This window comes from Scomber scombrus, chromosome 12 (assembly GCF_963691925.1).
Source record: "Scomber scombrus chromosome 12, fScoSco1.1, whole genome shotgun sequence".
In the NCBI taxonomy this organism is placed as follows: domain Eukaryota; kingdom Metazoa; phylum Chordata; class Actinopteri; order Scombriformes; family Scombridae; genus Scomber; species Scomber scombrus.
The window spans coordinates 22171606-22314538 of record NC_084981.1 but is presented as its reverse complement, the minus strand read 5'-3'; the positions used below and the strand labels follow the sequence as shown (position 1 = coordinate 22314538).

Here is a 142933-nt window from a genome sequence, read left to right as displayed (position 1 = left end):
TGAATATTATGTTAATTGGTAATGGTAATGAGTGTTCCTGAGGTTGAAATCATAATTTGCTTGTTTGTTTAGAATGATTAAAGTCGAAACACAAGAAATATGTATTAGCTTTTCTGTTTAGAAGTGTTACTGCCTTTTTCTCTGCTCATCGTGCCTATTTTTCTATATCAGTAGTGAGTGACGTACAGTAGCTGCTGACGTAATTTTCATTTTCTGTAGGCTATGTTCACATGAGAGCTGTTATTTCAGTGAATAGGCTTACAGCAACCTCTTCAGCTGTGTCAATCTCATTCATGATTGTCAGCATTGTTCTGATGCTATATTTTCGTGTCCTCTACGGATGTAAATATAACAAAGCTCTGATCGGTCAATTGTTTCCCCATCTGGAAGAACGTCATCCATGGGAACAATACCAGACCTATTTGATGTGGTGAACAATTCACATAAGTATGCAATGATTCAGAAGCCTTGAGCCACACTGAAGACGTGTGATATTATTTTCCAAAAACTTTTACTACTGCTTCCTCCATCTAGGTTGGTGCATGATTTGCAGAATAAAACTGTTCCTGTTTTTACAAAACAATATCGCCACTAGGTCTGATTAGTAGCTGCTCTGGAGCTTTTCGATCCTATCACTTTACCTTTGTCAGCAGATGGATTTTGCACTGTTGTCATGGAATTGCAGGTGAGCACTTTAAGGACTTCTCATGTGATTACTAACCTTGGAGAGATCATGAAATAACTTTCAATCTTTAATGTTTTGCTTCCTACAGCAGCCTTCTTTTAAACCAATAAGCAATCAAGTAGATTGAGCCAATAACACAATGCAGCAAAACATAAAACTCAGCTGCGGTTCCATTTGATACAGGGCTGACTTGGAAGGATGATACTACTGAGGGCCTGGATTGAAACCCTTTACGATTCACCTTGAGCAAGGCACTGAAGCCTCTAACTGCTCCAGCATGCCTTTAACGTTGCTGAAAAAGAGCATGTATGCTTCACTGGCTTTCCCTGCACAAATTTGTAATTGGAATATTACTACAAGCCAGATTCAAAATCACAATGTCAGAAGTTACATGACACGTGCCCTCACTCCCTTTGTCCCCGCCCCGGAGTCTGTTTTAATGATAGGCTGCGAAGCATTAGCGCCGAGGGAGTGTCAAAGTCCTGCTCAGCTGTCAGAGCTCCTCTGTGAAACTGCAGATAGAGACAGAACATGACTGTAATTACAACACTTGTCATTTATGTAGGAAAGACCAGAACTAGCAATAGGGAGAGATAGAGACAGACAGACAGAGACACAGACACAGTAGAAAGATTCATTAAATTTGTGTATGTAAAAGCTCATGCTGTATTGGCTTTTTGTAAACATAACAAGACAGTTACATGTGCTGAAGTCAGGTCAATAGAAAAATATGTCCCACAATTTCTGAGATGAAAAAACAAATCTCTTATTTTAGTCTGACTGAAGGGATAATTCAGAGGATGATATTTATTAATACCATATTTTTGTAGTTTTGTCCATCATTCAGGAGTCAGATTTGGCAATACACATGAACAGTCTCAAATGATCAGACTGGCTTAATTTTGGTACACCTAAATAACCTTTTTCAGATCATATTTTGGCTGCATTACAACCTGTGTGATGATGTGACTGATTGTGTTTTCTTGCATGTTATAGCCACATCCTTCCAGATCTTAGCAATTACTGTGTCAAGTAAAATTTCATCACAACCAAAAGTTGCAAATGATTGACAAAACCACAAGTTTTAATAAACCAGAATTAAACCAAAATGTCTGTTGGTTTATAGCCATATCTGAAGGTTTTGTTTAAAAATTCCTGGAATGGAAGACAACATATTCAGCTGCAACAACTCTGCTGCAGCTGCTTAGTGGTCAGTAGTAAGGTGTCCGTGGTTATACTGAACTTCTCCCTGTGGACGTTCACCTCAAAAGTCCATTTGTTTTTAAAAGGACTCCGATTCTGATCTACCAAAGCACTGCATTTGCTTTCTTGTGTTAAATCTGCATTACACTGTCATATATATACTTATATCCACTGCCAAATGTGAATGAATTGTTTTTGTCATGTGTTTTTTTGTTTTTTTGATAAATCAACTTAATAAATCCATTTAACAGTGGAAGACTGCAGTGTTTTAGAGGGTCTGTGTGAATATTAAACAGGGCATTGCTGAAAAGTAATAAACATGCTCAGTAAACCCTTTTACTTGTAAATAAATGTTTAAAAATATTCTTGCAGAGAGGGTGGCAATTACATAAAAAATCATGAATTGTGAAAATCTCACACACTTTTTGGCAACACAGACAGATGTTTTTTTGCCAAGATGTGCAGTTTTTACTTGTTGTCTTGTACCTCAAACAAATGTGTAATTCCCACACAGATTCTGTCCAGTTTCCCTTCTTAATAAAAGTAACAACTGGTCTCAGTTGTCTGAAAATGTTGTTGGTGGTCCAATGACCCTTCACTGTCCCTGACCTTGAGTTGGGGAGACCAGTGCTCCCAGCCAAGCTAAAAGACAGACAGACAAACAGAGAGTGGATAACTGGATTATTTAATGGTGGTTGTGGTTCACTGATCTTAATTATGTTGTACATGGTGTGGCTCATAGCAGCATCTCTCCATGTCAAAGAGAATTAAAGTTACAGGAGTTCAAAGTAACTTTAATGTGCCGCTGCAAGTGCCCACAGCTCTGCATGGTTTCCACTTTTATCAGCCCGCTAACTCTCCTCAGTCTGGTTTTCCACCGCAGGCCAGGTCTTACTCATTACACTGTTTACCATGAGAGGAACAAGCACAGTTAGACATTTTTTTCTAATACACAGGTGCCTCTAAGCAAGACTCAGAACCCCACCTGGAAATAAAACACTGTGGGTGTTTTATTTCCAGCTCATTTTGCTTCCCCCAAGTTGCCAAAAAATCAATCAATGCTGCTCTAACAATGTGCTATGATATGAAAGAGTGTAAACAAACAGTAACAAACCCTCATTTTCTTCCTTTACTGACCCCAGAGAGGCCATGATAAGCCCTATTTGGCCCTGCTTAGCCTAGTTTGGTGCTCCGGTGAAGATGGTGGTTGGTTAGGCTAATCCTGTTTCGGAGGCATTAGCCTGGAGGAGCTTTTTACATCACAGTAGCTTCAATGTAATGTAACATGATTTCTTCTCTCTCCTGTTTCCTTTTTTTTTTTTAATCTCTCCATCCCTGATCTCCCCCCACACTCTTCCTTCTCCCTAAAGCTTTCTTCTCACAAAAGGAGTATTATCTAGGGAATGATACCACAACCTCTGCATTTGATTAAAAGGCATTCACACTGGAATATTATGTCCGCAGAACTCACCAGTGACAGTGACACACCACTGTACAGCGAGGTCAAGGCTTTACAGTTTGTCAAGCAAATCTTGACATGCAAAAAAGAAGAAAAATGAAAGAAAAACTTTTCCTGTAGATCACACTGGATCCTTCAGTTTTTCCAGGAGGGTTGAAATTTGCATTTAGAAGAGGATGGTACAAATTGTCATATTATTTTGGTGAAAACAAGATGACGGATGTGCACATGGCAGACTTGCAGTCCCTTGGATGGTTTTAGCAGCAGGCTTGGATAACTATCAGAGCTCAGTGTTGCGGAATTGCTTAAGGGTTAAAAGCAGTCAAGCTGCAGAAGAAAGAAATTGGAGGGAGGGTGAGGGAGTTTATGTAATGTGACATTTCAAGTACAGCTTTCCTGTAAAGTTGGCCCCAATGGCTATGCTAGAGGTGTGTGTGTGCACGCGTATGTGTGTCTGTGTGTGGTTTTGAGTGTGTCTGTGCGTGATATCCCTGCTGACATTACACACTATTGAGGATCACTATTATTGCTGCTGTGAGGGAAGATTAGTTTGTCAGATGAGGCGATAGTTAATTCTTCTATCATTTAAGATGCTGACACTTTGGATAAAGCCGATTTGGATAAAGAGAGAGAGAGAGCTTGATGAGTTCCCACTGGGCTGATATAACCTGATGACATGAAACAATTTGTTGTAATAATGGAGATGATTTATGGTTTTAATCCTGTCCGGTGAGGTAAACAAGAACGAGCATCTACAGCCATGCTAGCAGCTCTGTGAGGCTTTACGTAGGCAGGGCGGTGCTTTGAGCTAAAAGCTAATATGCTCACAACGACAATGTTAACTTTGTCGTTAACATTATAACTGCCAAACTGGTGTTTGGCAGTTATAATGTTTTTATTGGTATAGCACATTTCATACACAAGAGTAATTCAAAGTACTGTATACAATATATTAAAATGACCAAATTAAAATGCCAATTAAAGGAATATAAACATTTTTAATGTAAATTAAAAACAATAGAGACATAAATACAGGATAAGTAACAGGCTTGAAATACAGTTTAATTAATATGTAATATGTTGCCCAAAATGCAACGAATTAAATAAAAGTCCAGTAAAGACACAAATCAATAAAAATCACAGATGTTTTTAAGTTAGATTTGAAAGAGTTGTCAGGGACTGCTGAGCCTGATGGGAATAGTATTAGTTAGCTGCTGTATTTAGTCATAAACCAAAGATTTAATGGCAGATCTTGCAATAATTTTTGAAATATTTCAGTCTGGACCAAAGTGGAAACCAACTGAGCAGCCAACAGGCCGATACTGAAATGAGTAGAAAAGAGGCCAGTGTGGTTAAAAAAAAAAAAAAAAGAAATCCACCATCCACTTGCTCTTATTTCCTCTCAAAGATCCAATCTCCCTCATGTCAGGAGAAACAGAGGCAGTGATGGATTTTAAATACATTTTCAACACATCAGAAAGGGAGAAATTGTAAAATCTTGACCTTATACAGTCCTGAGAGCTTCATTGAATTTCATTATCCTTCCTGAAATGGAAAATGTTGGTGGGGAATTAAATTGCTTTCCTACATAACACTAGTGTGTAGTAATAGGGTTTAACCCCGTTTTCCATTTTTCTCAAGGATATTGTGTTGGTACATAGTGGATGTTCCTTTGCTCTCTCCATCTGTATGCAAGTAGACAAATACACAGATTAAATCCACAGTTAGTATTGCTTTTTAATAAATACAACCCTAAACTAAAATGTTACTACAAGGAGAGATCACTTTGAAAAAACAAACTCCTTTCCTCAGCTTTTAGCCCTGATCCCTGTGCAGTAATTTGTTTAGCCGACTCAGAAGAGCTGTCCTAATTCAGGAAAGGATAGTATTTCAACAGAGGAGAGATCTTGTGGAGGACGCAGTATTTCTTCTGAGGACAAAGCGCTTCTATTGGATGTGGAAAGTGGTTCTGCTGAAGGAAAATGATGATGGCAACATCCTCCCCATAGCTCAGTGGCCATTAACTGCTGGATTTAAGCCATGCATCTCAAACAGGATATTTAAAAAGACTACGGGTTTGTGCTGCATGAGTCATTCCGGATGGATCGAGAAAATATGATGCTTCCTCTCTACGATCAGTATTGATCTGGTTTGTCCATGACTGGATTAAAAATATCATTTTATGACTGTTTGAGAATGAGGAATAATTCACGTGTCTGTGTGTGTGTGTGTGTGTGTGTGTGTGTGTGTGTGTGTGTGTGTGTCTGTGTATGTGTGTGTAGGTGTGTGTGTGTGTCTGTGTGTGTGTGTGAGCATGTGTGTTTCTCTCTGTCTGCTTGCGTGCACTGTTGTAAATCATTGCCAGTCATATTGTACTGCAGCTGAATCTCCACTGCGGACTTTCCAATTTATGTTTCTCTTAGATTTTTAAATGTTATTATCTGTTTTCCTATCAGAAAAACTCAAGGTTACTCCTTTAAAGCAAACTCTTCTTTAAAAAAAAAAAAAAAACATATATATATATTTTTTTTTTTTTATTTTTTTTTTTAGTTATTGCATTTTCTTAATGAGGGTGTTTGGGAAATTGTTTTTAATTATCTTTCCCTGACTTTTATGTTTTGGATTTGAACTGTTTTCATTCTTTTGTTTTTACTATAAAGCACTTTGTAACTTTGTAAATGTGCTATATAAATAGTGTTTGAATTCATTTTAACACAACTCACGTAGCATAATCCTAAATGACTGTAGACTTAAATTATACTCTATAACCCTAACCCTAACCCTAACCCAAAAAATGTTCATTTCGGATCGATGCTTCAATTCAATTTTTAAGTCTTTATCGGCCAATACCAATGATGTGCTATTATTGTGCATCCCTGGGAAACATATTTTTGTTTTTTGTAACCATTGCCATTGTTTGTATTCTACTTTTTAATTCAGCTTTGATGAATATTGTGAGCCAAAATAACACTATCTGCTCAAGTTTGCATATGTCTACATCCTCTCTAGACCATATCCAAGTGAGAGATTCCTATTGGTGGAACATCACTAGAAAAAGGTTTTTTTTAGTGTTTCATCAGATCTGTCTGTCTCCCTGACGAAGGCTTGATGCCAAAACATCTTTGAGTTTTGTTTTTAAAATCTAATATGATCATGTCATGACAATAAAGGCTTTTTAATTGTTTAAAAGTGAGTGCCTTGGAATTGTCTTGTGTTTTTGTGCCTATGTGTATCCTTATCCAAAGAGCACCTCAAATAAACTCTTTTTTGAGTCCAAGAAGCAATCCAACCCAAACAGTTTTTGGTTTCTATAAGTTTGTTTTGATTTTTCTTTAATAAGTCACATGATTTATTCTCAGAATATTATTATTATATCAAGAATCAACCTATCTTGAGATGATGTCTTTTTAAAATACCCATCACAACTTCCAATCGTCTAAGGTAATGTAAATGTATTGTTTTGTCAGCCAACAAATCCAAAGATACTCCATTTACAATGATATACAAAATATCTCATATATATACAGAAAGTAAAGCAAAAGTTGGAATAATTAAATATGATTAATTATGATCAAAGCACTGTAGTTGCAGATTTATTGCCTGTCTATTGCCAATTGTCATTTCAGCTCTAATGTGAAGACACCTTCTCAAGTACACAGATGAAACTTTCCAGCGATAAACTTGTCTGCTTAGTTGACTGATTTGATTCAAAGCTCAGCCACAAACCTCTGCACGCACCGTAGAGAGAGATGGTGGAATGTCAGTTTAACCTCAGAAAGTAGCTGCAAATCATTCAGTGTCGCTTTTTCACATTCATTCATTCCAAATTGTCTCTCAGCTTCTCTCTCTCTCTCTCTCTTTCTCCACTTTGTCTGTCACTGCCATTAAAAACCAGCCTAAATCACAACCTTATCATTTTGCGTAGTTAAACTCTTATATTATTAACTCATTTTCTAAGAAAGGCCTCTCTCTCTTTTGCTGTCTCTTGTCTTCCGTTCTGTCGCTTTCTCACTCTCAGCTAATTGTGAGCCCACATTTAAAACTGGAGCCATTTTTATCTCTCGTAAATTATTTATCAGCTTACATTATTCAACAAGTATAATAAGTGCAGAATGCTGGTTAAATGAATAATGGAATGGCAATCATTTGAAAGACACATCTCTCGCTCGCCCTAACTGGAAACAGCCTTTGCATGACTGCAGGGTATTTGGTCTGCTTTCCAGAGCCGTGCTGTGCTGAGCCGTGCTCTGCTAGCTTAAGTCCAAACTTACTATGTGATGCTGCTCAGATGCCTGCTCTGTAATATTTGGTATGGATACTAATAGTTACAACTTAAGTTGATATAGATTTTTCTGGTGAATAATAATTACAGAAACATACTGCACGAGCAAAACATTTGTTCAGTTTGTTGTTATAATGAGAAAAATGTCTCCTCCTTTCATATAATTACAGGATATTTTCCACATGACTATTTGTTTCTTTTTTAATTTTTATGTTTTTCCTTTATTTGAAAGTACATGGCAGAGAGGCTGACAGGAAACTGGGAGGGAGAGAGAGAGAGAGAGAGATAGAGAGAGAGAGAGATAGAGAGGGGAATGCAGCAAAGGTCCCTTGCCGGAGTCGAACCAGAGACACTGTGATTATGTGGCATGCGCGGTAATGGCTACTAAAGTATAAATAACAAAATAATATATCACAAAACGTTATTATTTCACAATATGAATATATCAAAACAAACGTCTTGTTATTACAGGATAAGTTGGTAAGTTGTTAGAACAAAACACTTCCATATGGCAGTAAGATGATGCTGTAGTACATATGGTGTGTGCAGATACTGAGTGTATCTAAATTTAATACATTTAACATTAGCAAAGTCACTGATCCCAAATATTGGCTCCATGCACAAGATGGCATCAACATCTGGGAGATTAAGGTGCGTGTGAGCACTTCTGATAGGAGCTTCTTCACACTGCTGTTAACAGTTGCGTGCACAGACTTTTTGAAGTGCAGGGGCTAAAAGAAAAAAAAGGGCACATACAGCGCATTCTCACCACTGAACAGGGCACTTTAGCACGGGTTTTGGCTCCTAAGAGGGCAATTTAGCGTGTTTTCGCTCCTAAGAGGGCACTTTAGCACGCGTTTTTGCCACCCAAGAGGGCAGTTTAGTGTGTTTTACCAACCAGGAGGGCACCTTAGCACGCGTTTTGGCTCCCAAGAGGGCACCTTAGCACACGTTTTGGCTCCCAAGCGGGCACTTTAGTGCGCATTTTTCAACAATTGGGCCACGAGCCCCCCCCCTTGTGCACACCACTGGCTGTTAACAAAAGAGTTGATATCAAAGTGAGTAAGGATGAGTAGTTTTAAGTTATATAAATTGCTGTATGCCCCTTTGTACGAAATGATCACGGTATACTGTAACTTTTGGGGCTTTTCCATTATACAGTTCTAGCTCTACTCGGCTCGACTCTGTTTTTTTTTGCTTTTCCATTAGGGATAGTACCTGGTACCTGGTACCTGGTACTTTTTTAGTACCTGCTCTGGCGAGGTTCCAAGCGAGCCGAGCCATTACTATAATGTGACGTCAACAGACTGCCGGCCACTGATTGGTCAGAGAGTGTCGTCACTGGAAGAGTCATGAGCACAACGTCCCACACAAGAATCAAAACCCGCCATTTTTAAATACCGGCAACAATAGCTATGGGAGTTTCACGCAAGTTAGTTACAGCCAGTTTCAAGCAAGTTAGTTACAGCCAGTTTCAAGCAAGTTAGTTACAGCCAGTTTCATGCGAGTTAACATGGCTCCTATGAGCAAAACTACACCATGGTCCTTCGACGAGGTGCAGACGTTCCGGCAGTTTCGCGTAGCCATCCTATGACGACCGCGCCCATGTTGAGAAGGTACTATGAAGTAATGGAAAACGACGTACCTGCTACCAAACCAAGTAGAGTCGAGTCGAGTCGAGCCAAGTAGTGCTAGAACTGTATAATGGAAAAGCGCAATTGGAGATAAGTTTTCATTTGTTTCCCATAGATTCTACAGCACAGACTCAGTGGCTAATCATGATTTTCAGCTGGGAGACTCTTTAGCGACGACTGAGGGACTGAGCAGATTACTGTAATGGGAATTCTTATTATCATCTTCTCTGATACAAATGAATAACTATGTCATATGATTAGGTGTATGTGTGTGTCATAATCTGCTGACCATGACACCACATGTTACATGAAATGCTGATTGAGTGAACACCATTGAACATTGAGTGAACATCATGTATGTTAAAATCTACTGACTAACTATTGTCCTGATTGTACAACACATTATGACGTGACTATTGTGCTTACATTGTTCTGATGGTAGAACAAGGTCATCCTTTCACGAGATAATGTATTGTATATAATCTGACAATTTCCTCTGCTCTGGGCTCACTCGTCCCATCTCACACTTGAGACAGCAAGGAGTCCGTCTGCAGACGACCGAATAAACTATCAGAAAGACAACGAACGTCTTTGTGCTTCTTGATATAAAATACTGCCAGAACATTACACAAATGAGCTATGCTGGTTCTATTTTGGTTCCTGGTTGATGTGGAAAGAAATTATAGTAACAATTTACAAGAATTGATTGTGTGGTACGAAGAGTGTCGGCTTGAAAACTGTTGGGCATAGGAAAAGACATCTCCTCATTGTTCTCACTGCAAAATATCTTCCAAATTTGAGCCTTTTATCATCTTCAGAGAGTTTGTGAAGTAAAAACCATTCAGAAGTAGTCGCCCACTTATCTGCTTTTTTTTTTTTTTAAATGTTATGCTTTTGACGACAAAGCAGGGGGCCTGTATTATTATGCTTATTCAAAGAAAGTGGCAATAAAATTGCCAACAGGTGTGTTTGTCCGTCGGTGCTAGACAGGTGGCATGTTGAAGTTTTTTCCTGAACGGTGCACAATGGGATATATTTCAGCTCGTGAAAACTAATTACCAGGTTGATGAAAAAAAAAAAGTGTTCCAGTTGCATCGTGCAGTAAGCAAGTGAACTGAACTTAACCAGACTGTGAAGTAAACATGATGAATAAGACCTTTCAAATGTGCCCAAGCAGTGTCTCACTGTGTCATCAGTGTCAGATAGAGTGAGTAATGGTGAATAATCCTGGCTGTTTCCAACTTATCATCACTACAGTTGAAAATGCGATGCTGCCTGCAGTTTCGGCTGTATGGCCCCACTCCCTTTACCCCTGTGAAAGATGACACAGTTTATCTGACAGTAAGAGACATTGGCAGAAAGAGACAGATAGCAGATAATGACTAGATATGTCCAGAGGGATGGTGTTGGGCAGCAGGGTGAGGATCAGGCTAGGTTTAATGATTCAATTATTTTATTTTTACACTTTAGTGGAAGTTTTACTGTGTTTGAATTCTGCAAAATTGAACACAAGGTACAATGTCAGCATTGTGAATGTTTATCCAGGATGTTCCAAATCTAGATGACATGAACAGTTGGCTTGTACTTCACCCAATTTTACAACAAAAGAATACACCCAAAAAAAAAAAGGCAATTTCAGACTTTTTTGCAAGCTTGACAAGTTTATGGAAAACGTGGAATAGTCTAGATTTTAAGGTGCCATTCAGGTTCCAGACAGATTTCAGGAAGGCACCAGTATGTTTCTGCAGTTTGTGGTGTGGTGCACTCAAACAACACTTTCAAATCTTTTGCAAAGCTGATATGGAGGTAAAGTGGGCGGCCTACTAATTGAAATATTGGTGGTTTGACACCAGTCTGCATGTCGAAAGGTCCTTGAGCAACATAATGAACCCCAAATTGCTCCCGAAGGCTGTGCTATCAGTGTGTGAGTGTGTATGAATGATTATAAACTCCTCCTGATTAGCAGGTTGGCACCTTGAATGGCAGCCCTCCGCAATTAGTGTATGAATGGGTGAATATTGGCATGTAAAGCGGTTTAAGTGATTGGAAGACTAGAAAGGTGCTATATGAATGCATTCCATTTACCATATCCCATCTAAGGGAGGCTAAGGGCCTTGGAAACTTTGGAAGTGCCACTTGAAAGGATCCTAATCTCCTCCTCTTAGTTTGACAGTGATTCGCAGATTTCCAGGCAGACACCACAACAGTCACCTTGGTAAGCTTTTATGCTGTCGACTGTATTAATGATCATTTCTCAAAAGAGGTGAGAAGTATAGGTTGTCACTCCCCAAAGATTGCGACTGAGTGCGATACCCACATTGGTGTATTTTTTAATTTGGTCAACATGATGATGCTTCTTTTCCTCTTAGCTGGCTGTCAGTTTGCTAGACAGAAGCTTTGTTACATACAACTCAGGAAAAACATGATCAAAACCCTTCATGGCTCCTGAAGGACACAGTGTGATCTGACGTCAAATCACTACTTTCAAGGCTATCTCTCCTCAGTTTGCCTTCTCTATAGGTTTCTTCTCCTTTTTCATTCTTTCATCTTTCTAATGTTATGACTGAATGATTCCCTTTATTCTGTTTCTCATTTCTCTCATTCTGCCATTGCTCTCTGTGGGTGTCCATATGTTTTTCTCCGTATGTTTTCACCCTTATTTCTTTCTTTATGTCTCATTAGTTCTCTTTTCTGCTGCCTGACACCTACACACACACCACTACTTCTTCTCCACTTCTCTGGGACTCTTTTCATCATATTCCTTTCTTTTAGTGTTTTAGTGTTCTCTCTCTTTTTTTAAATCAATTTCTCTTTGGGTGGTCAGGTCACCCCTGCCTGTTGACACTACTCGGTATCTACACACACAGACAGCTCTGCCTCTGTGACTAACAATATACTTATGTACTTACAATTCCCCTGTTTCCCCTATGCCCTTTCTCCCTTTTTCCTCCTCTCCTTTATTCCTTCATCCCCCTTTTCCTTTAATTTGCTTAATCATCTTATTTATTTATTTTCCGACCATGCAATAATCTCTATATATGCTGTAATCTCATTCTTCTTGTTCCACTTCTCTTGTTTCCCACCTCTCGAGACTACTGCCCATGTCCTTGTCCTTTGCCCTTTTTTCACCACCTCCTTCCTTTGAAGTTTCATCTTCTCTTTTACTTTTTTAACTTATTCCACAATGTCCTCCTCCCTCTTCATCTACCATTTGTCCGCTCACTTTAAAGGGAACATGTACATTTTAAGGTTTATATTTTCATGGGGCTCTACTGGAATGTCTTTGCATTAGCACAGTGCCTCAGTTCAGCCTCTGTCTGCAGGCCCTTATAGCTCCTGTCTCTTTAATGCCCACCTCCACTTTGTTCTGATTGGCCACCTCCTTGAAACTGCCCCTTGACAGACTTCAGGAGGCTCCAGTAATAGCAATAGTAGGATTTCACTTATTTTTCTCGTTCTTTACTCGAAATGGGAACTTCTCATATACGTCCATACATGTTTGAGCCTAAATCTGATCCAAAATATGCAAATGGCTAACTTAAACAACCCATGGAACAACCTTAGCAACAGAGGCCATTCGTGAGCATGTTCGAATCATCTGACGTCAGTTCAATGGGGAAGTAGAGGTAACTATGTAAATGAAGCACAAAAGCAGACCGTACCCCTGAATTTTGACTTGCAGGAGGCATTTTACATGTGTTCATCAACTTTGACCATGTTTATAATAGACATCTGATAAACAGCATATAAATAACAGAAAATGAGCAAAAATAAGATATATCCGTAACTATAAATAATACATGTCCTCTCTCATCCCCTCCACTCTATTCACCATCCATACTTCCTTGCCTCTTGGTTTCCTTTTATTTCCTTCCCTCCTACTTTCTCCTGCCTCCCACCTTCCCTTGCTCACCACATCCAGCACATTTCCATTTAAAACTCATTTTATCCTCTTCTTTCTTCCAATTTTATCTCCATCTCTTTTTGTTCATGTCAAATAAAGACACATATAGGCCGCACTCAGAAAAGCACAACATGCACACACTCCAGTCTCAAACAAACATGTCTTGAGTACTTCCGCTCTCTTCCACTAACTGTGTTTTTTTGTTGTTTTTTTCATTTCCATTCCTCCGGTTTCTCTCCTGTGCTTCTTTTTCTCTTTCCAAATCTCTTCCTCTTTGTGCCTCAATCTCCTACACTTTTCTCTTCCTCCACATTCCCCCTCTGCTTCCTCCCTCAAGCCAAATGTCTAAGTACAATTGACTCTCATCAGTTTCCTCTCCTCCTCCGCTCCTCTTTTTCTTATTCCTCTCTCCTGCTACTCCTGGCAGTGTTTTCTACCCAGTGCCTTTGGATAGATTCCCTTTGATAATAATATCTTCATCAGATAGCCTGTCAACCTTGTTGTCACCACAAGGTACAATACTCAGACAATTTAATTAAAAAGAAAATCCCCCTTTACTCTATGTACTGTTAGATATCAGTGGTTGATGTGGGGTGATTTTACCATCAAATTTCACATTTTAATCTTGAGGTAAATCTCTTTCTTAACTTACTTCATCTGCATAGGTTCCCAAATTGCCTTCTGGTATCTGATTTGGGAATAATTTAGCTTTTGGTTATGCTTGTTGTTTTGTAACTGTGAAGCATTGTCTATTTTCTGATAAGTGGAAGAAATAGGCATCTGTTCCTCTTTCTGCTATGGATTTCTCCCAGTGTGATCATTGAATGATGGTGCGAAAAAGAAAGAAGCCTTTTTTTCCTTTTATTCTGAGGGACAAACACATATTTTTGTAGTATTGTAGCTGCTGTAAATATCAGGATGTCACCATTTGGCCAGCTGGCTTCAGTGACAAAAAGATAAACAAAAAGTCCTGGACTGATGAAGTGGCTGGAATTCATTGTCATTGGGAGGAGCACAATGGAAATGAAGCTCTTAGCTTTATTGTGTTTTGTCCTCTGTAATTTATTTGTATAACAGGGCTGGGTGACTGCAGTCATATATATGTATATGTATATACAATATATGTATCATGTATATTCAATCTTGTATTCCTGCATTACTGACATTAATTGTTTTACTCCCCAAAAAAAATTGACCTGCTGCCGCTGAAGCTCACTATACATCTTCAATTTTATTAAGACTGCAATAATTTCCTAAATTAACTGGAGCATACTCATTGGAATGTCCTAATTTACCCATTGAGACCATTTTGACTCACTGAAAAAAGTTATTCACTTCACAAAAGTTTTTGAATGGGAGTTAATTTAATTTTTTTAATTTTTTTTCTAGGAAATTATGATTGATTTTAGGAAGTCCAGTGCAGCCACCTCTCCCCTGTCGATCAATGACCAAGCTGTAGAGAGGGTCCAGTAGTACAAATACCTCGGTACAGTGATTGACGACAGGCTGTCCTTTGACAATCAGGTCGATGCCGTGTGCAAAAAAGCCAACCAGCGCATGTACTTTTTTCGCAAGCTCAGGAACTTGAACATTGATACTAGGTTCATGAGAATGTTTTATTCCTGTTTGATAGAATCTGTTCTTACATTTGCTTTTATCTGCTGGTTCGAGTCAATTAACCCAGTCATCCCCTGGCATCGGAATTCAAACTGCTCCCATCCGGACACAGATTTTCTATGCCCAGATGTAGGACAGGCAGATTCAAAAAGTCCTGGGTTCCAGCGGCCATTGGCCTTTTAAATAACGGATGATTCTTAGCCATTTTAAGGTGGATTGCACGCACTGTGGTCACTTTACCTTTTCTGTTTTTTTTTTACCATTTATTGTTATTCTCTATTGTACTTTTGTGGATTGTTTATTTTTAATTGTAACTGTAATTGTCATTGTCATTGTCATTTCTATTGTTTTGCTGCACCACAAATTGCTCCTCGGGGACAATAAAGATATCTTGAACTTTTTTGTTTTTGTTTAGATCAAGTGGCGGTTGTTGGCATTGCACTCTACGGTACTTCCACACTTGTTTCAGCCTCAAGCAGTGATAGTTGCTGCATGTACAATAACACTATATATGTAATGTATATTATTAGGCAGTTCTTTTTTTACACATTATACCTGATGTATAGGGTGCTATGTTTGTTTTTCCCTCATCTTCTTGTCCTTTACCCACTTCTAGACAGTGGATTCAATCATGTTTCAGTACGGTCCCCTTCTTTTCATCTTTTTGCTGCAGCTGTTCACCAGGTGTTTTAGAGCCTACAGTGTCAGGTTGCAGTAGTGAATAAAAAGACTGAACAGTTAGTCCTCAGGGAGGTCTCTGTCAGAATACATTACATACATAGTCAGAGGGTGAATGATTGAGGATGGAGGCAAACTGAGATGGGACACAGCCTCATGGTTTTTGTGCATGAATATTTAAATTAACTATATAGATTCCTCCTTCAATCCCAACTTTCTACACAAAGTTCCTTTTTCGTTTCTACTCCTCCTGTCCTTGATCTTCCATTTTACAGTCTTCGTCATATTCTCCATCTGTCCATCTCGGTCTTCACTATCCTCCCTTTCAGCTGCTCTTACCCTTCCTGTCTTTATCTGTCATACTCTTCCTCTTAGTTTGTCTTATTTACTTCACAATTCAATCTCTCCCATCCCAGGCTTTATGTTAATCTCCACCTCTTATCCTTTCTCACAATGCCACAGTTTCCTTCTACACTACAATTCTGCTACAAATTCTATAGCAATTAATATTACATTATGTCTCACACGTAAATGTTTCATCCGGCACAGAGCTACTGCACACAGAGCTACTGCTAGCTACATAATTTATGATTTATGTAAGAAGTTCCGAACCTTTTCTGTCTGTTAAACTTTAAAGACAAGAAAGTAGGAAAAAGGACATATTGTAGGGAAGGAGATGGATTCATCAGCGCTTTGGTATAAAGGAAATCCAAAAATGGATAGCAAGGAACTGACAAAAGCAAGGGACAATAAAATAGTCGACAAACTAAAGGAAAAAAAACAACAATAGTGGTCTAAAAACAGGTAAAGTAATTTCACAGTTGACAGAAAAACATGCTTATAAGGCGTTAAACCACGTTCTTTCCATTCACAGCCCCAATTCTCTAATATCATCACTGCTGCTACGTGAAAACCTGAAAACTGTGCTTTCTTGTATGAATTGCTGCAAACGTCATCTCTGTGAGAATTCTCCAAATTATAATGCATTTTGCATCCAATGCAAAAATAAACTAAATGACTTTGGACAGCTGCTTGATTATGCAATTAGTGGACAGAAACAGCAGGAGCACCTGATTTTTTCTTTCTCCTTTTCTTTTGTGAAACAACTTTTTTGTCACCTGTTCAATTCACTTTAGTCACAAACCAGGCAACTGAAATTTTGTTTAGAGGCTCAAACTGGGGCAGACTTTATTGGTTATCGTTATTGGTGCAGTTAATGCAATAAAGTGCAATCCACCTGCATTAGGTTTTTTGCAGAACAATAAGCAAACAACGAAACACGAACATATCATCTTAGGAAGTTTACATGGCTAATGTATGGTAAACAATTATTTGTTTATGCATCTAGTAGACACAGAGCAACATTAGCATTCATTTGGAAGTGTGTTTTGGCCACCTGGTCCAGCTTTTAGCTAAATGTGGGTCTCTGATCACTACTAAGGGAAATAACTAGCTTTATAGCTGCTAAATGCTCCACTGTGGTTACCATCTAATCACTAAGTTTTTCTGCTGTTTGATGCTACACAGTGAACTTATCCAAACTTTTTGCTGAAAACAATTACATGCTGAGACCAGATGTGTTAACAACAGGGTTTTGTCATTTGAAATGACATTTACACCATTTTTTTTACCAAAAGTAAGACTGAATGCTCCTCAAAATGTCAAATGGCGTAACCCCAAAATAATGATAAATATTAAATATTTTATCCAACTACAGTGTATTTCAGTGGACTTGTACAAATAATTACTTCATTTAAAAAAGGTGAAATGGTTCCTGATTTAAATGATTCCTCAAAGTAAATGTAATATTTAAGACAATTGTATTCCATTACCTTTATTTAATTTAAAAGAGTTATAATCTAAGATCATGCCAAACTAGTTGATATAGTGTTTAATTGAGAATGTAGCATTTTTAAGCAAGTTTAGTTATTTGGTACAAAGTTTTTATGGTTACAACACTAATGCTTGCCTTAATCCCCTAATATATTCTCTCAAAATGAATTAAAAGCAGAAATTGTATGCTGGGCCTACAAAAAAATTATTTATACATTCTTTTTCACATTTTAACACCTTTAAAATTTGACACCAAAAAATGTCATTGACCCATGTATAAGTGACCCATGCATCCTCCTGGTACCATGAATGTCTATAGAAACTGGTTAAAAAGTCATCACTCTGCATATAACAACCAAGTAACAAAAAGCAAAACACAGTTTTGAAGGGACGGGGTCTTAAAGTGTAAAAGAACAAACGTAAAAGGGAAACTGTAACGCTATAACAGCACCAAGCACTCGTGTACTGTAAGCTAGTGTTTGGCTTAAAAGCCAAGTGTTTGCAACTAATATTAGAGTGCAAATAGTTTCCAAAAACAGAAATAAAATCAACTTCTAACTATTCCAGATCACATTAAGCTTTATGGGATACACTATAAGCGAGGTATTTATAAGCTTACCCAGATATATCTAAGCTAGTAGATGTGCTGACCTAACAACAAGCTCTCAGTGAGAAGAGTTTAGAATTGTTCTTATATCTTTTGCCAGACACCTTGTGGCACTAATATCTGCTGAAGCAAGGAGATTAAAACTAAGCCAGGAAGGATTTGGTGACAATTATTGGATCATACAGGTGTGGTGTCAGTTCCCCTCACCTCCTGTCCTGTCCTGTCTGTGCGAGGAGAGAAGAGGAGGAGGATGAGAGGAAGAGGACATGTCAGAGAGGGGACAGCAGGGAGTTACAGTATTGATCCACGTCAGTTTAAGATGACCTAAAGACAACTCCTCTGGGAGAAGCCTTCAACTCGCTTTCTAACTGTCTGTCTATTTTTGTCTCTCTTTCTCCTGCTGGTTTGCACATTTGTTCTTTCTGTTGGTGCCTCACTACTTGATTTAAAAAGGTAAATTCAAGCAGTTTCAGTGGAATTAAATATAGATGCGTTTAATGCCATGCATAATTCCACTAGCAGGCATGATATTGTGACATTATCACAAATAAATGTTTTTAAATACGTATCCATGGACAGATTTACCGTTGGGATGGTTGTAATAAGTAAGCATTTGAGTTGTAGTTACAGAGAGAGAAAGAGTGAGTGAGTGAGTGAACAATCACACAAGTTACATTACCACTGTTAAATGCCTAAATTAACCATGTAATATTCCATTGTCGTAAGCCAACACAATGAAGATCAAAGAAATGAGCCTACAGGGCCACAAGCAAACAGCAAAGAGCTCAACACCACTGAAGGCCACAATAAAAGGCACAGATAACCTTTTAGGGATACCAATCCAACCTTATGACAACAACCTTAATAGATAAGCATGAACACACTTGACTCTCGTCACTATCTGTCTCAATCAATCCAGCACAACAATATATCCAATGCACGCATCAGCACCACAAAGGCAGGATAATAAAATATGCTTTCACTCACCAAAGCTGACGGCTCAGTTGAAAGAAAGAAAGCCACTCAGAGGGCTCCTTAGTTGTTTTCATGGATGGATGAGGCAGGGTCGTCTTACAAGTGCGATGCTCAGTGTGTAGTCTCACTGCACAGTCAATCTCAAATGTAGGGAATGAAAGGACAAATTGTGGAAAAAAGTGAGCAGAAATCAGGTGGTCACTTGGTGAAAACTTCTGCTCCACCTGAGAGATGACTGTGTTTCAGTCGTAGCCCCTCAGCGCTGCATTTTCCACACAGTTTAATACATGTGATGATTCGACTGAGCACAAACCTGTTTTCCTCCACTTATTGATCACCTGTAGGCACTGCCAATTTGGGCAGCACCGTGTACATTTCCAATTAAGCACGATTTCACAGCAATGTCCAGATGGGTCAGGGTGCTCTTATGTTTTGCAATCTCTGAGAAACATGTTTCAAATCTTTGTAACCTGTCCTCTACTAGTAAACGTTACCATCGCCACCAAACAGCAGACACAGACACAAGGTTATTAATCTATTTCATCATATATCGATATTGTGGCATTCTGATGTAGAATTTCAAATTTGATGCCTTATACAATAGCATATCTGAGCTATATTTCTTCTGAATTCACATCGATAATAATTGGAAACCTCCTGTTTCCACTCAGTAATTTCACTTTACATTGATAATACACCACCTTAGGGTTTCACTCAGAAAATATCAGGTAACTGTGATGTTAAATTTCAAAATGAAAGTAACCAGAACAATGATTGGCTGGACGGTTGACTGACTATGTGAAAAGTCTACGATGTGGTAATGAAGTGGAGGCTTAGCCAGGTATTAATGCAGGAGTAATCATGATGAGTGGCAGCTGGATGCCTGACTTCCGCACACCTGTCTCCTTTCCTGTAATTAGACAAACACAAAGAGGAAGAGAGTGAGCAGGCTAGGTGGAGGAGGTGGAGGAGGAGGAGGAGGAGGAGTGGATGGCAAAATCTAAGTCAGTAGATGTCACAGTGCAACCCACTTTTTTGATTGACACTTTTTTGATGTCTGGAAAAAGCAGTGAAACACCACAAGCGTGACTGAAATGAGATCAAAACGAGCAATTTAGGAATCACAGTTTAAATTAAATGGCCTCTTTTCATTGTAAATGCCATCATATCGTATATCTCTCATTCCCATTCTCACTCACACTCTGATCTTTTACCTACATGTGCCTCTCAGATCTGCTCACCAATACCTGTTAAATGTTCTGCGATCAGAGCTCACAATGAAGCTGTGCTTTTACAGTTTTAGCTCCAGCGTTATGGAACAGCCTCCTCCTCAGGTCAGCTGAGTCACTGCTTCGTTTAAAAAGCTTTTACAAAACTATTTGACTAGATTGACATATTTGTAATGTGTTGCATAATTTTACATTTTCTTTCTGTAGTTTTATTTTACTTTTATTGATGAGTCATTGTTTTTTATTCTGGTCAGTTGCTTTGGTTTATCTTGCCAACTGTTGTGGTTTTAAAGGTGAATTATAAATAAAGTTAACAAAGACCTAGAGATATCTTTTCTCAGTCTATTTATGTTTGTCTTCTTTCTTCCCGTGTTCATTTCATAACACTTCATCACAAAAGGAACTGTTTTGTGATGGTTGATATTTTTAAATTTGAACCTAGTTTTCTAAAAGTGTGCCAACATCGTAGTATTTCATATTTTTAATGTAGATGTAGCGAACACACAGGAAATGCAGTGTTGGTCAGTGCCACACTGGTCCAGACTGAAATATCTCAACAACTATTGGATGAATTATTATGAATCTGTAATTTTGCACGGACATTCATGGTCCCCAGAAGATAGTTTCCAATAACTTTGGTGATCCTATGACTTTCCATCTAGTGCCACCAGCAGGTCAAAACTTTCAGTTATCCAACAAAATAGATTGACAAAAAACTGCAAAAGATGAATACCAATGATTTGTTCTTCAGCTGATTTTTCACCCAGTGCTATTATAAGATACACATCTTTAATTGGTCTCATGTCCCCACAAAACTGGGGCATTCCCATCAGCTCCTGCTCTGCTAAGTGCTATCTAGTAAATGTTAGCATGCAAAATATCTACAACGATATTGTATATATATATATCATCCATTTAATGGTATATGCAAAAGCGTCAGAAGCAACTGGATTTTATTAAGGATAGATTTTTAAAGATGTTTCACCTCTCATTCCCGTTGAAAGGACGGATAATTGCCTGAGACTCAGCAGTCAGAACTGAAGAAGCCTTTTGGATAAGAGACAAAATGTCTTCAATAATCTAAGTCCAGCTGCTCCTGACTCAGCACTTTCGAATACAATCAGCTCTCCAACATCCTAAACTAACATGGCAGACATCAGCATGTTAGTATGTAAAGCAAACTTTAGAGGTGGCATGACTGCAAAAAAGTGGAAAGGTAAGATGGATTTAACACTAACATTCCAGCACAATGCACACAAATGATGAAAGATGAAAATTCACTTTGCTTTCTATCTGAACGCACTTTACAGCCTCACAGAGACCTTTTTGAGGCTGTAGACTCTTGTTTATCTACACAGGTTTTAAATTTAACTTTTTATCAAAGAATCTGATATGAATATTTTCCGACACTGTTGCTCATCTTATGAACTGGTGATTTATGTTCATCCAAGTCTTGGAAGTGCTCCAACAGCCAGGTACTTAACATTATCTATTATGTACATACTGAACTGACTTTTACATACAGGACTCTGGACATCCGCAATAAATCATCCAGCTCTACATCTCTATATTATCTAACTCTCAATCAATCTTATACTCCAGACAAACAGCTGACCCCTGTGGCTTGAAACAGCCCACTCATCTGTGGCAGAAACCAAACTGCATCACCAACATTTTCTTAATCAGATTTTTCTTGCTCTGACTTGACTTGCTCTAAACTCCAGCAGCACTGTGTTTACCTCTCTTTAAAATATTTTCCATCTCTTCACTCCTCCACTCAATACTGCACAAAGCCAAGAAAAATGAGTCACTCCTTTACATAAACCCCTGGTGAAGCTGTCATTATGGGGCAATTATTTGGGAGAAAAAGTTACTGTGTGAAATGCATTGATTCTTTCGACAGCAACTCCCACCTCCTGCTCTCACAGCTGGGCGGCTGTCCTTGCTTCAGCAGCTCTTTGATTGCTGCTTCCCACTGCATTGGGGAAAAAGGGCTGTAATGTTGAGGAAATTATTTTGAATAAAGTGAAATTGAGACTCATACAGTGGGTAATTACCCGCCACTCTGCTGCATGGCAATCATGTCCAACGGCTGGACATACTGATTGGTGGCCTGCTGGCTGCTGCACACACAGAGAGACAGCTGTGTGAGTGCACTGTGAACTCACTACATGTATGCACGAACATATAAATGACATGTGTTATGAACCGGCTCAAAGTCTGCAACAAAAATGGGAATCACACATGACAAAGCATCTAAAATAATATGTATTATGAACTTAATTAAATTAGAATAATGCTAGTCAGTTAAATCAGTCATGAATGCAGTGTGTGGATGAGTGAAATGTGTGGTGTGAGCAAACAAAACCAAAACCAAAAGTCTAACCCATCTGGCTGGTGGAGGCCTGGAAGGAGGAGAAGAGAGATTGATTAACAAAACAGCCAGCTAAATAAGCTGAGGCCTAAACTACACAGGTCCCTGACGTCCCGCGCACTGGCTCCTGATCCGGGAAGCCCAAGTAAAAGGGAGAGAGGGACGTCACATATGTTTTTATATGTTTAAGTGTCAATGTATGAAGTGTCACCATTCCCTGTTTGTCTTTTAACCCTTACATACTGTTCATATTCTGACCCTCATAATTAGTCTCTATACCAAACTCACAGATAAATTGGTGATTAATGCTTAATGAAGTTTTCAGAGAGCAGAGTTTATTCTTCAGTTTTTGTGTTACACTGTTACATAAAATAGGAGAACAAAATTATTTCAATGAATTATATTAAATGTAAAGAATCCAACAATATGTTTGAATGTTCATTTTTTTTTACATTTTAAAGAAATATGGGTCAAACAGTCTCTACAGAAATGTTTTTAAAGTATAAAAGTACTCCTACTTTACTATTTTTGTATCTTGTGGGTCAAATTAAGAGAGGATATCAAAATTAAGGCTAAAGGAAGTGTTTTTACTGCTCTCAGATGTAAAAGTGGGTCAAATATTACCCTGAACAGTATGTAAGGGTTAAGATACACATACACACATTTGTTGCATGTAACTGCCCTGGGTCCCCAGACTATCAGGGGCTTCAAAGGTGCTTCAAAGGCGCTGTTTACACCTGGCATTAACATGTGTCTCAGGTGATCCGCCAAGATGCATTGTGATCTGATAACTCAAACCACTTGCTGAGGTGGTCTGGGACGCATTCAACCACATATTTTTTGTAGTATAAACTCTAATGCGTCTTAATGCTTCCCTGGCGAGGATGTAACAGGAATGTAGGCAGTAACGGTATCTGGACACAGGTTAGTTAGAGATGCATAATTCAATAGAGACAAGTATGAACAGTAATACACTGCTTCATGCCCCAGCTACACTGCAAACTACTTTGTGCCCCTGGTATACTATACCACTTGTGCATGTGTCTGTGTGCACATGGCTTCATATTTAACATTTTTCATGATATATATTCTTCATAGGATTATATTTAAATACACTGTTATATATTACATCATATGTACAATATATTTGATAATATTTTATCAATTGTATTCCATACTTTTTGGATTCTAGGCCTATCTACTGTACTATGTACCTTACACATACCTTCATATGTGTAAGGTACCTATGTAAAGGTGTTTTAAGACCAAAAAATATTGTGTTCATTTTGACTTGAATCTTAATATATTTGTTTTAATCCTTGTTAAAAATGGCTGATTATGTATTATAATTTTTAATACAATTTTTCTCAAAAAATAACGTTTGATGACAGCCAAACTTTGGAAGAGCATATCTCACCAACTATTTGGTGTAAAAAGATAATGTTGGTATCGCCATAAAGAGGAGACTCTCCTCTTAAAGGACATATAGAAAACTCAAAATGTGTTTCTGGGTCAAAGTGACTCAGAAAGATGGAGAAGGTCACATTTACTGTGTATACTGTCATAATGTGGACATGATCGCTCATACAAATGTATTTGAGAAGTTAACATCTGGAGTAATAAACGAGAAAAAGAAGTGAAATCCTATTATTGTTGTTTGTTTGAGCTGGAGCTTGATTTTACCCTGAGGGTCCCTAGTGTGTTAATCTAGTCCTGAAAATAAAATGCAAAAACATTCAATATACACAGAGCGAAACAAATGACTTACTTATCATTCCATAAATACATTAAAAATACACACAAAATACTGCATACAAATGTAAACACTTTCATTAAACACATGCATAACACACATTAACTCAAAGACACATGCATACAAATAAATTGTGAGCATAAAAATGATGTAGGACAAAGAAAAGGTAAAGAAAAAGAAAAACGAAAGACAATTAACAGAGTAGGATGGAAAGTGGAAGGATATTTGCTGTGTTGTATTTTTTTACTGTGACATACTCACAATACTGTAATTCCTAATTAAATGACTTGACGTGCCCAAAAATGACTTAGCAACGGGGATAACATTTTGTCCATTTGTGCCTGTGACTTAATCCAAGTAATTTATCTTATTACATTTGATTCGTTTTTGATTACTTTTTCAAATGTTCCATCGAATGTTTTCAACTGTTGAGGTAAGTGTACCCATTAAACACCAAAATCTAAGTTCAGCTGTTTTTCATGAATACTGACATGATGTATAAGGGAGATCATTTCTTATAAAGCAAGATTTATCGCTCATTTGAAAATGTATTCATGAGTTCATGTAGATTGTGGAATATAGAGTAAAGATTGTTTTTTATCAAAAAGTCAAAAGTCTTGCATGGGCTTAATTGGTACTATGACACTATTTAAGCCCATGTCGTGATTTATTTACAAAATATAAAATAAATATTGATTTCAAGGAATTAAAAACAGCAATATATGTACTCAGTAACATGTTAAATATTGAATTATGAGGAAAAAACTCTCCTCCTGGGCAAAATATTAAAGGTCGGACTTCAGATGTAATGATCTTTATAATCATCAACATTTTCATAAGTAACTGTAATTTACAGCGATCGCGCTAATAAGCGGTAACACGGAGCTATAAGGACACTTGCTCTCACACGCGCTGCATTTATAGTAACACAAACACATACACTCTCTAGTGCGTGCTCTTGCTTGTTTACTCCAGATTCCGGGAGAATACGCCTCATTTGCGGGCGTCAGGGAGCCGCTATCAATATGCGGGAGACTCCCTGAACTTAAGAGGCAGAACTCTAATAACAAAAGCAGAAGGAATATCTAGACTTACTTATGCTGCTCTCTCATTACATATCGAAAGTAAAACCATTCAATGCATAGATCAGATGTTGTTCAACTTTTTATGGAAAAATAAAACGCATTACATAAAAAAATCTGTTGTCATTAACACATATGAGAATGGGGGACTTAATTTTTTGGACTTTGTTTCTTTGAACAACACCTTTAAGATCAATTGGATCAAACAATTTCTGAAAAGACCAAATTCAATATGGAACTGTATCTCCAATCATATTTTTTCAAAAATTGGTGGTCTAAAATTCCTCTTAGTATGTAACTATAACATAGAAAAAATCCCTATTCGTCTCTCCAACTTTCATAAACAAGTATTGCTTGCATGGTCAATGATATACAAGCACAATTTTTCACCACACCGTTACTCTATATGGAATAACAAAGATATACTGTATAAGAAAAGATCTATATATTTTGGGGAATGGTTTAGCAATAATATTATTTGGGTAAGACAGCTATTCAACAGCAATGGTGTTTTATTTTCTTATGAGGAGTTTCTTCAATATTATGGAATACCTGTAACTCCTAAACAATATGCCATAGTTTTTGATGCTATTCCATCTGGTGTACTCATGTTATTCAAAAGTAATATGTCTGTTTCTGTACTTGATGCTCCCTTTACTGATGTAACTGACTCACCAGCTGGTAAAGTATGTTTTAACCCATCTGCTAGTAAGAACAATCGTAAAATTCGTGCTCTTTTCCAATGTAATATCACTTCTGTTTCTCCTGTAACATTTCACTGGAATAGTCGTGTAAATAACTTATGTTGGGAAAAAATCTGGTCTCTTCCTCAAAAAATTTTTGTGGTTAATAAGGTGAAAGAAGTGTCATTTAAAATTATTCATAGATGTTACCCAGTTAAATCCTTCTTTATCAAATTCAAAATTGTTGACCTAGATCTGAAGTGTGCCTTTTGTGACTCCCATACTGAGACTGTTATTCATCGGTTTTGGAAATGTCAATATACCCGTAAACTGTGGCAAGATATTTGTAGATTCATTTTAGATAATATCTGCTATGATTTTGAGCTCCTCTGGCAAAATGTCCTTTTTGGATTTATAAAGAGTGACGCTCCAGCTGAAAAATAATATTTTTTAATTAATCTCATTTTAATTCTTGCAAAGTTTTATATCCACAAGTGTAAATTTGCCAAGGTAAAACCCATTTTTTGTGTTTTCATGAAAGAACTGGAGGTGTATTTCAAGTCAGTTTCCTCTGCTAATAACAAGAAAGCTATCAAAACTATAAATCTGTGCTCCCAATTTAATATCTTTAATTCAAGTTAATTTCCATTGCTCATATACCCTGGTGTGTCTTACTTTTTTTCTTCTCTTTTTTTATTTTATTTTATTTATTTATTTTACTATTATTTATTTCTATTTATGTATGTTTTTATTTTATTGTCACGTCTATTTGTTATCCAATTGTTACTAATATGATGCTCATATGGTTGTATGCACTGTTATTTTGTAAAGCAAAAATAAAGTTGTTAAAAAAAAAAAAAAAAAGAAAAAAGAGACTCCCTGAACTTCCGGAAGAGTTGGGATGTCTGTGAACTCATTGTGTAAAAGTCTAGAAGAGAAACACTGAAGAGTTGGATATTTACATTTTCACATGAAAAACACTCAACATCCTCTTACCTCAATGTCAAGTGGTTTACTCCAGAAATGATCTCCAAAGTAACCATAGACTGTATATAAAATGGACGTAACATCCGTGACATCACCCATTGGTTTGTGGACTGCTGCTTGGAAGCGAATAGTTTCGGATTTGGGCAGCGCCATCTTGAAAATTTCCGGTGCATGCCGGGAAAAATAAAAACACGGATTCTACTTATATGGGCATCAGGAGGGGCATGAGGCGCCCTCCTGAACCTGTGAACCAATCAACCTGTCAATCACGACGTAGCCACGCCCTAATGCATACCCTGCTTTATTGTCACATATAAAATCAGGGAGGCCAACATTTCACAAATGAACATCATACTACATTGAAGAAGGCTTTAAACTAGCGATTGAGACCATAAACACATTTTGAAAACGTTTATTGAGGTTATAAATCAAGTGAGAAGTTGGTGAATTCTCCATTGACTTGTATAGAGATGGAAGTCCTTTTGACACCAAAACGGTCGCCCCCTGGTGGCCTTTTGATAGAATGCAGCTTTAAGTTACTTCCACGTTGGCCTCATTTCAGAGGAGCGGAACTCCCCGCCTGGAAGTAACACCTAAATTCTGAAAATTTCAGTGCCAAAACTTTTTAACAGCGCTCTCTAGGGACCGAGATCTGATGAAAGTGACAACCAATCCCGTTCTCCCCTACATTTACATATATAACATTATATTTTCATTTTTTTAAACAGGAAAATAAATACATATAGAGTACCAGTCAAAAGTTTGGACACACTTTCCAACTCACATCTATGAGAAAGTGTGTCCAAACCTTTGACTGGTACTGTATATATATATATACATACAGTAGGCTATATGACATTTTCCGTTTTTTTAAACAGGCAGACGACTGACGCCTTGTTGTCCTCTCAAGGACCCCTCTCAGTCAGGATCCCAACATGGCGGCGTCTGTCAGGTTGTGCTGTGCCCTCCGCATCACAGTCAGAGGTGAATTATTACTCTTTCTTATCCTCCTCGGTTTAATTAAAACAGTCCAGTGTTTATATCGGAGTATATTTGCTGTATTCATGTATTTAAATGTTGCTTTTTTGGTTGCAGTCAGTTCTCCTCAATGACCCGGGTCATTTCTGTCATGATTAGTCTGGAACATATCTCCCAAGTACAGTCACGTGTTTTTTATTTTATACAATTAAATAAAAAAAACACTTCGTTTAAATCATGGAAATGTTAGTATTGGTGATAAACACGATGCTGCTTTATTGTAAATGGTGAAATGACCCCGAAGTCGCCTTGAAATGATGCATCTCTGTACTTCACCAACCAAACTCCACTCAAAATGTATTCAATTTAATGTCGACCTGGTTATTATTTAATGTAGACGCCTGTAAGAAGATAACTAAAGACTATTTCTGCATGATTTGGGTGCACACTTTAATTCGGCTTGTGTATTATCAACCGGAAAATCTTAATTTACTGCTTTCTACTGTGAAATATGACAGCATCTGTGCAATAGAGGTGTCAAACTCAGGTATATTATCATTCAACACCAATATTACACTTGGACACAGTGTTACTGTTATTGTACTATGATTTTACTACTATTGTTTTTTCATTGCTTTTGTACTCATTGTTTATTGCTCTGTATTCTTTTTTCATTTAAGCTCTTCTATTTTTAAAGTCCACTTTGCTGTTGCAATAATGTAAATGTCCCCATTGTGGGACTAATAAAGGAATATTTTATGTTAGCATGGTTATTAACTTGAGAGGCAATAAAATGATCATCAAATAATGAATATTACACACATTCTATTTACTTTTAAGACACGTGTGTGCTTTGTGAGTTACTAACGTTATCTCGTTATTTATCAAAAAGTATTCACTACAACTTAGAAACACATTTTGGTGGACCTGACCATAATGGGTCACAAGTGGAAATCAATTAAGTACAGATTTTATGTGCAAGTTCTGCACCCTTGTACAATTTTGAGGAACTTCAAGTTTAATGAATCCATGTTTTGTTTTTTTTCCATTCATAGTCATTTATAATTATTAAATTACCCATGAAATATACTGTTTCAGTGCACTGATCTTATTTTACACAACAACGTTTATCCTTAAGCTGTCTTTGTCACAACTGTTTGATAAACACATTTGAGGGATCCTTGCAAAAAAAACAAAAAAAAGTTATCTAGATATTCTGTAAACATAACATTATTGGCCAATATATTGATATCAGGATTTTTTTGCTCCCTAATATCGGTGTTGGCATCGGCCCCTAAAAGCCAGTATCAGTCTAACCCTGACCCTTTTCAGCTGCAGTGTAGGTGAGAAGGTCTATCCAGATGTTTGCTGTGTTGTCTTATTAAGTGTTGTCATGTGTTTAACCTGTTTGATGCCACACAGATAATTCATACATCTGCTTTGCTTCGGTGGCTGTTTCCTTCATTTAGGTGCAGCACCACTGCGCACCGTAGGAGGAGCAGGTCAAGTGTCCCATTGGGCCAGTCGAGCCTCTGTTACCTCTCTCCAAAGAAACCCGGTGCTACCACTGATCCCTGCACCAGCGTGGCAGCAAACTAGACATGGCAGCTTCTTTAACAAGTGTAAGTACATGAAAAGATTATTTCTGAAATCATCTGTTCCTGTATTTGTGAATCACAGACAGAAGTCACTCACTTTTTAGAACCGCCGTTTTTGATGTTATGTATTCTTTTTTCTATAAGAGCAATTACAAGTTTTGTTCAATATAAGAGATGTATTTTTTTTGCAATGACAGTTTATCAAATGCTTCAAGTTGGTGCTATAAAATGGTTTTACTGATGTTTTTTGGGTTTTAAAAATGACAAACTGTCGCAAGACTGCATCTCAGTTTATCGTTACGTAAAGAACGATCAAAAAACATTTAATATCAAACTGTTCTGACATGTATGCTCAGTTTTGCATAGGTGTTTGCTCTGTTGCACCTTTTAATCACACTCAGCAGCACATCAGAGACATCACAGTGTAGTAACAGACAGTGGAGTACTTTTCTACACCACTGCAGCAAGATGAGAGGTTAAACCACCAGAGGTCAGGAAAAACATGATTTTCAGCAGCTGTTAAGTTCCTCTTTAAGGATGCTGTTGATTGACTCCCCCTCTTTGTCTTTGCTTTTTCTGACAATAAATAAATAAACGCTGTATAGTTAGAAGTATATGGATACCCATGTCCTCACACTTTTGGACTGTACTTTTGGTCTGGAGCTGTTTTATATTGTTCGGACTCAGAATGGACAGAAGAAAAAAAAGAAAAGACAATGGATGCATAATTTTTTTAATTCCACATATTCTACTTCCTTATCAAAACCTGGCGCCTACATTACCCAGAATGCAGCTCAACCGCTGACAGTTAAATCACAGATTTCGGTGCATTATGCTAATATTGGCTAATGTAGCCTCGAGCAGCTAGACTCAAGCAGAGATGAGGAGCATGCCGCAGAGTTACTTTTTTCTAACTCCACACCCTCAGATTTTTCTATTTTCATCCCCAACCTTATCAGACGTCGCCCAGCTCCCTCTGGAACAACAAAAGGCTTTACCCAGCTTTTTTTTAACAAGACCGGTACTCAAACTTTGGTGTGTAAAATCAGGTGGAAATCGGTTCCCCTGTGTTAATACAGCATATAATGACATTGGAGCTAAAAATGTTGATCACCATTTCCAAAAGTCCAACCTGAAATGTTTTATTCTGTCCCGACCATCAACCCAAAGATGTTCAGTTTGATATCATAGAAGACGAAAAGAAAAAAATATTCACATTTAAGAAGCTGGAACCAGAGAATTTGACTTAAAATAATTAATGAATTGTGCACAGAGCCCTGACCTCAATCCCAAACTGCACTTTTGAATGTACACCACTGTGCAATATCAATATTTCATTCAGTTCAACTTTGCAATATAGTTGTTCAGTTAAAATGTATGCAATATCAAACTTAGGTATATTATCATTTCACCATTATTCCTCTTTTTATTCCTCTTATTGGTGCTGTTCTATTTTTGCTATCCACTTTGCTGCTGTAATGATGTAAATTTCCCCCTGGTGGGATTAATTAAGGATTATCTTATTTTATCCCTCACCTTTTTAAATGAACTGTGAGCCGAGTCTTATCGCCCAACATCAGTGCCCAATCAGCAGTCACATATAGGTGTCATATCTGAGTGTCCACATACTTTTAGCCATGTAGTGAATGATCAAAGTGATCTCTCCATGCAGGTGCGTGTCAGCAGAGCTTGTTTGGACAGTGTGTCAGTGTGATGACAGTATTATAAATGAGCTGTCAAAACATCTGTCTTTTTTTTCTCTCTATTTATCTTTTATCACTTTCTCGGTCTGCCTCTACCTCGCTCTCGATGCTTAGCGCCCTTTTTTTTTTCCCCCTAATCCTTTCATTCTCAGTTACTGCCTCAGCATGTCTCCAACAATTAAATGTTTTGTATCTGTCAGCACGTCTCGCTCACAGTTTGCATTGTGATTTTGGGGAATACAACATCAAACACCAACAGCCCATTGTGCTCCATTGACTCTGCCTCTGGGCTCAAAATGATCCATTTAATATTTATTCTCAGGAGAGTTTTTGGCTGTTTTAGTCTACTTTTATGCTCCAGCATTTTCAGATGGGTCTTAATCTGTGGATTTACTGCGGGACCAGTTCAGGTCTTTGCAAACACTAAGGGTTTATTTGTATTTTAATTGCAGTCCCCGGGGGCGATGCCATGCCATGCCATATGTCACTTCTTGGACATTTTTATTCCTCTCCGTTACTTCCCCCAGAGTCCTTACATTCACAGAACAGCTGGCCTTTTATGGGAATCCTAAATTTAGTTTTATAAGTGAAATTGCTGACACAAAATTCTGCTAAAAAACTATTTGATATGCTAAACTCAGTGCTGTGCAGGTGCAGCAGGTGAGAAAATGCCACATCAAGTTCTCAATCTGCTCTTCTGCTTGTCTAGATCTGTGTGAATCTAAGTAAATCATTTCAGTTTGACTTCATAAAACATCTTTCTTCTGTTGTTTTTGGGTGCACTGATGTCTTTTATTGGGATTGTTTTATGTTTGTGTTTATGTGTGTGTGTGTGTTTGCAGTGACAGCTGAGCAGTTGTGGAAAGGAGTGATGGCAGAGACGGGGGCCGGAGCGAGGAAGGGCAGAGGGAAGAGAACCAAACGCAAAATGAGGAAAGACCTGAACCGAGGACAGATCATTGGAGAAGGTGAGACATCATGTGACAGATGATTGTCACTTGTCATGACTATTGTGTTTTTTCTAAGCCGCTTTTCAAAATCGTCTTTAGTTGTTTTGACATTTCTGTTCCGCTCTTTCCAAATATGAATATTCGTTTGTTAGCATTGTTTTTTTCCACATTTTCTTCTTCATCTTTTACCAGAAGTCCCAAAATTTCCACTCGGTCAAATTTATTTTAATAAGCAGGTGATTGACACGACACACTCAAACTCAAATATTCATTAGTCAGAGTTGATTTATTTATTACTCTGCTCTAGTAGGCAGAGGAGTTACTCTTCACTGTCTCTGCCTGCTGCTTTTTCCAGTTGTTTTATTCACTTCTCTTTTAATAGGAAATATCTTCATTCACTCTCTATCTCCATGTCACACTTTTTAGTTACCAATTTATCTCTCTCTCATTATCCCAAATCATCTGTCTGTAGTGGAATGCACCTGTGCAGTTATCTAAAAAAGTATTATATGCTTCTTAAAAATCTGAAAACTGAAATATGGAGCTCAGTTTAAATTAGTAATATGATGGCTGCCAGCTGCAAGTCTGCATGCTTTCTCAGTCAAGGTTTTCAAGACAAATACAGGAGCTTTTTATCAACAAAAAAAATCATCTCCAGATGGCAGATAACTCCCTGAAACCTGCAAACACCACAACTATAAATACATCTGTGGTAGATTACGTATTCATGCATCACCTTTGTTGATTTTACAGTGTTATTTAAATAGCTAGCACATGTTATGTTATTCCACTCTTAGTTGGCCATCTAAAGGAAACATATAGAGATTAAAAAAGTCATAAAAAGCATTGAAAATGGTGTCCTCAAAAAAAACATACTTAGAAGATATTAAAAAGTCTTAAATGTTATTCACAAAAGTTTTTTGACAGTGGATTTTTGTACATTGGAGGCTGTTTAATCCTTTTTTGTATAATTTGAGTCATAATTATCTAATCTGCACTAAACACTGTCAGTACTGCCCAGTAGGATCATGAAACCGAACAAAAAACTAGGTTATAACAAGTATTTTAGTATTCTCGTGCATCCTTGATGTCCCTCTCTCTCTCTCTCTCTCTCTCTCTCTCTCTCTCTCTCTCTCTCTCTCTCTCTCTCTCTCTCTCTCTCTCTCTCTCTCTCTCTCTCTCTCTCTCTCTCTCTCTCTCTCTCTCTCTCTCTCTCTCTCTCTCTCTCTCTCTCTCTCTCTCTCTCTCTCTCTCTCTCTCTCTCTCTCTATTGACTTTACCTGACCTACTGTGTGTCTTTTTTCTCTCTTTCTCTGTGTCTCTGCCGTCTAGGTCGTGGTGGTTTTCTGTGGCCTGGTCTAAATACTCCGGTGCTGAAGGATGGGAATCTGCAGGCCATTGGTCGGAGAGGCGAGAGCGAGCAGCTGGAGGTGCAAGCGGAACTAGGTACACACAGACACACAAACAAACACACACTGATCACAAACGAAGACACTTACCACAACAAATCTGAATAACTAAAGGAACACATTCACATTCAACTTACTCTTACTGTGATCACATTATATCACTGCTGTCATGAACTGTCATTTAATTTCCTATCGGAAGCCACTGCAGTCAGATTTAGAGGAAAGCTCTGCTGATTTGCTTTACAAACAAGAAGATGCTGCTGTTTTTTCAGAACAAAAAGAACAGAAGTTGTCCGTTTTTAGTCAAATGTAGATGATAAAAAGACCTCTGTTTTTTGCAAACAATGATATTTAGCAAAGCCAAAGAGAAATCATTTTAGTGGGAAAAAAAACAATCTTTTCAAGAGCTACCAGAAAACAACAGCATGGGAAATGAGCTCTCAGTTTTGAGCATCAGAAGCACCACTGGTGAGACGGAGGCTGCCAATGTGTCTCCACTGTGATCTAATTTGTTAATAGTAATTACACAGTTAATTTGACAATGACAAATAGCACATTTGATATTTAAGCCCGCTGTGGCCTCTCCACCTCCTCTGGGCCTCAGTGTGACGGTTACATTGTGTCTCTCCTACAGTGCGTCAGAGGGACGAATGGGAGAAGAGGAGGAAGATGAGGGTGAAGAGGGAGAGAGGATGGACAGGACACACTTGGGGTGGTGTCAGCCTGGGCCACCCTGATCCTGGACCCAATGGAGGTAACTTACACACTCACCCAATGTTGGAGCATGATAATTTAAACCTTTTTTGTGTGTTGTTTTGTGACACTTAAGCAAAACGTACATTTTCCATCAAGGTTTAAAATCTGACCAGTTGATTTACTTATTGTGATTGTGTGAAATGTTAAGTCAGTTTTATGTCTATTGCCTGAAATCACACATTTGCCTCAAATGGCTTTACAGTCTGTACAACATATGAAATCCTCTGTCTTTCAGCCTCAATCACTTCATATTGAGATAAAAGGCAGCTATCAGGATATCAAGAAGAAAGATTACAAAAGAAATGGCTTCACTATATCACAATATGTACACTTGTCTCACTTTACTGACAAGGTGAAGATTACTGAGTCTATCTTTCACTTGCTCCATGTTGTCTTTGATATCAACCATCCTTATTAATGTCCAACAACCAGTCACAATTCTTGTAGTCTCCACATCAAATCTTTGTGCTGCTGATACAGAGTTAGGTTTCTGTGGTCTGCAGTACATCAGCTCCAGCTCCATGAGAAGGCACAGTGATGTCTTTGTAGTGATGGAAAAAAGAAGAGATGGATGAAGCTATAGAGTTATAATAAGGGGTGTAGGCTGCTCAGTGATTGTGCGTGTGTGTGTGTGTGTGAGAGAGAAGAGTGACAGACCAGTATGATGGCCCATTAGTTCTGATGAAAATGAGGATTCGACCAATGTGTCAAGTGAGGCAATTTCCTAATTTAGAAAGACATCTTTCTCTCCCTGTCTCTCTATGGCTCTCTTTTTTTTCTTGCTCAGTCTTTCCTTTGTTCTTTGTTTCCCTATTTTGTTTCTCATTTTCTCTCTTCCCTCTTCTGTCTCTACCCCTAGCAATTGCTTTATCTTTGTTCCACATCTTTCCTTCCCTCTGTCTCTACTCCTTTCTTCTACTATCCCTGCAGTTCTCTCATTCCCCTTCCTTTGTCTCTTTTTTTTGGTTGTCTTAGTGCTGACCTGAAATAAACGTACACACCCTAGAGGATGAAAGCACCCTTCTTTTGTTTTTTATTGAATATGAATATACTATATAAGCTTATGTGAGAGATTTTAAGAGCATTGCTCTCTGTGTATAAGAAGGCTATCTTGGCTGGGCTTTGTCTAATGAAAGCCAGTTTATGATCTTAGTTTGGCGGCAAGGGTTTGTGAGAACATATCCACGTGCAGACCATCTGCATGCACCCCAAAATGTATGACTGCACGGATTATAAAAGACACGTGGAGGCATCTGTGTATGCATGAAAGTTAGTATAAACAGGACCTGTCGCTGTCTAGTTTTGGTTGTTGGGTTTTCTGCTTGATCTGAGTAGAAGTATTTGAGCTAAGCTCATTAAGATCACATGGTTTTCCATCAGTAATGTAGGGGAATACTATAATTTTGTAGGCATATAAATGGAGAAATTGGATAACTACTGAAGTTTCAGATGGTTTTCCATCAGTAGTGGAGAGGAATACTATAATTTAGTTGGCATATAAATAGATAAATGAGATATTATGAAATAGATCTATCCCTGTAACATGAGGATTTATAACAGGTCTTTAGGTAGAAGGTTAAATGTAATACGGTAAACTTTCTCTGCCGCCTAATCAACTCTTCATTACAGTCACTGAAAAACACAGCTGGTTAATTCCAGTTGACTCTCTGATGGAGCTGCTGGCCTCTTATTCCCAACCTTATTACATGTTTAAACGTTTGCTGTCAGAATTGAGTTCAACACATTTACCTCAAACTGCTGACAGATGCGGAACGAGGCCCTGCGCTCAAAAACCACATTTCCCTGCTTCTTGTCTTCTCTTCTTGTATTCAGTTTCTTATTCACTGGCCTCACATTAGTGTTCATTTTGTCAACTTTAAAACTTTATTATTAAAATTATTCTTAATCTTAGTCTTGTGTCAAATTACCTTTTGTCATATTTAGTCAAACTCAACCTGTTTAAGTCACGTTTTAGTTGCTAAAAGTCTGGACATTTTAGTTTTGTCTTAGTCAAAATCATAATGATGTTAGTATAGTTTTAGTCAATGAAAACTCATTTTAGTCTTTTAAATCAGCTAGTTTGTTAATTGATGCATTTTTGTGATGTATTTGTACACTACATGCTGTGAAAGCTGTTTTTAGGGCTTTGAGACTTTGAAACTTGCTATCAACAAAAACGCTTTGAAAAAGATCTACATAACATGGCTTGAGCAAAACGTTAGCCAGCTAAGCTGACTGGGCTTCTACTTTTTCTGAATAGAAAAATACAAATTATCCCATCTAACATGAGCAAAATCTCGTTGTTGAGAGATGCTAGCAGATCTAACATACAATGCCTATATCAGAGACTATACTCAATTCTACGTTACCTTTGCCAATCATTTTCAGCTCCTTTCAGCTTAAAAAGTTTGGTTTGCGTATAAAACAAAGTCTTCAGTTGTCTTAACATAGCTTAAAAAAAACAACCTAATGTTACCACAACTACTTCATTTTCTTTGTCGTGAACCTTAAAGTGTCTCTTCAGGTTTATGGTATTCTTACCATCTGTTTTATGGCCATGTTGTTTCCCCTCTGATAAAGCAATGCATTTGATTTTATTCTAAGCCTCATTGTAATGAAAATGGGCCCAAATATTAGTTTCTTTCTCTCAAGCCCTGATGTTTAAGTTATTTACTTGCTTCCTGTAAAACAGTTGATTTACTTCTTGCTGTGCACACTCCCAACACACAGGATACTTAGATTGTCATTTAGAGAAAAAAAGCCTCTAATATTTAATTTCCTCTTTGTTGTCAATGAAAATAAAGGGAGATTTTAGTCAAGTTTTTGTTTTTTAAACTACATCTTAATCTCGCCTTTTTTCATCAACAATATTGCATGCTGATATAGTCACAGTTAATGTTTGATGACATTGTTGCCGGCTCGTTATCGTCTTGTCTTAATCATGGAATTAAAAAGGTCGTTGAAGAACATATTTAGTCATAGTTTTCGTTAACGAAATTGACACCACCTCATGTCCTCCCCTCAGCTTTCGCGTTTCCTCTTGATATTTCCTCCGTCTTGTCCCCGCGCTAACAAGCTCTCTCACACCGTGAAATACACTCGCACTCTCTCGCTCCTACATGTACAAACACTTTGTTTCACACACACTCTTGTCTGTCGCTCTCACTCTCACACAAATACACACGGGGCCCGCTGAAAGTGATGTGCAGAGAGCTATAACTAGGTTGCCTGTCTCTGATCAGGTTTAGTTTCTTACAGATGGCGGGCTAATATCCCAGCTGAGAGGTGTGTGTGTGTGTGTGTGTGTGTGTGTGTGTGTGTGTGTGTGTGTGTGTGTGTGTGTGTGTGTGTGTGTGTGTGTGTGTGTGTGTGTGTGTGTGTGTGTGTGTGTGTGTGTGTGTGTGTGTGTGTGTGTGTGTGAGAGAGTGTGTGTGTGAGAGTGTGTGAGAGAGTGTGTTTTCTCCTCGGAGCCTTTGAGTCAGCTGTCCTTTGTTTGTTGTTAATTGGTTAGAAGTGAACAGGCTGCTGTTGGGAGAGCAACATCCTTCAGAGGTCACCGACAATGAAAAGTGTCAACTCGTTACGCTCCTGCAAAGGCTTCTGGGTATTTGTTACGCTAGAAGGAGCCTGGTTTAATCTGTTTATAGTGTCGGTGTGTTTCTGTGTGTGCCTGTGCTAAAATGTGGTTGAGCTTCTTTTTTTATTTTTTTATTTAAACTTGTCTTTCCCTCTTGTCTCCCCTCAGAAACCTATGAAGAATTTGAGTCACGTGTTATTGAGGTGAGTGTCTCTCTTGTCACGGACTAAACAAATCACACACTTACACACACAAACACATACTGCAAGCTTATCATTACCTCCAGGTGCTCGTTTTTTTGCTTCATTATTCTATTATTTTGGGGCCGTGTAGACTTCAGCATCTCAGGTTTTATTTCATCATCATTGCTCGCAGCTTCAGTTCTACTGCAACCAAAGATTATAGTCATTATCAATTCACCTCCATTTTTTTCTTGATTAATTTATTTGTTTTTTGGTCGAGAAAATTGTGAAAATGTTGAGCAGTGTTTAACGAAACCCAAGATGACATCCTCAAATGTCTTTTTTTTTTGTCTACAACCTAAAGATATTCAGTTTACTGTCATTCAGGACTAAATAAAGCAGAAATATTCACATTTAAGAAACTGGAATCAGAGAATTTGGACATTTTCTTCTTCAAAATGACTAAACTATTAATTAATTATCAAAATAGTTGCCAATTAATTTAATACTTGGCAAGTAATTGATTAATCGACTAATCATTGTAGCTCTATGTGTATCATTAATTTTGTATTTGATTTCTGTTACACTTCCTTGATACTGATTGATATATCAGGCTCTAGTTGTCTTTACTCTGATCAGTCTCTACCGGCATCAGAAACTCTGAGGATGCAAACATCCAGTCACAGTTATTAAGTCTACTCACATAACTGCCCTAGGTACAGCTTTACCCCTTAATGCAGTATGAGTATAAATCCAGCTTAACTAAGTCTTCATACTCTACTGTGCCTAGTGTGTGTGTGTGTGTGTGTGTGTGTGTGTGTGTGTGTGTGTGTGTGTGTGTGTGTGTGTGTGTGTGTGTGTGTGTGTGTGTGTGTGTGTGTGTGTGTGTGTGTGTGTGTGTGTGTGTGTGTGTGTGTGTGTGTGTGTGTCCAGTTAATTCTCTCTGTCATGCTGTATGTTATCTTCATTCAGTTAGCACTAATGGACCCTACTAAACTAATGCCACAAGGTCACACACACATAGAGCCATTTACTTCTGTACATTAGAGGTCTTATTTTCATATAACCTGTTTATATGCACCATACATACGTGTATGTGTGTGTCATAGGCGACTTTCTCGGACAAATTTTAGACTAAAGATATTGTCAATTTGGGACAGCTTGTCCAATTGGGGACAAAAGTTGTGTCCCCAAGTTGGGGAAACTGATTTTTGGGTCAGTGGTTAGGTTTAGGGTTGGATAAAGGTTAGGTTAATTCATTTTTTGTCCTTTTATCTGACTTTGTCTTTCTGTTCATTTTGTAAGTCTCTGTTTCTTTTCATTCTTTTTTGTGAATGCTACTGTTTGTATTTGGTTCTGCTTGGAGTCTTTTGCGTTATCAATTTGCATCTATTAATTCCATACACAGACAGTATTAGCGTGTGTGCGTGTGCGCGTGTGTGCGTTACATTAATAGTCTTCCCCAGCCCTCCTGCCTGTATAAATAAGAGTGGTGTCACAGACATTAGGCTCCCCCCTGGAAACTGATGGATGCTTTTATGGTGCCATCTCCCTCTATAAATATCCCCTCTGTGTGTGTGTGTGTGTGTGTGTGTGTGTGTGTGTGTGTGTGTGTGTGTGTGTGTGTGTGTGTGTGTGTGTGTGTGTGTGTGTGTGTGTGTGTGTGTGTGCATATGCGCATATGCCACTATAAATTCAGGCCTAATGAAATGGAAAAGGCTTACTGGAATAAAAGGCTTGTCTCCCAAGGACGATGACGCCGGCACACCATTAGTGAATACATCCAACATGAGGAGAGGGAAAAGGAGGAGGGAGGGGTGACAGGGAGAGCTGGAGGAAAAGTGGAAGAGGAAGTGAGGGAGGAGGAGGAGGAGGAGGAAAGGTTATGAGTGTGTGTTAAGAAGTAAGGAAGTGAGAGAGAGAGAGAGATGGAGGAAAGTGAGAAGAGAGTAAAAAGAGAGGAGGAAGGCAAACAGGGCTAGATTGATGCAAGATTTTATATTTCATTAACAATTACAGTAAGTCATTAACTGTAGAGAAAATTAATCATCATATCTGCTCCAGATTTGATTATTAAATCAGTTAAATACTTACTCAAAAGCCCAGTGTGTGCTCTATAAATCACATATAACATATTTACTCCAGTATAGTATGCTCTTATTTCCCATGTATTTGCTCTGATATACACTTTGGGCTTGGTAGAAGATACCTGAGTATTGATACCATTACTAAAACAATACTATAAAACTCCTTTTTTAAATTTAACTAAAGAAGTAAACATTTCTCAAATGTTAAATGTCCAAACACAGGAAGCAAAACAAAAGAGCTATGCCAAAAAATATAATTTAAATCACTGGCTGTGCGACTCTGAATCTGACCACACATTCAGTACTTGACATTTTTTAGTACTCAGTACTTTGGCCACATTTTGATTGGTGCCATATACTATTGATGTTTGTTACCAAGCCCTATATTAAGTAACTGAAACTCTTGCTAATGTGATTATAGTGATGTTAGTGGGTATTTAGTTGGTATTTATGTGATTTATTTAATCTCCAAAATTAAAATTATCAAAGATCAAGTTCATACATCACCCATAATAAGAATATAGCCTTTTATGGCCCACAGCTTTACTGCTGTCATCAACATTTGTTTCCAGGCAGCTGTATTCAGTGTAAAAGCTCTGGTAAACTCACTGTATGCTACCTGTTTGGCACCAAATGACAGGCAGATAAAATTAGCAACTTTAAAAGAGAGTCAATATTGAACTTAAATTCATCAGGTGGCCAGAAACACATCTCATCAATGAATGCTAATGATGCTCCATGCAGCTGTTTTGCTATATAGCAATAACCTGAGTGCTGTACCAGTCAGTGTTGTGTTAACAGTTTGTCATTCTGCCCACGAGTGAATGCAGGTTTTAGGTAGAGGTGTGTGAGGACATGCAGTATTAGAAACGTGCACGCTAATGTTTCATTTAATCCAACAGAAGAACATTACAAACTACAACTTGTTTGAATCCTCTCAGTGAGAAGTGCAATCGGTTGGACCTCAGAGAGTTGAAAGAAAGAGGGATGGATGGAGGACAGAGAACAGTGAACAGAGGCAAGAGTAAAGAAAAGAATGGGAGGAGAGTTAAAGTGACAGAGAGAAAAGTGATGTTCATGGCCTCCCTCCAGGTACAGCAGCCACTTGGACTGGATTCAGTGATTTCATTAACAGAGATTGAACGTCATCGGTGTCACAACAGCTTTTTGTCTTCTTTTTTTCCCCTCCCTCCCTGAAGTCAACAACCTTGAAAGTTTTAAGACCAAAAAAAGAGAGTGAGAGGTTAGACTTGTACTTTACTATGTGATCAATAAGTCATAACCGAAAAAAAAATTAAAAAATACCAAGGCACACTGCTTTGCAAAAATTAAAAAGGCTTTAATAAATGAGCTCAGCGCCTCTGCGTTTCAGCTCACAGTTTTCTTCAGGGCATGTATAAACAAATGACAGCTCACACATATACTAAAGTTGCTGTCAGCTGCCAGGCAATCAGATTCGCACTTGATAATTGTCACAGGTGCAGTCAAGAAAGTGTTTCAGCCAGAAAAGTAGTTTGGCCCGATGGAGGCGTAGAGCAAAACTTCCTCTCTGTGCACTGAGCTATGACCATGACATCGAAAAACTACACAACTAAAAAGGAAACAACTAAGCGTAACTTATCTAATAAAGACAGGATTGCTTTGGATGATTTGGCAAAAAATTGGGATATTGTGATCAAAATTGCTGACAAAAGAGGTTCTGTAGTGGTGTGGCAAAAAAACAAGTATATAACTGAGGCACACTAGCTTGAAAGTAGCACATAAATGCAGATTAACCCCATGGAAGAAATGAAAAGTGAATTGAACCGCATACTAAGAGAAGCTAAAGAAAACTCCTGGATCAGCAAAGCAGAAGATAACTTATTCTCCCCAAATCCCACAATACCCTGCTTCTGGTCTAATATGTCTAAAGATACATCCTGCTTCCTGATCATGATGGATGCAAAAGTAGACCACAGAGAAGGCCCACAGGCACTCTCTCACTACCTGAATAGACGTCTCACATGAAGTATACCACCCACAAACTTCATATTAAGACTTACTGAAAGGACCCTTGAAAACAAGGCTTTCCTCAAGACGATCTATATCGACAACAGAAAGGCACAGCTGGAAGAGTACAAATACTATATTCTCCCCAATCTACTTCAAAAAGATTTATGGCAGATACATGGATGACCATATATTAATTTTCCTAGGTATTGAACATGAACTATTATCATTTGATGGATGTCTGAATACTGAAAATGACAACCGGAAACTGACTCTACAGTATGACTTTAAACAGATTGATTTTTTTTCCCTTTTGGACCTTACTGTAATATTGTTTTTCACAAGAAAGCCAACAGAAACACATATCGTATATATTTATTGTGATGGGATGACACCCCCCAAGTATTGGTCAAATATTAGAAGCTATATTGAGGAATCATCTATTTTGTACCATTACATATATATTTAACAATAGAATAGTCTTTATTGTCATTATTATATATAATGAAATTTTCTAAGGCATATCTACAGCACAAGCGGTAAAAAAAGAAAAAATAGCAGATTAAAGAATGATATATACAAATAATATACAAAAATCATTGCAATGAAGTATAGTCACGGAGCGTTTATACAAGCACATAGCAGCAGAATAGCAGCATAAAGTGCAATTTGTGAATAATATGAACATTTTTCTATGTAATTATTTTCTTACACAACTGTCTGTGAATATCCAATGGTATTGATTATTTGTGATCAATTTGCTTACCTTAAAGATATTGATGCCTTGTTAAAATAGACCGTAGTATGTACACACCCACTTTTTTGACTGCTACTCTGATTTCCTTGCAGCTGACAGCAGTCTTGTTATAACTGTGAACTGTGACTTGAAACACGTAGATGCTAAAGGCTTTTTAATTTTTGCAAAGCAGCGGCCGTGGTATATTTTTGGTTATGACTTATTGATGACAAGCAAAGTACAAGTCTAAACTCACACTCTCTCCTTTTAATTGGTCTCATGATAATGTCCTTGGATCCAAAGAGCACCTGGTTTTGTGATACTGTCATTTGTGAAGTGGCGCTCCTCAGCCAATTAACTGGCATTTGCTTTAACCTTGAAAGTTTTTCCTGAAAGTAATCAGGCATCGAGCTGAATGAGAGCAACATTGCAAGAACTTTAACATGTTAAAAGGTTGTTATTTAACAGCCAAGTGGAGCTCACCGGGGCGCGTACACAACTTAATATCTGAAGTGAATCTTACATAAGGGGAAGTAACGCAGAGTGATTATTAATTAGTTGAAATGAACAAAGAGTCAACTCATGTATAATCTGTCAAGGCATCGAATTCTGTGGCAAGTTAATGGTGCTTTTACAGTCAGTCTTGATGTTACCTAAACAACATAATGATAGACTTTGTAATTAAGATTATAAGGTAGCGTATGTCTTCAGTTATTGATGTATTTGTGGATAAAAGCCTGCTGTTTGCATCAAAGCGGTCTTCGGAGTTAATCATGACTTCCATCAAGAACAGGATAGTTGTCTAAGATTTATTTTTAAAGTTGACCCATTGTTCATTAAAGCTCATCCAGACAGTTTTTCTTGAAGCACATGTTCCAAAAGCTGGTGATGTAGGAACATCATTTTTATTAAAGTTAATTTTAGCCACCACTTAAAGTGAAAGGACATAACATTTGCACTCATTTAAGAAGAACACAAATACATTTTTTAACTTGTGCATGTTTTAGCATATAATTTTTTTTTAATGAAGGTCTCGAAATTACAAGGATTTAACTTTTCACATTTTCATATTTTAGACTTTAATTGATTCTAAATAGCAAACAAACACAGCAGTCTCAATAAAATGTGAGAGGTCTCATTTATTAATTGTGTAAGTTTAGTTGTAAAACTCTTATTTGTACTTTTAACTTTTCCCACAGTGTATGAACATAAATTCACGTCAGTTTAATTTGTCTTTTCTTTTTTTTCACTCACTCTGTCATCCTCACATTCACTTCTGAGTCATCCGCCTAATTGAGCACAATTACTGAGCCAACATGACGATTGTTTTTCTGCTATAATCAACTTCTTTTTTCTTTTTTTTGATACAGCAATCTGTTAGGAGTGCGAACTAGTTCAGACAATTGCTTTCTACATTTAAACCAGCATATTAATGTGTTTTCTTTCTTTTGTGCTTCTTAATAAAAATCCACTGACAGTGTGTCAGAGAACTGTGTAAGACTATTTTAAAACAATTTATATTGTGACTATTTTACAATGAACCTTAAATTAATACAATGACTATTTTTTTCTCCCATCACAGTTTATTATGTAATTAGTATGCAGGATCTTCAGAAAAACTAAACTAATTCACCTCCTGGTTATGGCCCCATTTTGAAATTTCAACTGGAGGATTATTATCATTTTTGAGCCATAGCTACAACACTGACATAAAGACGTATTATCAAAACCTGATAGCATATAGAAGTTAAAACATCACTGCACACCAGATATCTAGAAGTTCTTATTAGGATATGGATTTTCTGTATTTTTCTTATTTGTAACAAATCTTGTGCAGAATCAAACCAACAATGAACTGATCTTACTTCTAAGTATTATATATGTATCTAAAGCCTGATACCTCTTATCCCACTGTGCCACCAACCTCTGTTGTTGTCCAAAAACTATTAAAAACATGGCAATGAGTTTACAGACACATATTTTCCTTTAGAAACGGCACCAAAGAATGCAAACAGCGATCACATCTTCAGTCTCTGGAGAGTAGTTCCATTTAAGGCAGATGCTACTCAGCATTAGTGTGAATGTGGTTGTATTTACGGTTTTCTAGCTTGTTGTGCTACATATCACAACCTGTTGGCTTTGTACTGAAGGTCTCTGAGAGAGGTACGGTGTAGAACAAAGTAAAGAGGTTGTGATATGTAGCACAACAAGCTAGCAGAGCTCTGTAAATGTGAGATAAAAAGTAGTCGGATATCAATATGTAATGATTCTACAGCAGAGATAAATCCAGTCCTCTACCAACACAGTATGGAATAAATCTTTTCAGTTGTGCAGGAATAAACAAACTTATTACACTATTCAGTGTGTTTGCAGAGTCAAGATATCCACTTAAAACCCAAGTGAAAGGAGGGATGTGTAGTTGTGCAACAGTAAGTCAGAGAAAGTGTTGAGCGTTGGCGGAGGTTTGTGCTCTCACAGTGCCTTCTGGTGTCATGCGGTGAAAAACTCCTCCCCTGCACTGCAGAGTATAGACAGATACAGATAGGGAGACTTGCAGCAACAGATTGAGAAAATAAGAAATGAAACAGAAGTGAGAGCGAGCTAGAAGCGTCCTCCCACCGCCGTGCTGTCGCTCATCCGGTGGAGAAAAACTCAGCCCATCTGTTCTGCGGCTAATGCTGAGCCAAAACTGCTGCATCTTGGGCTAAAATGACAAATGTAAAGCCAAAAAGCTCAACACCACTGCAGACATTTACACACACACTTCTACTGCTGACTCACACTGAATTCACAATGAAACTTGAGAAATAATAACTTGTTGATTTGATTCATGAAAACAGCGTTTTAGATTCCATCTGGTCACAATCTTTGCAGAGGCTGAGAGTTTCTTAATCCTCAACTGCACATACATGTTCACACTTGGCAGCAAGAAAGTATATCTTGCTGTCCATCTTTACAGGCCTGCAGACACCGCGTACAAAGAAGACTGGCATGTGGTGTGTGCAGTATATTTTGTATTTAAGCCATGAAAAACACCTAGTTGTTGCTGTGCGTGTTTCAATTAACGGCAATGTGTGTTTACGGTACAGGGAGGCATGGATATGTGGAGGTGTAGCAGAGACTTGTCACTATGGATGCGTGTGTGAGCAGCAAGATAGCATTATAAGAAACATGTTAATAAGAAAAACAAGTATGTGATTTATTTGTTTTGTGTGTGGATAAAGTCATGTTTGTGAGAATAGCCAGACAAAATTTATGTTCAGATATTGGCAATGAAATTGTGAACTGTGTGTGTGTGTTTGTGTGTGGCCTGCAGGGTTGTGTTTTCAGTGTTTTGGTGTTGTGCTGCTACCCTGACCCCAATCCTTCTGTTGTGGCCCTGCAGTCAAATTGTAAACCCTTTACTCTGTATGTGTGTGTGTGTGTGTGTGAGTGAGAGAGTTACGTAACGAGTGAAGCTGAAGGCAGATCTTGACTTTGAAGTTCCCTCAGCTGAAATTCAACACTGCTCTGTCACTTGTGCTCTCTTGCGAGGATAAAAGCAACGAGGGGAACTGAGTTTTTCGGCCCAGTTGAGTCCCCAAAAGGCTGCTGGTGGCAACTGAACAGCTGACTTCCAGTGGAGGCTGGTATATACGGGGCATACATAGGCACACATAGCACACCTGGATCCAGTTCCCAGGATGGGAACATGTGACAATAACACTCTATTTTTGCTGTGTTACATGTCAGAGGATTTGTTTGAACATTTCCACTTGATTTATCTGTTTTTGCTTCGAGATACTCTGTCAGAAAGAAGAATGGTAGATTTTCTTGTCTGTGTTGGCCCAATGGACTACAAAGAGTAAAGTTCAGGGTGTTAGCTTCCTGTTGAGTTAAATCTGCCTCTTATCACTGCATGGACTGACTGGAAATCTTGAGGTATTATAGGGATTTTACAGGAGTTTTGTGTACATTGACGACTAGCAATCATTTTCAGTATTGATTAATCTGCACATTATTGTCTTGATTAAGTAGAAGAATAGTCTTTATTGTCATTTTACATGTACAACGAAAAAACTAGTTAAATACTAAACTAACTATGTCAGATAATAATGAAAAATGCCAGTTTGAAAATTCTGTTTTTTATATTTGCCCAGTCAGTTTCTCACACATTGACTCTCTCTGACTCCCATTTTTCAGTTTCTCTCTCTCACACACACACTCTTTAGCCATATTCCATGTCATTTCTTAGTATTGTCTGCTTCTCTTAATTACTTTCACATATACACATTCACAGCATCAGTGGTGTGGAATTTAATATCTCCAAGGTAATAAAAGTCATATTTTTCTCCTATATATTTTCTATAAGATAAGAGATATTTGATCACAATAGCATGGACTATATTATGACTCCTTCACTTGTCTTCCCACCTCTTTGTTGTATGTTGATATACACCAGATATTCCTGTGCTTGTATTGATAGATGCACCAGTGAAGTGGGGTATGTCTGGATATTATTAACCCAACACCTCACAATGAAGCACAGATCAGTACAACGCCACCACATGCTGCAGCCTTAGAAGTAACCACAGTATTTTAACTTGACAAGCACGAGAGCAACATGAACACAAACGCCCACCAGTAACACCCACAACCAAACAGCCACAGCAAAAGATCCAGAACATTAAAGCCATAGTGCTGAACTGACTCAGTTTAAGCAAAAAAAAGACCTTGACAAAGATAGTATTTCATGCAGAGCTCCTTTATTGAATTACATCATATCGTGCATGCTTTCATATTGTTTCTACACCCTGTGTTTTTTTTAATCTTACAGTAAAGGTTGTCTTGTAATCAGTAACTAAGGCCTTGTTCAGACTGCTGGCCCAATTTTTTTTTTAGCATATCCAGTTTGTATCCATAAAGTTGGTACAGAAAAAAAATACATGAGATAAGTTTTTTGTTTTTTTTTGGCAAATCGGATTCAAGCCGCATTTGGAAGTGGTTTGTAATGTGATACAAAAATCAGATTTTTTCAGATGCGTCTCAATCTGGACGTTCCTGACGCTTAAAATCGTATTTTAAAGTGTGTTTTGCGTCACTCCCAACGCAACACACAACAGCAACGTCAAATCCAGAGTGATGGTTGGCATCAGAGCGGCTGTATGCAGCAGTATGGAGGACATCTCAGTTGGAAGTCCCTCACCACGACTTGATTGTGATTGTTTGGAGGACAAAATGATGGATCTCCGTTTCTCATGCTTCCAGGTTGGAAAGCTGCGTCACCATCGTATGCAATTGCCGACGCCTTTGTCGTTACCACAGCAACTCATGCAGATAGGTTGTCGAAGTCTGGACACACAAATCTGATCTGATCACTTGCAAATAACGGTGCAGACAGTCTGTCCTAAAAGATCCAATGAAAAAGAAATTGATCTGATTTGCCGTCAGTCTGAACAAAGCTTAAATCAGTGCCTGTCACTGTTAATTGCTGCTTTATTGCTATTTTGTACTTTAAGCTGCAGTAGTCAATATTTTATATGAACAATAGATCAAATGAGTGTGTAATGAAAAAACGTTTTTTTTGTGGTGATGTACCAATAATGAATAATCAGCTGAATCTGCAGTTCCCTTCAGGTCTATAGAAAGTTTTAACTTCTTTCAGATTACTGTTGAGGTTTTACAGAAAAAAACTTTACTGTTCTGATATGTAGAACTGTACAGTACCTGCACAGCACCAAAGAGCAAAATGTCTCCCTCAAGAGTTAGTAGAAACCAAAACAGAGCTAAAAAGATGTTGAATATTGAACTCAAAGCTACCATGTCATCAGAAACAACAAGTAAAGCTAATGTTGCTGCATATCTGCTGGATCTGGAAACAGGAAAGAGTTTGATAACGGCTATAACAACTTTAACAGGGCAGAATATGTTAAATGTGTGTAATTATTAGTATTTTCTATATACAATGTATGAAATGATGTGTAATGTCAGAGGTGTTGCTCATAGTGATGAACCCACAGAGAATTATCGACTCTGCAGCTCCCCTCAGCCTCCCTTTATGGAGCTCTCTAGTGAGTTTCAGCTCATTGTTCAGACAGACAGCTTCTTTTCAGTGAAAAACCTTTAAAAACCCACTGTACACTACCTTCTTAGCACAAATGGACACAGTTAGGGACTAGCTGGTGAACATAGTGGAGCATTTAGCAGCTAAAGAGCCAGATATTCCCCTTAAGAGTTGGTGAAGACCAAAATCAGAGCTAAAAGACAGTGAAAATTGGACTTACATCCACCATGTGGACAGAAACATAACTCTAAATGAATGACAATGTAGTTTTGTAACTGCTAGATGTGTAAATAAGCAACTGTTTTTAACATATTGGCCCCCAACTGGTGAAAAAAATCGCCGCTTTGTATATATAATAATGAGGCAGTTACAGAAGTCATAAATGCTCTAATCAACTATAAAATTAGAGTTTTTATTAATACCACATATTATGTGAAGAAAAGTACCATGACATAAAAAATATCTTCTAATCACTGTTCTAATTATCTTAATTAACTCTGCTTAATTAACTCATAAGTATAACTGGCTGTGTTTTATGTATCACGGTGACATTCAGCAGCTCCACTGCCTCTCAGTTATGGATTTTTGTGGTGAGTTTATAAAGGCAAGAAGGTGACATTGTTGAGGTTGATGTAATATACGGCTACTATTATGTAAGTAGCTATTATAGTAAAATTAGAAGTACAGACATTGGTATATATATATTAAGTGTCCTAAAAAATAAAGTACATTTCCATTTCGAGGACAAGAGTGGATGATGGTGCTTAAAGAGTAACCACGGATCATTTCATAGTCAACACTACATCTGGTCTTCTATTAGTTGGGGTTATTTGACAAATAAATCAGAGAACAGAGCAGAAATCTGAGAGCAGATGTTTCACGAGCACATAGAAGCATTCTTAGTTTGAGGAGAAGGAATATGAGGGGAGTTTTTTGGGGGAAGGGAAATTACTTTATCTGAATTTAGGCTCTAGAGATAGATGATGTATGATTGTACAGATTTTAAAGCTCCCTGAAGCAATTTGTGATATTATATTATATAGCTAAACAGATAAAAAATAGTTTGACCTGACTTGATCTCCTGTAGCTTTAAATCATAGTGTGTGTCTGATGATGTTTTTTCCTAGTAAAAATCATTTAAATAACATCTACTCCTCTTTCAAATAAGAAATCCAAAATTTTTCATTTCAAAAGTTGAACAAGATATCTCCTACTTTATTGAAAAGTCCACTCTCTCTATATTTTCACTGAAGGCTTCAAGTCTCCAAATCACACTGTAAACTGGGCCTCAGTCGGCTCCAAACTAGTTGTGATGTCGCAAATCGTGCATCTAGGTCCGCACTTTACATTAAGGTTTAAGGAGAGCACCGAAAAACAATGTTCCCCCTTCAGGAGATGAATGTGGAAACTGTTGTCTACTCTACACATACATCATTCTTCACAGTGGAGCTCAAATATCCGAGTGTAATAACAATAAGCAAAATACTATTTGAGTGGAGGGGGACTATAACTTATGTATCCCCAACACATTCACATCAGACCGGCCGTCGTCTTGCTGTCTCCCGTCCTGCTGTGTCACTCTACCTCCTCCTCTCTTTTCTTTGTTTTCTTTCCTTTTCTTTTTCCCCTTCTTGTCCTTGTAATCATCTTAAGCATTTCATGTCAGAAAGAAAGGATTTAATTCCTCCTTTAGCTTCCTCTCATCTCCCCATCTACTCTTCTCCTCTTTTACCGTCCTCATCTCTCGCCTCCATCCTTTTACCATTCACCAACCCAGTTCTCCCATTCTCATCTCATAAACAATCTGCCTGTGCTTGCTTACTCCCCTCTTTTCATCACTCTTGTCTTCTACTCCCTCTCTCCACATCCACTTTTCTTTCCTCCCACCCCTTCACATTTTCAGTCAAGTTACTTTATTGTCTTTACTCTGCCCTTTCACCTCTCTAACCTGCCCTGTTCTTACTCTCGACCACAGTATCTCTTCCTTTTGTACATTCTCATTTTTTCTCTGCTGTCACTTCTACTTCCTAATCCCTCCTTTTTTTAATAAACTACCTTCCTTTTCCTCCCTCTACTTCTCTGCCTTCTCCTCCTCCTCATTCTTCTTCTCTGTGGTGTATCAATGCTGCCCCCTGTTGTTTCTAAAGCTGTGTTGCAGCTAGTTGAGCAGCTTGCATGGTTGAACAGGGGAACACTGGGAGCTGTGATAAATGGCTGTGCGCTCTGTTTACTAACAGATCGATAAAAATCACATCTGGAGAGGCAGCTTTTTCTACATCAACACACACACAATGACATTTACAGAGAATTTTTTTTTTAAATGAATCTTATTTTTCAAATGTTTCTGTCAAATGAACCAGCACTTTTTTTTTAAGCTAACCAATGACTAGGCTCTCTCTCTCTTTCACAGTTAAGTGTTCTTAATTGTTGTTTGTTTTCATTGTAGTTGAAGAACGTGTTCAACATGACGGCCAAGGAGGGCAGGAAGAGGTCCGTCAGCTGCCTGGTCGCTGTGGGAAACGGCAACGGAGCAGCAGGTGGGACTCCCTCTGAAAACTGAGCATAGCACATCACTCTGGCAACTCAAGTGTACTTTGAAGACCCCCTCCAGACATATTTACGACACATAAAAACAGTCTGCTTAGAATAATAATGTGTATCTGATTTGTTTGTTCCACTGCAAAAAAGTAGAATTACATCGTTAAAATCCCTAAAATTGCATCTACTCCTCAGTCATTGAAAAATCTTGAAATCCTCTATTTCAAAAATTGTCTCCTACTTCACCATGAAGTTCATTTTCAGTGTGTGAGGCTTCAAGTTGACATTATCACACTTGGGTAACCTGTTGAACCCCAGTTGGCCTCAAAACTAGTAGTATGCTCAAACATATACAGCCTAAACTCAGAGAAACGTTTCACTTTCATCCGATGGATCTGAAAACAGTCTCATGGTGTCAAACTCTGCATGTTATCATTCTGCACAGTAAAAGTCATCATAATAATAAGAAAAAGGGGGCTTTAAAATGAGACATTAGACAATTAGCATTTTAAAAGCAAACAGACTTTGCACCAAAGTGCTTCACAAAGGCAGGCATACAAGTGCACATACAAGCATAAAAGGATAAAAATTAAAATAGAACAAAATTTAAGTACAAATTTAAAACCCAAAGGTATCAGATAACAAATAAAACTGATTAAACACGGTTAAAAGCCAGAGAATAAAAGTGAGTCTTTAGATGCATCTTAAAGGTATCAACAGACTCAGCCTCTCTAATGGAGGAGCCGCTACAGAAAAGGCCTTGTCACTAGCCTTTTCTTTTTTCCATGAGTGGGGCACTGCCAGCATGCTAAGGTGGGAGGATCTCAGGGGTCTGTTGGTGCTGTAAGGGGTGAGAAGTTCAGAGATATATATATATGGGGGCGAGACCATGGAGGGATTTATAGACAATTAGGACCATTTTGAATGCTATCCTGTAATGAACAGGGAGCCAGTGTAGGGACGCAAGGATGGAGGTGATGTGGTTTCATTTCTTTGACCTTGTTAATAACCAGGCAGCGGCGTTAATAATTGAGATATTGATTGAAATGTTATGAATTTGCGCTGAAAAATATGAGGTTTACAAAAGAAGAATTCTAGCTACTTCTTGAATTGTAAAATACGTGGAACAGAACCAAAACAAGTTTTTGACAGTTTCAGAGTGTTTGTAAAAATGAAAAAGGGTTTCAAAGAGAAAACTTGACAAAACTCTTCAGCCTCTGAAGATAATGCAGAAGTGGAGAAACTGGGTTTGACAGTTCAAGCTCCTCTGAAGTAAACGGCAAAATGGGAAAAGAATGCAGAGGAAACTTTATAACAGACACTGGGAAGGCTGCTTCATTTATAATGTAAAATCATCATGCTACAGTATTAATGATGTTATGGGCTTATTATCAAAACCAAAAATACTCATTTAATGTTTGAAACAATCTGGGAATAAATTGTGTTTAATTGGCATCACCACTAAGAAAAGATGCTATGAACTTTTGTTAACTCTGTTTTCTGTCACACTGAGCTTTCAGATGTTTGAAAACTGACTGTCCTCTTCAACAGGTTTCGCTTTGGGTAAAGCAGCAGACAGACAGACAGCTATGAGGAAGGTATGACAGTTTTAAAATCATCATTATTCTGTTAAACCTGGTAGTCTGCGGTTTTTCTGTCTATATTTGAGTTAATATTCAGGCTTTCTAAGTTCTTTCTGAGTCTAAAACTGAAGAGTTTGATTGTTTTCACCAGAATTGTATTGCTATGAGGGTCCAAAATCATCAGGGTGGACAAAGCATTGAGGATTTGACAAAACAGCCTTAAACACTTTAAGGTCCATTTATAAGGTGGTCCTGCTCTTTCGATCACATCACATGATCTTCATCAGCAGATGGCATTTGCCCGGTTGTCATTGCTTCAAAATTCTTACCATGGACTTTTCATCAATGTAGCCTCAAAAGTCCCAGATTTGACCATGTTTTAAGTAGCTGTTATGGAGATTTTAGACATGTGATTCCCAAAAATGTTTGACCTGTGACCCCTTCAAGTAAAGCAAAGTCTACATGGGACCCCTCGTCACATAGTGCATAGTCTACCAGTTAACCAAAAGAGGACATTTTGTTTTAGCTTGAATTATTACATTACATTATACTACCAACATGAGAGGGCTCCATAGGTACTTATAACACTGGACTTACATCCAGGTAACAACTATTTAACAAGCACCTGGAGTTTATCCACCCTTGTTTTTTCCCCGGTCTGTTTTTGGGGCCGACCTTTATTTGTTCATGACAACAGTGCCCCCGACCATTATCAGAGACCTGGCTTTTAATTAATTACCAGCCACTATTAGAGGAAATATTCCTGACCATTTTTGCTAAAATGTAGCTAAAGCACCACCATAAATGACACTAAATGTCATGTTTGTTTCTGTCATGCAGGCCAAGAACAGAGCCATCCACTACTTGTACTACATAGAGAGATACAACAACCACACCAGTAAGTCAACATGTTCATCTCCTTCACCCTCCTCTACATCCTTCTCTTCTTCCTCTCCTTCTCCTTCCTCTGTCTCCTCTCCTCCTCTTCTTCTCCTCTCCTTCCATCATATCTGCTGCTCGTACTCTTACAAGCACCATAATCTAAAAAATGGATTTGTGGAGAAAGGTATAAGAGTTAAAGTGAACCACTTGAACTTTCTTATTGTAAAACTCCATTTGGCTTCTGCCACCATCGCTGCCGCTGATGCTGTAGGGCAAAGCCAGGAAGATTAATGTGTGTGTGTGTGTGTGAGTCATCAGCCTCCACTGCGCCCACCGGAGGAAAAATTTAGCTTCCTGTTTTGGCCAGAAACCAGAGGAGAAGCGTCTGTTAGGGGGTGTGTGGGCATGTATTTCAACCTAGATTAAGTTTTAAAAGTTTAATTCATTTAATTTCTGGTCAAAATAATCAAATTTGTTTACATGCCAGCTGTCACTGCAACCTGTCTGGATTGTCACGTGATTAGTTATTTCTTTGGAGGTTTATCTTACTGTAATTGTAATTAAATCAGATTTTCTACATAATATATAAAATGATTTATTTGTACCCCTCTGCTTGTTTGATACACATTCAGATATCCCTAAAAGTTAACTCAGCTGTAATTCTGCAGACAGGTCGCCTTCAGGACAATAATCGCTCATGTTTTGGTGGCAATCCAGATCTGGGATTTATTGCACCAGATGATGAACAGTTTTTCTCAGTAATTGTTATACTGCGCAGATCGGTTATTTTTGGAAGTCCAGCATCTGCACGTCCCCCAGTTTGGCCAGCAGACGTGTTGTTTTGATGGAAAAACAAATCTGGTAAACAAACAGAAAACATTAGGGAGACAGCAGCTTTACAATCCAGATCTGGGATTTATTGCACCAGATGATGAACAGTTTTTCTCAGTAATTGTTATACTGCGCAGATCGGTTATTTTTGGAAGTCCAGCATCTGCACGTCCCCCAGTTTGGCCAGCAGACGTGTTGTTTTGATGGAAAAACAAATCTGGTAAACAAACAGAAAACATTAGGGAGACAGCAGCTTTACAAGTCAGATCTGGCAGATGTTTGAGCTCTGCTGACCTTCCAGTTGTTTTTTTGTAGTTTGTATTTAATCCTAGTCCCCTAGAAACAGGGTTACAGTGTGAATATTAATGTGGCTTTATTGTTGCTCAGCCACACACAGTCAAAGTGTATTTGCATAAATCTGAATTTGGCTTTTCCAGTGTGTTTTAGGCAGTCTGGCTGTCTTCAGGCCTTGTTCTTCAAAGGACAACCAAACAAACACCTTTTAGTCTTTTTGGTTGAGGTTTAGCTCAGGGAACAGTTTTTAGTGCAGTGTTGGAGTCAGAGCCTGAAAAAAACAGCAAAAACGCTAAAAAACTAGAATATAAAAGTGTGTATCATGGATGTTTACTCTTTTTTGTATATGCTCTGATTTTGTCACAGTTTGGATCTGTGAGTCACAAATTAACCTGGACCTCCTGCAGTCATAGCAAATGTTCAGTCCATACTGCAGCGTTTGTTTGTGTGTGTGTGTGTGTATGACATTTATATTTCTTCACCCAGTAGGATACAAAGTGGAACATTTGGTTGGATCCAAATTATCTACCTCTTTTTTACAGCTTTTCTCCTCTCATCCATCCCCTCCGTCCTCTCTATTGTTGCAACATCCCATTACAAACTCTATCTTGTTAAGTGTGGCTGTAGGAACAGCAGCCATTGAGATGTTTTAAGAGTGCAGAGCAGGATTTTAACCTGAAGCTATGGAGCTGTACAGTCCTCTCAACTCCCACTCGGGGACTGTGCGGCTGAATAACTAACGAGCCACAGCTGCTGCAGTGATCAGGAGACACTGACATGTGGAGAGAGACATCTGGTGGGCAGGTAGAGAAACACAGAACCTGAGGGAGAGCAGAGGAAAAGTTGCAAAAGAAAACACAAGTGTAAATTAGACTTCAGCTAGTCAATTTGGCCGTCTTTTATTTCCTTCTCCTCCTGCTCTGTCTACAGTGAGAATAACTCTTTGGTTTTTTGTTTTTTTCTCACCAACAGTTTTTCATGACATTGAATCCAGGTTCAAAAGAACAACTCTTCGCATGAAGAAACAAAACGAAGGTATGTCTGTATTTGTTCAGCATTTAGCTAGCAGTATTCAATGAAGCTTAGTGTGTACTCAGATGGGTTGAGCTATATGACTCTACACTGTGTACCATGAGGAACTCAGGTAATGCTTTATTTCACAGGTCTGTAGTAATCATACTACTACTACTAATAATAATGATAATAATGATTTCCAGGCCATTTTCCTAGAAAGAATGATGTAATTTGGTATAAATTACCAAGTAAAAATGAATTAATTGTGTATTCATTGTGGGAAACTACATCCTCCATATATGTTCAATTGTCTTAACTCTGCTGTGCACTAACTAAAATCCTCTCTGTCACACGAGCAATTGTAGTAATTCATTGGAAGGGTATTAACACTGGCTCTTAAATTCTTAAATAATTTCAAATTTAGAGACCCATGAAATAAAGCATTGTTGTCAAAATTCAAGACAATTTACTAGTGCATAAGATATGTCAATATAGCCATACAAACTAACATATCACATGGAAGAAGACTTTATATTGTCCATCCCCAGCGTTGACTCGTGTTAATATCCATGTGTGTATTTTTGTGCTGGATTCTCTGCAGGTTACGGTCTGCGATGCCACCGTGCTGTCATCACTCTGTGCAAGCTGATTGGCATGAAGGACATGTACTGCAAAGTAGAAGGGTCCTGCAATCTCCACAACATCACCAGGGCTCTCTTCAATGGATTAACCAGTCAGGTGAGGCCAGGTCGACACGGCAGGCGTACAAGAGAAATTTGTTTTAAGCACTCTTTCTTTTACTCTCTCAGTGAAAAGACAGAAACAATAAAACAAAATCTTCGTTCATGCGTTACAGAGAGGCTGAAAACATTTGATGTACTATAGATCTCTGGCAGATCCCTGATGACACTTTACCCAATGCATCCTGTTTAAGAAATATCATCTCACGTTCTCAGAACTCGCTGTTTTTCAAGAAGTTAAGAAGTCAGGGAAAATCAAATTTGATACTTAAATCTCAAACTTATAACATGAAGATTCATTTATTTATTTTTAAATACTTGTTTAGCACAAAAATGTGTCTCTGTGCATCATTCCTTCACTGCAGACATTGAAATTCTGGAGCTACTAATTAAAACAAGCAGTGTAGAAATTAATGTCTACAATCCCTTATTCTCTTTTTTGTCTTGTTTCCTTTTCCATCATCAGGCACACTAAATCTTATAGAGGTTGTCCAGTTGACTTCAGAGCCTCAGTCTTGCTGTCCCTCTTATTACTAACATCTATTCCTCTTCTTTTTCTTCTTTCATCCTGCAGCAAACCCACCTGACACTGGCAGAAAAGAAGCAGCTCCATGTCGTTGAGTTCAGGACGGAGTGCGGCCCCCTGCCCATAGTGGTGGGGAGTCCCAAAGAGGAGGTGCGACCCAACCCAGAGCCCGAGGACGAGATCCCCAACACCCGGCTGAACTGGGGCGACGTCAAAGCCGCACAAGGAACCAAACGCTCCATCTGGGCGGGCGTCAAACGTACCATCTGGTAGTGCAGGAGTGGACTGATGGCTGGGTCGGACCACAGAACAGATGTTTGGACTGAAGCTTCAGACTTTTAACTCTGGCAAGAAAAGCTGAAAGTATGGAAGCAGATCCATATGTGAAGAGCTCATTTTTGTGAAGCAGAATGTCAGCTTTTGTTATTCATTTTTGAACGTGTGATTGTTTTGTCAACCAAGAACGAAAGTTACATGTTTCTCAAACTGAAGATATCTCATTTGAAAACATCATTAACAGCCAGTGTTGTGACTCACACTGATATCAAAATTTCCCTATATCTGTCAGAAAAAATCTATTTCCTCGTCCACATGGAATTGTCGCACAATGTACACCATTGAAATAAAGTTTAAAATGCCAAAACTTATTGTAATGTGAGCACTTTTCTGTCTCTGTAGCATTAATTCATGAATGTTGCATCTGTAAAATAATGAACTCTGACAGCAAGGTCTTCTTCTTCCTCTATAACAGAAAAGTTTAAGGTTTAACTGTCAAAATGAGTTCATTAATCAAAACTTATTTTCCCCTCACTGAACCACAGCTTGTCTGGATTAATAATGAAATGAACAAAGTCAAATCATCAAGGGGACAGGAGAGGTTAAGGAGAAACTGATGTGTTTAAGAATATTTTTTTTCTAGCATGGTTTGCACCTTTTTAAATCTCACTAGAGTTTTGGCATAATCATGTTTGGAATCAAATGTTATGCCTGTAATTAAGGGGGAAAAAGACTTTCTATCACTTGAGTTGTGGAAATGTAGGGGAAATAGCTACCTTTTAAGTATTGAACTTGTCTAAGTAAAGGAATAATTACACAATTTAGGAAATACCTGTATTTGCTTTCTAACCAAAAGTTCTATCAATACAATGTCAGTGTACTAATGGCTTGTGTCAATTAGCTTAGCATAAAGACTAAGAGATAGGAAACAGCTAGTCTGACTGACATTGCTTCTGTATAGATTAAACAAACAACATACAGCATGTTAATTAGTAAAAAGTATAACATGCATCATTCTTATCTAACTCTGAACATTTTTTCAAACAATTCCTTTAATTTATCCACGTATTTTTTCTCCTCTCCTGTTTCTGTTTTATCTCTGAACAACATGCCTGTGGGATGCAGTTTAAACATCGGCTAAATGCTTAGCTTTAAACCTGTTGACCATCATTACAGTGCACTCTGCACATCGTGACCTTTTAAGGGTTCTTTCTACCATCCAGACACCGACAAACAAAAGCATCAGGAAAGGTCAGTCCGGGAAAATAAATGTTTGTAAAGTGTAATTTTTTCTTAGTGCCACAATAAAGGGAAAGATATTTATGAAGTGATTAAGTTTCTAAAACCGGGGTCCAGATGGTTCACTGTAAATTATTAATTCCCTGAGCATGTTGTGTGACTGTAGTCCTCACTGAATCTGCTGTATCAGCGTATTTGTAATAGACGGTATGTCTGAACACTAGAAATTCTGTCCTCCTTTACATCCAGTACTGTAGAAGAAACCCCCGAGGTCTTCACAACAAAACAACTTACGCAAAAAATAGTTTTTCCAGCTGCTGTTGCAACCAAGTTTTTATTGGTTTTTAAAGTTCACCTGACAACGACAAATAAATTTTAAAAAACAGGACTGGAGGGCACTGTTGAACACTCCTAATCTTTTTATGACATTATGTAAGTTTGCACAAAAATGCATTATGGATGTTTTTCATTGGTTTATTTACACCCAATTCACACCTGAGCTTTTTTCATACCTGCTGCTAACATATACTTACACCATATTGTCTAATAAAGTGCAAAAATGCTCCAGGTGAGGCTCGAACTCACAACCTCGGCATTGCTTTACAGTGTACTGTCTTATAAGTACCGCGCGCTGACCGATTGCGCCACTGGAGCTTGTTTTTGTTGCTTAAGCTAAATATATGAGCCTCCTTTATGTGTGTGTTTTGATTCGTCTGCCTCTTTATCACCTTAATGCAATCACCATCTGAAGCTACTCATAGCTATTTTGTGTAAGGAAAAATATTCAAAAAGGCAGTACAATCCACTAGTTCCTAATCAATATTGTCACATGTACCTTACATTTGCAGACAGTGCCCTAAAAGCCCATAATTGGGTTTAATGTTTCATGCTGATTTCACACAAACTAGAGCTTTTTTGCTTTGCTTTATTCCAGACCACTTTAACAACTCTCAGCATTATGTTGATCACCACAGTTAATAGTGTTCAATTAAATGCTCCAGGTGAGGCTCGAACTCACAACCTCGGCATTGCTTTGCAGTGTACTGTCTTATAAGTACCGCGCGCTGACCGATTGCGCCACTGGAGCCTGTTTAATTACTGCAATACTTAAAATTTAGCATGTGGACTTGTAAACACCTTCTATGCCCGTGTGTTGAAGATGTTGCTGTTGATGTGATCACGAGAAAACAAATACTTTGATTCCTGTCAGATGTTTGAAAACTGCTCATTTTTTTCCACTGAGCTCACTCTTATTGGGTAACATATGAAGACAGAGAATGCAAAAACAGATCGGCATATGAATCAGCTTATAGTAAAGAGGTCAAAGTTCAAACCACAGTGTCTTATGGATCTGAGCATATTTTTTATGTTAAAAAAATCAAATAAAGAAAAGTACAAAAACAAATGTTTTTGTTTTTTTTATTCTTTACAAAATGGTCCTTAGTAGTTAATGGGCTAATATATGAAGAGGTGGCTGTATCATATGTAATAACCAGCCTAAAAGAGCTCCAGTGGCGCAATCGGACAGCGCGCGGTACTTATAAGACAGTACGATGTAGAGCAATGCCGAGGTTGTGAGTTCAAGCCTCACCTGGAGCATTTAGTTAGATGATATTACCTGTGTTATATGATGTGAAAAAAAACTAGACTTTGTGTGAAATAAGCAATTGAAACACGTCCAAAATTACACCCAATTCTGGTCTTTTAGGTCACTATCTGCAAATGTAAAGTGTGTTCAGTGTGGTCAGATCTGTGCGGTCGTTCACTGTGAAGTTAGCTGCTTCAACACACAACCTGTACATTGCTCTACATACAAGATGGTGACTGTTGTATAAATTATTCAACTATCGCACTGTGATAAAAACGCACACACATATAAAAGAGGCCCACATATTTAGCTAATATGAAGCAAGTAAGCTCCAGTGGCGCAATCGGTCAGCGCGCGGTACTTATAAGACAGTACGCTGTAGAGCAATGCCGAGGTTGTGAGTTCAAGCCTCACCTGGAGCAGTTAATTGAACACTAGTGGCTGTGGGGATGTGGTTATCATAATGAATATGCCCAGAGCCATAAGACACTGTGGTTTGACTTCTTTACTATAAGCTGATTAGCCAATCTCTTTTTGCATTCTCTGTCTTCATATGTTACCGAATAAGAGTGAGCTCAGTGGAAAAAAATGAGCAGTTTTCAAACATCTGACAGGAATCAAAGTATTTGTTTTCTCGTGATCACATCAACAGCAACATCTTCAACACACGGGCACAGAAGTTGAACGTGCTACATTTTAAGTATTGCAGTACTTAAACAGGCTCCAGTGGCGCAATCGGTCAGCGCGCGGTACTTATAAGACAGTACACTGCAAAGCAATGCCGAGGTTGTGAGTTCGAGCCTCACCTGGAGCATTTAATTGTTAACTGTGGTGATCAACATGATGCTGAGAGTTGTTAAAGTGGTCTGGAATAAAGCAAAGCAAAAAAGCTCTAGTTTGTGTGAAATCAGCATATGAAACATTACACCCAATGCTGGGCTTTTAGGGCACTGTCTGCAAATGTAAGGTACATGTGACAATATTGATTAAGAACTAGTGGATTGTACTGTCTTTTTGAATATTTTTCCTTACACAAAATAGCTATGAGTAGCTTCAGATGGTAATTGTTGTATAAATGATACACCCATCGCATTAAGGTGATAAAGAGGCAGACGAATCAACACACACACATAAACTAGGCTCATATTAGCTGAAGACATAAAAACAAGCTCCAGTGGCGCAATCGGTCAGCGCGCGGTACTTATAAGACAGTACACTGTAGAGCAATGCCGAGGTTGTGAGTTCAAGCCTCAGCTGGAGCATTTAATTGTTAACTGTGGTGATCAACATGATGCTGAGAGTTGTTAAAGTGTTCTGGATTAAAACACCATTTATGAACATTGATGTGAAAAAGGCTTTAAGTAGTGCAGTACTTAAACAGGCTTCAGTGGTGCAATCGGTCAGCGCGAGGTACTTACAAGACAGTACGCTCTAGAGCAATGCTGAGGTTGTGAGTTCAAGCCTCACCTGGAGCATTTAATTGGACACTATTAACTGTGATGATCAACATGATGTTGACAGCTGTTAAAGTGGTCTGGAATAAAGCAAAGCAAAAAAGCATCTAGTTTGTGTGAAATCAGCATATGAAACATTACACCCAATGCTGGGCTTTTAGGGCACTGTCTGCAAATGTAAGGTACATGTGACAATATTGATTAGGAACTAGTGGATTGTACTGCCTTTTTGAATATTTTTCCTTACACAAAATAGCTATGAGTAGCTTCAGATGGTAATTGTTGTATAAATGATACACCCATCGCATTAAGGTGATAAAGAGGCAGACGAATCAACACACACACATAAAGGAGGCTCATATTAGCTGAAGACACAAAAACAAGCTCCAGTGGCGCAATCGGTCAGCACGCGGTACTTATAAGACAGTACACTGTAGAGCAATGCCGAGGTTGTGAGTTCGAGCCTCACCTGGAGCAGTTCTGTACTTTATTAGATTATATGGTGTTAGTATATGTTAGTAACACATATGAAAAAATCTCAAGTGTGAACTAGGCTAAATAATGAAAAACCTCCATGATGTCATATAACATAATGCTATAAAAAAATGAGGGATGTTCCGACATGATGACAAATGTAAAGTGCATGTGACGATATTGATAAGGACACTGAAAAAACAAATTAAGTGGCTAACCTAAAGTCCTTGAATGTGAGACAGATAGATAGGCATATTCACATTTGTGCAATCTTTCACTGTGAAGTTATACACCGATTGACTTAAGGTGACAAAAAAGCACAAGAATAAAGATGCGTAGGGTTACCCTACATATAAATGAGGCTCACATATTTAGCTAACATAAAGCAAATAAGCTCCAGTGGCGCAATCGGTCAGCGCGCGGTACTTATAAGACAGTACGTTGTAGAGCAATGCCGAGGTTGTGAGTTCGAGCCTCACCTGGAGCATTTAATTGAACACTAGTGGCTGTGGGGATGTGGTTATCATAATGAATATGCCCAGAGCCATAAGACACTGTGGTTTGACCTTTGACCTCTTTACTATAAGCTGAATTAGCCAATCTCTTTTTGCATTCTCTGTCTTCATATGTTACCGAATAAGAGTGAGCTCAGTGGAAAAAAATGAGCAGTTTTCAAACATCTGACAGGAATCAAAGTATTTGTTTTCTCGTGATCACATCAACAGCAACATCTTCAACACACGGGCACAGAAGTTGAACTTGCTACATTTTAAGTATTGCAGTACTTAAACAGGCTCCAGTGGCGCAATCGGTCAGCGCGCGGTACTTATAAGACAGTACACTGCAAAGCAATGCCGAGGTTGTGAGTTCGAGCCTCACCTGGAGCATTTAATTGTTAACTGTGGTGATCAACATGATGCTGAGAGTTGTTAATGTGTTCTGGATTAAAACACCATTTATGAACATTGATGTGAAAAAGGCTTTAAGTAGTGCAGTACTTAAACAGGCTTCAGTGGTGCAATCGGTCAGCGCAAGGTACTTACAAGACAGTACGCTCTAGAGCAATGCCGAGGGTTGTGAGTTCAAGCCTCACCTGGAGCATTTAATTGGACACTATTAACTGTGATGATCAACATGATGTTGACAGTTGTTAAGGTGGTCTGGAATAAAGCAAAGCAAAAAAGCTCTAGTTTGTGTGAAATCAGCATATGAAACATTACACCCAATGCTGGGCTTTTAGGGCACTGTCTGCAAATGTAAGGTACATGTGACAATATTGATTAGGAACTAGTGGATTGTACTGCCTTTTTGAATATTTTTCCTTACACAAAATAGCTATGAGTAGCTTCAGATGGTAATTGCTGTATAAATGATACACCCATCGCATTAAGGTGATAAAGAGGCAGACGAATCAACACACACACATAAAGGAGGCTCATATTAGCTGAAGACACAAAAACAAGCTCCAGTGGCGCAATCGGTCAGCGCGCGGTACTTATAAGACAGTACACTGTAGAGCAATGCCGAGGTTGTGAGTTCGAGCCTCACCTGGAGCAGTTCTTTACTTTATTAGATTATATGGTGTTAGTATATGTTAGTAGCACATATAAAAAAATCTCAAGTGTGAACTAGGCTAAATAATGAAAAACCTCCATGATGTCATATAACATAATGCTATAAAAAATGAGGGATGTTCCGACATGATGACAAATGTAAAGTGCATGTGACGATATTGATAAGGACAATGAAAAAACAAATTAAGTGGCTAACCTAAAGTCCTTGAATGTGAGACAGATAGATAGGCATATTCACATTTGTGCAATCTTTCACTGTGAAGTTATACACCGATTGACTTAAGGTGACAAAAAAGCACAAGAATAAAGATGCGTAGGGTTACCCTACATATAAATGAGGCTCACATATTTAGCTAACATAAAGCAAATAAGCTCCAGTGGCGCAATCGGTCAGCGCGCGGTACTTATAAGACAGTACGTTGTAGAGCAATGCCGAGGTTGTGAGTTCGAGCCTCACCTGGAGCATTTAATTGAACACTAGTGGCTGTGGGGATGTGGTTATCATAATGAATATGCCCAGAGCCATAAGACACTGTGGTTTGACCTTTGACCTCTTTACTATAAGCTGAATTAGCCAATCTCTTTTTGCATTCTCTGTCTTCATATGTTACCGAATAAGAGTGAGCTCAGTGGAAAAAAATGAGCAGTTTTCAAACATCTGACAGGAATCAAAGTATTTGTTTTCTCGTGATCACATCAACAGCAACATCTTCAACACACGGGCACAGAAGTTGAACGTGCTACATTTTAAGTATTGCAGTACTTAAACAGGCTCCAGTGGCGCAATCGGTCAGCGCGCGGTACTTATAAGACAGTACACTGCAAAGCAATGCCGAGGTTGTGAGTTCGAGCCTCACCTGGAGCATTTAATTGTTAACTGTGGTGATCAACATGATGCTGAGAGTTGTTAAAGTGTTCTGGATTAAAACACCATTTATGAACATTGATGTGAAAAAGGCTTTAAGTAGTGCAGTACTTAAACAGGCTTCAGTGGTGCAATCGGTCAGCGCAAGGTACTTACAAGACAGTACGCTCTAGAGCAATGCCGAGGGTTGTGAGTTTAAGCCTCACCTGGAGCATTTAATTGGACACTATTAACTGTGATGATCAACATGATGTTGACAGTTGTTAAAGTGGTCTGGAATAAAGCAAAGCAAAAAAGCTCTAGTTTGTGTGAAATCAGCATATGAAACATTACACCCAATGCTGGGCTTTTAGGGCACTGTCTGCAAATGTAAGGTACATGTGACAATATTGATTAGGAACTAGTGGATTGTACTGTCTTTTTGAATATTTTTCCTTACCCAAAATATCTATGAGTAGCTTCAGATGGTAATTGTTGTATAAATGATACACCCATCGCAATAAGGTGATAAAGAGGCAGACGAATCAACACACACACATAAAGGAGGCTCATATTAGCTGAAGACATAAAAACAAGCTCCAGTGGCGCAATCGGTCAGCGCGCGGTACTTATAAGACAGTACACTGTAGAGCAATGCCGAGGTTGTGAGTTCGAGCCTCACCTGGAGCAGTTCTGTACTTTATTAGATTATATGGTGTTAGTATATGTTAGTAGCACATATGAAAAAATCTCAAGTGTGAACTAGGCTAAATAATGAAAAACCTCCATGATGTCATATAACATAATGCTATAAAAAATGAGGGATGTTCCGACATGATGACAAATGTAAAGTGCATGTGACGATATTGATAAGGACAATGAAAAAACAAATTAAGTGGCTAACCTAAAGTCCTTGAATGTGAGACAGATAGATAGGCATATTCACATTTGTGCAATCTTTCACTGTGAAGTTATACACCGATTGACTTAAGGTGACAAAAAAGCACAAGAATAAAGATGTGTAGGGTTACCTTACATATAAATGAGGCTCACATATTTAGCTAACATAAAGCAAATAAGCTCCAGTGGCGCAATCGGTCAGCGCGCGGTACTTATAAGACAGTACGTTGTAGAGCAATGCCGAGGTTGTGAGTTCGAGCCTCACCTGGAGCATTTAATTGAACACTAGTGGCTGTGGGGATGTGGTTATCATAATGAATATGCCCAGAGCCATAAGACACTGTGGTTTGACCTTTGACCTCTTTACTATAAGCTGAATTAGCCAATCTCTTTTTGCATTCTCTGTCTTCATATGTTACCGAATAAGAGTGAGCTCAGTGGAAAAAAATGAGCAGTTTTCAAACATCTGACAGGAATCAAAGTATTTGTTTTCTCGTGATCACATCAGGTACATCGGTCAGCGCGCGGTAATTATAAGACAGTACACTGTAGAGCAATGCCGAGGTTGTGAGTTCGAGCCTCACCTGGAGCAGTTCTGTACTTTATTAGATTATATGGTGTTAGTATATGGGTCAATGACGTATAAGGATTTTCAACAACTCAATTTTAGAATAAAAAAACAAGCATATCTAATGCAGTAGTTGAAACATTCAGAATGTTGTGTACCTGACAATTTATATTACAATTTGAAAGTGATTTTAGTGGGGTTTTTTCAAGATTAATTGGCACTGGCCTGAAAAAAAAGTCATTTGGTGCGACCATGATTCATCTTGAAATATCTTATCTAAATAAAAGATCATCATTTACAAACATTTAAAAAAAATTCAAATACTTTGTTTCCAAACACTTTATATTACTGAAAACTTGTAAAAAAAGATGTGAAGCATGTTAAGTAAATTGATTTATTTCAAGATGAATCATGGTCGCACCACATGACTCTTTTTAAGGCCAGTGCCAATTAATCTTGAAAACCCCCCACTAAAATCACTTAATTTCAAATGTATAATATGGATCTTCAGTTACACAACATTCTGAATGTTTGAACTAGTGCATTAGATATGCTTGTTTTTTATTATTCTACAATTGAGTTGTTGCAAATCCTTATACGTCATTGACCCATATGTTAGTAGCACATATGAAAAAATCTCAAGTGTGAACTAGGCTAAATAATGAAAAACCTCCATGATGTCATATAACATAATGCTATAAAAAATGAGGGATGTTCCGACATGATGACAAATGTAAAGTGCATGTGACGATATTGATAAGGACAATGAAAAAACAAATTAAGTGGCTAACCTAAAGTCCTTGAATGTGAGACTGATAGATAGGCATATTCACATTTGTGCAATCTTTCACTGTGAAGTTATACACCGATTGACTTAAGGTGACAAAAAAGCACAAGAATAAAGATGCGTAGGGTTACCCTACATATAAATGAGGCTCACATATTTAACTAATATAAAGCAAATAAGCTCCAGTGGCGCAATCGGTCAGCGTGCGGTACTTATAAGACAGTACGTTGTAGAGCAATGCCGAGGTTGTGAGTTCGAGCCTCACCTGGAGCATTTAATTGGACACTATTAACTGTGGTGTTTAACATAATGCTGAGAGTTGTTAAAGTGGTCTGGATTAAAACACCATTTATGAACATTGATGTGAACAAAGCTCTAGTTTGTGTGAAATCAACAATTCCAACACATCAAACATTAAGCCCAATTCTGGGCTTTTAGGGCATTATCTGCAAATTTAAGGTGCATGTGACAATATTGCCTAGGAGCTAGTGGACTGTACCACTTTCTTTGATTATTTTTCCTTACATACAATAGCTATAAGTAGCTTCAGATTGTGACTGTTGTATAAATGATACACCCATCGCATTAAGGTGATAAAGAGGCAGACGAATCAACACACACACATAAAGGAGGCTCATATTAGCTGAAGCAGCAAGAACAAGCTCCAGTGGCGCAATCGGTCAGCGCGCGGTACTTATAAGACAGTACACTGTAGAGCAATGCCGAGGTTGTGAGTTCGAGCCTCACCTGGAGCAGTTCTGTACTTTATTAGACAATATGGTGTTGGTATATGTTAGCAGCACATATGAAATACATCTCAAGTGTGAACTAGGCTAAATAATGGAAAACCTCCATGATGCCATATAACATAATGCTATTAAAGATTAGAGATATTCAAACATGATGACAAATGTAAAGTGCCTGTGACAATATTGATTAGGACAATGAACAACCAAATTAAGTGGCTAACCAAAAGTCCTTGATGGTGAGTAGATGGGAAGATGTGTGTGGTGTTTAACTGTGAAATTATACACTGATTGACTCAAGGTGACAAAAAGACACACACATATAGAGGAGGCTAACATATTTAGCTAAAGTAATGGAAATAAGCTCCAGTGGCGCATGCTTATAAGACGCTGTAGAACAATGCCGATGTTTTGAGTTCGAACCTCACCTGAAGCATTTCTGTAGTTTCATATATATGATAGAGGTAATATCACTCATACTTGATGTCATTGAATTTAAGGAAGTTTTGAGACATCCAAGATTTAATGTCAGTGAGGCAGGATTTAAGTTAATCTAGACTGTTCAGATCTGAGGGTTTTAATGGAAAATATAGCTGTATGTCATCAGCATAACAGTGATAAAACACATCATGGTTCTGTATAAGTTGGCCAAGAAAGATAAAGCAAACAAAAGCAGTCTTTCATCTGGGACAGTCCAAAATTGCACAGCTTAAGAGAAAGCCAAGTCAAAGTACAGACAGTTGAATATCATAGTTTTTCTCTTCAGCAAAAGTCCCAATGACATTTTCGTTACATTCTTAAACTATGTCATGACTTATTTCACAGTTTGTTTTTGTTGATACACTCATTTCTTCAACTTTGTGTCCCATAAAGTACAAAAATGCTCCAGGTGAGGCTCAAACTCACAACCTCAGCATTGCTCTACAGTGTACTGTCTTATAAGTACCGCGCGCTGACCGATTGCGCCACTGGAGCTCATTTATGTAAAAATGACACTTCAGCTGAACTTGTTGATCCTTCTGCTGCTTTATCACCTCAATTTAGTTTTTTATCGAAACACTTCTTTTTTTCATCTCAACCAAGCATAAAAGTTTTTTGCAATATTTCAACTTTTCTTTTTTTTCACAGTGTTTTTATACAAATAATAAAAAAAGAAACGTATAAACCTGGACTGCACATTCACATTGTTCCTATTAGTTTTATTTTTGTTAATTGTCTTTGAATAATGTTTATTTTTCATTTTGATGCTCTGCTCTCAGTGCATTAGTGTAGACATAGTGAAAAAACACTGTAGTATACTATGTACACAGTATCTTGGCCATGTAAGCTCCAGTGGCGCAATCGGTTAGCGCGCGGTACTTATAAGACAGTATGCTGTGAAGCAATGCCGAGGTTGTGAGTTCGAGCCTCACCTGGAGCATTTTGATATATGTACTCTTATGTTTATCAGAGCATTAGTCCATTATCGCACTGGACACATAGTCAGTTATCTGTCAATCATATCAAATGAACTATAGAAAGTAGTCTACATACTATACAGAGCTCTTGTTGACTTAGATCTGATCATTACACAATCAAATCATAACTGAATTAATGTAAAAATCTAAAGCAAACTCAAACTCTCAAGCCTTTGGTCTAATTATTGTTCTTCCCAACTTGTTTTGCAAAATGAGGCTTTGTTTCTGAACGTAGCTGTTGTTGCAGTTCCAGGACTCTTATCCTGCTTATCGACTTTAAATATTGAAAAGAATGAGGTCAATGTTTACCCACCTTCATTGTTTGACTTGATTTGTACACAAGATTAACAATGACACTGTGCTACACCTGTTCTCTCTCAGTAACTGAAACGATACGTTTGAGCGACTCTGAAAACTGAAATTAACTAGGTGAACTTTAATGGTAAAAATGGTATTCAAATAGTAAAACTATACAAATTTCATCCAGAGGTCTTATACATAAAAAAGATGTTGGCATTAATACAAGATGACAAAGAAAAAGCAATTGACAATATGAGTAATAATACAGTTGAGATACATTTTTTTACAGCTAAAACTTTATAGAAACTGAAGAGAACGTTGAATCTCAATTTCTATCTGTCTGATTTGTTTTGTTTTGTTAGAGAAAAATACTTAAATATATTTTGAGAGAAGGGAAAGGAGTTTATAGATGAGTTTTAGTCCACTCAAGTCACAAAAGACACATTTCTCAACACCTTTGCAGTTGCAACTAATGTTCTGGCTTTATTTGACAAGAACAAGAACAAGGTTTCTGCCAAGTGAGTGAAATTTCATATTTGGTGCTCAAAGACATTTTTAAAAATCCAACAGCAAACAATATCATGGTTTCTCTGGAGAATCCACACACTTTCACTGTTAGCTTTCTTTTGCCCAAGAAGAAATAGTCCCTATGAGAACTGGGGTATATAATCAGGAGTCAATCTGCTCAGTTAAATAAGTCTCTCTCACAAAATATCAAACCATTTCTTTAACTTCACAATGCTTCATTACCACCCAAACAATTATTCTTATTCAGTGTAACCTTATCCATTCTTTCCCAATTCAATTCTTTTCTTTGTTAAAGGTCATTAAGCATGTTTTAATCTCAACTCATCTTGAACAGGTGTACAACATTAACTTTCTCTGCACAACATTACTGTTAAAGGCTCAGCATAGACAATAAATCTAAAACATAAGATTTTCATTTACACTAGTAGAAACGTTGTATGTTGATTACTTTTGTGAGATAACTGAAATAACATTTCTCTAAAATAACTAAAGATATAAAACCCCTTTTTTTTTGTTAAACAAAAAATGATCAGTGGCTCAAAATTATGTTTTCCTATATGTTTGTTGTTTGTTAAATTGATCATTTAATCTTTTTAAAATGTGAATTTCATTTAATTTTGTTTCACATTTATCATTTCAGATTACACTTTTTTTAATTTATTTTTTTATGGTGCTCCGTCATAAAATCTCAACATTATTCATTATGAATCTAGTTGTGCTGTTTATGTATAAAAGAACATTGATCATGGCACAAAGGAGAACATTCTCCCTCTGTTGAATCTGAACAGGTTGATCACATGTGGGTAACTCAACCACACACACACACACACACACACGTACAGGGACAGCACAGCACAATATTTCTTGAACACACAGGTCTGTGATTCAGTGTTGCTCCTCAGAAGTTTTTCCACCTGATGGCGGACAGGATGGCGTGTATGAAGTAGAGGAGCGTGGCCAAGTAGGCGAACACCTGAAACACACAAAAATTGACACAGAGCAATGAGACTCAGAGCTAAAACATTCTGCCTATTGTGTTGACTGGTGTCAGCCAGTCAACACAATAATAATAATAATAATAATAATAATAATAATAATAATAATAATAATAATAATAATAATAATAATAATAATAATAATAATAATAATAATAATAATCATAATAATAATAATAATAATATCAGTGAACAAGTCTGAAAGAACTTCACACTTTCTGACTGTTGTCGTTTTACCGGGAGTTAAACTGGCAACTTCATGCTAATCATCATTTAGGCCGAAAAGTTCTGACTTTCACCCGCACCAAGGTCTTTGCAAATTTCAGGAAGTGCATTGCTGCCCATTAAAAACAACAACACGTTTGGTTTATGCAAATGGATTTGATGTGTGTTGATGTGTGTGGTGTTTATTTGCATGTAGAGTGGGGAAGTGGGAAACTGATCATAAGTGGTTACTCAAGGCCCTTTCTATTGCCAGGTGTGAGCTGATGTACTTACAACCAGGTCCATAGTTACACTATTTAACTCCTAATTTTTACATTTATGTTTGTAAACAGGATAAATAGATGAGATGGATGTTCATTAGTGATCTTAAAGGCGTGTTCAGCTAGAATGCAAGGCCAGTTTATTAACTAATCTATTTGTGTTTATTCACCCCAAATTTTCAGCATGTTTTTAGTTTGAACAGTTAGTCAATTAAAAAAATGTCAAAAGTAAACTATCCACAGAAATAAAAAGCACATGTTGTTAGTAAATTTAATATCAGTTCTCACCACAGCGGCGATGTCAATCTGATAGATTCTAAAGAGGATAATGGGTGATTTCAACAAGAGGGTGATGTAAGCCAGGATCACTGCGGCACTGAGGTAGAAGAACGCTGCCAGGCCGTGGTAAGCAAAGTCCTGAACACACACACACGCACACAGACACACACAAACAGAGAGAGAGAGAGAGAGATTATATACCATGACAACATGGCCACAGAGCATCACAGTTTCCTTTATTTTTGTTTCCTGTCTCATTCGCTCCTCTTTCTCACGTCATCTTTTCTCTCTCTCTCTCATGTCTTACAGCGGCAGCCCAGCCGGAGCTGTTCTTGTGACCCCCCGCTGCAAAGACGATCAACCAGAGGAAGGTCATGACGAAGCAGAAGACAGAGACGAACATCACCCAACCCAGAGGATTTGGAGGTTGCACATGTGTGGACGCTACCAAAATCCACACCAAGCCACCAAACACCTGCAGAGATGGAGGGAAGAAGACAGCATGTGTTATGATTTCTCACATTAACTTTTGTTCAAATTGACATTAAAGGAGTGCTGCAGTGATTTAGTACTTCAGTTAATTTGGGTGTACCTCTTTTTTCTTGAAAATTATTTTTGGAGGCATTTTTCCTCTTTTTTTGAGAGCACTTGGAGAGTCAAGAAAGATTGTTGTGTATAAAAAACTTTTCTCTACTTTCTGTGACACTCTTTGGACTGTTTCTGTTTTTTTCACTGTTCACTTATATTGTTGGCTTCTAAAATATTCAAATTTACTTGAGCATAGGTGCAGCTTTAAGTGCAGAGAGAGAAGCATCCCCCCTTTAAGACGCTATTTTCCACAAATTACATATATACGCAATTTAAAGCCACAGTATATCAGTTTTTTCCTCTCAATTTTAGTTGAAATGTGATCAACAATGTGTCTTGATATGGAGAGATTTTGTCAATGGCCCTTTGCCAGCGTCACCCCTTCTTACCAATCAGAGGAGGCCAAAAGTCAGTAATAGGAGCTCATGGGTGTCAATCAACACTTGAAGGCACATCTGCTACTAGCTGCTGGATGCCACTATTGCTTACTCAGCAGCAAGCTCATGATACTTACAATCGAAGAATTCTGTTGCAAAAGACTAAAGATTTAAATGAGATATTTTGCTCCAAAAATAAATTTAGAATATGCAACTGAAAAGACATTTTTAACTTGAGACTTCACAGCTATACTTAGTGTAGAAGTTGTACAGCATACTGGAGAATCTGTAGCACCCATGCTCATTATATTTAGGTAAAGATAAACTTGAATAAGAATTTTTAATTGGAAAAAATTGAGAAGACAAGACATTTCCAATGATATATTGTATAATTAGCATCTTGCAGTGCCTACTGTGATCCTGTGCTGCTCTGTAGAAGCTCATACACTGCAGAGTCCAATCAACCAAAATATTTCAATGAAATATGAAAATTACTTCAGTAAACTTGAACTATGATCTTTCAAAAACTGTAAAAGGCATGAAAAAAAATGTGAATACGGGCGCTAAAGTTAAATCTCTCAAGCTGGAGGGACTATATGTTGAACAATTTGACATCACAAAAAAAAGGGGGGGGAAAGATGAAAATATATTTTTATATTATAGAATTACGAGAACAAGTTTGATTTCTGATATGTGCAGAGAGTGTGAGTTATGTAAAACAAATATTTTCCTGTGATTATTTGAGCTTTCTGTTGTTCGTTCAATTCAAACAACATTACACACACCTGACTGTTTCAAAGCCATTTACCTGTTCACCTCAGTCACCTCCTTTATTTTCTAGCCATTTATTGATCGTCAATCTCCTTTTCTTTGTCCCACTTTGATAATTAAATGACTTGCTAAGATTAATGGAGTAACTCCCTGAAGACGTGAAATCCTACCAGCAGCAGAAAGCTGTTTTGACTCGCTAGGTTTCGTTGACTTAAGGAGAAAATCTTCCTCTGATCTGCATACAGACCCTAACCCTAACCCTAATTCAGTTATGTGTTTGCTTTTCTTCATTTTTCTGTTTGCTTATGTGATTCATGGCCAGCTCATACCGCAGCTCGATAAACCAGTTCTTAACTGGGATTGTACAGAAAAATGTAAGCTTAAGTTTACCAGTAAATATAAATCCATTGAGCTTTTTGCCAACAGTATATCTGTGTAAATCCGCTTCCACCCAGGTAATGTTTAATCAGTAACAAAGGTGACCTATAAAGCCCCATCTAAGTCAAAATAATGGTGTCTGAACAGCAGGAAGAGTCAACACACTGATAAGTCTTTTTAACAGTTCAGAGGTCTGATCAGAATCAGATCTGTGCTGAGGAACATATTCTCACTGCACACTTCCACTGTTTGTATATAGCACCCATCCACCTTTAAAATATCATGTCTGCATTAGAGTAAGGGTTAGGGTTAGGGTTGGGGTTAAAATGTAACTTATCTGGAATTCATACACGTTAAAACACAACCCAACAATAACCATAATCCACTTATTTTTAAACGAGTCTAGATCTGCCTGAGGCTTATTAAAACATTTGACTCCACGGAAAAACTCTGCTCAGCCAAAATGACTATAAAGGTCACAGAAGTTTGACTGCTGCATGGAAAAAAAACCTAATATATCGCACGGTATCTGCCGAGGGTTGGTAGACTTTTTGGACAGTCACACTGACTCAGCAATGATTTTACTGAGTTGTCACTTTGAAATATTGGAAATTGAAGACGCTTATGAATTTTACTATTACTGCCAAACAAAGATGGATGGAGTTACAGAACAGTTGTATTGTTTATTGTTGTGAAATAAATTGATTTCAGTATATTTGAATGTGTGTATGCAACAAGTTACAATAAGATAAGGCATGACCCTGTCTCAATTGAACATTTATTCAAAACACAAAGTTTTGCAGCCTTTTGTAAGACAACACCAAACAGACAGTAGACACACATCTCACTGAGCTATATGATCTGATCTATATAGTGAATTGCAAGATATCTTAAAACCTCTCAGTCCTCCCTTAAAACATAGTTCAATGTCTATGTTAGAAAGTGTTGAGTTTCTACCTATACATCTCTAAGACACTGCTTTCTGGGCTCTGAAACACTCCACACAGGGATACAAATCAGCTTCAAATGGCCTCAGGCAAGTGAAAACAGAAGAAAATTGTAAAAGTTAAAAAAGACTCAAACATAAAGGCCAAATGTGAGCTGCTGGTCACCATAAACCCATCTTATTCAACTGGCAGCCCGCAGTCCAACTCCGGCCCGGCAATCAAATCAGACCAGCTAGCCAATCAGTTCTGTTTACAAATACGTACAATTTAAAACCTGAAGAAGAATCACACAAATAAAAATTTTTGCCACAACAAAGCCAGCGGAGCGCTCTTTTGTAATGGAAACTAGTTCCTGGTCTACATGGTAGTATGTTTGGTGGTGATGTGCAAATGCAAAAAAAAAAGGAAGAAGCGCTTCTAGCTAGTTCATATTCAATTTAGATAACAAATGGTACAATGTCATTATCAACACTGAAAAAAGAAAAGTCGATGCTGAAAATAGTCAATTCATCAGCGACTGGAATGAGTAATATGTGTAGAGTAAAACTGCTGAGGGCAAGAGTCCAACCTGCGGAGGCACTTCAGAACAAAACCTCCCAGCTTTGATGCAGTTTATCCGTCAGATTTGGATGTTCGCCAGCAAACGCATTGTGTCAAGTGTACATACATAATGAGAATTATAGCTCAGGGAAATGTCTGGTCCCTGGTCTCTTAGCTTTCCGACAGTGAATAATATAGTTGAACTACAGTATGCTAGTCAGATTACTACATTCCTTTTTCATCCACATGTATGATGATGAAATTATGTAATACAATAAAAAAACATATCATATTCTTTCATTTAGCTTTTATGTCTTGATTTTCTAAAGACAAAAGTCAGTCATTGGGGTACAAGTGTATTTTTTAAAGAATTTACATTATTTTTTTAAGGTGAAATAAAGTTACTTGAACTGCTTTTTCCCCCTTTTCTCTTAATACACTGCAGTTATAGGGCTCAGTAACAACAACACTGGAAACATTGCAGTATATTGCAGTAAAAGTAACTTAAACAGTGGTCAACATGTAAAACAGGCAAGGCATATGTACGTAAGCCTGGATTTTGAAGAGACCCCACAGATGCAGAGAACAGTCTGAGACAACCATCTCAATAACCTATGTTAATCTTTTGCAGTATGGAAACATTTGTCTTGTGCTATCAAAACTTTTGCACAAAAGCTGTGAAGATAAATTGCCTCTTTTTAGCCTCTTTAGTCTTTTGGACATTCAGATGTGTGCAGTCCTGTCACCTGCTCTCAAGCAGCTCTGTGCACATCTTGATGCAAATACAGTAGGTGAAGCAGGGCACTGGTGACACAGAGCATGCATCCACATCACAACCCCTTTTGTTAATAAATGAAAGGCTAAAATAAACAACCTTAAATGAATTGAAGTCGATTTTTTAGATTAAAACACTTTCCTCTGGGCAGTTATATATCCAGCAGTCATATGAGCAGTTTCTATCTTTTGTCATCATTCAGGGAGAAGAAGTGTTGACCGCATTTCTTCATAGATCAGTAGCACAAAATACAATATGAGTGAAATGTGAGATGTGAAAAGATGTGTGTGGATGGGTTACCCCCCTCTCCACCATGTGAGGTTCTTTCTTCAAGTGAAATCTCCCATTTCAGCAAAGTACAAATTTTTATGCACTTTTGTTCCAAGAGTCACTTTTACCAGCACTCATTTCAAAACATCTTCTAATATTTATGAGTCATGAAATCATCACATCATGTTGATGTGAGTTGTAGAAGAAGAATTCATTTTATTTTTGGCTCTTATTTCAAAAATGTCAAAAAAGTTATCAGGGAAAAAGTCGAACATTACAGTTAATGCAAAAACTGTTAATAATGTGTCAACTGAAAAATGACCAATTTCACTTTTTATCCATCATTGAAAGCATTAATGTGGTATATTATTTTTTCACTTTAAAAGAAGCTCATCTAAATCATAATATTTCTTCTTCTTTTTTTCTTTTTAAATACTGTCTGCACAGTTTTAATGGAGTAAAATTACAGTTCAAACCACATTGAACAGATTCATCCCATAACTGAATTCAAGGTCAGCTTCTTTGTCCTCTGTCATTGTCCACTCACCAGTTCAGGCAGGTAAAATATATCCGGGGCTGTGGTGCATATCCCCAGTCCGCTGGGCAGGCTCCCCATAGGCTGAGCAGAATTTGCAGCCATCTTTGCCTGTTCTTTCTCCCGGTGCCGAGTCAACAGCCCTCTCCTCTGAACTAACGGGGCAGCAGAAGGTATTACAGACCCTTATAGGAAAGGTTAGTTTGCAGTCAAACCTGTTTGACTATCCCGGGTAAGAGATATCCCTTCCCACAGCAGATCCCTGTATTGGTACAAACACTAGACACACCCTTCATTTTTGCAGCACCTGAGGCTATGGGGTGTTTTACCCAGGTGCCCACTGAACAGATTTGGAAACAGCCAGAGGAGGCAAATGTTTTTTAACTGAAACTGAAAAAAACTTAAATATCTTCATTGTTGTTGCTGAGTAAAGAAACAGCTCACTAAATTTTAGGTTATACTAACTTTCTTCTTCAGACATATAAAGATAGTCTGCATGGAACAATAATGTGTGTCTGTATCATAACCGCTTAAACATCTTTAAAATGACATCTACTCCTTCTCCCTCAGTAAAATGTCCAATATCTATAAATCTACAGTATGTTATAGTTAACAGCTTGTTTCAATGCCCAGAAATGGACAAAAATGTCAATAAATGTTGCTTTAAATTGCAGATTTCCCAAACATAACAAATTAGGCTATACAGGGCAAATTTACATTGTGATGCACTGATCCCATGTAAACTGAATCCATAAAACCATGTAAAAAAAAAAAGGAAACAGGTGAGATGCATACACATTTCATGTTGGTGTACTGTTTTGCTCTGGGCAGCAGTGTTTGGAGAAGAGACTGTTCTGCTGATAATGAGACAAAACACACATAAATACAGACATGTATAGACAGAGTGCTGATGTTTGAAGCCACAATATCACTTTTGATAGTATTGTGATATATTTAGTGATAAAAGTAGCATTCTTTGCTGGAAAGTTGGAACATTCAAGCAAATTATCCAGTGAAAAAATGTATTACATAGTAGTAACAGCATTTTCTTGATAGTATAAAGTAAGTAAGTCAGGAGAGAAGGCAATAAAACCATCTATCTGGCTCATTAACAGCTTATTATCTCTTACTTATTATCTCACTTTAATTGATTCAGTTTACATAGTCCTGATTTAAAATCTGCTCTGGCTCAGGATATAATGAGGGTTCTTTATGTAGCGTTTTAATCAGTCAGTACTCATGGATATATATGCATAGATTCCACACACTTGTTTTTTTTATTTTCATTGTAGCCATATTATTAACACAATATGACAGAATATACTTTTAAAATTTAGGCTCAACTTTAATGTACTGTAGTAGTGTTATCCCACTGTTACTTTGTATTAAAAATAATTATTTTGGTATTTAAATCATCGTTTGTTTTGATTTTCATACATTACACATGAATGTCCAGTATTTTGTGACAACCAAAACTGCAAGAAAACTGATTGACTGATTGACAATCAGTTATGATGTAGAGCTAATAGACATCTTCCCACAGTATACTTGTAAGCATTCACAGAGGTGACTACCCCGGCGTTAAATTTGCTGCTGTCTACGTGTATATACAGTGAGTAGCAAGTTAACCATGAGATACAATTTCTGGATATTAGAAATAAAGCTTTGACATAAGAGTTGAAGTTTAAAACAAAATGCTATAAAGCTGTCAAATAAAAACAAAAACTATTGAGTACGTAAGTGTGTGAATCTATTTGTACAGTAATATAAAAGTAATAAAAATTGATAAACCTGTTTAAAAGTCTGTGCAGCTGCTGTGATTCTACGTCACATATTCTCTCTAAGTAGCAGAAATGCAATCTTTTTTTTATTTTTATTAAAAGCCCCCCACAATGACTTTTCATTTTATGGAAATATGTTTACTTGACTGTGGCGACTGTCACTGAGGCAAAAAGCAAAGTCTGCACAAAAGCTGCAATGTGTAAAAGTCCGATTAATTTATTTCATATCATCATATTCCAACAAAACACCTGTTAAAGTGAAATCATCTAAATATTTACATGTTGAAATATCTGCAAGTTTTTATGAAAATAACAAAGCAATAAATCATCCCAAGTCATGCATCTGCAGAGTTTATCAGCACCAACCTTTTCAAAAGATAGTCAAATAAAATAATATAAAATTAAAGCTATTGTATATGAATATGAATAAAGAAGAACAGTGGTCTTGAAGAGGGAGAGTTGTTTATCCTATATCCTTTACAGCGTTTATGTCATACGTTTATCTTTTGATCATCGTAAACATGCAGTAAATAATGGTTGGGTTAGGGTCAGGGTTAGGGTTAGGGTTAGGGTTGGGGTTAGGGTTAGGGTTAGGGTTAGGGTTAGGGTTATCTCCTTTCAGTCAAGTGTTGTGGATATTTCAGGTTTCAGGTTAATTAGCAGTTTAAATGTTCTGTGCTATACTACCTCTACTATAAATTCTACTATTAACTATATTTTTAGTGAAATGCTGTTATATCTTTTGTGCAAACAGTCCTTCAAGAAATACACAAATGTCCCTCTGCTGAGTGATGTTAGGCCAGAAAATGGTCTCTAGTGTCTTCAATAGTTCAACAGATGACAAATGTATTCAATTTCAATTTAAATGACTTTCAGCACTCTGCATTTACCAAATGTCCAGTTGAGACTGTTACAGGATAGGCCTGTTAGATTTCGATATTTTCTTATTAGCAACAAATCTCATCTCCCAAACAAACAATGTGTGTGTATCCAAAGCCTGATATATTTTACTCCTTTGTGCTGTAGACCTCCATTGTTGCCCAAAACTATTTAAAACACGTCATTGAACCACAACATCGGAGCCATTTCTTAACAAATTAACATGCACAAAATCTTCAGGGCCAAGAAACATGTAACCCACTGCAATGGTGTGGCTCATTGATGTGTTTCAGGTCATGTTATATTGGATTTACAGTAATTACGTGCTTCTGACTTGTTCCTATCAACATCCAAGTCATAATTATGGCGGCAAACTCCAACGTGGCACTTTAATACAGAAGAGCGTGAAAACCAAGCAAACATGGAAAGTGATCAAACACAGATTTAATAGATAAAATGTGATTTTCTTAATGCACAGAGCAGAGCAGAGTATGTAAATGATGTGCTCAACACAACATACACAGAACTATAGATTCATGAGAAACAAGATACTACCAACATCGTTTATCTATATGTGTGTAAAGTCATGATATCTCAGCCTCTGCTACTTCAACTTTGACTTTCCTTTTTCTACGATGTGTCTCACGAGTCAAGTGCAATACTAAATCCCTGGAGTACTTATTTAACATGTAAGCTGACCAGCTGGGGCCACCATTTGCTAGTAACTAACAAGACAGGCTTGTAAATATCTGAAAGGGTCAAATCACCAACCTTACCTACTGTGGTATCTAGTTTTGAATTAATTTGTCCAGGTTTTGAGGTAACCCTCTTTAAAAGTGTCTAATCTATGGAGCTTATACTTTTGAAATTCAGCAACATTGTCCTGGTCACTGTGGGTATCATTGAAAAAACCTGTGAACAATTTTATTCAAACTATTAGAAATAATGTGAGAGCTTGTTGTAATATACAGAACATATGGGGTTATTTTCATAGTTTAGGTGAACTGACCCTTTAAGGGTAAATGTCTCAATGTATTCTAATACAGTACCTACTCCTAAAGACTTTTGATTAATTATACACACTGATTAATTATACACACTTTCCTTATACCACATTTATTTCTGACTGACATTTTTTAACATTTATCAGTAACCTGCTTGTTTTCCGCTCATTCATTCATTAATTTGACATTTTAGCCCCTTGGTTGCTTTCACAGACCGCCTGAGATGAAAATAAAAAATAGTTTATTTTAAATGTCATTCTGTATTTAGTCCAGTAAAAGACCAGTTGGTTATTTGGTTTCTTCTGTTTTTGGTCCTCTGTGTGTTTGCTGTTGGTGGCATTTTTTTAGGACCTCCTCCATCGAATAGCAGAGAGGATGGTATGGATGAAGTAGACGAGAGTGGCCAAATGAGACATCACCTGAAAACAGAAACACACACACGGGTGATTGTCATCTAGAGGTAGACAGACAGAGGAATTATAAAGACCACAGGTGTCAACTATTTACTACTAAAAATCCTGTTTTTAGTTTTTTTTTCTCACCTCACAGCTACTTAAGAAGAAGAATGTCACAAAGTTTATTACTTTTTTTGAGTTTTACTTTATTTCTTTACCATGTATGACCCAATGTGAGATGAAACAATCAGAAATAATTTTTGCATGGTAGTTTCCCCACAATATATCTGTGTATTGAAGTACATGTGACTATAGTAGTTGGTAGGATGAGTAACTGTGTGTGTGTGTGTGTGTGTGTGTGTGTGTGTGTGTGTGTGTGTGTGTGTGTGTGTGTGTGTGTGTGTGAGAGCGAGAGAGAGAGAGAGAGAGAGAGAGAGAGAGAGAGAGAGAGAGAGAGAGAGAGAGAGAGAGAGAGAGAGAGAGAGAGAGAGAGAGAGAGAGTGTGTGTGTCATACCACTGCAGCAATGTCCAGATGGAAGATTCTTTGAAATGCCTGGTTGTTAATTGACGAAGCACTTCCTAGTATAAAGGTGATGTACGCCAGAACCACAGATGCACTGAGGTAGAAAACCACAGCCACAAAATGATAACCCACATCCTGCAGTGGGAAGGATGGGGGGAGGAAGGGGAGGAAAATACAGAAAGACAGCGAGAGAGACAGGGAGGAAGAGGACAAAAAGGAAAGATTGGAAAGAGGGAGTGAGAAGTAAACAGAGGATTGGTTGGAGAGGAAAAAAATCAAAAAACAAATGAAGAGAAAGAGAGGATAGACAGATAATAATCAGCAAAAAGAGGAAGTTGAGCAGAGGAAAGTGGAGACAGGTGTGGGTGAAGGGAGGAAATCAGTGAAAGACATAATGAGGGAAGGAAGGAGAAAAGTAACTGTTGATTAACTTTATTTACTACAAACTTTACAAAAAATGTAATACATTTTGAATGGACAAAAAGAACAATGACAGCCACTAATGTCATGAGACTGTTGATCTATCCAATTAGCCAATTGGCAGGTGGTGGGCGTGTCTTACCAGGGAGGGCCACATGCTGGACTGATTGCCTCCACAGAGGAAGATGAAGAACCAGACTGTCGTCATGATGAAGCAGAAGATAGAGACGAACATCACCCAGCCCAGAGGATTTTCTGGCTGGATGCGAGTCGATGCCACCAGCATCCAGACCAAACCCCCGAACACCTGCAGGATCACACCGATGAGGAAGGGAGACACAGATGGATTTGAATTTTTTTTTTAGCTAGTGTCCAGTCTAGATTTGATTATAAGTCTTCAAATCTTATGAATGGATCGATCATTTCCACAATATAATACAATACAGGATATTTAGGCATTTATAATGTATGATTGAATGGTCAACAAAGCTACTTATGATTCTCTCTGTCCAAATTGACTATGGACTACAGTGTCCAGCCTTAAAAGTTGTACTCAATTATGTTTTGCATTTTCATGAAATTAGAAGAGTTACAAGAGACAGATTAGAAAAATAATTATTAAAATCTACGCAGCACATCTGAGATATGTCCTAGTATGTGTCAAGCTGCTACATTTCCCATAATGCAACTCAACTGCATCTCTCACTGTAGACACTTTCATGACTGGTGACAGCGCCTGTCGTCCAAATTCCACTTTTCCAGTTTATAACCTGCTGTGTGTTTCTGATAATAAAGAAAATGTCTCTAATTCCAAGATAAGATAACTCTGATGACTGTTTGAACTGCTACCTCTCCTCATGAGCAAGTAAACTGACCATGTGTAAAATTGGTGGAGTGCCCCTTTGAAATAAGGGTTGGGTCAAACCACTACCTTTCAAAAACACACACACACACACACACACACACACACACACACACACACACACACACACACACACACACACACACACACACACACACACACACACACACACATGTTTACTTGGGGCATTTTTGAGGTATTTGCATAGACTTACATTAATTTCCTAGAGACGTATGTTAACCCTAACTATACCCTTAACCACTGACCCAGTATTTTACCAATTGGGGAAACAGCGTTTGTCCCCAGTTGCACAAACTTCCCCCAGTCAACTGGTTTTAAGTCTGGTTTGTGTCCCTGAAAGTGATTTAAGTCATACACACACACACAGTTGCCACTCTCAAGTGTATTTTCGGTCTTTTTCTCTCCACCTTTGACAAACACTCTGCTCTAAAGAGCCTTTGGCAATTTGATACATGAACCTCCAGCATGTGATCCACGATAAGAGGCACTTCAAAATGCTATTATTATTAACATTAAGATATTGATTAGGTAACAGATAAATAAGTACAGATAAGACGTTTTCTTAATGTCACAATAGGCCCTTTTTAACAGAAGACAATTAGAAAGCTGAATTCCATTTAGCCGCTCCAGTTTCGGGATCTTGGTATCATGTGTGCTGATTCACTGTCACACTGTCATGGCTCACTGGGACACTTAAATAGAATGAAGCCTTTGTTTTTTTTTTATTTATTAGTAACACACCTGTGCCATTAAGCCTTCAATAATCAGATGTGCAGCAGAATACACCTGGAGCAAACACTTGCAAGGTCTCATTCAGATTCAAACTAGCAGCTTGTGCTTTCTAAAGAGGACATCTGCCAAAACTGCAACAACAAATAATCCCAAAGAAAATAACTGCCCCTCACTTTACTGGGAGAAGGAAATTATAACACATTCAATATGGGAAACAAAATTGCCTTCTTTCATTTTGTACTTACTGCTGCGCAGTGATTTTGTTTATTTTCAGGTTTACTTGAGAAAATCTTAAAGACACCCTCCAGACATGTTTTAAGTACATAAAAATACTCTGATTGAAATCATAATTTGTGTCGTCATTAAAAATAAATGAATATAAAAGTTTAAAAATGTAATTGCTGGCCAAAAGATGCCTCTTACTCCACTGAAAAGTCCATTCTCAGTGAATAAAGTGTATATACACTGAGAATGACTTCAAGTTTCCACATCACACTGGTGTTAGTTGCATTCTGGACCACAGTTTTGTTTTGTTGGTGAGCATAGATAAATGTTTTCCCCTTCAGCAGATGAATGTGAAAACAGTATTTTAGTTTTAAACGCATTATTCTGCACAGCTCAAACGCTCAACAGTAGGAACAATAAGAAAAACACATTTTTGACTTTAAAGTAAACAGGGGCATTTGAAATATATGTCACCACAGCATTCAGTGTTATATCTTTGTAAAGGGAAAACATTCAATCTAATTTACAGAAATTAAACCTAAATTAATTAAATTTGTATTCTTGAATGTTGGTGAAAGAGCTAAATACACCCAATCAATTACTTTATTCAGCTGTCTCAATATGAAAGCTGGTAAATGGAAGTGAAATGCAATGCATCATTTAATTTCTGTAAATGAGATTTCGATTAGCTGTGTAAACACAAATTCAAAGCCGGGTAGTCTATTCATTATCTGGCCACTATGCATTTTTATTAAGTTCAGCATCTAATGTTCAACCAGATCACATGTAAAGAACGTGCTACGCCCTGAATTCAACAATAGACCTGCACACCTGGTAGTTCAAATATTTTCATAGCATGAAACATGATTTTTCGCCCCATGAGAAAGACATTTTTTCCTCTCTTTGTGACAATATTATTTCTAAATCTGCTTGTTCCAACATTTCATTGAATCTATATGATGTTTACACTTAGAGATTTTTTCCCCCTCAAACAAGATCTCATGATTTCCTTGCACAATCATATCAAAAGTACATTTCACAGATGTGTTATATATTTTATTTCCCCAAATTACACCTTGGAAGAATTTAAAAAAGTTGCCCTCTTGATTTGAATTAAACAGTTTATCTATATAACTTGAAGAGTAAAATGGATGGTGGAGAAAACTTGCCTTTTTTATACGATCAGTTTACCATTTTATTATATAAATGTAGTAAAACTACTTAACTACTCTACAACATATATGTTTAAACAAGATCACATTTGTCAAGCAATTTTTCTGTTCATACTAATATAAAACAAACTTTAAAGTATGTTTATAATGGGAAAATGTGTTTTCAATTCAATTCAGTTATAAATGATCTGGTTTAAAGCAAGTCATGGTGACATTCAGTGATGAAATAAGGTGTAACAGCCTTTCTGTGTTGTTTCTTTGATGGGAAAAAGCCACATCAGTCAAATACCAGAGCATTGAGAAAGTGAGATAGAGAGGTGAGCAAACATCTGAAGCAATAGTTAATTACTGTGAAAAACTGCATTACTTCATACATGTTGTGGTATCAGCAAATATTACATAAGCCTTATTTATACTAATCCATATCAGACTTCTGCCATCTATCTCCATACCACAGGACCATTATCCATTCATATCCACTCTTTTCCATGTCAAAGGTATTTGGCCTGGAGCCCATTAAATGTCCACAGAAATGTCTCAAGAGTACACCACACATAGCGCAAGGTGGCTCTGAACAGTTTGGAGCTGTAAATGGATTTTAAATGCAACCTGCCAAAAAAAAAACAACCTGTTTAACTGACTTCTCATTTAATCATCAGTTCCTCATCCTCTTTGCAGTCAATATTGTGTCAATGTTATTATTATTTAAAGTGGATTAATAGTTTAGTATTGTTAGAATGAGGAAGAAATATATTTGGGGAAATATCAGAAATGCTTTGTTTCCCTTGGCCGATGGTGCCACACTGTACTAAACAAAGACAACATTTATTAAAAAAAACCTGCTGTAGCTAAGAGACAGACAGTGCTTCACTAACAGGGATGTTGAAGATCAACGCCAACTGACAGGCGTGGTACATTTTAATGTTTGTTTAGTGCCGTGTTCAACAAACTGAGGTGCAGGACAAGACATGTATTTATGTTTGTAAGTTGGGTAAGAAGGAGACTTTAACCGAAAACCTAATGTGTGTTTCTGTTCAGAGTCTGTGGCTCATGTGTTGTGTAGCAGGATGTTATCAGCTTCAGTGTGACCCCCTGCTCTTCCTAAAATCGAAACCGAGATTCGAGATTTGATTTGCTGTATTGAAATAAGGATTCCAGCTACGCAAGCAGATGATACAACATTATTTAATTGAGATCATTTAAAACTACAGGGAGCCAACATCACGCCAAATAATTTAAAATATAGATTTTTTTCCCTTTTGGTTTCAGGACAAGTGATTAACAGAGCAGATATGTAGGCCCACTGTCTGCTGTAGTAGACATAAAAAGGCAGTTTAATTTCTGTTGGACTTTAAACATCTATATAAAACTGTCAAACCACTCATGAAGTATAATCCACTTCTCTTCTGTTGATCTGTATGCCAGTGCAGCTTCAGAGCTATGAGGAGGAGCCACAAGGGGCGGGGATTTGGTCATTAAAACATACATTTTCAGTGGAGCACTTCTTTAAATCAGTCGACCCCATCTTAAAGTAACCCATAATGTTTGTTGGAAATTACTGCCAGCTAAAACACTTAATTTGTTGTCCTATTGTTCACAGTGGTTCATTTTCAGGTATCACTGGTCTGGTTTAAATAAATATGTAGTTTCCATTTAAATTTCCATATTACATGTTTTCCATAATTGGTCTTATCTGAACTGCTGAATTAATTTTCACACAATGCCACTGCTTGTATGTGTTGTGTCATTGTGAAAAAGGATTTGAATAGTGATGGCACATTTTAATAATGTCGTCTTGCTTAATATGTCTCCATCTGAACTTTCTTTGTTTGATATTGTTTTATTCCAAGAAAATTACAAACTCCAACCGGAAGGGGTTAACAGTTAACCAGTACCTCATACTTGAGAAACCAGTTATATCGTGAAAAGGTACACTGGCCATCAGACAGAAAAAAAAAAGATCCTAGTAAGCAAGTAAACCAAGATAACAGGTTTAGATTTGCACCTCCCTTTGCTAAGTAGGGCTTTTTGTCCACTTGTGTCACACAGATTTAATCTTCAGTTCCCTACACAGAAACCACATATATTCTATAGCAGTTTATGAATTATTCATTTTAAAATGAGATTTGTTTTAAGTTGATTCAATAGAATAAAACAGAATTGAACCAGATAGGGTAATTATCTTGTATTCCACCTCCACAGATTATCTCTTACATATTAGAGCAGATGTACGAGATAAGCAAGAACAAATGTAGATGTATTTAATGCCCACATAAATGCAGGTGTTTACAGTTTTATTAGTGTAAAACTTAACATAAGGGACTTCCCATATTAGACTGAAAACTATTATTGTAATCTAAAACTTTATTGTAATGTAACATATTATAGACTATGTTAGTTTTATATATATATATATATATATATATATATATATATATATATATATATATATATATATATAATAATTAAGGTTTTATTAAACAGTTTGGAATAACACTCTAACATAGTCTATAATATGTCACATTCCAACAGGATATATAACATCCTGTCACCAAGGAATTAAAGAACATGCATCATAAATTGATTATATATTATAATGAAATGTACCTCCAGGATTAGTTGTGGATTCAAATTCCAAAGACTTAAAACATTTAGTTTCAAAGCAGTGTGCATTGTTTGCATTGGTAATGTTGAGGTAAATTGCTCCATTTCACAAAATGTTCCCACAAATGTGACATATTTTCTGTTATATTGATGCAAAGCTGCTGTTTAAAAAAAAAAGGGAATTCCATAATTACAATTCTCAGTGAGACTGTAAAATGATCAACAGTAATGTTCATAGACAATATATAGACTTCATATATTAATTCAAACACTTTTCAACCCAATTTTTTTGGTATTTGTTCTTTGTTGCATGACTGACTGTAGTTGCTATTTTTTCTGTTGCTATGGCAACGTATGTTCGTCACTGGCAACAAATTTGCCCTATAGGGACAACTCTCAATATAAACTTTACTGTTTGCTTAACTTGTTCTCTGCCAGTAATTATGAATTAAAATAGTAGATGAAGGGGTAGATATGAGCTGCTCTGAACACCTAATAAATCCATTTGATCATCTTATTCCTCCATGCTTTTGGTTCAAACCCAACCTATTTGTAATCTTCACAGTTGGTTAGCTGGTCACTCTGCTATGTGTTGGCTCCACTGATCAAACACTGATGCCTGCTGACCAACATAAGACAGATCCCTATCTGAAGGGAGACTCGCCTCAGTGGAGTAATGATGAGGAGGAGACAGATAGAGAAGAAAGGACACAAGATCACAATCTAAATGATGCCAACTTGAGTGAATTAGGAAGGAAGGAATAAAGAATAAGAGCCTGGTTTATGTTTCACCTGAGGGAGTTAAGTTGGAAAGAGTATTACCAAGACTACAAGGGATCTGTTCAACCAGAACAGAAGGAAAAACCCAAGAGGAAAGGAACTCGATGAGACACTCACAAACTCAAGGATGAAGAACACATCAGGAAGGGTGGTGAAGATCCTGAAGCCTGTGGGCAGAACGTCAACCGATGTTGAGGAGGCCATAGTCCAAAACAATGTGTGTATGTGTGTGATATCCGTAAGAATGAGATGCGTATCTTGTTTTAATCTGCTTTTTAAAGGCTGTCTTTCTCTTTTCTACTGCACCTCCCTCTATATCCTTTCCACTCCACCTACCCATCCATTCCTCTGTTCGACACTACCCGTTTGACAGGTACTTTTTGGCTTTGTTTGTGCAGCGGGAGGATGTCTCTGGTCTGTGTGTGTGTTTCTGTGTGCAGTTTCTATGTGTGTGCATGTGCCCTCATATGCTTACAGTGTTTGTGTGTGTGTGTCTCTAGGAATAGGAATAGACACCGTTTACATGCACACACAAAAGCGATTATGCAGCAACTAATGATGTCGAAACCTCATTTGTTATTGTTAATTAATAAAAACATGGATATTTTTACTCTCTACACTCTTTCTGTATTCATGCTTCAGTCTCGCATCTTAACTATTTTATACAATCAGTATTTATTATTTGCTGGTTTATTGTGCAGCGCCACACCGAACAACAATCTGTTGGTTTTTTTTAAAATTAAGCTCAAAATAAATCCAAACAAAATCTGTTAAAGATGCTGGAAAGGTCATGTGGATCTTTCCCTGGCTAGAAACATTTTCCCTGAAACGTAAAAGAAATAGAAAGCCCTATAAATGTATGTACAATTTACTGACAGTCTCTTTCTCTCAAGCCCTTACTGGATCAGAACACTATAACTTCCTTTCAGATTTTCTATAGGCTCATCATTGTGCTGTGGAATAGAGACTAAACAGGTGTGTCTTCTCCAAGGCGTTCGTAGGGATCTTCATTCCCTTCTCCAAACTGGATGTAATCTCCTTCTCCATTATCTGTGGGAACAGGCTGATACAACAACTGTTGCTTTGTTAGTGCAGTGTCAATCAAATGTTGCATTAATCCTCTCAGACATGGAATGCAACAACATCCACAAACGACTAGGATTGCACACATGATTCCTACTGATAACATCATTGTCTTAAGGGTCCCTGCTCATCTTCCAGACATATTTTATAAACCATCCTGTTAGAGCGTCTTCATAACCTGAATTCTCTGCTAATTCATCCGCCAGTGAGGTTAGACCTTCAAGAGCCTTTGTAATACTGCCGTCGGGTGCGAAGTTATTGGGAATGAAGGTACAACACATCTCTCCGAACATTTTACACACTCCGCCGCTATTAGCTAGTAACATATCCAGGGCCATTCTGTTCTGCCAGGTCATCAAACTAGTATTGTCCAATTGTTCATGAATACCTTTTATTGTATCGCGGGAGTGGTTAATGAATCGCTGTTGATTGTAATAGATGTAATTTATCCAGTCTATGTTCTTATTGATCGTAACCCACCAAGTTAAGAGTGATTCGACCCCTGCTGCTATTTGGTTTCTAGCTTTGAATTCATTTGGGACACCTCGAGGAACACCAATTGAATCTAAATATACCTTGGAATCGAATAAACTAGGTATTGGCACATCACGTTTAATCATATGTAACTGTCCTCGCGTTAGTTTAGGACATTTTAAACTCATGGGAAGTAAGTATGAGGACATCAATAATTGAACCAGAGCACAGGTACCAGACCAATCGTTTGGCAACTTGGCCCTTAATTTGTCTCCTCCACAAAATGAGGCCCATTGTCGCTATAGATAATTTAAGGAAACTTAAATCTTGGTGCAATATGTGTTGCTAATGCTTTGGCTACTGTTATTGCATCATTTTTTGCTGCTGGAATGACTTCAACCCATTTTGAATACAAGTCTACTATTACTAGGCAGTATTTTTTAGTTTTCACATTTATTTAGTTCAATAAAATCCATGCATGTTTTCCACACACTAGATACGATGCACAACATTTTTAGAAGTTTTGGAAACTTTTGTTGTATGTTTGAGACATGGGTCATCACATGACTCAAAATTGCTGCGAATCTAAATACATTTTTTGGATGGATGTATTTTTCCCTTCTGGTCATTTCCATAACCCTTCTTGAGATAGTGTGGCTCCTTTCTTTGTCCAGAACTGCTGTTCTGATTCAGGTGAGTTATTCTGCATATCTTTGAGAATGTCATGATCTATGTGTGTGGGTGTTTGTTCAGTTGCGTAGATATCATTATAGTCTTGTCTAGCAGCTGCTACTTTTGTTTCCTCACCTGCCTTGCGGTTACCCTGTGAAACTAAGTCGGTTCCTGTTGGAGTTTTAGATTGACACGCCAGGCTCTCATGCCGATGCCATTTTGAGTTTGGACCACGCCTATCCCTAACCTTGTCATTATGTCTTTCCCTAGGAGGTTAACTGGACACAGATGCGACACTGCTACTGAGGCATGTGATGCGTGTGTTTGTTCGTTTTAGGGTCCTCAATTTTAAGAAGCTTGGTCAATGGTTCGATAGTTACATGTCTTAGGGGAAGGTTTGCTCCCCCATCATCACTACTGATTACTGTCCTGCATGTCACATAAAAAATATATTGACCTCCCTTGCACTTTCAAGACTAACCATGGTTTAGTTCCTTCTTTTGTTAACCATATTTCAGCTGTAGAGGTTGTCTAGGTCTTCGTAGAGTAATGGCAATATCGCTCAGGAAGGGATTGTGGGGTGAGGAGGTGATAGGCAGTGTTGGAGCAGTTGGTGGCAGCGGAGGAGGAGGAGGAACGTTGGGATAAGATGGAGGAGCGGGGCGGGGTCCATATGGCACGTAGTCGTCGTCATATTGCAGATCTCGGGAATAGTACAATTGAGGATATGTGTTAGTGGATGTATTTTTACCCTGCTGCGCTTCCTCTCCCTTTTCTTGTTCCTCCTTCTGCTTCCTCTTCTCTTACTTTTTCTGAATGCCAGCTTGTCTGGCTCTCGCTTCTGCTAGCCATGCCCTAACTTGTGGCAGCCCTTCCTTTTTCTCTTTCCCTTTGTCTTCTCTTCAATATCTTTTACCAACTTTTCACACACTTCTACATCTAACATACCCTGAAACTCATATTTCTCCTGCCATTTCTTGAGATATTTCACATTATTTCACAGGATGTAATAATTCTCATACGTCTGGCATTCCCTCCATAATCATAGGGTTCTGCCCGAGGCACCTTACAACTTATCCAACAACAACTGCAGTTACTCATTGTTCCAAATTTATTTTGTGTGTATTGTATTTTGGTTTGTTTTTTAAGGTTGTTTTATATATTTTTACACTTTTTTTTATTTTTTAAATTATCTTATTATCTCCCTGATTTGAGCCAATCGGTCACCCGAGCCACCAATCTATGCAGTGAGGTTTACTTGTAGACACTCAAACCTTATAACATGCATGCGCTAAAAATGAGTCCCTGACTCTGAAGTCCCTGACTTCCCTTGATGTCTTTTTGTTTTCTCAGGCCTGCGGGATTAGTTTTTCTCGTCGTTCCAAAGACGTCCTTTCTAAGTCCCCGCTTAGTTCTAGGTACCTAGTTTTAATTTCGGATATAATAAATTATATCTTACCCTGCTGAGTCCTGGACTCAAGAGGATCCGTCGGTCCGTCTCTCCTTTATTGACCCCGTCACTGTCTCCTTCTGCAGTTGGTCCTGGCCTCCCTTTACCAAAACAGGTTTTTATGAACCCCGCGGTGGAGGTCTTTGGTTTGAGTCCCAGACTCAGCCTTGCAAGGTCTTCAGGTCCGGTGCGTCTGCAGGAGGAGATCAGGTATTGGGGTCCCTGTTCGGGCGCCAAAATGTTAAAAGAATTTCTCAAAATGTCCTTAATTAATGGAGACTGGAGCCGACGATCCAAGGTTTAACAATGTATTATCTTGTACAAGAGGAGCGTTTGACAGTGCAACATACACAAGAGGTTACAAAGGAAAAGGCTCCCAGAGGAGCGGTCACTTATTCTTTTATACAGTTCATATAAGGGGTACATGGGTGTTTCTTCTTTTTAGTTCCCTCCTTGCCCGTTTACTGACCTTTCAGCAGCCGATAACACAGTCACATGTCTGTGTCTAGTTGATTAGGGTTCCTGTTTCCACTCGCATGGGGGTAAAAAACAAGTCTAGAAATACTTATCTTCCTCCTTCACAGTACATCATATTCTATTATTAACTTTGGCTAAGTATCTTCAGTGTAGCAAATACAATTTTTATAACAGGACATTAAACTGTCACTGAGCTACGTGCTCCTTTGATATTTGGCGCCAGAGGGGGGGGGGTTGATCAATGAGTTGAAAAGTGATGATATGAATCCCCTGATTCATTTTTCTCATCAGTTTCATAGTTTATTATATACGTAATGTGCCAAAAAGTAACGGTTTTAATCCATATTTACTTACATGTTTTAAAATATTTTGCCTGATATTCATTTATTAATTTATGCAGTTACTATGAAGTAAAGTTGAAACAACAGAACGGGAGCCAGCTGGTGGTCTATTGTTTTATAATGTTTTTGTCCAAGTTATACGACTGACCTTAAAACCCCTTATTAGCTAAATGGAAGCCTGAGTTTGTGCCTTTGTGTGTGTGTGTTTGTATAGGAACCCACAGAGCTGCAATATTGTAAAGTTAAACTGAAAACTTCAAAGCTAAAATATATGGATGGACAGAAGGAGGGAGGTCAATTTGGTTGTGCACATGCGGATGAGCAAGAAAGAATGAGGGCTGAGGCCAAGGAGGAGGAGAGGAAATTTTGGGTGAAACGAAAGAGCAAACAGATAGATAGAGAGAAAGAAAGAGAGAGAGGATGGGAGTGGCTGGGTTTTTAACTCATCACCTGTCTCACTGGAGTTTCCATGTTTTCCTTGTGCCTTTGTCGGTTTTCTTCAGGTACTCCAACTTCTTCCCACAGACCACAAACATGCAGCTTAAATGAACAGGTGACACTAAATTGCCCGTAGGTGTGAATGTGAGTGTGAATGATTTTCTGTCAGTATACTGTATATTAGTCATGTGATTGACAGGCAATCTTGTCCAGGGTGTAGCCTGCCTATTGTCCAATCTCAGCTGAGATAAAGAACATTCATGGATGGACCTGTCTCACTGTAGTTTTCCACCTGACATCAGAGAGGAAATGAATGTGATAGTGTTACTAACTTAAGACAAATGTTTTGGTTAGAGAGTAATTTTAGCTCTATGATGAGTTTGTAATGAAACTTGTCACCATTTCAGTTCTTGAGAAATACTCCTGAAGCTGGTCTGAACCTGCATAAAAAGGATGACAATCCGCTATGCCTACCTGCCCTTTAATATGTAACTGAAACTGCATTTTGTTTATTGTTCTTCGGGGATAATAAGATGTGAGTCAGAGTCAGTAAAGAGACTGTTAAGCTACAATGAAATTTGCCTTTGTCTCTGAGTGTGTCACCCAGTCGAATTGCCAAACACTGTGTGACGGTTCCCATGCTGAGAGATTAAAACTCTGCTTGGGGGTTATTTCAGTTATTTTATCTTTGCCTCAACTAGCCTGCTGCATTAATGACAAACAATTCATTAATCTTCCACAAATGCCATATTCATAAATGGACACTCCTAGTTTTCAGTTCAACTGTATTTACTGTAAAAAGATCATTATAAAAAGGCATTTTTACTTAGTTACTCTACTCAGGTTATAAAGTGCTACTGAACTCATTACTTCATCTTCTTCCAAATGTACAGCTTTATTGCTCAGTAATGGTCATAAAACATATAATCACAACCAACAAACCCTTAAATGAGGACCTCAGAGTGCCAATGGGATTCGGAGGTCCTCGGATCCAGGTTTGTCGGTTCTTCATCGCTCAAGGTTTAAGACAAAAGGAAACCAAACTTTTGAGACTGTAGCCCTTTAGACTCTATAAGTCGCTTCTATTGGCCTTAGGATCTATGAAGACCTTTAAAAAGCAGCTCAACACCTATTTGTTTAGACTTGCTTTTGTTTCATCAGTTTTTTCCTTGTGTTTTTAGGATTGATTGGTTGTTGGTATTTGCTTTTCGTTTGTTTTCATTGAGAAGCACTTTGTGGCACTTTTGAAAGGTACTACATAAACTTATGAACTATTATATTTATTATTATTATGTATCTTGTAATAATAGAACCAATCCCTGGTGATTAAAAATACTTACAGTACAAGTACTTTAAAAGGTATCTAATCTATAAATTATTTCTTTAATTTCCAGATTGTTACCCTTGTACCTATATGTATGTAACAGTGCTTTTCAGATGTCAGTACCTCATAACTTCAAGGCACAAACATCTTGCTTTAAAGCTTTCAATTAGGTTTTTTCAGGTTGTGGTCACAACTGAAATTACTGGGAACATTATAGCTACAGGCTCAGATTACACATAATCTTAAAGGTAAAGAATGTCCCATTCACTTCCATATCATGTTCAACAACTGTGTGTGTTTCACAACATCTCCAACTAAGTGCACTAAAAAAAAAAAGTTTTATTACGAAACTACCTTAAAATGAATGTAAAACCTCTCATGAAATGAAATGTGATTTGTTTTAATGACACACTTAGCTAACTGCCTTTGTATTATTGTGTAGTTTTCATGTTGTCCAAATAGGGGATACCGCTTTCAGAGACAGAGACTTGCTTTGTTGTGCAGATGCAGACACACCCTGAGTCAACCCATCTATCGGTTAGCCTCTGCTGAGGTCACTGAAGTGTATTTGGAAAGCCTCCTCTGTTGCTACAAGGCTAAAAGGTCAGTGACACCACAGAGTTTAAATTGAGTTAATGTTGCAACCAGTACCATGATGATGAGATCTAGTCAACCTGGAACAGGAAACAGGACAAGATGTCTTCAAAGTTTTGGTGGCAGCAACAGAGGTTTAGTGAATAACCTCAATGGCTTTTTGAATGGGGTTTAGTTTTATAATGCAGTACTCATAAGTTTTAAATTAGGTCATCTCCACAAACCATTTTACTAGTTCTACAGTATAAATATACAGATTAGCAAATAGTAGCTTATTTAAACATTGAGCAGACATGATCAGGGACACTACAGGGAACATTATCCTTCATTTGGAGGCGTGTTTGATTTCCTCTCATTGTATCATAATAAATTCATTTTATCTCAAAGAATAAAATGTAAAACAATTTTACACTTATCTTAACCAGCACACATACCACACACACACACACACACACACACACACACACACACACACACACACACACACACACACACACACACACACACACACACACACACACACACACACACACACACACACACACACACACACACACACACACACACACACACACACACACAACCACTTCCATGGGAACCCCTGCCAACTCTGTCAAAATACAATGGCTATCAGGTGTAGTTACACACTGTAATACACTCACACAAACAATGATAAAGAATGCATTGTGTTTTGTATCCTGAATGGAAAAAAAAACACACACACATTCTTTTTATCAGCAATGAAAAAAATAAAACGTCTCAGCACTCCACCGCTCTGTGATCTCTGACAATATAAGGATGCAGCAGGTTCTGTTGTTCTGGACACTGATCATGCAAATTAGAAACGCACATCAAATTGAAGTTGAAGTGTAATGAATGGACAATGCATTGATTGACAGGTGTAGATTCAGTCAAGAGGCGAGCAGGTTTTCCATAACTCTGTCTTTAAAGCTTTACAAAGGTTTATGGAGCCAAGGCAGCCTAAAACACCATGTTATAAGATGCATTAAATAATATCTTATGAGTTTTTAGTAAGAATTGCATAATAATAGTATTTAGAAAAGTGTATTCACATCACTGTTTTACAATGGAGATGATAAACTGGGACCATCTGAACTGATACAGTGCATTTGCTATTGTATGTATGGTACATTTCAAAAGAAACTTTTTATAATGATGGTTTCCAAATGTGGCACCACTGTTAACTGTTAGATAATTATCCTTTTTTGTGAATATATAGTAATATTTGTTCATTAGGTTGAATATGTGACATATTTTATGGGGTTTTAAAAACTCAGTCACACTGTAATTATTTCCCTCCCATTGTGTATCTTAATGAAGATGGGTGTTTACTTATTCAAACAAGATTCAAACTCAGTTTCCTGGATCATCTTTCCAGGTTTAGTCTACTGCTTTGAAACTCCCACTTTCTTGCTCAACTGGTCCTGACCTGGTCCTGCTCCTCCTCCTCCTTCTCACACACAATGCTCTTAAGACAAAGAGAACTGGGTGAGAAAGTCTCGAAATTAGCGGTCACATATATACGATGAAGTTTTCTGTCTGTGTGCATGTGTTTGAGTCTGAAGTTGAGTATAATTCCACTAAATACAATAATGGTCCAGATTCAGCGATTTGAAAAGGAGTTGCCCTTCACATGTTTAATTTGAGTCACTATAAAGTCTTCACCTGCATAATTAAGTAAGGTACTGCCTACTAATGTAATGTATATAGTGGTAGTTGCAAATATCATGTTTCCTGCACATTCCTCTGATCTTAAAGTGGCATTACGTAGTCAGCAACTGCAGGAAATGCAATATGTACAGCTCTCCCACTCAACTATAGTGAACATTAAGCTTTTTTAACAGGCAAGAAATAAAGAATAACTTAACAAATCAGAGCAAACTATCAATGCTGAAATGATATCCAATTAGTTAATCAACACAAAGTCAATCTCACAGTCGTGGAGTATGACTCAGTAAGATCGACTTTTTATTCAGTATGATTGTGTTTTTTATATTCATTGCTGTATTTTGGTGCCTGAACTGCAAATCAATTTATATATAGGAAACGTTAAGCTGTACAACAAGGGTTTTACAAATAAAGTTTGATTGTTGAAGATAAAGTCTCTGATTCATTATAGTGCTGAATACAGAAAAGAGCAGGTCTGTATTTGATCCTCCTCCTTTAAACGTAATGATAAAGCTAACCAAGTAAAATCAATTAATACTTCTTGATTTTTCCTTTAAGTTATTTATCAAGAAAATATATATCAGTTTAGTCAGAATACTTTAGGCTTTTGGACACGTTATGATAAAATAAGCTATTTTTAAAATGTAACTGGTAACTTGTGATGGTCATTTTATAGACAGAAGAATAATGGATTGTACTTGTTTATCCTTTATGTAAATATATGTGTGTGTAACACTGGGTGATAACATGACTGTGTAGACTGTTGATTAGAGAGAAGCTATGTTTTTCATTGTATGCGAGTCTCATTGCCTTTGATCAGCAACACTTTTCTACACCCTTTTAATACATTAATGTAGTGTTAATGTAACAGTAAAATCCTGAGTTGCTGTTCAATATCTTGACTTGAATGGGGTTTTTTATTTATTTATTTCTGCTTTACTCCATCTTCATTATCATTAATTCATAAATCACACTCATTCCTATTGATCATTTAGCTGAATAACTACTGGGAATATTCAATGATAATCACTGAAATAAGGTGCAAAGTTTCTCAGAAAAAACTGGGCAACTTCTTGAGCAATATAAGCGGACAATGCTTTAAGCAACATGTCACGGCTCTGTATCAGATGGATGTTTCTGTGTGATTAAAGCTACAACAGTGAAGTGAACTCTACGAGCAACTTCTGAGTTGCTCAGTTGTCTTTTTTCCTTTATCTGTTGCTGCTTTCGGATATTCTATTACTACGAGCCTCTGATGGTCACCCAGTTGGTTTTTTTTCAGCTGAACACTAAACAACGCTCTCCGGTCACCATGGGCAGCATCACCACGGTAACAGTGCTGGAATGTGGAAATACAGGATGTGCAATATTATTCACCAGCAAACACAGCACACCAGATAAATGCTTTGTGTGTGTGTATGGACTTACATCACATATGCGATATGGAGGACTTTTAAGGGGCATAAAAGCATTTCAGCCAAGTTGCTTTATTGTCTTTAGTTAAGTTGTATGTTAAATGTGTTAGTTTTGGATTGTAATATTGACAGCTGCAGGGATGTGAATGCTGATAGTGGGTCCACATTACTTGTACAGGAGATGGGTGTGACTCAATGTGCTGCGCTCTCAGGTACTATACGGTATAAGGGGAAAGGTGTGGTGGGTTTTAAGCAACATTTCTTACCATGTTTACATTACAAAAGTCACAGTGGAAATAATCTGTCAGTTCAAATACTGATTTTTAAAAATTATTTAAGTCATTTTATTAAAGATAAAAACCTGTTTTGGGGTTATGAAGGATAAAATAACCTGCATGCCTTCCAAAAATAGTTTGGATGTTTCACTCTAATTTCCATGAACATAAAGCTAACAATCACAATACATGTCACAATTGTTAATATACGTCCGAGGCAGTCTGCGCCCTGACTGATCGAAGCTCTCACTGCTCCTGTCCTTTTATACAAGGCTATAAAAAGATGACCGGAGACTAATTATTAACTCTGAACACTCCTCCACCACCATGTAACTCTACACACAAACACACACACAAAGACACACATGACTGTTGTTGACCTAGTGGGTGGAGATTAATTGAAACAGCTCAGTGACCAGTCAGATGACAGGCTTGAAGAGAATAACTTGGTTCATGCAGTCTGAAATAAATCACAAAGTGATTTTGACTGATTGTTTATTACAAAATGGGCAATAAATACCAGTATCAAAACATGTTTATAATGCCATTATTGGTTCTTTTATCACAAAAATGTGTTTCATCTTAGTGCAAAGTGTTCCTCTCTCCTTCAACATGTTTCAGTGTGTACCTAAACACATCACTCAATGATTGCTAATGATTGCTAATAATGTTACCATTGTCCAAACCTTTTGTTTCACACCTTTTAAGGCAATTAACAGGCTAATCATTTCCTTATGTAATCACAGTACACACAGATTTCTTATAGTATGTTCTAGCATTTCTCAAAATTACAGTAAGACCACTTTAATTGCTGTCCAAATGCAGAGTAGAGGCAAAGAGTCTCTTCTCAGTGACCGTCTCAGTCTGGTGATGTTCTATATTTTTCTTATTGTCAACAAATCTCATGAAAGGACAGGAAACAACCATAAATGGTTCTCCTACTTACAAGTACTACCTGTGTATGCAAACATAGACCAGCAGCTGGGAATAGTCCACAACAAATTCACTTGAGTCTGAGTGATGTTTGTTAAAAGCTTTAGTGGCCACCTGTTGTCGGAAACTATTTGTCCTTTTAAAGAAGGCAACTATTCATTCATGAACCCTTTAGTAAATATTTTCTTCCACAGAAATCAAAAGGCTTGTGTGCCACAGGAAGTCAAAGTAATGACAAATGGCCAAATTGTTTGTTTTTGTATTTTCATTGGATTTAATGACAATAATAAAAAATATAGAATATCACCAGCTTTCATTTTACAAATTTAAAAAATGTTCCAAAATATATTCATGGCACATCTAAGGCTTTTACAGTTTTTTAATAAACCAAATAGCTGTCGAGCATACACTGAAATGTTCTTTTTTTATTTAAAATGTTGATGATATATTATCTAATAATAATAATAATAATAATAATGATAAGATAGTCAACTCCAATCCTATTGTACTGAGTGATGTGATGTTACCGTGCCAGACGGAGGAGATCAAAGGTCAACTCTGTGACATCAAAGGCCAGATGCTGATGCTGAGTGTCTATAAAGACCTCTGGGCCTCCTGATTGGCCAGTGGTGTGTTGGAACTGTTTGAGAGCATCCATGAGGGTGTAGATGACTCTGGCCCGCTGCTCCTCTGAGGACGGGTCGGCCCAGCGATGACACGGCAGTGAGGGCGAGTGGAGGAGGAAATAGACCGACGACATGTAGACCTTAATGAACTCCTGTTTCAGATAGGACAAATCTTTCTGCAAACACAGACACAGATACGATAGATAGATAAGATAGAAAAGCCACAAGGTTACTCATACTGACAGCACCCTCTACAGGTTTGAGCAGGTACACACACACACACACACACACACACACACACACACACACACACACACACACACACACACACACACACACACACACACACACACACACACACACACACACACACACACTCTTACCTTCTGTGCTCTGCTCATGTTGGTCTCAGCATACAGCCAGGCACTCTGAAAGAAAACGCAAGGTGATTTCAGTGTAATTGAACAATTACTGAGTGGTGTTTGAGAAAATGCATCCTCTGTTCATACACAGCTCGACAGGTTAGAGACTAACAAAATAACTTCATTACTGTCCATTTCTGTTGAAGTTTTGTGCCGTTTGCCCCTAAATACTATGTCAAAGGGCAAGGCTTTATAATAAAGTCAAGAACAGGATTCAGGGTACAGGGTCAAGCACAATATCAGCACAAAAATAACTTTTCAGCAGCTAAAAATGAACAGTAAAACCCATACTGGCAAATGTACTAGTTATCATATGCTGCCATAACAATAAATTACAGAAATATAAAAATGTTCTTGTAATTGATCACATTTAAAAGAGGAGTAAGTTCAATCATGCTGCACTACCCACTGACCTTGAGAGCATCCAGCAGGTCTGGTTGGTCCAACAAAACAGGGAAAGTAGAAAGCACGGGACTGCATATAGGATCTGAAAGAGAAAGAGAGAGAGATATAGAGAGAGAGAGAAAGAGAGAGAGAGAGAGAGAGAGAGAGAGAGAGAGAGAGAGAGAGAGATGTTCTTTCTTTCTATGAAGTGTGAACATTTACATATATGACAAGAAGCATTGTAGATGTGGGTTACCTGCATTCTGCATGGTCGGCCTGTCCATCAGTAGTGTGTCAGCTAGAAGCTGCCTATGTAGAGCCAGAAGGTGGACGCAGCTCAGAGAGTGCAGCAGAATGTCTGGAAGAAGACTGAAAGGGAACACACACTAGTCAGTAAGGTTGTCAAAAGTATTGATACTTCTCACGGTTAATTAAACATTCAATAGTATCAAAAGTACTGAAGCTATAAAAAAACAAAACAGATCTAGTCAGATTTTTAACCCAAGGCTGCACAGATGAAACAAGAGGAAGAAGGAAGATCAACTTGTCCTCAACTTGTGGCTGTTACAATTTTCTCTCCAACAACAATCCGCCACATGATTGGTGGGACTAGCAAGTTAGAGTTATCCGTAGAAAATTTAATTTAAAAAAAGAAGGGGAAAAAATCCTATTTTGTGATCCTAGGACTTTTTTTCTTATTTTTGCAGTGGTATCAAAATAGGTAGGTAGTAGGTTTCTTTACACTAGTATTGTAGGGAAGTTTTCAATTCTGGTATCATGACAACCTTATTAGTCAGTAACACTTTATGCATATGATCAAACATGCAGGTAGTTGAGATGAGCCACTGATGGGTCCAAATAAACCTGGTAATAATTTATTGATGCAGAAGTAGATCACATAATCTGCTGGGTGTGTTTCAAGCGCTGTAGTAGTTTAGTTCTTGCTAATCCTCGCACCTGAGCTGAGTTCTGGTCCGATTGTTGACTGACTTCAACTTTACAATCAGTTTGGGCTGCCGCCTGGCCTGAAGCATCTGCTGGAAAACACCACCTGGAGCTGGAGAAGAGAGGAGAGGAGAAGAGAGGAGAGTAGAGTGATTTTGACCTAGGATTTCAAATATACAGAATGAGAAAGCTATTTAGTGCCTACCATGTCATGTCAACAAAACCTAGAAAAACTAACTCTCAAGAGGCTTGAGGTTCCTGTTTTAAATATTGTGTTTTCAACTTTTCTATGACGTTTCTGTGTGTTCTTACATCCTCTGGTGACTGAAGCCTCCACCGCTACGTCCTTCTCATAGGGAGTACCACCGTTCACTGGCAGCTCATAGGTCCTACACACAGAATAGATTTAATTACAAGTTAAAATATTAAGTGCAGACTTTTTAAAAATAGGTTCTTATTTTATAAACATTGCTCCAACATTGATCCATCGTTTTTCCATTGGCATCTATGAAGAAGAGAATGGATGACTATGAAAATAAAAAATCATAACATACTCAAAAAATGATGACCATTAATAATTCTTGTATGGAAACAGAATATGTGGTATATAAACAATGTATGTGTCTGTGGTCTGCATGCATGGATATACAGGTCTATATGCCTGTATGCGTGTGTGTGTGTGTGTGTGTGTGTGTGTGTGTGTGTGTGTGTGTGTGTGTGTGTGTGTGTGTAGGTGTATGCGTGTGTGTATAGTACCTGTTCGAAAGTGGATTTCCAGTGTCATCAGTCAGTTTGAGAAAAGCCCACCCACAGCTCAGGTCTCCTCTCTCACCTGTAGACTAAAATAAACACACAGACAATCAGTTTTCACAGACATTTTATTAGTCAATGTTTGTCAAAACAAACATAAAAAGGTTTTCCATTTCCTGTGTGAATCTATGTCACTAATCTGCATGGATAATTTAATCTCAACACAGTCACATGAATATCTGTGTGTGTATGTTTGTCCTTACATTTCGTATAAAAGTGACTCCAAGTTCAAAGAGGATACCGAGGTCAGGAGACGCAGAGTTGCAACGTAGGAAACAGTCTCCTTCAAGCAGGGTGGGTAGGATACCCGTCACCTGTGACCAAGACAAACACTGGATTTCAGATTTAGATTCAGCTTAACGTTTCGTTAAATTGTATTTTGAGCGCCTGAAGTGCCAGTTCTGGCAGTTCTGACAAACCCTCAGAGTTCATGTGTGCAACAAAGAGAAACCACAGCAGTTAATTCAATGTTCATAATGTTGCAAACATAACAGTCGGGATCTTCTCATACCCTTGGAGAGAAGCTCCAGGTTTTGGGGCTTTTGGAGTTGTAGGTTGCCCTCACTGTGTGGATGTTACTCAACACCTGGAACACAAGAGCAGCTTATTTTAAAAGTCTGGGATAGAGCAAAAGTGAAAAGTCTTAAAGTCAAATCTAAATCACAATGTTTTTCAATGTCATACGTTCACTGAGATATGTCATGTGAAAGTTGAATAAGCTAAATCAAACAGTATTTCCTAAATTGCTCTTACGGTGCAGAGATTAGGGTACGGTAACTTTGTACAACATGGCCAAAAGCTGCATATACGACGAAATATACGAAATATACCCCACCTGAGTCCCATCAAAGGCACAGATGTGGATGTGTCTGCTGAGAACTTGAACGCCAACTCCAGGAGTAGGAATCATCCTGCAGCTCCACAGAGTGAAACAAACACAAGTCTTGACTTGCCGAGCACGAACCTGCACGACAGGAGAGGACAGGACACTGACTGAATAACTGTTTTTGTTAACAAAGCATGTTCATGACTAGATGCTTTGCAGTTTGAAAAATCTTAAAAACACCACATGCTCAGAGGGACTGTCTCACCCTGCCGGTGTCTGCGTCCAGGAAGAGGTCGCTAAAGGAGAGCTTCGATTGGCTGAGCTCAGGCTGAATATAATGACTTCCTCTGTATGTCACACCTACAAAAAGACATAAACAATTACAGCTTTGCCCTTTAAATCATATGGTATTTATTAATCAAACATAACCCAAGTTTGTTTTTTAACCTGCCATACATTTTAGGTGTATTTTTCCAAAAAATACTTAATTTATCGGCAGTGTATCTTGACACAAAAGTGATGGAGTTCAGCTGTACTCAGTAACGGCCGGACAGTTAGTTAATCAGTTAATTATAGTAGGTCTACTAGCGTGTGTTTCGGTTTGATTATGGGTGTGTGTGTGTATGTGTGTGTGTGTTTGTAAGAGAGTGCATAATGACCTTCCTCCACCAGCAGTTTATTGAGAGTTGATGGTCTGAATCCTGAAGGTATAGCCCCCATGGCAGAGAGCACATCTGTTGCATCAATCTGTCACACACATTGAAAACCATGAATACATTGTATACACTGCTTACAATTAACATCTGTTAAACTAACAGCAGAGTTTGCATTTGAGTTTTACCTCAGTCAGAGCCTTTCTGACAGTCGACCAGTTGGAATGTGAAGCACCGCTGTTGAAGAACAGAGAACATGAAGTTATTATGATTATTAGAGTCAAACCAAAAATAAATTGATCTCTTGTTCCACTTAGGTTCCAAAAACCACTGATGAGGTGCTTTTGAAAAAACACTCAAATTTGAGGAGCAACACAGATCTTCTAAAAGAAAGAAATACACTAGTACAACTAAACTTTGTTAAACTTTCATTTAAATTAAAATGCACTATAGAACCTGTTTCTCTTACTCAGTCAGTTCCTCGTCATCTTGCGCATCTTCCTCTGACTCCTCTTCATTTTCGTTGTTGTCGTCGTCGTCATCTTCATCATCATCTTCGTCATTATCTTCATCGCTGACACCAGAGCCAATCTGAAATATAAATGTTTCTCATCAGTTTGACACACTACAGTGACTAACTCAGTTTTATAACAACACTGCAAAGTTTAGGGTGGACTACAGATTTATTTTAGTGGGGCTCTGATTTTTAAAACACTTTTTCTTGTATATTTTTGGCACAATTTACCCAAACATATTCAAAAACTAAACAACTTAAATAAGTGTGAAACAAGGTAGAGATCAATATGTAGAGATCAATATGTATAGATATATTGTTATAGTTAGAATCATCAATATACTCCATTGTAAAATTGTATCTTTATGTCCACCATTATATTTTATGATAAGTTGTACAAAAATTCCTTAGCTTTTCAAACAAACAGTAATAGTAAAACTGTTGGATGCTTGACTGTGATCCAGATGTTCTTCAGCTGGTTGTGTACCTTCAGATAGGTTTTTGGAACAACTCCTCTGTTGCCTTTAGTGTCCTGAGCCAGCCACCATCCATCTGCAGTCTTCCTGATGACCCTCAATACTTCCCCCCTCTGAAACAGTAGGGAAACACATAACCTTCAACATTATTTGTGCATTACCTACAGCAGACTTTCTCTGCTTGAAAGAACAGAGGTGTGCAATTTTCAAGGTCTCTAAGACTGTGGAAACCACGATTTGGGTGGTGACAGCGCCCTCTTCTGTTTTAAGTAAATGTAATAAAATGCCATTAATGAGATGCAAGCTTGTAAGCAATTTCTTTTTAAGTTACATCAACATACTTAAAGATAGTTTTTCTATCTTTAAGTATATATGTTTATCTGTTTTGTGTTGAGAATCTCATTATACATCAGTATTCTGAGATATGCAGTATTTAAAAAAAGGTAACTTATTGAGCCTGTGATCGAGTGGAAGGTTTAAAACTGAATATAGTTGCCTGATAGCATAGATTATGACACAGATATACTAAGGTGACATTTTGAAAAAATTGAGAAATCTGCATAATGAGAGTGGAAGGGGCTGAGAGGGGGAAACTGCTGTAATGTTTATAACATACACTGCATCTCATAAATGAACACTGGCAGCTCATTTTAACAACATCTGTAGACATCAGCATGTTGCTGACATGTGGCCTGTGTGTATTTGTGCTTTATCTCTGACACAGGAGAAACTTCACCTGCACAGACAGATCTCCTTCCTGTTCTCCTCTAAAATTGCTGAGGGCCGTGTAGATGCGAGGGTCAGGTTGAGAGGGCGGTTTCAGAGCTTGCTTCTCATCTTCATGGTCATCATCATCATCATCATCATCGTCATCATCGTCGTCGTCATCGTCGTCATCGTCGTCACTGTCATCGTTGTTATCCTCACTATCTTCTTTTGAAACATCACTGTGAATGGAAACGTGATAAAGTTAAATGATATCTAAACATTTCCATGTTTTTTTGTTCTTCTACAATCTAACAAATACTATGTCACATGCTGGATGTGTGATTTTCTTTTTTCAACTATTGTTTTATGTTTCTTGTGTACTTATTATTAATTGTTTTTTATTATTCTTTATTGATGCTCTTTCTATTTTTACTATCCACACGCTACTGCAATAATGTACATTTATTTCCCCACCATGGGACTTATCTTCACTCATTTCAATTGATGTTTTTAATTTGATTTTGCCAGAGTAACTTCTTCACAAGGGACAAATGCAAATTTGAAAACCAGCTGAAGTTATAGAGTACACAGTTTCAGAACACAGAGAGAGTATTAAGAAATGTGCATGATAAAACAATCCTGAAAGATCCTCTCATTATTTGTTGTCTTTGTAGGAGACCTATATGTTGCTGACCCTGCTGCAGTACTGGGTCCTGGTGGTGAAAGCTCCAGTGACAGCGTATTCAAACTCTCCAAGATGCTCTGCAGTCGTCTCTCCTCTTCTAGTTTCCTCTGCTCATAGTTTCCCACTGGAGCCAGCTCATCGGCCTAAAAGCAAATCAGACAGCAAATTATGATGTTAATTTATCCAGTTTGAGAATTTACTTTAAAAGAACAGTACACAATACAAAAGGTTTAGACTGATGTATCAAGATTTTATCGAATTATGCTATTTTTTTCAATAATGTACACTATTTTCATAGTCATTTATTCAAGGGCCAAACATATCCCATTAATTTCCTGTATTTGAACAGATAACCTTGCTGCCATAATAAAACTGTCCGACATTCATTAAGTGTCCGTGGATGACTGAAATGCTGCCTAAGAGACTTTCCCATCCAGAAAACATGAATATATAGATTTGGGTGCATTGTTGTTTGTAATTTTGGTCATCTAGAAATAAAACTGAATAATTGCATAATTCCACTTATTATAAATCCTTAGATTTCAGCTTAATTCACGTGTTTATTGATAGTGTTGCTCTAACCTTGGTCAGTTTCTTCAGTGTCTTTAGTGCCTTCTCTGATGAGATCTGCAGCTCTTGACATCTGTTCAGAATTGGACACATTAAAACGCACATCATACCTCAAAGAATTAAATGAAACAGACAGTTAAAAACATCTACAGTACATGTATACAGTAACAGGATGAAAAAAAGGGAATAGGGGCAACAAGGTTCTAGTCTTAACAGGACTGGAATGAGTTTGTCAGAGCTATTTACCTCCGAAATCCCTCATCAGTGGTTTCATCTTGACTCTGCACATTTCTTAACAGACTGTCCACCTGGGGTAAAAGAACACAGAGAGAGGAAACAACAGTGAATACAAGAGTGTTGACACCAATGAACAGCTGAGGTTGAACTGCACAGCCAATAAATTGCCATCTGCACATTTTAACAATGAACATAGTGTCCTTAAAATCAACCTTCAGCTTTAAATCAGTCATTTTAATGCTTCTCTTGTTCTTGACCTTGCAATTCACAAGTTTTGAGACATTTCTGGTAGTGTTTTCTAGAAAATCCGACATGGACCTTATCCACCAAGAAGTTAATTTGAGGAAACTCTCAACTTTTGAAATGGCAAGCTAACAGATGGATAAAGTGCAACTACATGGTAGAAAGTAACATTACTCCTTGTTGTATTGTGATTCATCTTCAGCTATTTATGAACAGTTATGCTAGCACAGATCATGACTGTAATAAGCTTGGGTATACAAGTTACATAGCTGCTATTAGTTCGTCTGGAAAGTGATTTCTTACTGGTATCGCTGCAATAACTTGTCTATTTGGGTCTATAAGTAAGTTACATGCAACATCAAACTGCTTTCTCAGTCATGGTGGAATCTGTATATCACCTCCATAAACACCTAAACTATGCGCGATGTTGTAACACACCTGCTCTTTGATTTCGTCCACTTCCCTCTGGACCTGCTGCAATGGTCCTTTTCTTTTTGGTGGCATTTGCACGCTGTTTTATGGGTCATAATAACGCATGTGTTGAGTTAGCAGCTCGCCTTGCTGGACGCCATAGCTACAATTCCAACTGGTCGCTTAGCAACCAGCTTCTTCTTCAGGCTTGAGTTTGACTGTGGCTTCCGCCGTTTAACTCTTGCCGATATGTTGTGTATTTATTACTTGTAAAAAATATAGTTCACAATGTCTGCTGTGTATTTATTTATCTATTACACATATGTATTTATTACTGAGCTCATTATACATAAATCCAGAGATTATCTGGCATGTTTTATTCCCAATTTGTTGGCGTTTTCTCTTAAATTAGCGCCACCTGCTGGACTGGATGACATAGCTCATTCATTCATCGTTAATATTTTTTTCATTTTTTATTTTTTTTATTGCACTTGTTACTGTTTATTACATTCTATTTTTGTGTAGTATTTCATATCTTTTAATTGCAAGGTATTATATTTATTATGTATTATTTATCATCTTAACTACCTATCTTTTATTGTGATCCTATTCAATTAACTATTTTGCTTTTGGGGTGCATTAGTATCTAAATCTATTCAAACATCCCTTGTTTTGTCCATCGTTTGTAAAGCACTTTGAATTATATTTTATTTATTTTAAAGATGCTATATATATATATATATATATATATATATATATATATATATATATATATATATATATATATATATATATATATATATATATATATATATACACACACACACACACACATAGCCTATAGTAGTAGTAGTAGTAGCAGTTTTATTGCCATATATTGAGGGTCAGACAACAATATTACGAAATTTAGATAGCACTGGGGCATAACACATTTATGTCCATTAAAAACAATTTAAGACATAAATAAAACTCTATTAGGGTGATAAAGTGTAATATGTTATAAAAAAGGTGCAAACAGCAGCGACGCAATTCATTATTAATAAACCTATTGCCACAGTCTTTCAGCGTACTAATAATGCCAAAATAAATAAGCCACACTTTCAGGATGTGCAGAGGAAAAAATACATGCTTGATCAATGGTTTATCTAATCTCTTATCAGTCAGATTAAAAAAAACAAAAAACAAAACATTCACTGTGTGTTAATTGCAGCTCTACAGCTCCACATCTGGTCATGCACTATTATGCACCACAGCAGACACGTGTCTTTGTATAGTTGTGTAAGTGTATCCACAGTGACCTACAGAGGGCGTATTGTACTGTTGTGAAACCTGCTGCATTCAGGTACTTCTCATCAGCTCCCCTTTTCTTCATTTTTAAGTCAAAATTATGGGTTTGAAAGACATTTAAGGCAATGCTCAGGGAAAAAATAGCAACAAATAACTTAAAGGCTGACCAGAAAATCACTCACAGGGGAAGTTGTATGCCGTTTTTGTTTCAGAAATGCCAGAAATCCCACGTTTCTGGTAGAACTTGAAAGCAGCCAATTCTACTACACACCCCATTCAACCCCAACCTTATGTCATTCATCTGTCATGGCTGCTCCCATTGCACTCATTCAAGGGGCTAGTAGAGGATTGGGGCTTGAATTTTGCAAACATATCTTAAAAAGTAAAACCCCCGCCGGCGTTATAGCGACATGCAGAAACCCGGATGGTGCTGCCGAGCTGCGGGGCCTGGCCGGTCAACACCCGGGCAGGCTGACGGTGCTCCGGCTGGACGTGAACCGGGAGGAGGACATCCGTGAAGCTGCGCAGCGGGTTAAGGAGAACTTCGGTCGGCTGGATCTGATTGTCAACTCCTCGGCTATGCTTCATCCCTCCGGGAAAGGAGAGACCAGCCTGAGGGATGTTTCTGCTCAGGTAGAGATGGTGTTTAAGCAGCTGACTTATTATGAGGAGTGAAATAAAAGTGCTTTCACGTGAGATCTTGAAATTATACAGTGTAAAAAATGTACCGTCAGATGAGCTTAGAAGAAACTTATTTAATTTTGGAAAGGGCTTCTCTGCAGTGACATTTGATCCCCTTTTCCAAACTTTTGTGACATTTACTTGATAGTTGCTCAGTCAAATCACATTAACATCAGACAACAATAAGCAGCATCAATAAATTCAGTGTCAAGATGTTATTGAACTGAAATATGTCTTTTTATAATACCTTTCTTTTGCATTTGTCCTGATCTATCTATCTATCTATCTATCTATCTATCTATCTATCTATCTATCTATCTATCTATCTATCTATCTAATCTCCTGTTCCTATATTTTAATCCATTATTTTCTGTTTCAGGGTATCATCTCCACCTTGACGACCAACACAGTGGGTCCACTGGTCATGGCGAAGTATTTTGCTCCCCTCCTACAAAAGGGTGGAGGGGGCTTCGGTCAGCAGCCTGCAGAGAAAGCCAAGCAGCACAGCGGCATCATCGTCAACATCACCGCCAAAGTGGGATCCATTGGCGACAACGGTGGGTATTGTGGGAAACCACTGAGCACCAGCTTTGGTTGAATAGTCGGCTTTTGCAAGGCGACAAGCTACGCACAGAAAGGTCTTAATTTATCAAGTACATTATTATATCTGTGGATGAATTACATCAACCAGAACTGCTGCTCTATAGAGTATGAATGTGTGCTAGTTGAAGAAAAATGAGCACATCAAAAAAGAAAGCTTTTATCCTTAATCACTCAATAGGTGTTCCCTATTTAGCTTCTATGGTAATGTATGCATACTAATGAATGGTATGATGTTTGTCTTCCTAAATCTCTCTCCCTCCACTCCACCCTCTCGTCTCAGGTCTTGGTGGTTGGTACAGCTACAGACTGTCCAAAGCAGCTCTCAACATGGCTACCAGGAATCTATCTATAGAGCTCGGCCGCAGTCGACCCAAGGTACTGTAGGTCTGAGTGCTCTTTAAGTTGAACATGAGACAATGGTGGAGACAACTGGTAGCCGCCATCTGTCTTCCGAGTTCTCTCCACCAGCTTAGAAAATGTGTTGGGAAATAGATGCATAACACCTTTACACAAGCATATAAATCTATGGCTTTTGTCTCATTGAGAGTTGATGAACTTGCTTCTGATTTTTCCCAGGTGGTGTGCGTCTCATTACACCCAGGAACAGTCAACACAGACCTCTCTCGGCCGTATCACAAGAACGTACCAAAGGACAGGCTGTTCAGTTCTGAACACTCAGTGACCTGTCTGATGAGCATCATAGAAGCACTGAATATAGAAAAGACTGGCAAGGCCTACAACTGGGACGGGACCGAACTGCCATGGTAGAATCAATGAATGCACAGATGGAGAGAGAGAGAGGGAGTTAGCTGGATTTATAACTTTTTTATGTTAAACCTCTCAACAGTGTCCAGACCTAGCAATTAAAGGCTTGATCATCAGGATTATTAAAGCTAGTACTGTACAGAAGATTCCTGGCAGAGTCTAAATAGATGGAGTCAAGCTTCTTCGACTACCTCACGACCAGCCGGAGTGCTTAAATAACCTCTAACATTAATGATGTAAATAATGCCATTGATTAAAGGCCTTAAAACTTGATGCAATCGAAACTACACTAATAGTCTAATGCAGTTTGGTGAGGGCTCATTTTGGGTATAATAATAATGTGATATCATACTAATCTTGCAATGTAATATCATAATATGAAGTGTAATGAAAAAAGGCTTCAAGTTTTTGGTATTCCTGAATATTATTGTTGTGCTTTATACAGGATTATTGAATAAAATATAAACTATTTCATAGTGTGAGGAATCATCGCAGTGTGTTTTTATTGAAAGCTTATTAACAGTAAAAATGACTTTTGTGGCACATGAGTAACATTTATTTCTGCTTAGGTTGCACCTATTGCATGAATGCACTGAAGCTGCAGTGAGTGTTCAGTGTTTCATAACAGCGCTTGTCAACGGCTATTGCAGTTACACCTCAAAGGCTTTTTATGTGTGACATCCTCAGTCACAACTCAAAGGAAGAAGTGTTTCTATTTTTACACATCTGTGTGTGAATAACAGTGTATCAGTCATGCAGATTTGTTTCACTGATGTAGGAGTGGACATTTAGACTTAACAACAAAAAGGAAAATTACTTCAATTTAATTTCTGAATCAGTGAAATACACTTGTATGTAGGTGTTTTCATGTGTATATTTAATGCACAGTATTTATTTAAGTGTGTTTATGTCTGTGCGGGCCTTGTTTACCGAAGAGGAGGAGAAAAGAGATTTAAGGCACAGTGGGCTATAAGTAATTGACTGGGTAACGACTTGAACTAAATCCTGTTAAAGGATTTTTCCTTTAACACCTATACAACACTGACCTGATTCTTACCAAGTCTAGGTTACCAGGTTAATTAATTGTTACTATTATTGCAATCATAGGTGACAAAAGTTAAATGGTATTCCTAATTTAAGAGAGGAGACTGACTTTTTGAATGCCTTAGAATCTTTATTGTACTTACTGACAGCTACAGCTATACATTGCACATTTTCAATTACTGAGTGAGCAGAAATTAAGCACCTGGTAAAGCATATTTACGTACTTTTAACCAGAAGATGGCAGCAATTCAACACTCCATCAAAGATCTCTGGTATCCACATCTACACATTTATGAGTTTACCTTAATTGAGTTGGTTATGTTATGGCATTTAAAAAAAAAAAAATCTATTTAGGTCTTCATCACAATATACTTAATCAGTTGTTGATGCTGTTTGATAAGATGGAAACAGTGATATAATAACATACAACAATATCCCAACAATGAAGTTATGGTGATTTTTGACTGTTTATTGTACTCCTTAAATAAGTACTGGGTTATTTCTGTAAATACATTGTTGGGTTAATAACGCCGGGTCAAAATTCTGGATTATTTTGGGTCCTGTGAACACACCAGTGGGTTGTTTATGCTGGGTCAAAGGGGTTGAGAAGAGAAAGAAATGAACTAATACAACTTCCTAAAGACCCATCGCTGTGTTCAGTCTTGATGTGTTTGATGCATTTAGTCAACCACAGCCATCATCAGACTCCAAAGAAGCCCTTGCCATGGCGTTGGTCAATAAATTTCCCTTTCTTAATGATGACATGAGCACTGGTTATGTATGTTTATCTATCCAGCATTACTCCTACTCCACCTCACCCATCCTGGCCACTTTAAACTAAATTTGATCTAATGTTACAAGGAGCTTAGGTAGAAAGCACATACCTGTTACAGGTTTCATAGAGGAACAGTTGAGGAACGTAAGAAAACACCTGAGAAAACTTAGCAGACTACGTCATCAGGAACCACAGGGGGACCGTACTGTCTCTTGTATCTTGTTGTTATTGCCTTGTTTGTGCTTTCTCATCTTTTGTGGAGATCTATGTGGGTACACAAGCCTCAGAAAGGTCTGCTGTTTCTTACTCAAATCGTGGTAATTACGGTTGGTAAAGTCATACAGGTCAGGGTTTCCAGTAACAGCCTCCACTAGTTTGTCATCCTGTGCGAGCAATAGTAAACAGCGCTGTTACCATCACTGAACGCCCACCTTTCAATTATTCTGATTGGACAATGGGGAAAAAACACCAATGACTTCAGGCACTTTTCCAGGCTGAGTTGTAATATTTTCATCTCATGGTGTGATAAAATGCTAGTTGCTCTAAGCATCTAAAACATGAGGTGCCCAGGGCACATAAGCAAAGCGCTTAACAATTGGAGAAAAGACGCCTCTCACTGCTAAAACTGTACTCTGTCTGATCAGGGCCTCAGTCAGCAATGCAGCAAGAGCATACGTTTACTCAAAGCTTACTTTGTCTATGACTCTGAGTCTGCACTTTCATCACTTATCTGAAATAAAGCTCATAGAAATGAATCCAGTTATTCCAACAGGAGTCAAATATATCGCTCACTTTGTCTTTAGTGTGAGTTTCTACATGTGAGCTGCTTCTGTATAGAGGAATGGCCAATGTGTTTAATGTGTTTGTCCTCTTGCTACCCTTCATAGCTTTAATCAGCATTGTTTTAACAGGCACACAGACCAATAGTAGTTTCATGCTTGTGCTTTATCATCCTTGTTCAACAGAATCTGAATTTGAAAAAATTAAAGAGATTGTGGAGTGGTTGAAAGTACATAAATATCCAGTTTGTGTAGTAGAGGGTCGTATGAAGGATATGGCTCTTTACCCAGGAAAGTGGATTCGAAGTAATGGTTCAAATGGCCTGAGTTCCCCAGGTTTTTAGACAATCCTAGAATGGTAAGTAATTATTTTTCTATTATATTAAGGTTTTTGTTATATATATATATAATTGTCCTTAATGAAAGATTGATGACTCCTCCGAGAATCGTCACCTTATCATGGTGGAGGGGTTTGCATGTCCCTGTGACCCTGGTAGCTGTGTTGGGTCTCCCAAGGCAAACATTTTATCCACCTACACTGCATTTAGGTGCATTTATAAAAATAATTACTTTATTTTAAAACATCAAATGAAAATCCTTTTTTTTCCTACAGTTAAATTTGAATGCATTTTGTCAACATTGAGCAGAACATAACCATTTTTTCTAAGTAAGTTGTGACAAATGATGTAAAATTTGTTAAAAACCAAGTTATTCATACGTTTATTTTCAAATTTTAACCCTTTTAAATTTGACTAAACCACAAGGAAACAAAAAAGCAGCATCAGGTCATGACCCTTCATACCTTTTACAGCTTTTACATAAGTCACATATTCACCCAAACATGAATGTAGCTAGAGGGCGTTGCTGCCTTTCTTAAAATCTATCTATAGTGCATAGGGAGTGTTTGGTTGAGAGAGTGAGAGTGAGAGTGAGAGTGAGAGTGAGAGTGAGAGTGAGTGAGTGAGTGAGAGAGAGAGAGAGAGAGAGAGAGAGAGAGAGAGAGAGGGCGCCTGTCAGTGAATAAAAGCTATGAATTCTCAAGATTCCTCAAGACCTGAGCCAAGTTCCTGTGTCTTGTTTGCCATCTGCTAATTAAAGTGAAGGGGTTAGCCCTGAAGTTAGCCACAATGAGTTGGCCTAACCTGACCAGGACTCACACTTAAGGTGGACTGACCTTTAAGGTGGACCATCTGTTCTCATTGTAGTGACATTCTCAGCTGCTACCAAACTGTAGGTTGGGTCAAATAAATAACCCAACATTCTGGGTTAAATAGTCAGTGTATTCTTTTTAGCCCAGCAGTTTTTGAGTGTGTCTGTGATAATTATGAAGTGGACATCTGCCACATTTACAGTCTTTTTAGCATCAAATTCCCACTTTGTGTTTCCCTGCTGAGTTGTGGAAGTATAGTAACAAAAAGAGGGACTTTGGCACTAAAAAATACTGTAATTCTGAAAGATATCTACTTTATTTGACTCATTTGGACAGCTGAAGCTTCATATTAGCCTCAGAAAAACCTTTTGCACAGAATGAGGCTTGTGGATTTGATCTTTTCTTTAACAAAGGAAAGCAAATACTGGACTGTTCGACCTTTGTATCTTGACTGAATTGAGCTTGCTATCCAATGCAGGATATCAGGTCTCACTTGAATGTCTTGATTCTCTCTCTTAATAAAACAAATCTTAATCTCAATTAGGGCAGGGCAATATGGAGAAAATCAAATATGACGACATGTTCAAACAAATACCTCAATATCAATATTGCGACAATATTGTAGGGATGACTATTGAATAATAGAAAAGCTAAAACAGTCATAACAAGTTGAGAAAATTACATCACCTTACTGCAATGCAGCCTATACAACCAGAAAATCACAATTGTGCAATATTATCATACTGCAACATTAAAAAATCTAAGATGATGTGTCTCATATCATGATATCAATATAAAATCAATATGCTCCCCAGAACTATTCTCAATGTGACTATACCTGTTTAAAAAAAAAACCCTTACCTTTTATGTTAATTTCATTTAACATCTCCTGTGGAAAGGGGCTCTTTTAGCAACCATCCCCGATTACAGCTGTAAAAAAAACAAATCAAGATACAGCAAATTGGTCTACTCTGTGGCTTAATCAAAAGACTTCTTATCAGACGGTACTCTTGCAAGAAAGACATTTCTATTGTTGGCTCTGCCCTTTTCTGCATTTGAAGTACTACAGGGTTACTACAGTTCATTTTCGTGACTGATGTGTTGACTGGCAGCTTTGTGCGCACACATCACGCGTGGAGAGAGGACTGTGGGGAATGAGGATGACAGCAAACAGCGACGCTTATAAATAAAGCTGCGCCCACAGCGGCACAGACTGGATTTAGTGTGACTTTTGCTTAATATTCCAGCGCGGTTTAATTATTTTGTTTTGTTTGCACTTAAAGGCGAGCCATTTTCATACATGCCTTTTTGTTCTGTGTAGTAGTATATAGAATTGCGAGGACTGCAAAAGAGGAGAGAAAACCGGTCGGAGGAGGTGAACGGGTTTGTAGCTCTGGTTAGAGGAGCTGGTGTGACGTAGCAGACACACACACACACACAGAGAGAGGGAGATACACACATACACACACCGGCCGCTGCTGCGCCTGCCAGGATCTGAATGTGGGGAAATGACCGAGAGTGACCTCAAAGGAAACACTCTATTTTAGCGTTTGTTCGCTCGAGTAAAATATAGGTAACGATTAAGAGAAAGGCAGGCTAACATTGCCCCGGTTTGTCGTTGTAAGCAGTCGGGGGTTCTTTCTGGGATTTTTTTCCTTTTTTTTTTTTTCTTTATTGCCCCTGCAGATGCTAAGCTAAGCTAAAGCTAAAGGCTAAAGCTAAAAAGGGTAGCTGCTGCTGCTGCCATGGATAAAGCCAAGTCGATGATGGACAAGAAGGGAGCGTCGGGACCCTTTCACATCAACAACGGGCAGAGTCAGAGGGGCTTTCACGGTCCCACGGTGGTCGTGGCGGCGGCTAACGGGGGCTGTTGCAGCGGCAGCAACGGGGGTACTTTAGAAAACCTGCACCACCTGCACCGTGGGGACGATGCGGAGTGCAACGGGTCCCCGGCCAAGCGGTGCAGGCTACGGAGGAGGACGGAGTCGGTGAGACGGAACAGACCCCGTAAGTGTCAACAAGCGTGGAGACAGTAATATTAAAAAGATCATGAGCTAGTGTCATTTCTCTCCTTGGTTGTCACGGTTACAGCAGCCTGGGGTTTGCACAACCACGCTGCTCGGTGTTGCAATGACAGATCAGCGACCTCTGACACTGCTGCGTGTATTCTGCATTTATCATTAATTGTTTTTTTTTTTTAAAACAATTTCATGGTTAACTTATGTTCCACTTTAACTCCCAAGGGGTCTTGATATGATCAGATTAGGTGATCTGTGTCACTCTCTGTCCAATCGTTCAAGCCCCGCCGTCGTCAGGGAGACCCCCCTTTTGTTTTTATGCCCCCCCCCCCTCTCGGTTGCATTTTGCTGCTCTGTGATTGGTCGATACCGATGGTGAAAAAGCTCCTGATAAGTGGGCCTGGCTTGCCTCAGCCAATCAGCAGCCGACTCTTGTCTCCAGGGGGCAGGGTAGAAGGGCCGGCGCCCCGCCCCCTTATTTACTGAGTATTTCGGGTGATGTGAGCCAAGATCATCCGGAAAACTTTGCAGTATTTAGTGAAGAATGCTGAAAAGTGGCGTTTTTTCTTCGCTGTCTTAAGTCTATTTAAATATAGTACAAGTTGCTTTTATATATTTTTTATATACACATATATAACGCTATATATATTTTGTATGCACCTGTGAGCTGATATTTGCCTCACTATGAAGCTTATAAGTGAGAAGAAACCTGGTAAGTGTGAGTTGATTTCATTGTATTGTCAGTCCTAGGTATTTAAAAAAACAACCAATTCACCTCTGTTTTTTTTCTTTGCATTTTGTAACTTGTGTTTTTGGCTATGAAAACAAATCATTCAAGTCTTTATTTGCTCAGTTCATCACTTAATTATTTCCCTAGATGAGTGTTTGAGTCAGATTTATTAATGAGACTATTGCAACTTTAAAAAACCCAGTCTTGACTTTCTTAGGAAGTGCAGTTTAAAGTCACACTAACAGCTGATTGCTTTAAATGGGAGGGATCCGCAAGTCCTCACAGATCTGTTTTGGTTGCTGTTCAGCCAAAGACTGACAGGGTTTGTTGTGGTTTGCATATAACTGTCATGGTCAAACTTGTTCTCTCTCTGGAGATATTTGCTTAGAGACCAGCTGCAAGCCTTAGGAGCTATGTCAGGCAGCATTCCTTACAGCTGTCAGTAATAGTTTTTAGAGACAGACAGAAAGGGTGTGGACAAGGAAATATCCTGAATTGTTAAATGTAGTAAATCTGGATATTGCCACATTAATCAGAAGTAGGGCTGGGCAATAATTCAGCATCATTTCTTTCTAATCAACTCTCCATATGACCTTCCAGTGATCGATTTCTCTAATTGAGATATTGTGGTTCACCATTTTCAGGCCATAAGTTAAATTTCTACCGTAACCTGCAACAGATCTATCACCTCAGATAAACAAGAGTAAGAGTAGTCTTTGAAACTGTTGAATTTCATTCAGGAAGTCACTAAGACACCATTTGACTCAATAGGGCAAGCATCACTTCTTTCGTTCTGTGTGGCTAGTGATTCTTAAGTAAATATTGATATGTTCTGTTATATCAATTATTGCAGATCACCTAACTCCCAATCAGTAGCTCTTTACTGTTTCACAGTGCAGTTATTCATTTATGTGGCTATAAATCCAAGTTTTTGATTAATTCTTTGTGTTTTAAGGAATCTCGTCTTTACGTTACATCCTGTTAACTTGACACGCTACATGGTTTATTACACATTAACCATCCGAGAAGTCATACCTGGCAACTGTACAGAAAAGGGCAGGCACTTTAAAAAAAAAAAAAAAAACTTTGCAGGTGATCGGATGAACCATCTGTCTATCACTGTCGTACCTTCCGAGGCAGCTGGACTCACAAGATCATGCGAGAATAGGACACTGATTGGTCCAAACCATCAGTGGTTCCGACACAAACTCATAACTCACAGCTTTTACTTGCTGTTCTTCAGCATATTTTAAATGTTAAATCATGTCATTGGTACATATGTTTAATGCAGCTCTGTGTGTCATTTCACAGTTACTTTTATTCAGCCACCAGACATTACCATTTTCTACTAAAATTTCAGTGTCTGTACTCAATCTGTGAAAACCTTCGCCATGAAACTGCATCTAATACTGTGCTAGAAAGCATTGCTGCTTATCTCCTTCCACTGTAGTTCTGCTATCAGTGGTTTATTCTTTGTAAAAAAATAAATATTGAATACAACAAGATAAAACAGAATCACCAAGTGCCAAAAAATGTACAAGCGCTTCTTTTGGTGGCACAGACACGTTGACAGCTTGGACAGCTTATTAGACACACCACAGTAGACAGATTTGTGTAGCAGTGGGTGACACTCAGTCGTAAGTTGCACTGAAGGGATGAAAAGGATCAGTTATGGGAAAATCACACCATATTTTTACATCCTTGTTTTGAAGCATAATATGATCTATAATAATATCATGATATAGATGCAGAGAAAGTACAGGAGAAGTGTGACGTTGCATTGAATGATTGAATTGTTTGCTGGGGATTACAATGATGCATAGTTAGTAGCCTGAGAGTGAAAGGCGCTGTAGCAGAAGTGTCCCAGATTACATAATTAAGGGGACATCTCATCAAGTAAACTTTGAAATGTCCGGTCAGAGCTACTCTACTTTATGACCGTGTTATCCTTGGATGGGGGCCAGCCGTCCCGATAAACCCAGATAACCCTCTGAGCTTTTCCCCACCGCAGGCCGACCCTGGAATGTATTCCCCTCAGGGATGTGATTTTTCACTTTTGTCCTCAGATATGTTTTTACTGCTCAGGATTTGAGGAGGTTTAAGATCTGGGTTACTTTCGGGTAACACTGCCTGTTAGTACCCCTTGTATACATCAGTAGCAACCTACCATCAGTTTTACTTTAGTTTATTTGGAGGAGAAATGCCTTTATTTTAACCTGCATGTTTCTTCTTGTCACAGAGCAGAAGCTTCTTTTTTTGTAACTTGTGCAATTTAACTTTCCATTTGAAACCCCCCTACTGAGAGTTTAGTTCCTTTTTTCCATACAAATGCTTCAATCAGACTGTAAATACGCTACTCTGTTCTTTTGGTGTTTACCTAAATTAAGTTAAAAGTTTTATGAGGCAATTTGGGGAAATTTGGCACATAATTATTTTAGCGTTGAATCTATTGCTTAAGTCTGCTTTATTTTAAGATTAATGCACCGGGCATACTGCACCTTAATATACATCTCTATAATCCTTGGTATCAAACCTTAATTCCCCTGTTTGCCCAAAAACACATCTGTGGACATATTGCCACGTACTGCATGTGGGTATTTTACGGGCGTGGACAGGTTGAAGGCTATTTAAGTTGAGTTTGGCAGCCCAGCACAGTGAAGTCATTACCATCATAACAATGGAAGAAAGTGGAGCAAACAGCTTTTTTTACCCCTATCTACCTCACATATACAGTGGGGCCTGCTGCTTGTGTGTCCATGTGTCAGTGAAGCACATGGCTTCGAAGGAGGCGTGCTGCAGCATCACATCTGCTGTGTGCAGTTCCCTAAAAATAAAAAACAGAAAGCTCAGCAATCGACTATATTGTTATCTATTTACAGTATTTAAAGGGGTTGCAGCGAGACACTAATAGAAACACCATAGAAATGAGTACAAGTCAGGTTTATCATTCAGCTGCAGCACTGTTAGGTGGATTTGCACAACAGATAATGGAAATAAAGCTGTATCTGATATTATGTGGGAGTGGTGGCAGATTACAAACAGTATTATACATGCTGCAGGCCACATCAGTCAAAACAGCGCAGATATGTTTTTACTTGCAAGGCAAATGCTCGTTTTTGCCTGAACTTGCCAAATAGTCCAAATTTAGTCTTTTATATCATTGTGTGACTCAGTGTTTTGACTGAGTCTGCGGGGAAATTCACATGAAATCGCAGGATTGGCCAGGAAGAAAACACAGTCCACCTGGAATCTCTACGGTTCGGAGATTTCAGATTTCCTTTAGTTACGGAAGTGTTGAAACTAAGATTTCACTGCTGATATGATAATGGGTGTATTTGAAATTGGGTGGGTGGTGGGGGGTCTAAAAACTGGGATCTATAGTCCAGTGTAGTCATTGAAAATAACAGAATATTCACACCTAGTTCCAGCTGGTTGGGGTCAACAGTTTCAGCCTGTGTGTGTGTGTGTTAAATTAGTAACAGAATAACAGTAACTCTCATTTAAAAAGATGTCAAAACTGCTGCAGTTTCGAGTAAATGTTCTACGACTTTGCTACTACTGCATAAGTTTCAGTAAGGGTGTCGGTGATTTCAGGGTGGGGTCACACCCAAAAACCAACCAAAACACCAATTTCCATCTGAAACTGTGCACAAACCTGTGTGTTTGTAAAATAATTGTAAGTAATCCCCTCTCCTCATGTCCTGTCTCATATTATTGTTCCAGACAGAGAATATCAGACAGCAGCTAATAAAGAGGTTTCTCCTGTTTGATTTGCCAGATATAAAAAATGCCATCCCCTAGATCCCCTTAGTCTGCATGTTAAAGTGTCTGTGTTAATGCAGATTAAGTGTTTATTATTAGTAGTAGGTAAACCCAGTAGTAGTAGGCGCGGCAGTTCCAATAGTAGTAGTAGGTATAAGTAGGCTGCAACGATTAGTTGATTAATCAGTCAACAGAAAAAATGTCAACAATAACTCTAATAATTTAAAAAGTTTTAGTAATTTTTTTAAGCAGAAATTTCAAATATTTGTTGGTTGCATTTAGAGCTTTTCTGTTAAATACATGATGATAAACTGAATTTCTTTGAAGATGTGAGTTCTAAGAAATTATAACAAGCATTTTTCATTATTTAAATTTTTTTTATCGACAACATGACTGATAGATTGATGTACAAAGATGTGTAGTATTCATACCAACAGTTAAACTTCCAATATTGCTGATTTATTGTAATGGTAATCATTTCAATGTTTTGTTGACAAAATTTAAAAAAAAAAAGTGCACCAAAGTTTTTTAAAGCTCACACTGACGTCTTTAAATTGATCGTTTTGTCCGACCAAAGACGCTGAGTTTAGAGCAGAAGACAAAGACATCCTGTGATGTTCGGCTCAGTAATATGTGTATTTTGTATCCACTGTTTACACACACTGTGTTCATCTGGTCGCCTTTCTTGTCTTATCACACGAGCGTGCTGTTCAATTGTTGTACTTGTCCTGTGCTTTCTGTACAATGTAATAAAACACACGCACGCACAAACACGCACCAAGCCTCCCTGTGAAACCTGAGATTAAAGGTTAAGCAATAGAAAATTTAATAGAAACCGTTGCTGACGGTAATCCCTCAGATCATGTTGGGAATCTGAAAAGTGAGCACGGTAGAAAATTATAAAAATATATATAATAAAATATATTAATTACCCTTTTCTAGACTGTGTAATAAAATCAGACTGTACACGTAGGTACATACTGTCTCTACCATGCAGGGTTGCATTGAGAGGCAGAGGTGTGTTCGGCCACAGACCTTTCACCTACATGGATACAAATCACTGCTCAACCCCCCCCCCCCTTCCCAGCCCTGCTCCTTGTCACACTGACCTTTGGCTCGCTGGACACAGTGTGTGTGCGTGATATCTGTGTGTATATGTGCTCTTTAAATTGAAACCCTGGATAAGTGGTCACATTTACGGACTATAGGATACACTCGAAAAGGTGTATACTATTTACTTTTCTGTTTTTCACCATCATTCACTGACGTTTTACCGTTAGCTTTTAGCCTACAACACTTCGAGGCCGAGGGGGAATTAGATGCCATTTGTCTGAGAAAACATGTGAATATAGCTCAGTTGACACTCCTTTCATGTCTCTCCCGTCAGTGTGAACATATTTCTCGACATGAGTGACAGTGAAGCAGTAATGTTTCCGCTGGCTGCACATGCATTGTTGTCAGTGGTTCGATTGCAGAGAAGGGAATGATCCGGGGGGGGGGGGGACAGTACTGTGCAAACCACCATAAAAACAGTAAAATATAGGAAATATGTACACAAAATTTAACATTAATGATTAAAAAAAGGTGACACTTAGCAGTATGTCTTTGTTGTATAGTGTTGTTGACCTTATACCGCAAATAAAAACACCTTAATAGTTTTATTTTTTGTGCTCAAATCTACAAAATTGAAAAACTGATACAAATATCCACACAGCAATCTAACTACTGCATTTGCTTCACAGTTCAAACTGGTTGTGAGTGTGGTTTTTTTTTGGCTGAGACGGTGGAAGAAAATGTGATTGTCACTTGAGGCAGTCATGTAACTTGGCTGGCCTCTAACGGTGTTGCGTTAGCTTGTAGTGACACCTTTCATTACATCAAGGAAGGATTTTATATTTTTGGATTTGGGGTTTCACAGTTCATCCGGAGCTGTTCTTTGGCTTTAGGGTGAACCAGCTGACCTTAATACACAATTATGTCATGGGAAATGTTGTTTTTGTGTTATTCACATGTTGTAAACAAGCTAACCAAGAGTGAAATCTTATTTAGCTCACTGTTTATCCAGCAATTTTTTCAAGTGAGAGAGTAATGTTGTCAGAAGTAGGAAATATAATCCGATAGCTTTGGTTGTAACTATCCATCGTACTAAAACACACAAGATCAAGTTGTTAAATAAATGTGTTTTTACAGCTGTTTGTCTTTACAGCTGATTTTATTTTACATTGATTTTTTTAAAAACTCGGGCGAGTTTACTCTAGTGCAAATGTTCCTTGTGTCTTTTTGGTCATGTTTACAGATATCAGAGCAGGTCATTAGGGTAGAGGGGAGGGTATCAAAAGTCAGCCAGACAATAAGGAGGACTTAGGTGACTCCTACTGAAAGTAACTGAACACCATCCACTATTGTAGGTGTAAAACCAGTAGTTGTAGCAGCAGGTATCGGTGACAGCAGTGGTGGTTTCAGCCACTGTGTGCTCTAAAGGTTTCAATGGAAGTGTCACTAAAGTGTTTCATGCATAAATTGGGTGGACGCTTGAACATGTAATGCAGTTAAATATAACATCACATCTACAGACTCATATCACATATGATTGACAGAAAACAATGCAGATAAGCATTGTTATGTCAAGCACTTGAAGGTTATATCTTGCTGCTTATATAATATGCCAACACTTTCTGTCCTAATGGCTGTTAAATGGTTAATGGAATTTTAAAAGCCTGCACATGCCTTCATTGCTAACGTCACGATCAGCTAACAAACGCAAATAAATAAATGTTTACATGTGCTTCGCAAAGTGACCTGAAATGATGAGCTGTAATTGGCTCTAATCTGAAAGTGGACTGTGCCTCAGTGGGCAGACTGACAGAATCACCCCGTGCATTTCACCAGTCTGTTGGGAAATAGTCACATCTCCTGATCGTCTCACGTCAGTGCAAGAGTTGAATCAGGGTGGGTTTAAAAGTCACCAGACATAAGGAGACTTGTAGGGTTTGCTGGTTTGACCAGTCCAGGAGAGTTTTGCAAAAGAAAAATATCTGCAAACCATCTTAAAATATAGCTTATCTGTTAAAGGTTGTTGTGAGTAGATAACCATACTCACTTAAAGCACACTTATCCCATTGTGATCCTTATTTTCTCATAATTTCCCATGATACTGTTCAGTTCCCACCAAAGAGATACGTCCAGTTTGCTGTCTTAACTGGCCAGCGATCACTTATCAAGATAACCTTGTTTAATTAAGATTCAAGATTCCTTAATTTGTCATCCAGACATAACATCAAAGATGCATGCAGAACGAAATAACGTTGCATAGGAACATCACAACAAAAACAAGAAATATAAAGAAAACACCTTAGTATGTGCACCTTATTATGTTAATCAGTTTTTTTTAAAGAGGCAGTTATTAATAGGGTTCAGTGATGAACCAAATTGATTCACCAATATTGTAAATCTCTTATTGACCAAAGTTTGCTGTCATCACAGTAAAAATGGGTCACTCTTATATAATTAAACTGCTCTGTAAGACAGGCATCTTATCTGATGTTCAGCGAGCCAAAGTCCAGTTTAGAAGTCCAGTGTCTTAAACTGGTTGTCTTGTAATTATTACTAGCAAACAGTCGTATTTATTTATTAATTATTTATTTATCACAATTCAAATTTTAGATCATAGTTTAAAAAAAATCTCATAACAAATCATGGGTATGTGAAAGACACATTCATTGGGTGGTATGTGATTGATTTTATTAAGTTAAATAATAAGTTTAGGGTACATATTTGAGCATTTTTTTCACTATGATTGAATTTGTTTCTATGTGAGCTATCATGGTTTGCATTGTCTCAGCGGGCCAGCTCACCATCCACCAAATATTTGGATTAAATACATTCTTTTGTGAAAGGTCGCTGCGTTACACCACAACAACAACATATGTTTTAGTGACCACGTGTTGTCTTTCGCAGTTGCACAAGCTTTTTATTGTTCCAAACGAAAGACGCACTGATTGGTCCGAATGACAGCTGTCGATATGAAGTGCCTCTCCCATCTTTCCCTTTTGGACTCTGTGCTGTGCTGTGCATATGAAACAATAGAGATTTGATTCCCAGGAAGCTGACGGTCACACCATGGTCTGTAATTAGCACATAGTCTTCAAACATTTGCTTACCAGAGTTCAACCAGGACTATTTGGAAATCCTGATGCAAAGTGAGGCCGATCAATGCAGGTAGAAGCTAAAAGTAGCAGCATATGCACAGCTGTAACAGAAAATATCCTTCTGCCAAAGGAAAACACATTACATGTGGATAAAAATTTTGTTTAGTTTGTTTTAAAATTGTTTTGTCTTTTAACATCTTGGAAACATGTTTGAAATAAGTGCTCCACATCGAAAACAAAGTAACAGGAAACCTAGCTCCCTGTCATCATAAAATAAAAATAACGGCATTTATTACTTTTTTTTTTTTTACATACTTATAACTCAGATTGTTCTAATGTAAACTAATTTGAATCTCAGTCTATTGTATTTAATTATAATCGTCATACAAATAAAAGCCTACAGAATAAAATAAAATAAGGGATGACTGATATACCTCCAAGTTAAATATAGCTTTTGGTTTGTGGTGCATTAAACACCAGTACAGTACAGTATCATTTCCTTTCCATCCATGCCAGCACTCGAATTGAATTAAATTGATCAAGAGAGACAAGGAGCAAGCAAAAGCCGGGAAGAGGAGCGATAGACAACGATAGAGAGAGAAATGGAGGCAAGGGGACAGAATATAGGCTGAGGGAGCGAGAAAGGAAAGATGGCCGAGAGAGAAACAGGAAATGCTGGAGCGAAAAAGACGGCGGCGGAGGCTGAGAGATGGAGAGGATAAGATAAGCAAAGGAGAAAATAGGAGGCAGAAGAAGAGTGTGCGAGAGCGAAACACAGCGAAAGAGAGAGAGGGAGATGATGGAGGGGGGTTGTCTGTTTCCATGGCAACTGTGGCTCTTGTTGAGCTGTTGTTGTGTTTTTTTTTCTACTGATTTGTGCTGAAAGTTTTTTTTCCTCCTCTTTGTGCCGTACTCCATGTTCCTAGCAGACCCAGACAAACTAGTTTCTTCTCTCCACCCCTCTCCAATCTTATTGGTGCAGCGATGTTATCCGATACAATAAATACCTCTTTCATACAGTAGGCATATGTAGTATGTAGGTACACTGAACAGGTGTTCAACCTCATTTATTATGAGACCTTCATATCAGGTAGAAGTCACAGGTGGATATATTTTAGGGACTCCAGTCTGCAGTACAGTGTTAATACATCTCACTGCTAAACTATTAAATCACCGTTGATCTACATTGACTGATTTCTAAATAGCAGTCCAGAGATATGATCTTGCTTTCGCACATGCACAATATTTATCTCTCTCTCTGGCTCTCTTTCTGTTTCTTTTTTGCTCTTAATCAGATGGCTTTAAACATATAAACCATTAAATCACTTTTATCTTGCAGAGATGCCTGGTCACCAGCCTATTACTCACAATCCACCTTGCAAGATTTATCCATTGACAGAAAATTGATTGGAAAACATTTTTGTAATTGTTTGTGTTTATAATTATGTCTTACAAAAAAAAAAAGGATCATGAATCTGTTGGTCGCAGTCACTCAAAAGCGAGAATTAGCTACTTTTCTTAATTTTCTATATTATTGTTTGGATATTAGAAAGCATCAAAATTGTCACTGGTAAAATGATCATGGACATTACAGATGGATAGAGTACAGAATTTTGCAACCAATTTATGGAGAAAATAATCAAAATAATTGTTTAGATGACTTTATGGTTTGTCAGATTCTTCAACCCATTTCGTCTGCTTTAGTTGCTAGATCAGACTTCTTCAGCTTTTTGCGTTCATGTGCTTCACCAAATCCATCCTCCTATTGCACAGTCAGGTCTATGTTGAGCAGGGCCTTTTGTGAGGCTGACCACGGGATCAGATCCGGCCTGAAACTGGTTGTAATGATCTCCGTGGGAAGGTGAGCTTCTGTTGTAGATCGACCTTCCAATCTCGGGGTGTATCCAGTAGGCTTGATGGTGTTTGAGAAGCCAGGGGTTGGGGGAGAGTTAGTCCACCTTTTTGCAGCACTAGTGCATTTGCCGAAGGATGTGGTTGTGCCTCCAGGTGTAGCATCCTTGGGTGAGACTGGTCTTGCAGCCGTTGAGTATGTGCTGTAGGGTCGCTGGTGTTTGGCAAAGGGGAGTCTGCCTCCTTCCACTTTCCAAAGAGCTTGTGAGACTGCCTTTGCAAATCATTCTGCCTCGTCATGCTGCCGCATCTCTTTTACCACCAGCCTTCTCTTCTAGGCAGGTTGGTCAGCTTTGGTTGTCAACTTTGTTTTACAATGCCGTATTGTAATGGCCAATCATTCCTTGAGTGGCGTTAGGGGGTAAAAGCTTCACTGGGGCCGTCAGGATAATGGAGATAGGCCTGGACTTGCTGGGCTTTAACTTCATCTGTGTGTATGTTTTGTTGGAATTGAGTTTGTCAAGGAGTCTCTTTGTACATGCAATGGTTGTCATCAGAGTGGTATGGTATCCATAGAGATGAAAATCTCCTCCCTTTTTTGTAGACTTAGTCTGATGCCGTATCATGGTTACATTTTCTAAGCATCCTGAGAAACCTGACGTACCGGCTTTCTGTACCAAGGTGACAATTAAGTTATTTACTTTCAGGTAGGTTCCCATGCTTCGTGTAACAACGCTGAAGAAAATTCTCCCTTCAACATTCAGAAGGAGAGTTCTCGACTTCAGTTCATTTAGAGCTATCTACTGTCACTACCTTCAACATTCAGAAGGTTTATTTGCCAGAATTGATATTCAAGGCTTTCATCTTTTTGAGGATTAATACTTCTCCTGCTCTTCATCATGTTTTTGAGATGTTTTTCTTCTTCCACAACACCTTTATTAGCCTCAACAGAAACCTCAGGACCAAATGGCAATCTTATCCGGTAGGAAACGCCATTTGGTCCTGATGCTGACACTGTCGTTGCCTTTCTTACATTTTTGTCAACTTCGTTCCGTTAAGGAGAGTGGGTGTCACTCTCATGTTCTTGTTGATGAATGGGTGGCGTATCAGGATGTATGTTCCTCAGTTCATGTCTCTGGTTGTCTGTGTATATTGTTTTCAAATGATCTTTAAGTTACTTTGACACTTGGAGTTCATTGTTTTGTTCATCCATCAGTTCATCAGTGGGCTTTCATTTATTATCACATATCAGATGGCATATTACCTTACACCATAACCATAATGGTACCTTGTTGTTTACAGCTACATAAAAACGCAGTAATAACCACTGTGGTACTTATAGAGGAATATCTTAAACACAGTACAATAAGAAACTATTAAACTATTAAACCCTACCACCCCTGACTAAAGCCAACATTTTGAAAGTGTATTTTCTTACAAAGGTGTTGGTTTGGTCATTACAATCGGCATCGTCATTGTTTTAAAAGTAGAAAGTCGTTTACACCTCTGTCTTCCTCCTTTCCAGCATTTCCCTGGTTTGGTATGGACATCGGTGGTACTTTGGTTAAGCTGGTGTACTTTGAGCCAGTCGATATCACCGCAGAGGAAGAACAGGAGGAAGTGGAGAACCTGAAGTCCATCCGCCGCTACCTCACTTCAAATGTGGCCTATGGTATGTTTACACACCTACACACACATCGGTCGCACCCAGTTACTTGCGTCTGGTAGTTTGTATGTGTATCTAATAAAGAGAAAGTCAGGTCAAGGACACTTTGCAAGAAGATAGCAGGATGTTTATCACAGGGTGTCCCACTAATACATAAGACTTACATAAGATTGATAAGTTGTTTTTCCGAGTTTTGTCTTGACTTTGAGGTCAGTTGTTCAGAGATAGAGCTTTGAAGCTGAATAGCATCACCACACATCACAAAGTTTTAGGTCATAGAATTGCTCACATGCAAATTAATTACTTGATATTCCTAAATCAAATTCACCTATGGGTGCTTATAATGTTGATAATCTCTGAACTTTGTATCAGTAGTGATGAACCGCTTTAGTACATAAGACCAATTTTGTTAAAATGTTTCCTCCCTCAGGTAAAACAGGCGTCCGTGACGTCCACCTGGAGCTGAGGAACCTGACCATGTGTGGCCGGACAGGAAACCTGCACTTCATCCGCTTCCCAACACAGGCCATGCCCCGCTTCATCCAGATGGGACGTGACAAGAACTTCTCCAGCCTGCACACGACACTCTGCGCCACCGGCGGCGGGGCGTACAAGTTTGAGAACGACTTCCGAACAGTGAGTGTAATATATGTCCAGAGCAAGTGTCTGATTCTTAAAGAAAACTGGCAAATGCTTGGCTACTGATCCTGCTGCTGTGACTTGACCATCTAATGCTAGGAGAATGAGTAGCTCTGTAACATTTAAAGTATACAGAATTACATTTATCGCCAGTTCTGATTTGTGGAAGTGATAGTAGTACGTACAGTCTAAGAGTCTTTCCTGATGTAGAGTTCATTGACCTCATCTGCAGTGCAGCAGGATCAATTATCTCTTTCTGGGCACTGCAGCAGAAACTGAGCTCAACCAAGACTCTGTGTATACTTTAGTCTTAAAGTGCTTTTAAAGTCGTTATAGCTTTATAAAACTGACAAATCAATAACAACTTTGTAGTTTAAATGATCTTGAACAGTTAAAACCCTTTGGTGTAGCTAAAGGAGTGTCCTCTCAATGTTTTTGTTTTGTTTTGTTTCATGTTTTGCCGCAGATGGCCGACCTGGAGCTGCTGAAACTGGACGAGCTGGACTGTTTGATCCGTGGCCTGCTGTTCGTTGACCGGGTGAGCTTCAACGGTCACCCAGAGTGCTACTATTTCCAGAACCCATCAGACACCCAGAGCTGCGTGAAGAAGCCCTGCACGCTGGACAACCCCTTCCCCATGCTGCTGGTCAACATCGGTTCTGGGGTCTCCATACTGGCCGTGTATTCGGAGAACAACTACAAACGGGTGACTGGGACCAGGTGAGGAACACAAACACCTACAGTATGGAAACACACATCAATCATGTTGTACAGATACATTATAAGATAAGGATCATCTTGGTATGTTAGAAAGGTTTGATATCATCTTGTGCTGAACTGCCTTTAAAAGTTTGAGCCTCTAGCTTCCTGGAACAATAAGCTTGAAAATGTCTTATCTTAAAATGGATGATATCTTAACAGACAGCTGTCATTTGGGCCCTTTAAAAATATATATTTTTACTTCTCTTACCATTCTATTTTATAGAAAAATTCAGCAGCTTTGAACGTGCATTTAAAGTTCCAGATGAATGAGTTTTGAACATTAAGGTGTTTTGTATGAGTGCATTTGTGCTAAAGGTGAAGGTGATTAAATACTTTTTTAAAGCTTCAATAGAACCGCAAGATATGAAGAAATCTGTTGTTTGACTTCCAGCCATTTTATTATCTAATATCACCTTATGTACCTTAGTGATAGGACAAGGAGATTGAGATTAGATAATGCAATGTTGTAAATAAAAGAAGGTTCCTCCCCACAGACATGATGATAGTGTGTTGACATGGCCAAAAACATATATATATATATTTTACATTTACATGTTATATGTAATTCCTCTCTTGAACCAGTCTCCTGCTTATCTCTCACACCTTACTTCACCCGTGAAACTAGTCCACAGTTCAGTCAGCTGGTCAGTGTGTGTGTTCATGTATGTACACGTGTTGTCATTCTACACCACCCGTCATTTGTTGCTTCCTTCTTCTGTAAATGGCAAGCGTGTCTGATTGCTACTGCTTGCCATGACATCAGAGAGCGTGTGTGTTTCTCTCCCTCTCTGTCTTTCTCTCTCAACTTAACTTGTGATTTGGCGCTATATAAATAAAACTGGGGGGGAAAAAAGCTCAGGACAAAAGTAGATTTATATTTGGTGAAGTAAGACTTTGCATATTCATCAACTCCTTTTTCTCTCCTCCCCTCTTTTTGTTTCTTTCTCTGTCCTTCCTTCCTTTCTTCCTCCTCCTCCTCACTTTACCTTTGCCCATTATGTAACTCTCCAAATCCTTTTCTCTGGCTTGTCCAACCTGTCCTGTGTCTTTTTTGTGTTATCTTTTTTCCCTTCTCTCTTTATCACTCTTTACACACACTATCTGCTCCTCAGTCTCGGGGGTGGGACATTCCTGGGACTTTGCTGCCTGCTGACGGGCTGCGAGACGTTTGAGGAGGCATTGGAAATGGCCAGCAAGGGCGACTCTACCAACGTGGACAAACTGGTGAAGGACATCTATGGCGGAGATTATGAGCGCTTTGGCCTTCAGGGCTCTGCTGTCGCATCCAGGTGAAAGTCTACAACTTAACTGCAGTTGGCGTCAACCACAACATTTTATAGCACATTGCACTTCCATAAAGTCTCTCATGACACGGAAAAAAAAGAATGGTTAGAATAAATGCAGCAGAGATATTTCTTTCAAAAATGTCAGATCATCAGTCCAGCTGTTACGGCCCTGATAACAGCTTAAGGTGTATTTTTGTACTTTGGAAAGCTGCCCAAGAGGCACAGAAGATGTTATACAGCTGTTTTCCAAGGCTGAGTCACACTTATTGTGACGAGTAAACTGACTAAAAGCTGTAAACCCTCTAAATGCATCAGGGGCCATTAATAAAAAGATTGCGAATGTACTGGCTTACTCCTGGGCCTGTGATATGTATTGATGAAGAATAACCAAGTCATAAATATGGAGCACAATCAATCATTTTATAACTTTAGAGCTGCAACAATTAATCAATTAATTGATAAACTAATAATATTAATAGTAATTTTGACCATTTTTCAAGTAAAAAACAATTTCTTGTTCCCACTTCACATATTTGACTGCTCTTTTATTTGTAATACAGGACAGAGAATTGAATATCTTATAGTTTCTGATGTTTAGTCAGACAAAACAAGCAAATTGAAGACATCAGTGTGCCCTTGAATACATTTTTTGAATACAACATTATCTCTATTTTATAACATTTCTTAGACTAAACAGTCAATCAATAAATTGAGAAAATAACACTCATTGAAAATATTGATGGTAAAAGTAATTGTCAACTGCAGCCATAAACGATGTAACCTATTATGTGGAGTGGGTGAATCAGCTTCAAAATTTGCTGAATCAGCTGCCAGTGCTGATTTATATGTTCATTAGTTAACGACCCACACACAAAGTAATGAAGGTGAGAACATGAATTATTTCATGCTCTCACTGTGGCCCACCGGTTCGAGAGGATTTGCACAATGTGCTACTGCACAAACACACAAAGTTACATAATATGCTATGCAAATGTTATGTGAAATAATAGCTGACTAATTCCATAACAGTGAGCACAAGGTACACACACACACACAGACACACACACACACACACACACACACACACACACACACACACACACACACACACACACACACACACACACAGACCTTTGCTTGTTAATCTGGGTTCAGCATGTATACAGTAAACCTGCAGCTCCGTGTTCAAAGGTTGATCCATAAAGTCGTCAGATTATAAAATTTGCAATCTGTTTCTTGTTAAGGTGTTCCCTCTATCATGTTTCAATACAACAAACACAAACACAAACACACACACACACACAAAATGCACACGCTGACAAACCACACTTGTTTACAGTCGCCCTTGAAGGTTAACATGACATTTGGTCAGTGTGTGTCTTTTGTGCTTTTTGTCATTTAATTTGTCAAGAGTTCATCAAACTTGAATAGAACCCACAATAATGGTGTGTGTTTTTGTGTGAGTTTGTTTTAATGTTGTGTTTCATATGGTTTGTTATTTTTTTTGCTTTTTTTACAGTTTTGGTCACATGATGAGCAAAGAGAAGCGAGACAGCATCAGTAAGGAAGACCTGGCCAGAGCTACACTGGTCACCATCACTAATAACATAGGATCCATAGCACGCATGTGTGCTGTCAACGAGGTACACACACACACGCGCGTTCGCACACACACAGAAATGCTTATAAACACACACCAGGGTTTAGCCAGTCAGCATGACTTAATGGGATTTATAATAGACATATAAACATGACTAATCTCAAGCTTTTCTAGCCACTCAGCATGAGTGAACAAACTTTATGCTTTGTGAGAACACACACATTTTAATATTCTTGGCTCGCTGGTTTATCAGAGAAGTTTTGTTTTACACAGTTTTAAGAAGCAGAAAAAAAACAGCTGTTAAATGATCTTGCATGTTTTGAGATGTTTAGATTATCTTCATTTTTTGTACTAATTGGTGCCACAATTTCACAAACTCAAAACAGGCAACAAAAAACAGTTCCATCTAAAAGTTTAATAGTTAAATTACTAAAATATATGAGTTAAATAAAACAAAAATGGATCAACTCAAAATCTGGATTTGACTGTTTTTTCAGTGGCAGCAGCCAAACCCAAAACTTAGTTATTTACTGGAGTGAGGGATCAGCCTGGAGTCTTTCTGTGTGCTGTGAGCTTCTTTACAGTGTTGCCTTGTGGCATGGCGATCAAGCAGCATTGTACAGGGCTATCACTGCACACAGAGCTGCAGCGAAGACGCTCGTGCACACACAAACGCGCACAACACAAGGGGTTGAACCAGTAGGGACTTTTTTGAGTGCTCATATTTTCCAGGTTGAGTGAAGAAAACTGAAATACATTTTCCCTTTAAATGATGACATTAGTTTGCAAAGAGAAACACAAGATTGTTCTTGTGGTGTGTGTGTGTATTTATATAAAAAGTATTTTCTATGGTTGAGCTTTCATTTACTTTCCTTCTCAGCTCTCTAGCACTACCGTGTGGTTCGGTAGAGGTGTTGCATTTTGCTCACATTTTCTGAGTTTAAATGCTTTTTTTTTTTTTTTTAACATAATCTTTAAAAGCACAAACAAACATAGAAAAATAAATTAGCCCAAAAAATAACAAATTAGGTCGTACAATTTATACAATTATACAGAAAGAGTCTAATTCAGGAGTTATTCACTCCAATCCGTTACTTTTATACATTTTCCTGTTAGATCAGCTTGTGTCTTTATATTTAAGAAATAGTTCCTCTTGTGTGATCATACAGTGACCATTGTGAGTGCATTCTTACAAATCCAAAACACAAGTCCACAGCCTGTTGATATTCTTTGTGCTCACTAGAGGGAGCTGTTGTACTCCAAAAACATACATAAGAGTTACAAACTTTTAGACTTATGTAAAATATATAAATGTATATACATCCATATGTACTATTTATGAAATTCTTTAATTAAATAATGTGATTAAAACAATGTATTATGAAGATTGGCATTCACATTGTCCATTTCATAGAAAGAGCAGGGGCACCAAAGTTTGATGTGATCAGTGGAGTCTACGTGTATAGAACAGTATTTGGCCATTCACAGTTTATTTTCTCTTTGTTTGTTTTTTGGGAGGCGTTTTAAGTCTTAATTAGAGTCGTTAGTAGAGGAGTAACAGGAAATATCGGGAAGAGTGATGATGGGGAATAACCTTTCACATGTTTGAATAGGGATTTATATTGTTTCTAATTTCTGCACAGTTGTCACACATATATAAGGGCTTGATTTATTTTCTCTGACTGTTTTTCCTGCCCCTCATCTAAATTTCAGAAAATCGAGCGTGTCGTGTTTGTTGGGAACTTCCTTCGAATCAACACAGTGTCTACAAAACTGCTAGCCTACGCCATGGACTTCTGGTCTAAAGGACAACTAAGAGCTCTCTTCCTGGAACATGAGGTCAAATAAAAAATAAAATCTGTTGCATACATCTAACTAAGCTGTGAATCACTGTTCAGACCTGAAGGAAAACTCAAACTTCCTTTTTGTTAGTGCTATAAAATAATAAAAGAAAACAAATCTATGATCCCAGTTTGCACATAACAAGTTTTATATTTAGATTTCTGCAGGTACTTAGTAACAATTATCACTACATTAAGTGTAAAATGTCTTGTTCTTGTGTGTGTGTGTGTGTTTATTCGTGCATGTGTTGTGTCTCCAGGGTTATTTTGGAGCTGTGGGTGCGCTGATGGAGCTGCTCAAGACAACAGAGGACCCGTGAGGGACACTCTGTCGTGACATCATCAGCCCTCAACAACACGATGTCATCCATCCCTTATCGCTGTGATGTCATCAACTCTCAAAGCTGTGACGTCATCAACTTCAGACGCTGCTGAAAGGTCCCGTTCACAGAGGCCCCTAAAAGGAACACTAAGAGAGAGACACAGAAACTGGGAAAAGCCATTTTAATAATTTAACACTTGTAAATAATGATAACCTCTAACATCTATCTCCTAAATTTCCCAAACAGAGTCCCCCTATCATAGAGGTTTTAATATTGTAATCATTAATTTATGGTTTCCTGTAATCAACTCTGTTGATTCCTGTGATCAGTCTTGTGTCAGGAGGCACAGAGAAACAGAGTATTTTAGTGTTTTTTGTTACTGTGTGTGTTTGCGTGAAAAGCTACTGTAGCATTACGTCCTGGAGGCTGTGGCACACCAGGCGACTATTTGTGCAATGGTCCTTTTAAGATAGGATGTCTGCAACAGACATTATGTTACTCTTCAGTGAGTAATTGGACATTTTTACCACCAGGGACTCAAGGAAAAGTCTCTTCTGCGGCCAGAAAAACATCAGCTGTAAAACCATCGAGGCCACAGCTCGTGGTCAGACTGCGGCTGGTCAGCGACGTGCTGCTCATGTTGCCTCTATTTGCACAAAAAGTTGCCCACCATGCTACAGTCTTCTGAGGAGTGCACTGAAGCCAAATCCTGTTGAGATTCATACAACACCTGCCTCCTTCAGCTCAGATAGGAAGCAGGAAACGGTCTTTATTCTTTCTGTTGCTCCACTGCACATGGCCTTTGCTTTTTTTTCTTTTCTTTTTTTTTCTTTGTCTCTTCTCCGACTGCCTACATGTAAAACAGCATTGTCAACACCGTATTGCCATGCATGCGTAACTAACCCGCTGAGTTTAGTGTTAGATGACGGGACCAAGACACTGTCTTCCAACAGATAGCGCTACAGCTGTGTCTGCGTCGTTAATTTGTGTCCACTAGCGTCAAACACAGTCAGTCCAGCTCAGCAACCTGTGTCTGTGATATGTGAGGTACTGTGGGATCTTCTTCTTGTCTTCTCTGTCCAGCTCAAGGACGCTTCTGCAAGATTGAGGTCCACATCCTCCGGCTTCGTTGCCACTCTTCTGCCTTGTTTGGGTGTTTTTAATGTGATTTAATTAAGTGTTAATTTTCTCCATGTGAATCCTGGCATAAAAAAAGGTTCAGCACCCCCTGTTGTATATGCAGATGCAGCAGAGTCCGAGCCACCTTTTTTGGAGACAATGGGGACCAAGACAGTTTTTGCAAAGAGTCGCCCTTCATGCAAATTACAAATAATGCAAATTGGCTAGCAGCAGATAAACTAGATTAGACTGTGTGATTACTGTCTTATGTTGCAGATATTGTGTATAACAGCCTGTGATTTATTCTCAAAGTGCTAAGTGGGTACATTAAGTTTCATCCTCTCCACTTTTCACTCGCAGACAATGAGAAAAACAATCATCTTTCAATTTGCATGCTGCTGTTTGAGAACAGTGAGTCAGGGCACCTTTTACGTGCCCAAACTGCCTTTTCTGTCCTGATCTGACACTGCACCCTAGAAGAGATTTAAGCAATTTAATTTCAAACTCTGTATTTACAGTATACTTGAAAATGCTGAACGTGGTGACGACACGGCCTGAGATTCTAGGATGGAAAACATCGCTCGCCTGAAATGCCTGTGATAATAATATTCTGAGGGCAGGAAGTTTAAAAGGAATCTCACAATCTGCAATTATGTTAAGTTACATGCACACCTCATTGTAAAGCAACGGTTGCTGCAATTTACTCTGCATGACAATAACAGCTGTAAAGAGGAATTGCTCCTTCTAGACCTCTAGATTAGAACAGTTAAGGATAAACATGGACCATAAGTACAGCCGAGGTTCCTTTTAATGTCAAGGAAATGCCCCCTTCAGGCCCCCACTCCCCAAACTGCCTGGACCTTCTCAGCCTTTCATCTCTGTTTAATTGTGTAAGCAGCTGTACCGTAAAGCTGGGCGGTGCAGTCTCTTCTGTCCACTGCTTTATACAGAATATTTAGCACCACTGTGTACATGCCTTTACTCTCTCCAGCAGAGAAACTGTCCGCCCCCCCCCCCCCCCTTTTTTTTTTTTTTTGGAATCCCTCTTCGTGTAATCACCTCCATCTCTCAGTTTTTGTTTTACACTATTTATTGTTAAATACCTCCAAACTATCACTACAAACACTTTTTGGGGCAGTTAGTTTTATTTGTCTCTGAGCCTGAGTTCACCACTTTAACAAGATATTTTAATTTCTTCTTTAATATTGAGCATTTTACTTTGCTAGTTGAACTTGAAGTTATCGCCTCTTCATCATCTAAGTACACTGACTCCGACTAATATGTTTGCTGCTATGCAGTCCTGTTTTTGTTTAGTTTTTTCAGTACAAAGACACATTAGGCAGTTGGATTATAGGCAGGAAGTTGTTATTTCAAGTTGATGTTATCATCCACAGCTACTCACAATACCTTAACATTTAAAAACATTTAAAGTTTTGCTGTGAAATTCAGTATTTGTCATTTGAAGCAACTGTGTTCGTAAATTCAGGATTTAACAGGTTAAATTAGGGTAGATATGTCAGATGAGGGTTATTATAATAGACTCACAAAGTCTTTCTCATAATCCCTCTTTTACAGAGTGGATCCACTCTGTAGCTCCTAAATACTTTAAGTCTTGTTCCTACTGTGGATATATTGTGTGTAACAGATTTCATTAATTACCTATTGGCTGAACTAATTCGAATGTCAACACTTATGCAAGTCTTCAGACTAAAACTGTGGTGAAAGACTATTTGACATTTGGCAACCTTTCATCTGAGATCATGAATCATCAACTTGTTCGATCCAGCCTGTTTTCAGCTCCAGTGACGCAGCAGATGTTCTTTTCTGGTGCTCTCCACTTTTTTTTTTTTCTGCCTTGGTTCGACTCATGTTTGGATGAGTACAGTGGCCTCAACCTAACAGGTGCCACTCAGCTTTAAAAAATCAGACTGGTGTTTTTCTTTTTTCTTGTGCCGACCCTCCTCCTCCTAATCTGAAAACTCTCATCAGCTGCCTTCACTTAGCCTGGTTACACCACATTTGTGCCCTTCCTTCACCTTTCCTGTGTGGTTAACTTTTTATTTCTTAACCTGCTGAACTTCACCTCGGTGTTCTTGTAATCTTGAGCATGTTCGATTTTTCACTCTTTGTTTCCTGAGTTAGTTTTTTTGTTTGTTTCTTTTATGCTAATGTAACAGAACGAGTGCATGTTAACACACATTTACAGTTTGGATAGCAGAGTGTCCACAACTCTCTGGCTAGTCCTAAATGTTTCTGAAATGATTACATTTTGGTACTAAAAGTTGATCATTTTGAAAAGTCTTGAGGTATCACTTTTCATGAACAATGAGAACTGGATTTTTTTTTTCTTTCCCTGAAATGCATTATTTTGGGCAACAGTTTGGTTTGGGAACATTTTTAAAAATACATGTCCGTTTAAAGTATTTCTATCCTGTTTTTTTGATTTTGTAAAATATTTTTCTGGCCAGTAATAAGAAATAATAATGTGAGTTAGAGTTAGTCCCCCCCCCCCCCCCCCCCCCTTACATGTTTTGAGAATACTGTTGTACTGATTTTCTTTAATGGTTTGATTGACTTTAGTTGGCCTAAAAGAACCAATGTGATCGTCCCCAGAAATGTAAAATCCCTGCTATGATGCTCTGTCCCGCTCGTTAAACATGTTGTGTGGTGTGTGCTGCACTTATAAAAGCGATCAGAGTTTAAAATGCAAGCTGTACATTTTAAACACGTCATCACTGTCCTGCAGAGCCTCTCATCTCAAAACAAGGGACGGCAATGATTTGAACATTTTCAACTCTTTTATCATTTGATGCACTGTTTTATTGGGAATAGATGTAAATATAGATAGAAAATATGAGATGATTTGTGGTCTCTGCAGAATATGGATGACATGCGCTAAAAGTTGTTCTTTTTAAAATGTGTGTTCCTTTTCTTCTTTCTTTTTTTATTGTATATATTTGTGGAGATAATATATATTCCTAAATCGAGCTCACTTGCCAGAATTAGCTAATCTAGGCCAGCATTATTCAAAAGTTTCCAATCCAGTGTTACAAACTGTCACGCGAGTATCAGGACTTCAAATAATTTGAGTATTTTGGACCTAACTAATCTACTCTACTGCTGCAGTTTCTGTTTGTTTGACTTTCAGAATCAATCACACTTCATGGTATTAAAATGATCAGCTTCAGCTCTAATGAAACCCATCAAACCCTAAAACAGTATCACATCCTGGACTGTAGTCGACTTTATTGTTAAAAGCTTTAATAGTGTTTAAAGCAAATTTCTGTAACTACATCTCAGTTTGAAGGCAAGAATTCAGTCGTTAAAGTATTTTAGCTTCCAAGCAAGTGATTTTTACTGTAATCATGAGTGAACAACGTGGCTGCTTGTCTGCTTTGATAACAGTTTTTAGGGTTTTGGGTTGATGGACCATCTGTACTCGGATCCATATGTTTTGCACCGTACTTGTAAAGAAAGCTTTGGCTATAAAAGCATCTACCGAACGGCAAATGTTGTGTCACCCATAGTGAAATCTAAGCAACGGGCTATGCAGTAATTCATCCATTTATGTTTTTGTCCCTTTTTAACAAACCTCTCCAAAACCTACCAGAGCTGATTTGACTTGTTTGTAAATGTTTAAGAAAAAGGATAATAATATGCAACCTTGTTAAGTTTTCCCCTCTGAGAAATCCTGTTTTTGAATCTTGATGGAGAAAGTTCAGTCCTGCTGATTCAAGTCGTTAACACTATTAAAGGCGGATGCTCATAACAGGATGTTTTAGACCTAATTAAGAACCAGAAATGGAGAACGAAGCATTTTTTATTATTGTGATCTGTGTGAACTAATCATACTAAACAGGACATGGTCACACTTGCCTATAGTTACTTTTGAATAGCAGACTCCTTCAGGTTATGCTTCTTGTCGCTTGATTAATCCAGGTTGAGTATGTTTAAACTTCATTCTCATGTGGTTTTTTTTATATCTATGTGTTTAAAAAAACCTAAATATCCAATAGGTTGTTCTCTGTGACAATGTTCATTTTTATTTCCTGAACATTTTTTCTTCAGGATGGCCAAAAAATCTTCTATCTTGTGACAATTGAAACCTCATGTAGCGCATTAGTCCCAATGACATAATGTTGTTCCTTGTGCCCTTGTGACCTTTTTGCTTGTCTAATCTTTTTCAACCCATTTTGCTTAAATCGTTCGGCATTTCTTCAGAGGTTCTTAATCTTGTCAAACATCCTGTTGGGAGGGGGGGGGGGCAACAACAACAAAAAACGAAACACACACATCCAGCCTCGAAAAAACTGTCTTCTGGTATTGCTTGACGGGCAGGAAAGACCTTTTCACCCTTGTGTATTATTTGATTGTACAGAGATTTTGTAAATACTATTAATATGATATATTCTACACCAGCAATCTGTCTGTTGATAAAGTTGTTTCAGCTGTTCAGGGCCAGGTTTCCCAAAAAAAGAAAAAAAACAAGGCTCGGCACCTCATTTATTACAATTCCAAAGCAGACAGAAAATGCATCGAAATAAGCCGCCACCCCCCTCCCCCCACCACCACCACCACCACCTTAACAAATGATAAGTAGTATTAGTAATGCTTGTGTTAACCTATTTGTGGTGTCATATTGGTGAGACTTCATTAGAGCTAGATACTTTTTTATGTGATTGTGTAAACTTTCTGCTATTCATGGTAACGTGTGTTAAATCCACCAATCTAATGATTTAATATTACATGCATTACCTACTTTAATATCATTCCCCCTAGTCCATTTGACTTTAATTCAAAAATACCTATCGTAAATAACTCCTTTGAATTTTAAAAGACGATTTAAAACTGAATTTAAAGTCCTTTTTTTAAGGGGAAATGTAGTCCGATCAGAGCTTTCCTTGACACTCTTAAAGTGTTGAACTTGGTTTGATGCTCTCGGTCGCTTCAGTCCAGGTCCCCGTTTTCTGTCTGCTGGATTTCAGTGCCGGGTGGTTCACTTCAGCTCCTCTGTGATCTGGATCTGGATCTGGGTGTGAAAGTTTTGGGAAGCCCAGTGCTGGTTGTTGGCGTCAGTTCTGCTGCTGCTTTTAACTCCGGCTTGAAAAAAGAAAGGGTTAACAAACAAAAAAAAGAATCTAAAAAGGAAAAGGCTCTCTGCCTTGTGCAATGTGTATGTACTGAAGTGAAGAGTTTTGGTTTTTTTTTCTAAAAAGGAATAAAACTAAAACTGGATGAGATCTGTGTATTGGATGTTTCTTAACTCTGTGTAATGGATGTTTCTTAAAAAAAAGAAAAGAAAAGGAGGTCCTGCTGAGAAACGGGCAGAAAGCAAACTAAAAAGACATTATTAAAGAAAGATAGGACAGATATAGCAAAAGAAATTATAATTGTGCTTGTATTTTAAGGGTGTATTTTTGTATTTTTTCAAGTCAATCTTAAAAAATGTATCAAAAGATTTTTCTTGATATCATTCTTCCTGTTAAATAGAAGATTCCTTACATATTTTATATTGTGATCATTCGTTTTGTAGTTGAGCACATATTTCCAAGCTGTTTTCTTGTGTGTTTTATTTCAGGGGCTAGTAAACAGTACCAAAGTGCAAATATGATAGGTTGTTTAAGGTAGGGGTTCACAAAAGTCTGCCTTAAAACAATAGCCAGGGGCCTAAATAAACATTGATACAGGTATTTCTTGGCATGATCATTCCTCCTCCTGTTCATACTGATCATTAGAAGATCTTTTTATAATGCAGTTATAATGTAAGTGATGCGGGGGACAAAATCCATAAGCCTCGTTCTTTGCACAAATGTATTTACTGAAACTAATATGAAGCTTCAGCTGTCAAAATGATTCAAATCAAGGAGATATCTTTCAATATTAGTCTTTTTAGTGCCAGAGTCTCTCTTTGTGTTACTATACTTCCACTACAGGGAAACACAAAGAGGGAATTT

The 142933-nt window shown here is 38.0% G+C and overlaps 6 protein-coding genes and 19 non-coding genes across 26 annotated transcripts; 19 read left to right on the top strand and 6 right to left on the bottom strand.

Moving 5' to 3' along the window:
- The first annotated feature begins 27890 nt into the window (after positions 1–27890).
- mrps5 (mitochondrial ribosomal protein S5) lies at positions 27891–58048 on the top strand. The gene is made up of 12 exons (XM_062430709.1): positions 27891–27969; positions 29433–29585; positions 32107–32232; positions 33547–33660; positions 34258–34377; positions 38125–38159; positions 51440–51530; positions 53083–53129; positions 53955–54012; positions 56094–56156; positions 56737–56873; positions 57450–58048. Exons 1-12 carry the CDS (start codon positions 27921–27923, stop codon positions 57672–57674), a joined length of 1218 nt encoding a protein of 405 aa, XP_062286693.1. The 5' UTR covers positions 27891–27920; the 3' UTR covers positions 57675–58048.
- Positions 58049–59476: 1428 nt separating this feature from the next.
- Positions 59477–59570, bottom strand: trnai-uau (transfer RNA isoleucine (anticodon UAU)). Its single transcript has 2 exons — positions 59533–59570; positions 59477–59512 (listed from the first exon to the last, which is right to left on the bottom strand). It is a non-coding gene; the product is annotated as a tRNA-Ile (tRNA).
- A 339-nt stretch (positions 59571–59909) lies between these two features.
- trnai-uau (transfer RNA isoleucine (anticodon UAU)) lies at positions 59910–60003 on the bottom strand. The gene is made up of 2 exons: positions 59966–60003; positions 59910–59945 (listed from the first exon to the last, which is right to left on the bottom strand). It is a non-coding gene; the product is annotated as a tRNA-Ile (tRNA).
- A 418-nt stretch (positions 60004–60421) lies between these two features.
- On the top strand, positions 60422–60515 carry trnai-uau (transfer RNA isoleucine (anticodon UAU)). The gene is made up of 2 exons: positions 60422–60459; positions 60480–60515. It is a non-coding gene; the product is annotated as a tRNA-Ile (tRNA).
- A 317-nt stretch (positions 60516–60832) lies between these two features.
- On the top strand, positions 60833–60926 carry trnai-uau (transfer RNA isoleucine (anticodon UAU)). Its single transcript has 2 exons — positions 60833–60870; positions 60891–60926. It is a non-coding gene; the product is annotated as a tRNA-Ile (tRNA).
- A 298-nt stretch (positions 60927–61224) lies between these two features.
- trnai-uau (transfer RNA isoleucine (anticodon UAU)) lies at positions 61225–61318 on the top strand. Its single transcript has 2 exons — positions 61225–61262; positions 61283–61318. It is a non-coding gene; the product is annotated as a tRNA-Ile (tRNA).
- Positions 61319–61672: 354 nt separating this feature from the next.
- trnai-uau (transfer RNA isoleucine (anticodon UAU)) lies at positions 61673–61766 on the top strand. The gene is made up of 2 exons: positions 61673–61710; positions 61731–61766. It is a non-coding gene; the product is annotated as a tRNA-Ile (tRNA).
- A 119-nt stretch (positions 61767–61885) lies between these two features.
- Positions 61886–61979, top strand: trnav-uac (transfer RNA valine (anticodon UAC)). The gene is made up of 2 exons: positions 61886–61923; positions 61944–61979. It is a non-coding gene; the product is annotated as a tRNA-Val (tRNA).
- A 362-nt stretch (positions 61980–62341) lies between these two features.
- On the top strand, positions 62342–62435 carry trnai-uau (transfer RNA isoleucine (anticodon UAU)). The gene is made up of 2 exons: positions 62342–62379; positions 62400–62435. It is a non-coding gene; the product is annotated as a tRNA-Ile (tRNA).
- Positions 62436–62825: 390 nt separating this feature from the next.
- trnai-uau (transfer RNA isoleucine (anticodon UAU)) lies at positions 62826–62919 on the top strand. Its single transcript has 2 exons — positions 62826–62863; positions 62884–62919. It is a non-coding gene; the product is annotated as a tRNA-Ile (tRNA).
- Positions 62920–63225: 306 nt separating this feature from the next.
- On the top strand, positions 63226–63319 carry trnai-uau (transfer RNA isoleucine (anticodon UAU)). Its single transcript has 2 exons — positions 63226–63263; positions 63284–63319. It is a non-coding gene; the product is annotated as a tRNA-Ile (tRNA).
- Positions 63320–63894: 575 nt separating this feature from the next.
- trnai-uau (transfer RNA isoleucine (anticodon UAU)) lies at positions 63895–63988 on the top strand. The gene is made up of 2 exons: positions 63895–63932; positions 63953–63988. It is a non-coding gene; the product is annotated as a tRNA-Ile (tRNA).
- A 389-nt stretch (positions 63989–64377) lies between these two features.
- On the top strand, positions 64378–64471 carry trnai-uau (transfer RNA isoleucine (anticodon UAU)). The gene is made up of 2 exons: positions 64378–64415; positions 64436–64471. It is a non-coding gene; the product is annotated as a tRNA-Ile (tRNA).
- Positions 64472–64777: 306 nt separating this feature from the next.
- trnai-uau (transfer RNA isoleucine (anticodon UAU)) lies at positions 64778–64871 on the top strand. Its single transcript has 2 exons — positions 64778–64815; positions 64836–64871. It is a non-coding gene; the product is annotated as a tRNA-Ile (tRNA).
- A 575-nt stretch (positions 64872–65446) lies between these two features.
- On the top strand, positions 65447–65540 carry trnai-uau (transfer RNA isoleucine (anticodon UAU)). Its single transcript has 2 exons — positions 65447–65484; positions 65505–65540. It is a non-coding gene; the product is annotated as a tRNA-Ile (tRNA).
- A 389-nt stretch (positions 65541–65929) lies between these two features.
- trnai-uau (transfer RNA isoleucine (anticodon UAU)) lies at positions 65930–66023 on the top strand. The gene is made up of 2 exons: positions 65930–65967; positions 65988–66023. It is a non-coding gene; the product is annotated as a tRNA-Ile (tRNA).
- A 1261-nt stretch (positions 66024–67284) lies between these two features.
- trnai-uau (transfer RNA isoleucine (anticodon UAU)) lies at positions 67285–67378 on the top strand. Its single transcript has 2 exons — positions 67285–67322; positions 67343–67378. It is a non-coding gene; the product is annotated as a tRNA-Ile (tRNA).
- Positions 67379–67766: 388 nt separating this feature from the next.
- Positions 67767–67860, top strand: trnai-uau (transfer RNA isoleucine (anticodon UAU)). Its single transcript has 2 exons — positions 67767–67804; positions 67825–67860. It is a non-coding gene; the product is annotated as a tRNA-Ile (tRNA).
- Positions 67861–68732: 872 nt separating this feature from the next.
- trnai-uau (transfer RNA isoleucine (anticodon UAU)) lies at positions 68733–68826 on the bottom strand. The gene is made up of 2 exons: positions 68789–68826; positions 68733–68768 (listed from the first exon to the last, which is right to left on the bottom strand). It is a non-coding gene; the product is annotated as a tRNA-Ile (tRNA).
- Positions 68827–69177: 351 nt separating this feature from the next.
- trnai-uau (transfer RNA isoleucine (anticodon UAU)) lies at positions 69178–69271 on the top strand. Its single transcript has 2 exons — positions 69178–69215; positions 69236–69271. It is a non-coding gene; the product is annotated as a tRNA-Ile (tRNA).
- A 1763-nt stretch (positions 69272–71034) lies between these two features.
- On the bottom strand, positions 71035–77181 carry LOC133991980 (myelin and lymphocyte protein-like). Its single transcript, XM_062430610.1, has 4 exons — positions 77089–77181; positions 72203–72370; positions 71905–72033; positions 71035–71109 (listed from the first exon to the last, which is right to left on the bottom strand). The coding sequence occupies exons 1-4, from the start codon at positions 77179–77181 to the stop codon at positions 71035–71037; spliced, it is 465 nt and encodes a 154-aa protein (XP_062286594.1).
- A 3194-nt stretch (positions 77182–80375) lies between these two features.
- Positions 80376–88679, bottom strand: LOC133991979 (myelin and lymphocyte protein-like). Its single transcript, XM_062430609.1, has 4 exons — positions 88593–88679; positions 82222–82386; positions 81651–81794; positions 80376–81159 (listed from the first exon to the last, which is right to left on the bottom strand). The coding sequence occupies exons 1-4, from the start codon at positions 88677–88679 to the stop codon at positions 81085–81087; spliced, it is 471 nt and encodes a 156-aa protein (XP_062286593.1). The 3' UTR covers positions 80376–81084.
- An 11307-nt stretch (positions 88680–99986) lies between these two features.
- Positions 99987–108243, bottom strand: nphp1 (nephronophthisis 1). The gene is made up of 20 exons (XM_062430620.1): positions 108178–108243; positions 107506–107567; positions 107272–107332; positions 106699–106832; positions 106033–106243; positions 105308–105409; positions 104776–104897; positions 104495–104543; positions 104313–104400; positions 103919–104013; positions 103663–103791; positions 103339–103413; positions 103031–103141; positions 102774–102856; positions 102330–102406; positions 102030–102129; positions 101329–101441; positions 101102–101175; positions 100650–100694; positions 99987–100442 (listed from the first exon to the last, which is right to left on the bottom strand). Exons 1-20 carry the CDS (start codon positions 108241–108243, stop codon positions 100164–100166), a joined length of 2076 nt encoding a protein of 691 aa, XP_062286604.1. The 3' UTR covers positions 99987–100163.
- A 1500-nt stretch (positions 108244–109743) lies between these two features.
- On the top strand, positions 109744–111963 carry zgc:65997 (uncharacterized protein LOC794398 homolog). The gene is made up of 4 exons (XM_062430856.1): positions 109744–110070; positions 110498–110675; positions 111002–111096; positions 111298–111963. Exons 1-4 carry the CDS (start codon positions 109744–109746, stop codon positions 111487–111489), a joined length of 792 nt encoding a protein of 263 aa, XP_062286840.1. The 3' UTR covers positions 111490–111963.
- Positions 111964–116496: 4533 nt separating this feature from the next.
- On the top strand, positions 116497–142214 carry pank1a (pantothenate kinase 1a). Of its 2 annotated transcripts, none has more exons than XM_062429939.1 (8): positions 116497–117241; positions 129269–129415; positions 129840–130045; positions 130515–130768; positions 131923–132099; positions 133616–133739; positions 135410–135535; positions 135798–142214. In XM_062429939.1, the coding sequence occupies exons 1-8, from the start codon at positions 116980–116982 to the stop codon at positions 135855–135857; spliced, it is 1356 nt and encodes a 451-aa protein (XP_062285923.1). In that variant the 5' UTR covers positions 116497–116979; the 3' UTR covers positions 135858–142214. The 2 variants fall into 2 exon arrangements, with proteins under 2 accessions (XP_062285923.1, XP_062285924.1); XM_062429940.1 differs by lacking the exon at positions 116497–117241 and adding an exon at positions 117806–117964.
- The last annotated feature ends 719 nt before the right edge of the window (positions 142215–142933 follow it).

Coding starts and splice junctions, on each gene's coding strand:
- nphp1 (XM_062430620.1), bottom strand. CDS start 108,243: ATGCCACCAAAAAGAAAAGGACCATTGCAGCAGGTCCAGAGGGAAGTG. Junction 107,568..108,177: donor TGGACGAAATCAAAGAGCAG/GTGTGTTACAAC, acceptor CTTTTACCCCAG/GTGGACAGTCTGTTAAGAAA. Junction 101,176..101,328: donor GCCGACCATGCAGAATGCAG/GTAACCCACATC, acceptor TTTCTCTTTCAG/ATCCTATATGCAGTCCCGTG.
- LOC133991980 (XM_062430610.1), bottom strand. CDS start 77,181: ATGGCTGCAAATTCTGCTCAGCCTATGGGGAGCCTGCCCAGCGGACTG. Junction 72,371..77,088: donor TATTTTACCTGCCTGAACTG/GTGAGTGGACAA, acceptor CCATCTCTGCAG/GTGTTTGGTGGCTTGGTGTG. Junction 71,110..71,904: donor AGATTGACATCGCCGCTGTG/GTGAGAACTGAT, acceptor TGTGTGTTTCAG/GTGTTCGCCTACTTGGCCAC.
- pank1a (XM_062429939.1), top strand. CDS start 116,980: ATGGATAAAGCCAAGTCGATGATGGACAAGAAGGGAGCGTCGGGACCC. Junction 130,046..130,514: donor TTGAGAACGACTTCCGAACA/GTGAGTGTAATA, acceptor GTTTTGCCGCAG/ATGGCCGACCTGGAGCTGCT. Junction 133,740..135,409: donor GCATGTGTGCTGTCAACGAG/GTACACACACAC, acceptor TCTAAATTTCAG/AAAATCGAGCGTGTCGTGTT.
- mrps5 (XM_062430709.1), top strand. CDS start 27,921: ATGGCGGCGTCTGTCAGGTTGTGCTGTGCCCTCCGCATCACAGTCAGA. Junction 34,378..38,124: donor TGATCCTGGACCCAATGGAG/GTAACTTACACA, acceptor GTCTCCCCTCAG/AAACCTATGAAGAATTTGAG. Junction 53,130..53,954: donor GACAGACAGCTATGAGGAAG/GTATGACAGTTT, acceptor TCTGTCATGCAG/GCCAAGAACAGAGCCATCCA.
- LOC133991979 (XM_062430609.1), bottom strand. CDS start 88,679: ATGGCCTCCTCAACATCGGTTGACGTTCTGCCCACAGGCTTCAGGATC. Junction 82,387..88,592: donor TGTTCTTCATCCTTGAGTTT/GTGAGTGTCTCA, acceptor GTGATCCTGCAG/GTGTTCGGGGGTTTGGTCTG. Junction 81,795..82,221: donor CCAGCATGTGGCCCTCCCTG/GTAAGACACGCC, acceptor TTCCCACTGCAG/GATGTGGGTTATCATTTTGT.
- zgc:65997 (XM_062430856.1), top strand. CDS start 109,744: ATGGCTGCTCCCATTGCACTCATTCAAGGGGCTAGTAGAGGATTGGGG. Junction 110,071..110,497: donor TGAGGGATGTTTCTGCTCAG/GTAGAGATGGTG, acceptor TTTCTGTTTCAG/GGTATCATCTCCACCTTGAC. Junction 111,097..111,297: donor TCGGCCGCAGTCGACCCAAG/GTACTGTAGGTC, acceptor GATTTTTCCCAG/GTGGTGTGCGTCTCATTACA.